Source organism: Urocitellus parryii, chromosome 2 (genome assembly GCF_045843805.1).
Source record: "Urocitellus parryii isolate mUroPar1 chromosome 2, mUroPar1.hap1, whole genome shotgun sequence".
Classification (NCBI taxonomy): Eukaryota; Metazoa; Chordata; class Mammalia; order Rodentia; family Sciuridae; genus Urocitellus; species Urocitellus parryii.
In genome coordinates this window covers 112,815,461-112,958,497 of record NC_135532.1, presented here as the reverse complement: position 1 = coordinate 112,958,497, position 143,037 = coordinate 112,815,461, and the positions used below count along the sequence as shown (strand labels likewise).

Below are 143,037 nucleotides of genomic sequence, written 5' to 3'. Positions count from 1 at the left end.
TAATGAGTTAAATACTTGGGCAATAATCATGTGCAAATCTAATGTTTCATTTGATAACCACTTACCATCTAATCCTTTATTGTCTTTTTGGTCATTGCATCCTGTAATTTTTCCAAAAATGACAAGAAAAACACCTATCATGAATGCTCCAAATATATTCACTGATGGATCAAATAATGGTACAGCAGCAATAGTTACCCCTGATCGAACTTTTACATTTTTAGTACCCAAACAATCAGCTCAAAAGGTAGAGCTTAATGCAGTATTACAAACTTTTGTGATGTTTAAAGATTCTGTATTTAATTTATTTTCTGATAGTCAGTATATAGTTAATGCTATAGTATCCCTTGAAGATGCTGGTAGGATTTCCCCTTCTTCTACTGTTTTCTCTTTATTTTCCACTATACAAAGTTTAATCTGGGACAGAAAAGATCCATTCTTTATAGGATATATCAGGGCACATACAGGATTGCCTGGAGCCCTTAGTTTGGGCAATGATTTAGCAGATAAAACTACACATGACGTACATATTTTCTCTATACTAGAAGAAGCTATAAATTTTCATAAAAGGTTCCATGTCAATGCTAATACTTTACAAAAGCGTTTTAAAATAACTAAGGAACAAGCTAGACAAATAATAAAACAATGTCAAAATTGTGTGACCTTTTTACCACAAGTTAATCTTGGAGTCAATCCTAGAGGATTGATACCTAACCATATTTGGCAGATGGACGTCACACACTTGCCAGAATTTGGAAAATTAAAATATTTGCATGTTACAGTTGATACTTCTTCTGGATTTTTGATGGGCTCCCTTCATGCCGGAGAAAAAACTAAAGATGTTATAGCTCATTGCTTACAAAATTTTGCCACTGTGGGCATTCCAAAACAGTTAAAAACAGATAATGCCCCTGGTTATACGTCTACTTCTTTTAAACAATTTTGTTCATCATTTGGCATTACTCATATAACAGGAATCCCATACAATCCACAGGGACAAGGCATAGTTGAAAGAGCTCATCAAACTATTAAAATGTACTTATTAAAGCAAAAAGACGGAATTGGGAAGGGGTATATATTCCCCAAAGATAAACTTAAAATAACCCTTTTTACTCTAAACTTTTTAAATTTAGATTCATCAGGACTTAGTGCTGCAGAAAGGCATATGTGTCCAAAAAATGTACATAAGCCCAAGGTACTTTGGAAAGATATTCTAACAGGACAATGGAAAGGTCCTGACCCAGTAATTGTCTGGAGTCGGGGGTCTGTTTGTGTGTTTCCACAGGAAGAACAGCAGCCGATTTGGATTCCGGAGAGATTAACTAAAGTCCTGACCCAGTGATTGTCTGGAGTCGGGGGCCTGTTTTTGTGTTTCCACAGGGAGAACAGCAGCCGATTTGGATTCCAGAGAGATTAACTAAAGCAATTTCTACAGACCAAAAAGAAGATGATTTGGCTCAAATCCATAACAGCTGATATCCAAAACTCCAATTTGGCTATCCTTACATCTGCGACAGAACCAGGATGCTTTTTTCAATATCTATTTTATTATTGCCCTTTCCCATATCATGAAGTTCTATTTTGTTTTTTGAGCTCATACAGACCTAGGTTAATGTTTTGCTGATCAGTTCTATATATATTTTTTTTACTATAGAGTTGTTAAACATTGCAATGGAGATTTCACCTGTAAAAAGTTATAAGGCCTTTACCATTATGTTATGTGTTGTATGTATTATGTGTGCACACTTGTGTTTTGTGTTATGTGTTTGAATGTACATATGTCCATATATCATATATGATGAGCGCTCATAAAAAAAAAAAAAAAAAAGGATCCAAAAATTTAAATTGGGTAAATAACTGTTAAGAATTGTTTTAATATGTAAACAAAAAAAGGTTAACAGATCTGTTTGTTTACTTTCACCTATCCTTTTCATTATATTTAATAATTCTTTTCAAGATAATGTAAATTGTTAAGAAAATTGTTTTCTTTTAGTGCCTTCTAGAATGTTACACAATTATTAATATTAACCATTATTGCCAAAATTCCTATCTTCATCCCAGTGCCGGTGAAGATAATGTAAATTGTTAAGAAAATTGTTTTCTTTTAGTGCCTTCTGGAATGTTACACAATGTTTTCTTTAGCCATTATTGCCAGAATTTCTATCTTCATCCCAGTGCCAGTGAAGAATTGTTAAGAAAATTGTTTTCTTTTAGTACCTTCTAGAATGTTATATAATTTTTTCTTTAGCCATTATTGCCAGAATTCCTATCTTCATCCCTGTGCCGGTGAAGACAAAGATAAAACTAATCTACAGTTTCTGCAATAGCCATCACTGAACCGCTTACAGAACTTGCCTAAACTATGTGTCACTTGTATGCATTGTAAACTCACTTGTATGCATTGTGAACTATCTGTTGGTGCAGCGACTTGTGGTAGTGTTGGAGTATTGATTTGGTATATCTTCCTCCCTTCTGCTTGTAATGATCGTTCAGCTATTTGGGGGCCAACAGAGGTGAGGCAAAGAACCTCACCCCCCCCCGCTGGTACCTCTCCACAGGTGTGGCTGTATACTGGACCGGTAGTCAATGACGGGTAAGATCCAATTACAATGGTACCAACCTAAGACAGGAGGCTGACGCCCTGAGGTCAGCTCATCCGAAGACGGGTAAGGACCATATGTAGTATTGGACAACCTAAGGCAGGCACGGTCCCTAAGCCACATGCTTGTTGTTTAAACAGAGAGGGGGAGATGTTGAGAGCCACAGCCAAAGGGGCCCCAGCAAACTTCCAGCTGCCAGCAAACTTCCAGCTGCCGGCTGATGATTGGCTCACAGTGGCCCCAGCAACATCTAGCTGATTGGCTCCTCTGCGGTGATGTTCATTGGGCTGTTTCCCTGCCCTTCAAGCTGCCAGCTGATGATTGGCTCACAGTGGCCCCAGCAACATCTAGCTGATTGGCTCCTCTGCAGTCATGTTCATTGGGCTGTTTCCCTGCCCTTCAGACTGCCAGCTGATGATTGGCTCACAGTGGCCCCAGCAACATCTAGCTGATTGGCTCCTCTGCGGTCATGTTCATTGGGCTGTTTCCCTGCCCTTCAGACTATGGAACTGCTCATTGGGGGACTTCTTTGGCTCCGCCCACGCGACCTAGCCAATCGGCCTCAAGAGCAGGAGGATTGTGGGAGGTGGTTGTTGGTGTGTGGGAGAGGTGTGGAAGCCGGTGGTGGCAGTTGGGCTCTGAGGGTTTTTCCTGAGGAGCTGTTTTGTTTGGCGTTTGTAGTTTTAAAAATAAAGTTTGTTTCTTTTGACAAGTGGCTCCTGAATTGTGCCCAGTCAGACTGCGGCAGTCTGGAGACTGAAATATCTGGGAGTCTGATATTCCCACCATTCAGTAGTGAAGGGTAGCATAGGTGGGCCTGAGGGCATTACCAGTACTCATCCTTTTCCAAAATGATCTTCTCATACCTTGGACAGACATCACTTGGTTGCCCTGTAATTGGGGCCTCTAGTTGCAACTTGGTCTCTCTCCACTTCTTATCAAGGATTTAAAAATAGCTTTAAATATAGCCCTTCAAACAGCCACATTAAACCATGCCCGAGAACAGAGGCCTGAACAGCATTTTCTGAAGAATACTCTATACTAGGCAGTTGTTTTAGGCCCTGTAATTCTAACACTTTTCCTTTTCTAGAAAGCAACAAAGTGCTCCTGTCCTGTGCTGGAAAGGCAGTAGCAAGTTTTATAGCAGAGCCCTCCTTAGGAAATTGCTGTAGAAATTGCTGAAGAAAGGCTTCAGACTCTCAATGACAATAAAGTCAAGCATTGCTGAACATTAAGTTGATTTTCAAAAACGAATCAAGAAACATACAGGCATGGTTATATCATCCTGATTTTTAAAAGTCAGAAGGAAGAAAATACTTCAAAAGTCTGTCAGTGGTACACCGAAGAATCACCCTCCAGAATATGTCACAGCGATGGAAAGGAACAAGCGGCCACCACGGGCAGCAAAGTGGATTAGTTTGCAAACAAACAGATGAAGGAAGAAGCAACCTTGGAATTCCGTGACCTTGAGGATATAGGCAGGGAAGAAACACAGGGAATTTTCTAGGGGCCTGGAAATGCCTCATTTCTTCAACTGGATGGTATTTACCTAGGTAGGTACTTTGTAAGGAAAGACTATTAGACTCCTCTAAATCATTATTTTAAAAGACGACACATCCTCCTAAGCACCCACCCTTAAAGATTTGCATCAAGGAAATGTCTGTGCTTATTAACAGCAGGATAATCTTTGCTCAGCCAACCCTGCTGCAGTTCTTGACCTCTCTGGCTTTTCCAGCACCCCGCCTCTCTGGAGCATCCCACTGCCTCTCTCAGTTCTCCCTGCACAGCAGTGTGGGGACCCATGGCAAGACCTGCCTCCTCAGCTGTGCCCACAAGCCTGCCTGGAGCATCTTTCCAAAAAGGCAGACCACCCAGAAGGTGACATTCACTCTGTATTTTTCAAAATAAAATAAGACTTAATTGTAACTTATGCACAATGAATGCTGGGCCATGAGTCCACATGTCCACAGAAAGCAAGTGGTAACAGCAAATAGACTGGAGTCTGTCAGGTTCCCAGCTTTGCTCCCTCCTGGCCCTTACCATCAATAGCAGGCACCAAGGAGAAGTTGACATTGAAAAGCTCCCTTTGTGAACTCAAATTTTCTTTGGATTTTCACTTCATTGGTGGAAGAACCTGCACTAAAGAGTGCTTTTCAAAGGGAGAGGGATGTTACTGCTATGTGGTCAAAATAATTCTCATTGTTTCAGACTGAGCCACACCTGTTAAAATGTGTAACCTCCTTAGCCCTACCCAGGGAGGGGATGAAGACACCTCAAGGACACAGCACAGAGGTTCCAGAAAAGGGGTTGGTCAGTGGAGTGGAGCCCAGATGATTAATTATGTTCAGTTGCAGGGAAGGAAAATTACATTTCTTGCACATAAGTTTGTGGATGGAGCTTGGCACTCATTAACTCCTGTCTAGGAGGAGAATTTCGCACTAGGAGTGGCCTGAAGTATGCAGAGAGCACCAGTCCTGCCAGGGATGGCACAGACTTGTGTGTTAAGATCATTTTCCCCATTAATGGAAGTAGCTTGAAAAAGAGGAAGTTTTTCCTAATTTGAGCCAAGATGACATGTGGCCTTGAGTCGTCCATACTAGCAGTCCAAAGACCTTGGGACCTGTGATCTCATTAGATAAGTCTCTAAACCACCCACACCATTTCCACATCTTTAGAAGGTTATAAAGCAAACCTGTTAGAGCAAGACAGCTGGCTCACAAGAAAACACCAGAAACAAACCACGTCTTTTTAGAGAAAATGGATGCATAATACAAATTATTTTAATTTTAAGGAAAGAAAGATTATGGGATTCCCAAACTATCTTAGTTCCTAAGCCTACAGCACCTCAATAATTTTTTCCTGGTACCCCGTGCATCTAGAGAAATGCTGAACAGGTCTGTTTATCATGTGGTAAGGCTTAAGCAACTTATGTTTTCTATCCTAAAAACTTGCTAACTTTTAAAAGTAAGGCACATAAAAGTAATGCAATCAATCTAATATTGAAATGTGTAACTAACCCCAGCTGCTACCTGGCTCCATGACCAACACACGCCAGAGTTCTATTCCCTCAAAAATTTCCCCATCACCTGTGAATTTGTTGTGGCATCCATCCCAGAGCACTTCTGAACACTGTTTAAGACAGAGGGATCCAACAAAGGAACCCTAGCTACACTGAAATTAACCATGGAAAAATGTTTAGAGGCCTAATACCTTGGCTCTGGAGAGTAACAATTAAGTCAAGGTCCAATACTCACAAGCCTGCCTGATTCTTTTGTGGCACTTGAGATAATGTCATCAGAAATAGTCTGAAAAGTCCAAGGTGCTTGCCTTCCACACTCCAGCCCACTTATGGGTGATGGCTCATCTCCCTACCGTCTCTGAAGGTGAGATTTATAGCCTCAGTGTGTGCAATGGGAGCTGGTTTTAACCACTATCCAACAGGTCAATGTTACTCTGAACTCTCAACGTCTTAAGTGGAATTGTGAAGTTGGCTTGGGTTTCACTCAATCCTTTGGATGTTCCTGGTCAGTGTACTTCCAAATTAAACATGAGCAATGGTGTAACTGGAGATTACACATGTATAAAGGCCTGCCATGCAGATGTGCTCAGTAAGTGATGCATTTACTTTTTCAAAATTGGGAGGCAAAGTAAATGGTGGAAAGAATATAGGCTTTGGAGTGGGACAAGTTCGAGAGCTGCCAGTTGTGTCCTAGGTTGGCTGGAGTGTGGAAGGCAAGCATGAGCCAAGGTGAGCCAGGGTGCATCCCCCTGTCCCACTACAGCAACACAGCCTGGCCTGATGAGGACACCCGCAACCCAGATCCACAGTCTACGAACTCGACTTCCTGCTTCCTGACAAGGGGTGGGAAATCAGGTGTGGGACAGATCTGAATGAGATTGCAGGACTACCCAACAGCATTGGTACTTTCCCAAACCCTGATTAGCATAAATTTGGACCAGTTGTGCTGACTGAAGTGCTATATAAGCCCCAGAATAGCACACTTAGGCAGCATCTCTATGGGGTCCTCCCCTTCCCATGATGAGGGAATTCTGTTTGTATTCTTCGGGTGTGAATAAATCATTTTCTTGTATTCCACCACCTCCATGGACTTCATGCTTTGGATTTGTGAGATAAGAACCAGGAAAGAAGTTGGCAGTGAGCTGTGGGGTCTGTCACAACACCTGAGGGCATGGCCCCCATTAAGAGCTGTGATACTGAAAGCTGCCACTCAGTGGTAGTGGGGATGATTTGAACTTTGCCTGCAGTAAAACCCTTGACCCTCAGAGCTCATGCAGGCAGTATCCCTGCTGTGATGAGCTGCTAACACTAAAACAGGCTTTCTTGGCACTAGAGGCTACAGTTCATACAGACCACCCACCAGCGGAAGCAGAGAATCAAGTTTCCTCTCAAACCCCAGTTTCACAAGTCTAGGTTTGAAATGGATAGACAGTCAACAACTTTGCATGTTGTTGTCTTCATATGTAACCCAGGGTTAAACTTCTCAGCATGCATAGTTAGCATGAGGGTTAAACGAGAATAGGTACCAAAGCACTTAGAACTGTGCTTTGAGCACCAGAAGTGTCATGGGAGCTACCATCCTAATGGGTGATTTCCATTTCACATGGTTCATCTCCCTGCTGTCTCTGAAGGTGAGCTTCAAGACATAGGAATGGAACTGTACATCATATGCACCAGACACATGCCACTTTATACCTCTGTACTGATCTAAAATGTTCTTCTGATAGCGACTCCTTCCTATAAGTTTTTGCTCAAATTCACATTCAGTAATATACACTGTATTTTCCACAGCTGTAAACCTCCACCCCTTTCCCTGAATAATTTTCCCCTTAGCACTCATTGCCTTTTAATATACTACTTTGATTGTTGTTCATTTTGTCACAGTTAACAGAAACCTCAGGAGGGCAGAGATTTGGGCGTGTTTTGTTCATGGATGCCTCCATCTGTCTATCCCATACAGGAGAGGCACTTAATTATTTGTGGAACTGAATGGACTTTATTTGGAGGAATTCTCACTGGATTTCATGCTTTGTGGTTAGGGTCCACTTAACTTGTTGGACTGATTCTGAGAAGTGATTACCTGCTTTTATCCTACACTCAGTAAGGTCTGCACTGTATTTTAATTGCTATGGTGTGAACCTTGGCAGCTGGCCCATGTCTCAGTGGCATCATCTATATGTGGGGATAAGAGCATCTCTACTCCAGGAAACTGGTGAGCATCTGACAGAGCATGTACACACAGTACCTGGCATGCTCAGTAACACTGGCTGTTATGACATATTGGAGCCTAGCCTAGGACCCTGTCCTCTCTTCCTGCTCCACATCTCTGCTGCTTGCTTGCCCAGATGTTCATTCTCCTGACCCACCCATTCTTTTTTGTTTCCTGCCTCTTAAAATTATCAAATCAAAAACAGATGTCAAGCTCTCTTCAGCAAGCCCTCCCCCACTTTTTAAAAATTTAAGCATTTGTCATTAGGTCCAAACTTCAGAAGTGCCAGGTAACTCCCAGACTAACCTGTGCCTAGAATAAAGCTTTCATGTTTTAACAATGTGATTCTGAGAAAAATTTCCATGAAACAAAAAGGCAATTATTTTCACAAGTTTCTTTGTTTGGCCTTAATCCCAAACTATTTTAATATTATTAACTATCACATAGCTTACCCCATTTTGATTTTTTCACCAATTCATTTTGATTTGATTTGATTCATTTCAGCTTAGTTAGCTTAGCCAGACTGTCAAAATTCAAAAGATAAAAAGGACTACAGATGGGGCTGGGGTTGTGGCTCAGTGGTAGAGCCCTCGCCTACCAGATGTGTGAGGCGCTGAGTTCGATCCTCAGCACCACATAAAATAAATAAATAAAGATATTGTGTCCAACTACAACTAAGAAAAAAAATTTAAAAAGGGACTAGGGATGTAGCTCAGTGTGGAATGTTTGCCTGAGCAAGACTAAAACCCTGTGTTCAATCCCCAGTACTGGGGGTGGGGGCAGATAGTTATTTCAGGATGTTATAAAATAATTTGTTTGCCTTAATATCAATTCAGAATTTCCCTAATGTATATGCTTTGGGGCTTCATTCCAAGGCCAAAGAAAAAGAAAATATCCTATTCCCTGGAAGGGGCTGTTCCATCTTATCTTAGCATGTGAAGTCAGCCTTGTCTCATGCCACCAGCCTTAGCAGGAGGAGGTTGACAGAGAACTTGGCTAAGGTTGGGGTAAGAGGTCCAGAGGATTAAATTTCCAGCTCCCAAAATAACTCAAGTACTCCTGCCACATCCAAGTCAGAGTCTGCTGCTTATTCACACAGGCAGAGTGCCATCTCTCTAGCCTGATAAGCCACAGATGCTTCTCCTCTTCTCAGCCCTTCAGAGTCTGGAGGCCACACTGGATTAAGGGTGCACATGCAAGAAACATTCTCTTTGCACCTGTAACATTCTTCTCATTTAATTTCCCTCTCCTGCCTCCAGGGTCCTGGTAGGCACACAGTAATGCTTTCCAAAACTCAGTTATTTGAGCCTCACTGTCATGGCACCCCCCTACCACCATATCCAAATCCACTACCATATTCAAATCCCACCAGTACCATTTCTTTTATTTCCCTTTTTTCCTTCCGACTTTTCTTTTTTGCTGTGCTGAGGATTATACTCCAGGCCTTGAGTATGCCAGGCAAGCACTGAGCTACATCCCAGCCACCACCTGTATTATTTAAGTTAGATCACTTTTTCACTAAAATTTTTAAAGCCTAGCCTCAAATGCAATATCAATTTTTGAATACTACTGCTTCAAAATCAAAATGAGTTTTCTAGACATAAACGAAGTCTCCTTCATAAAAACAATGAAAACAAAAATACATAGTAATGGAATTTCAGTTAGATAGGGCTTCCTGCCCTGCAAGCCCTTGTTTCTTAATCCTGCTGTTAGGTTAAGGAATGCTGGAGACTTTTTTGTTGTTGTTTTCATCTAATTAGTTATATATGACAGTAGAATGCACTTTGACACATCCTACATAAATGGAGTATAATGATTTCTCATTCTTTGGTTGTACGTGTAGAATCACATCGGTCATGTAATCATATATGTACATAGGGTAATAATGTCCAATTCATTCATATCCTTCCTACCTCCATACTCCCCTTCCCCTCTATCTAATCCAAAGTAACTATTCTTCCCTAGCCCCACCTCCCCTCATCGTGAATTAGTATCTGCATATTAGAGAAAACATTTGGCCTTTGGTTTTGTGGACTAGCTTATTTTCTTAGCATGATATTCTTCAGCTCCATCCATTTACCGGTAAATGCCATACTTTCTTTTTTTTTTTCTCTTTTCTTTCTTACTTTTCTTCTTTTTTTTTAACACCAGAGACTTTTTAACGGTTTCAAAATGACATATGGTCCTTGGAACAGACCTGAGAGGACCAAAAGAGGGCACCTTTCTCTTTTGCTTTTTGATCCCACGTCTACAACACGGCTCGAACGGTTCGCTCCCTGGGAAATATGCTCTGGGATTAGACTCACTAAGGGCAAATTTGTGAAATGTGACTGGCACCTCCCCGTTTTCTTCGGGAGCGAGCGCACCCCTTGCAGACTGAGCTCCAGGGCTCCGAGCACGTGTTTCCTCAGCGGGCACGGAGAGCGGTCGGTGGTTGACTTCAACTGCCAGCCAGTCCCAAGCGTGCCTGCCCCCACGGCCGAAGAGGCTTTGGCGGTCTACGAGGGCGCGAAGCGGGCACCCTGAGGGCATCGGGGCACAGAGCCGCGGAGCCTGGCAGCTACCAGCCTGTATAGCGGCCTCAGTTGCCATGGCGGCGCGGGGTCCGCCCCTTATGATGTCACGAACATCGTCCAATGATAGGCCGCCTTGTCCCACATCTCCCGCACAAATGCGGCTCTGGTTGCCAAGGCAGCGCACTTGCCACGCCCTCTTTGTGACGCAACTGGTCGCCTCCAATGGGAGGGCAGCCCGGCTCGCGCTCTCCCAGGCTAGGGGTCTCGGTAGCTCAGAGCGTCGCGGGCGGGGAGCTGCGCGCGGGCGCGGCGGGGTCGCCGTTTTCCAGCCAGTCCGCGTTCGCGTCCGCGTCCGCGTCCGCCGCGCCGGCGGCTGCCAGGATGTTCGGGATGCTGAACAACGGCTTCGAGGACGACCCCTTTTTCTCGTGAGTGTCGGACCTGGAAAGAAGGGAGGGAATCGGAGCTCGGGGAAGAAAGGACGCGGGGACCTGGGGGGACTGGGCGCGAGGCGGGGAGGGTCCGGGGACTCGGGAGCCAGGAGGCTGAGGACCGTAAGGTCCGGGGTCGCAGAGAGGACGTGGGGGCGCGGGGCGGGATAAGCGGACGCGAGGGCTAGGAGGGCCGAAGACCACAGGCTCTAGGGTCGCCGAGCGGGACGGGAGGACGTTGGGGCGTGGGTCGATGAGGGGAGGATCTTGGGGCGCGGGACGGGACCGGAGGATGCGGGAGCCATGAGGGTCTGGGCGCGGAGCGAGAGGCCTGGGGACCGCAGGGTCTTGGGGCGAGGGGACCACAGGGTTCGAGGCACGCGACCGGGCGGGAGCGCTCGTGGGTGCGGACTGCGCTCGGACTGGCCACCAGACTGCCCTGACCTCGAGCAGATTTGCCTCGGCAAGTGCGGGGCCCTGTAGGTGACGCGGGCACAGCTGCTGGCGAGAACTGGGCTCTCAGCACCTTTTCGCGACCACTTTTTCTGCGAATCCTGGCTGGGAACATCTCTTAGGACCAGAAGAGCTCTTAAATTGGGGACGTTTTATGGCTACGTGCTTGGTGTGAGTAGGTTGTGACCAGAGCCTCAGGTGCTAGGTGCAGGTTGCTAGGTGCACTGTTTGTTTCTTTGGTCGCCTTGCTCACAAAGCTAGCCCAGTTTGGAAAAGGGACCCTTTTCAAAAGTCCCAGTAGGGCACATAAGTGGACATCCAATACCTGGGTGAACAAGAGCGATTACTTTGTGAGTGGTTTCCAGGGGAGTAATGGCATGCCCCAGGAAGAAGGCATCTGGAGTTAAGTTTCACTAGGATCCAATTTTTTTTTTTTTAATTCTTCCTTTGGCCATAACATCCTCTAATTGGATACTCAAGATAGCTAGCTTTGTGATGCTTTTTTGCCCAAGTGTTTTGCCAGTTTGAATTTTGACTTTGTCCTAATTTATTTTGATTATTGAATTTTGTCTAGCTTAGGGAACTTTTTTTTAAGGTTGAAATATTACAGCTTGCTGCACAGGTTTTTAAATTTTGTTTTTAAAGAAAAAACTATTATTAGTTCAGCCATTGAATAATTCTTATGCAAATGTGACATCAGTTCAGTGAACAGTTTGAGTTGTATTGTATCCCTGATTGTAAGAAAAGGAGCAAAAACCTTAATTAAGCCATGAATGTAATTAAGTCTCCTTTCAAATGTCTAGCAGAAGTGTAATTTAAGTGTTGGGTGAGTCCTTCAGGGCAAAGCCATGGTTGAGATTCAGAGTCAGGAATAGTAACAGACCACAAATAGTAGGCATGCATCAAAGAACACTCTTCTCTGTGCTGAGCAGGAGAAAGCTATCAACTACCTTGAGTGGGGCTTTCTTCACTTTCTGTAGCTGCCTTCAAAAGCAGACAGCCATATCAGAAAGTAGGATAACAGAATTGTGATTGACTTTACAAAAGCAATTTCATGCTTGTAATTTCTTTTCTTTAATTATGCATAAAGTAAACACACTTGGGGATACAGGAAAAAGAATGAATTTATATTTTATCTCAGATAATCTTTCATTTGACTCACCCCTTTTATCCTAACCCCAAATGAAATGAGTATCCATTACTTTGATGAGTTAAAACACAAGGAATTTAGACGTGGCAAACATGTTAAATAATCCACTGACCTTAAGAACATACAAGAGAAGTGGAACGCATAGCCTGTGTCCACCATTTTCATATAGATACTGCCTGGGTTGTGAGCATTATAGTGACCTTTTGATTCCCTAGTGGAGAACTTAACAGGGAGAGTATTTAATAAAAGCAGTGGTGATCTGGTGTCCTTCACTCTCTGTCTTGTAGTTAATTTGTAGTATTTTGTTGGTTGCTGAAAGTAATTACTATTTGCATTCAAAAATGCCATTAATGTTGGCATTTTCTAATGAGAGCACCACCATTTTCTACGTAATCCATTAGTTCACAGTTGAGCCTAGTCAAGCACATTCTACTAACTTACTAATTATTTAAAAATAGACAGACAAAAATACATTAACTTCTTGGAAATAAAATTAGAATTATTAGTTTCTAACAAAATAGAGATAGATTAATAAAATATGATAGTCAGATAATAGTCAGATTATTAAATGTTTCAAAGATTTGAATAAAAAAAACCCTCTGTACTTTTGAATTCAAATATATCCAGTTTCAATGTTTATCTTCTCATAATAGTATATATTAAACAATTTGTTTATCAGAAAATTAAAGGAAAACTTTTGGGCCAGGGCTGGTCTCAGTGTTAGAGTGCTTGCCTCGCATGTGTGAGGCACTGGGTTCGATCCTTAGCACCACTTTCAAAAATAAGCAAATAAAATAAAGGCATACTGTCCATCAACAACTAAAAAAGGAAACTTTTAAAATAATAGTTTAAAATTTGATGTTTAATGTTTTACTGTGTATTTGGGACTTAGGAAAAAAAAAAACTTGTGTATCTAATTATGTCAGGAGCCGAATTTATTTCAATGAGAAAATTTCCTTATTTTCAAATATGCTTTCTTAAATAATATTGTAATTTGGTTAAAAGAACAAGTGTTAAGCATTTCCTGCCATGTAATTTTCTCTCAAGAATACTACTTTCTATCAAACTTGTATTTGCTTAATTTTAACAACTGTGTGTGCGCATGTTTAGATATGTATAGACAGGAAAATTAATTTGATGATAAAATGATTTTGGCATCATGATACCCTCAAGAATGTGGATTATAAAACTTCAGATATATTTAGCATAAGCCAGACTTTTCTACCTGGTATAGAAATGTGAACTTTGAATCTTATGAGCTACAGAAATGAGTTCCTGAACAGGAAAATCTACAAAGAATAGCTGTGTTACTATATATATTGGTTAGAGATGGAAGGCAAAGAGCAGGCTAGTGGATCTGCCTTATTTTTTAGGAATCAGTTACTGTGGTACTGAGCCAGCCAGCTCTTGATATGAGCATAATATTGAGATCTGACCAGTCTTTGATCCAAGTTCCCTCCAGGTTTTTTCAGGAGTTGCTTCTGTTGTTTTGGGGTTAACAGGAGCTGAGATACACATACCCCCAGCCTCTGCTATTTCTTGTGCACCATAGAGATGATTGGGTTGATTGGAGAACACTGTTGATTGGAGAACCTGTGCACTGATGGCACTGAGAGTGAGTGCACTCCTTGTGCAAGGGTGCATGGGCTGTTCTGGTGGCTGGGAGCACTCTCACAGCAGGAAATAAAGGAGTCACAGCTTTCAGGGCTGCTTGCTTCCATGTTTTCCCAGTCAGTCTGAGGAGGGCCCTTCCCCAAGATGTCACAGTTGGGCCTGGTGTGGTGGCACATGCCTGTAATCCCAGAGGCTCAGGAGGCTGAGGCAGGAGGATCATGTGTTCAAAGCCAGCCCCCAGCAAAAGTGAGGCATTAAGCAACTCACTGAGACCCTGTCTCTAAGTAAAATACAAAATAAGGCTTGGGATGTGACATGCTCAGTGGTCGAGTGCCCCGAGTTCAATCCCCAGTATCCCTCCCCCCAAAAATGATGCTATAGTTGGGTTCTAATTAGTATTTTGACACCTTTCATTCTGTTGCTTAATAAAGGCAAGGAGAATACTCAGCTAAAATACAGGGCTGTGATTTTCAAAGTCCAGCTTTATGCTAAGAACTCAGTAGCTATTGTGACTTTCAGCATCTACAGTAATTTTTTCAGAAATATTTTGATATGGAAATTTTTTGTAAGTAAATTTTGCAAATTTAAAGATCCTATTTGAGGGCTGGGGTTGTAGCTCAGTGGTAGAGTGCTTGCCCAGCATAGAGTGCTTGCCCAGCATGTGTGAAACATTGGGTTTGATCCTCAGCACCACATACAGATAAATTAATAAAGGTATTGTGTCCAGGTATAACTTTAAAAAATGTTTAAAAAATATTCTATTTCATAGAATGAAGCTCTATAATCCTTAGTCTTTAATTGAAGTAATATTTCAGGTAAATTATTCATTTGGGGCATTATTTCTAATGTCAAAACTTGGATTATCCAAGTTTTTTTTTTTAAGGGATCAGTCTACTTCAAACTAGGGAACATTTCTTTATGATCAAGAGCTGCTATAATCTTCTAGCCAAGCTTTTTACCAGGACTATGTACAGGAGAAGGGAGGGAGTCTCCTTAGTGAATGGGAGTGTCATGTCTGATCTGAGAACCTATGGAATGAAGTAATGCTTTCTTACTTAGAAGGACAGATAGCTATATACACACTAAAGAAAATTGTAACTTGGGTAAAGTATGTATTTTGTGTATGTGTATGTGATAGAATCTTTAAAAAAGGAACTTATTCTGAAAGGAAACATTACCAGTCCTTAAAAAGAACAGCAATTCAGTAACTTTTGTGTTTTAATAATTTGCAAAAAAAAAAAAGATAAGGGTTTTGACATATTTTGGGGGAGGCAACAATTTATTTTCCTGCTTTGTGAGATAATCTGGATGTTAAACAATATGGAGTAGAAAGAACATTTGGGACCAGATTTCTTTGAGCTTGGTTGTAGTTTGTGTCACCAGTCCTGAAAGACTTGGTTGGCTATGGTGATAGGAAAAGTAAGTTTGTGCTGATTTTGCTTATGGAAAGTCTGAAAATCATAGGAAGTTTGGTAAAGAAAATAATGCAACTCTATTATCTAGGTGTGTTTTGTTTCTATTTTCCATATATAAATTCTTCCCCATTGAGATCCGACTTTAAGGTTAAATATCTGTTTACTCAATGTATACCATGAGCACTTCCCTCATCTTTAGCTATTTTTTCAAGTGTGATTTTAGAGTCTGCAAATGTTTGGATACACAAAGAATATTTTTCACATTAATCTAACTAATTTCAGATTATTACCTTAGACTAGCTCATGTACATGAAACAACTGTTGTAAGATATGAACTTCTTAAAGCCTCATGATATTTTCAATTGGCTGCCCTAGGATAATGAAGTACTTATGTGCAAAAAATAACGTGAATGGGGGAGAAATACATAAAATACTATTTCTCATTTGAGAAAACAAATGATTAAAATTTTAAAATATTAAATCAACCTCTTCCTTTTAAAAGTTCTATTTTTACTTTGAGAAAAGTGAATTTAAATTTGAGCAGAGACCCTTATGACCATACTTATGAGCAGCAGCTCTTCTGGTAGACAAGCTGAAGCTTCTAGAAGGCCCACTGGCTCTTCCAGAATGGCCTGACCCACTTTTGTGGATCTTCTGTTCATGTTGCTCACAAATTCACATGATTTTATATATTTAGTGTATGTGTGAGTATGTCTACTCCTATTAAACAAAAACCTGGATAGCATTTTTAATTAGTCACATTTAGTTGATGAATGTGTGGCCCAATTATAATGCAGTGAGAAATACTCAGTACATTTTATGATTCTGTGGAAAAGTAATAGCTGTTTAATTCTCACTTATTCACAGAACAAAATCTGGTGTTCCCTGAAGAATTTTTCTTCATTGCAGTTGAATCTCATCCACATATTTAAAGGAAAAGTTGGCTGTTTTCCTAAGTAACTACAGAGTAGTAATACAGCCTTTATACTAGTTATGTACTCTAAGCTCTGTGTGTTCAGTGAGTGAAGCTCTGCACAGCTTAAATTGCCGTCTTAAAACATTAGTGGTCTGAAATCCCTTAACCCCATGTTCAACAAAGGTATAACAAATACTGTTAGCAATCTTATTTTTGAAGTGGGAATTAGAAATTGTTCTTTAGCAAGTCATTTATGACTTTTAGAGCTACTTGAACCTTCCTTCAAATAAAAAATAGGTAGATAGACAAAATTTTGATTTCTTAATTTTAACATAACTTTTTGATCTTTAGGTCTTGATTTCAGAAACACAAATCAGCTTCCTCTCTGCCCTCTAGTATGCTGAAACATGAGCTCTTCATTGTGTGCTGTTGATCCACTCCATTTGCAAGTTGACACAACTTTCTCTTAGCACTAGTTGCCTATGATTCTGCTAGAATAGTGTTATGGTTTGGATGTCAGATGTCCCCAAAAGCTCACATATGAGACAATGCAAGAAGTTTAGAGGAGAAATGATTGGGGTTGTAAAAGTCTTAACCCAATCTTTGATAGGAATTGAGTGGTAACTGAAGTGGTTGGGTATGGTTGAAGGAGGTGGGAATTGAGGGTATGGATATGGGGTATATGTTTTGTATCTCAAAAATGGAGACTCTCTCTGCTTACTGATCACCATGATTTGAGCTGCTTCCCTCTGCCACACACTCACCATGATGTTCAGCCTCACCTTGAGCCCAGACCAATGGAGCCGGCCTTCTATGAACTAAGACCTCTGAAACCGGCGTTCTATGATCTAAGACCTCTGAAACCATGAACCCTCAAATAAAGTTTTCCTCCTCTACCGTTGTGCTGGTTGGGTCCTTTAGGCACAGCATCAAAAAAGCTGACTAAAGCAAATAATGATTCTTCAATTTTTAACAGGTGGAAAGTCTGGGGATGGCAATCTGTTAAACTACTGTGGGGGGCTCAGGACGTGAGGAGCTGGGAGGTCATCACTTGATCCTGACAGCAACTTGAAAGTTGCACACTGAAGACAACAGCTTTTCTTAGATTGTCAAAGTGCAATCACAGGATGACCAGCTGCCCCAGCAAGTGGACACAGGCGAATACAGAGGCTCACAACTCACCTAAACAGAAATCCACAACGAGAAACCATCTCAGAAACACCTGTGCCTTCTTTGTTGGGGGCTCAGTGTGAACAAGGGTGAGTTGAAAGCTGGAGAAGGACTGGATCATGGGGTGTTGGACCCTCACTTTTGTGAGTCTTATGCATTAGAGCTCTGGTGAATATTGGGAACAATCTCTTGGTTCTGATAGGGTGTTTGGGAAAGTAGTCATCTTAAAATTGGCCACCTCATTCTGGTTTTTATTATTATTATTTTGGTATTTGTAGATGTACAGAATGCCTTTTTTTATTTTTTTTTATGTAGTACTGAGGATTGAACCCAGTGCCTCATGCATGCTAGGCAAGCACTGTGCTGCTGAGCCATAGCCCCAGCCCCTTCATTGATTTTTTAAAATATTTTTTAGTTATAGGTGGACACAATGTTTTTATTTTATATTTATGCAGTGCTGAGGATGGAACCCAGTGCCTCACGCATGCTAGCGAGAGCTCTACCACTGAGCCACAACCCCAGCCCCTCATTCTGTTTTTAATAAGGCCTGTGATCAGGAAAAAGAGTTTTAAACCATGGGATGGTGGGGGTACCCAACTCCAGCTTCTCCAGCCATCCTATCCCATTGAAGGAGGATCAAGACACATTGGTGGCATTCAGTGTCCAGGGCACAGATTAACAGAAGCCTGAGACCCAGTCTTATGACTGCTGCCTCCCTACCTCATCAATACTTTAGCGAAGGGCTGTGCACCATGGGCCTTCATTCAGTATATCATGTACACCCTTCAGCAAAGAGTCAGTAGGCATGGTCTGAAGGCAGAAATTGGTTTGAAGAGGCTGAACAAGCTTCTGAACTGAATTGGCTGTGGCATGAATATTGATGTGCTCAGACCAGGAAGTTAAAAAACTATGAGTAATATGCTAAAGGCCTTAGTAGGAAAAGCAGGCAACAAACAAGAACAGACAAAAGCAGAGAGATGGAACTTCTGAAGGGGGATAAGAGAAATGTTAGAGATTAAAAAAAAAAAAAAACACTAACAGAAAGAAGAATGCCTCTGCTGGGCTTACTGGTAGACCAAACACAGCTGAGGAAAGAGTCACTGAGCTTGAGGAGACTGAAGCAGAGACTGAGCAGAGACTGAAGAAAGCAATATCCAAAGACTGGTTGGTGCAACTACAGAAGGTGTATTATGTGTAGTGAAACTGCAGAAGCCAAAGAAAAAGAGAAAGGAGTAGGTGCAATACTTGAAGCAACAAGAGCCAAGAATTTCTCCAGATTGATGAAAGACATCAAACCACAGGTCCAGGAAGTTTGGCAAACACCAAGCAGGATAAATGCCAAATGCTGTACCTAGGTTATCTATCATATTTGACCCTCAGGAAATCAAAGACAGAACATGGTGAAAGAAGCCAGAGGGAAAACATCCTACCTGAAGAAGATTAGAACGTGAATTTTACCTGACTTCTCAGAAACCATGTAAGCAAGAATAGGGTGGCATGAAATATTTGATGTCAGGAGAAAAGACCCAGAAACCTAGAATTCTGTATTATACAAAATTTTTCTTCAAAAGTGAGGTGGAAATAAAGATTTTTTTAGACAAGCAAAAACTGGAGTTATTGCCCCTAGACTGGCCCAGCAAGAAATGTCAATAGAAGATCTTCAGAGAAAAGGAAAATGAAACAGGTCAGACACTCTTCTCTACATACACAAAGGAAGAGCATAGGGAACAGGTGAGGGAAGTAAAAGCCTTTTCTTAATCTAACAGGGAAGTTTTTCCAGAGTAATGACATGTGTTTGATGATGAGCTGAATGACAACAGTGATGCAAGCAAGGGAAGTGGATATTCAAATGTACTTGCCCCTTGAATCAGTGTGACATTATTTGACAGTGGACTTGGAGAGTTGTAAATTCATATTGTAACTTCAGGACAACCTCCAGAAGTAAGCTTTCACAGAGCTATATGAAAAATGGCCTTATGATTCTTGTATGCATTTTATCTCCATCTTTGTATGTATGTGCATATATATGTGTGTGAGTGTGTGTATGTGTGTGTGTTTGTGTGTGTGTGAAAGAGAATTTATTCTTTATTACATTGGTCTGTTTTAGTGGGAAAGGGTGAAATGTATAATAATCTCAATAAACCTAATACTCTGATGTCTTCATTTAAATATATTCATAAACAAATTAATTTAGTAGAACTATAATTTTTATCTTGTTAATAACCAGCCTTCAACTACAGAACTGGTTCATTTGAAACATTTTATTTAACAAATTTCTACATTCATCTTTCAAAAATCTCAAATTGAGTTCAAGTTTTAATTTTTGGAATATAGTTTTTGCCTTAGCATATTTAAAAAATTAAATTCCCAAGTAATAAGAGCTGGAAAGTGTTAATTTGTTGAAACACAAAAATTGCTAGCATCTTACCAGAAGCATAAAACTTTGAGCCATTTATATGCTTCCTCTCCTATGTTGAGGAGGCTCAGATTTCTCTCCTACGCAGGTGCAAGAAGATCAATAGGGGGAATTCCAGGCACCCTGAAAGCCAGGAAATGCTTTTTCTAAAGGCATAACATTAGATAATAAGTTTAATAATAATTATTGAAGCTGTACTGCTTACAGATGTAATCTATGTAAAAATACTAGCTACCACTCCAGAAGATGGCAGAGTGGAGCTAGGTGGTGATCCTCAACTCCTCCACAGCACAGAAGGGAGGTGGTAAAAGAATAGCTGACAAGAAAGAGCTTTACTACAAATTCCTATCTGGATTAGAGGAACTGGGAAGAATAGTATCAACAAGTTTTTGTTATTTTCCTAAGATTGAATGTCTTTTCTCTGAAGTGATTTTAGTAAATAGGGTTCAGTAACTTACCTCAAAATGGTGCTAATATTGGGAACAGCAGAAGACACACGTTGAGTGAAAGTATCAATACCTGGATATTTGCCCAGCCTGGGTCTCATAAGAGAAAGAAACATACAACTAGGCCCTTGGATAAAAGAAGTGTGATAATCAGTCCAATAGATGGATAAACCTACAAACAGTATGAAAAAGCAAGGGAACAAACCACCCCAAACAGCCCACAATATGTCAATAAAAAAATTAACCCCATTAACACCACAATGGAGGAAATGTCAGAGAAAGAATTCAGAAAGTTCATACTTGAACTATTCAGAGAGCTAAAAGATGATATAAAGAGTGAAATTAAAGAAAAAACTATAGGAAGTGTAATAAGATCACTTTAGTAAAAAGTAGAGATTCTAAAAAGAACTAACTGGAAATGCTGGAAATGAAAGACTCAATAAATCAAGTTATTGAGTTAAGAATTAATTTTAATAGGAAGCCTCATAAATAGATTAGACCACTTTGAAGATAGATTTTCAGGCCTTGAAGAAAAAGTACATAATCTTAACTATAATGTCAACAATAAAAAAGTTGATCATGACCAGAATACTTAAGAAATTTGGGATAACATCAAGAGACCAAATTTAAGAATGATTAGGGTACAAAAAGACTCTGAAGTGCAAACTAAAGAAATGCTCAATCTCTTAACTTTCCAAATATTAGGAAAGATTATGGAAATTCAAATACAAGATGTATAAAGAATTCCAAATATACAAGATCAAAAGAAATCCTCTCCCAGACACATTACAATGATAATGCCTAATATATAGAAGGAGGATAGAGTTTTAAAAGCTGCAAGAGAAAAATGACAGGTCACATTTAGAGATAAGCAAATTCTGATTTTAATCGATTCCTCAACCCAGACTCTAAAAGTCAGAAGGGCTTAGAATAATATCTACCAAGACCTGAAAGAAAGCAGGTATCTTCAAGATTACAAAATCAAGAAAAACTATCCTTCAGAATTGAAGATGAAATAAAAACTTTTAATGTTGAGTGGAAAGTAAAAAATCATAACCACTAAGCCTTCACTACAAAAACATACTCAATGAAATATTTCATGCAGAAGGAATGAAAAATAAAAATGAAAGCCAGCATAGGGATAAATTGCATAGTCTATGAAAGGAGAATCAAGTCTGAATTAAGCATTAGAAATAAGTCAAAATGGCAGGAAATAAAAATAATCTCTATGATAATATTTACTGTAAATAGTCTAAACACTTCAGTCAAAAGATATAGATTGGCAGATTGGATTAAAAAGCAAGACCCAACCATGTGTTGTTTGCAAGAGACTTGCCTTACAAAGATATCCACAGACTGAAGGTGAATGAGTGGGAAAATGATACCCTAAACAAGCAGGAGTGGCTATTCTCCTAACAAAGTAGACTTCAAGCCAGAATTAATTAGAAGAGACTAAGAAGGTCACTTAATACTGGTTAATAGAATCATCCTGCAAGATTCAATGATTGTAAATATGCCCCAAGCAACAGTGAATATACATACACAAAACAAATCTTTCTCAATATAGTGAATCAAATAGACCCCAACACGGTATACTGGATGATTTCAACACAACTCTCTAGTAAATAGATCATCCAGACATAATTTAAGTAAAGACTCTTGAGAACTAAAAAATATTATTAATCAGATGGACCTAACAGACATCTATAGACTATTTCATCCACTGACAACTGAATTTACTTTCTTTTTAGCAGAATATGGAATGTTCTTTAAAATAGATAATACTTCAGTGTACAAAGCAAATCTTAGTAAATGCAAAAAAATTAGACATGATTTCATACATCCTATCAGATAATAATGGAATAAAATGAGAAATCAATGATAAGATAAAAATTCAAATCTCTAACACCTGGAGATTAAATAAATACTCTTTTGAATGATAAATGAGTAGCAATAGGAAATCAGAAGAAATTTTAAAACAATTCTTAGAAACAAAATGAGAATCGAGATACAACACATCAAAATCTCAGGGCAGTATAAAGGCAGTTTTAAAAGAAAAATTTATAGCACTGAGTTCCTACATTAAAAAAATAAATGTCAAATAATCTAACCTTACACCCCAAAGCCCTAGGAACAAACTCACACCAAAATCAGTAGATAGGAAATAGTTAGGAAATAGATAGGAAGTAGTTAAAGTCAGAGGAAAAAATACAAATGATCAGTAGAAAAGGGTTAGTTGAATGCATAAGCAAGATTGATAAACCCTTAGCCAACTAACAAAATGAAGACCCAAATTAATAAAATTAGAGATGAAAAAGGAGATATCACAGACACTACTGAAATCCAAAAGATCATTAGAAACTCTTTTGAAAATTTATACTATAATCTAAAAACTCTCAAAGATATCAACAGATTTCTGAAGAATATGACAAATTGAACTATGAGGATATAGAAAACTTAATATAAATTGATGAAATTGATGCAACTATTAAAACTACTTATTCTAACAAAGAAAAGCCTAGGGCCAGATGGATTCTCAGCTGAGTTTTACCTAACATGCCATGAAAGATGAGCTATACTAATTAATCAGAAGAAGTAACACTTTTAAAAAAAATTTGTAGTTGTAGACAGGCAGCATGCCTTTATTTTATTTATTTTTGTATGTGGTGCTAAGGATCAAACCCAGTGCCTCACACATGCTAGGCAAGTGCTTTGCCACTGAGCCACAGCCTCAGCCCCAAGAAGTCAATTAGCAGAACAAGGCTCTGCAAAGGGATAGTTCTCAAGTGAATTTTGTTTCTCATGTGGCTCTGAAACTTTCAGTTAGATCAGTGTTCTTGTGGATTTAACATAATAATTCCAGCTTACAATATAAAAAATTTTCTGAAGAATGTACTAGAAAATGACCAAAAGCAGAGACATACTGTAGAGGTCTGCACAGTTAGAAAAAGGATAAGACAACTCTAGCCTGAGGCGTACCCCATCTCCTCCACGGAGAATGGCTGGAACTCTACTGGAAGACTCAGTCTGGTTCAAAAATCAAGGACAGAGTTCAGTATAACACAGTCACTGAAAAGTAGAGGGAGGGGATCCCAAAAAGGAAAGAACCAAGGGTTGCAACTGTGGTTCCAGTGGTAGAGCACTTGCCTAACATGTGTGAGCACTGGTTCAATCCTCAGCACCACATTAAAAAAAATAAAGATATAAATTTGCTGAACAGATTAGTAAAAAAAAAAAAAAAAAGGAAAAGAAAAGAAAAAAGAAAGAACCAGAGAGGATAAACACCAAATACTATGAATAAAATATTAAGCTAAACCACCTGTGTATGGAACAGACTCAAAGAGCACTCAGAGTGATTTTTGCTGTCATTTAATACAGAACTTTTAGGACTAACCAGATTGATTTTCTGCTTAAAATAAAATTCAACACTTCTAAAGAATATAGCAAAATCTAGATCTTCTACAAAATAGTAGCCACAATGTACAGGTAAAGTTCAAAATTACTTAGCAAAGAAACAGATAAAAGATATTCTCCAGATAAGAGATAATCAATAGAGACTTACCTGAAGTGACTCATATATTAGAATCAACAGACAAGAATTTTAAAGCATTTAGTATAATTTTGCTTAATGATGTAAAGGAATATATGCTTGCAGTGAGTGAAAAGATACAAAATCTCAGTAAAAGAAGTGAAATTATATACATATAAAACAATTGATACATACACACTAAATAAAAATTTTAGAAGTGAAAATATAAGAAAAAATCCTCTAGATGGGCTAAACAGAAAGGAGATGACAAGAAAAGTCAGTAAACTTGGAGATATGTAGTTAATCTAAATGTGAATTAACCTGAAAGCCAGAAAAAGAAAACTTGGGGTTGGGGAGAAGATGATGATCCTTAGGAATCTCTAGCAGAATATTGGGATGTTGTCTAACATTAGATGTTACCGGAGGAGAAAGAATAGGGTATAAAAAGTAGTTGTAATAATAGTGGAAATGACTAGATTAGAGAGTTGAGAAGCTGTAAGAAAACTTGAAACAAGACAAACATAAGGAAACCAGGTGTAGGTCCATTATTTTCAGACTTCTAAAAGGAAGTGATGAAGAAAAAAATCTGGAAAACAAAACATCAATTGGATATAACAGAATGACATTTTGAATCAAGCACTTTTGATATCTTACCAGAAACAGCAAGATAGCAGAGGCTGAAGTAGTCTTCAAAGTGTGGAATGGAAAAAAAGTCCACTTGCCTCATCAAAATATCTTTCAAGAGGAAATGGTGCCTATAATTCCATCACCTTGGGGGGGAGCCTGAGACAGGAGGATCCCGGGTTCCAGGCCAGCCTTAGCAACTCACCCAGACCCTGTCTCAAAACAAAATATAAAGAGGATTGGTGATGCAGCTCAGTGGTAGAGTACCCCTAGGTTCAGTACCAAAAGTAAATAAATAAAATAGAAGGAGAAGAAAAAATGGTGAAATGAATATTTTCAGATAAAAGAAAACCAAGAACTTGTTACAACGCATACCCAGGGGACAGGAATCGTGAAGTCAGCTCTTTAGTGAAGGACATGAAGACAGATGGCAATCTGGATGTTAGTGGAGGAGAAAAGAGCGCCAGAGGGTTAAACTTGTGGATAAATGTGGAGTATCTTCTGAGATGTCAGATGATACTGTAGACATTAATAAGAACGAAAATTCCAGGAATTAAAATTTTGTTTTAAATTTAAAAATAAAAGTGAGAGGCTGGGGATGTGGCTCAAGCGGTACTGCGCTCGCCTGGCATGCCGGGGGGAATGGGTTTGATCCTCAGCACCACATAAAAAATAAAATGAAGATGTTGTATCCACTGAAAACTAAAAAATAAATGTTAAAAAAAATCCCCCCCTCTCAAAAAAATAATAATAATATTAAAATAAATAAGTAAATAAAAGTGGGTTCAGAAGCAAGAATGTTCATCACCAAAAAGTGAATTAGTACACTGGGAAATACTAGAATTTTCCTCCAATATGTAACACAGACTTAAGGGAGCAAGAAAGACTGGTTCTGAGAAGATGTGACAAGGAAGGCTCAGGTAGGCAGTATAGCGCACACCCAAAGGACAGTCTGAAGGTCACTGCTAGGACTGATGAAAGGCTGAAGTCTTTGGGACCCAGATTGAAAAGGTCAATTTCACATTTATAAGGATAGTTGTTGTTTTCTAAATCCACATTTGATCCCATGATTATATGACTTTAGTATGTTAAAATATATATAAACAATCAAGACTCATGATTGAGTCTTGAAAAACAGCCATTGATTTCTCTTAGCATCACTAGATGCAAGAAGATAATTGAGCTGTGTCCTCGGAATACAGAGAGGAGGTTTTGTTGATTTCTATGCCCAGGTAGGCCATTGTTTAACTTTAAAAAATTTAGCTAGGCATGGTGGTGCATGCCTGTAATCTCAGCAGCTTGAGAGGCTGAGGCAGGAGGATCACAAGTTCAAAGCCAGCCTCAGCAACTTAGCAAGGCACTTAGCAACTCAGCGAGACTCTGTCTCTAAACATTTTAAAAGGGCAGGGGATGTGTCTCAGTGGCCGAGTGTCCCTGGATTCAATCCCTGGTACCAAAAAAAAAAAAAAAAATTAGATGATATGAGATTACTATGCTCAGATTACTAATGTTGGAATCCAGGAAGGAGAGAGAATACAAAAGCAACGTCAATTCAGAAGTTAACTGAACTTTGACAGACAAAACTAGCACCCTCCTTTCCCATATTCTTGTAGTGGCATTGTTTTTCCTTTCCCTCACTTGGAGAGAGCACAGAAGGCAGGGAGTGCAGCCACCATCCAGCCCACACCTGAAGTTCTGAACCTGGATGACTTGGAGCAGGCTGGCTGCACCTCTAGGAAAACAGACACAGGAAGAGGAAAAGATGGCCAAGGAGCAAGTCAGGGTTGCCACTGTGAGGTTGCAGTTGTTCTGATGCAAAGAGACAAATGTTTAATCATCACTTCATCAGTATTTTTCAATTCCCTGAATTATTTAGAAAGTATTCCAGCCAACAGGAAGTTGAAACTGGCTTTAGCTCTCCAGAAGTCAGGGCTCTACCTACCCCACTGCCCAACCCAGTACCTTTGACATAGGTAGTCAGTAAATATTTGTTAAATAAATGGAGGCTGTTTGCATTGAAGTAAGCAAAAACTGAACAAGAGGACCCTGATAAACAGTTGAATAGGTTCATGGTTCTTCATGTGCAGCCCTTAGAACCTCTGCATTAGGATTGTTCGAATTACTTGCTAAAATGCAAGCTACTAGGCCATGTTCTAGATATAGCAAATTAAAATCCTGGGTGTCAATCCAGCATGTTATTTCATGAAGTGCCTCTAGTGGGTTTCAATGTGTTCAAGTTAAAAGAAATAGTCTTTAGAGGGCAGGGAAAAGAAGATCAAACCCAGAGAAAAAAAAGCATATCTTTAGGGGACAAAGCTTTTCAACATTTCAATGCCATTTGCACTTAGAAAACGTGTATGTGTACCTGGGAGAAGATGGGAGCTAGATGTTACTAGCTCCACTTGGCCTCACTGGTTACCCAAGGCTGAGTATCAGTGTTTTGATATCCAGTAACCTATCTGTGACACTCAGAAGCTCTAGAAGCACAAGAAGTTAGAAAAAACAGTCGAAGAAGAACTTCTGTGTTTTATCCATCAAGGCTCAAAACAGTGCACTTATTCCCATTGCTGATATTCAAGGAGAAAGAGAAATGACTTTTGGGTTTCCATATCTGGGTGGGCAAGGGAGTCCTTGCAGTTACAGTGCACAGGTGCAGGAAGCAAGAGGTGTTTGTGAAAAACAGGGTGAAGAAGCCACAAGGAAGTAGGAGGCATGTACGCATAGTGCCAAAGGAAGGAAGAGAAGAGCTCAAAGAGTATCAGGGAAGGGCAAGAAGGAAGGAAAGAATGGAGAAGGCTTTGCTTGCTAGATTAAAACAAACACTTCTCATGGTCGTGGATTTCATCAATTCTGCTCACTCTGCTTTTAACAAACTAATTGTTTAGTAGTCTTAGGATCTCAACTGTCCACTTGAGTTGTAACAGGAAATAATAGTCACAGATCAAGCCACTGAGTGAGGAGATGATGCCCTGGGGAAGGGTGTTCCTTCAAGAGCTGATGTTTTCAGGGTCTCTTTAGCTCATCCTAACTTGATATGTTTTTAATATACTGCTCTCTTGGTCACCATCTGTAGATACCCTCTCCAGCCATGTAGATGCCCTCAGTGCCAAGTTAGTCTCAAGCTGCATTTTGCAACATCTCAATCCTTAGGGACTGTTTTGTGCAATATGAAAGCAGTTAGATGGTTGTTCTTAAAATTGCTTAAATGACATTATTTTAGAAACATACCTGCTAAGTGGAGTCATGGGTCCTCTAATGACATTCAAATGCTACTTCCTGGAACCTTCGAGTGTACATGGGCAAAGAGAACTGTGTTCTCCAAGAGAGCTAGGTTGTTAGTTGGCTGACCTTAAAGAGGGGACCCTGGGATTCAGGAGGGCTCACTTGAATTGCTGGGATCCTTTAAATGTGTAAGAAGGAGGCAGAAGAGTCAGAGATGTGGGGTTGCTGTGCTGCTGACTTCAAAGATGGAGGAAGGGTCCAGAAGCTGAGGAATAGTCTTCAGGAGCTGGAAGAGGTGGGGAACTGTCCTCCTCTGCCTCCAGAGGGACTGCAGCCCTGCCACATCTTGACAGCCCACTGTAGACTACTGTCCTCTGCTGGAAGATGATGTGGGGCCACCCATGAGCTGTATTAAGCATTCTCTCTCAGCCTTAAGCCAAGGGGTGTTGGTCTGGCATTGCACTCCAACTGGGCTGCGCAATGCAGGTGGCCTCTTGTTGAGAGCCACAGCCAAAGGGGCCCCAGCAAATTTCCAGCTGCCAGCAAACTTCCAGCTGCCGGCTGATGATTGGCTCACAGTGGCCCCAGCAACATCTAGATGATTGGCTCCTCTGCAGTCATGTTCATTGGGCTGTTTCCCTGCCCTTCAGACTGCCAGCTGATGATTGGCTCACAGTGGCCCCAGCAACATCTAGCTGATTGGCTCCTCTGCGGTCATGTTCATTGGGCTGTTTCCCTGCCCTTCAGACTACGGAACTGCTCATTGGGGGACTTCTTTGGCTCCGCCCACGCGACCTAGCCAATCGGCCTCAAGAGCAGGAGGATTGTGGGAGGTGGTTGTTGGTGTGGGGGTGGAGAGGCTTGTGGAAGCCGGTGGTGGCAGTTGGGCTCTGAGGGTTTTTCCTGAGGAGCTGTTTTGCTTGGCGTTTGTAGTTCTAAAAATAAAGTTAGTTTCTTTTGACAAGTGGCTCCTGAATTGTGCCCAGCCAGACTGTGGCAGCCTCTACTTTCATTTGGCAGAGAGTCTGCTTCCTCTGGCTCTGGACCTGGGAATTACCATTGTGGCTAGGTAATTTCATCCTTGCCTTATTTGGTGAAGAACATCCTATCGAAACTCCTTTGTTAATTTCCCTATAAATAAAGGGATTCCAGGTGCACGCTCTCTCCAGTGTGGAAGCTGACCCTTCAGGTCCCACTCTCGATTTGAAAAATTTATATCTGTGCTGTGTGATTTTTCTCCGCCTTCTTAGCTTAATGTTGCAGCAAGCCCATTTAAACCCAGTTTGACTCGTCTGAGCGGGACAAGAGAAGATAATAGGTTTATGACTCTGGAAGTCACTGAATTAATGGCATTTTGATAGAGCAGCAATAGGAATCTAATAAAATATCCAAGTGTTATAGCCTTAATTTAAAAATATGTAAAAGTCTCATTCTCTGTTAGACTGTTATTGTACCAAGAACTATCCCATTATTCAGTCTTACTGCAAGTCTCTGCTTGACACTCAGGGTGCATAATAAACATTTACCGAATTCTAATTATCTCCTGTAGCAGATGGTCTCCCACCATTTCTTGGGAAAGTGTTTGACCATTCTTCAGTGAAGGATGTGTTTCCTTTGATGCTCACTACCCAAAAAAACATCTCATATCCATTGCAGTCAATACCTGTGGGTCTTCTCCCTTAGTGACTTTTGATTTAGGGGACAAACTCATTTAAACTGAGTTGGTTTTCTCTGGCCCAGGTGTGTTAGTAAGTGGGACGTGGGTTCTGTGGCTTCTTAGGTCTCAGCTGTAGCTGCTCTGGAGCCAGACCACTTGACTGCCTGAGGACTCCACCCTCAACTTTTATGTCCTGGAAGCTTGTGTTGTAATACAGATCATCCCAAAATAGACTTGGCTTGTGGCAAAAATCTATAAAACTACTTATGATACATAAGCCAATTTGTAAACTATTTAGTTTTGTAGATTTGTGTTCAATTTTCTTATGTCTTTGGATGAAACTAACAAAATCAATAGGATGATGGCAGTTTTAAACATGCTGTATGTGGGATGTGGCGTGTGCTGGGCCCTTTGCTGCTGTAACTTAGAGCAGCTGAAAGCAAGCGTGTATTAGGACACAGCTCGCATTGGTTAAGAACCAGAGCAATTGGGCTGGGTAGCTCTGCCCAGAGCCATCTCAGGAGTCTGCAGCCTTCTTGGGTCTTGATTGGTACAGAAACCACTCCCAAGTGCGAGTCACATGGCTGTTGGCTGGTCCGGACAAGCTGCCCTTTGGTCCCTTAGGAGGCCCTGTCCACAGGCTGCTGGTAGGTGGCAGGGGAGCCAGCATGCTGAGTGTGGACACTCACCATGGAGCCAAGGGCTGCTTAATTTCAGAAGCCACACCCTGTCACTTGTGTCCTCTTCATTAGAAGCATATCATGGAGTCCACCCCACATTCAGGGGAGCTGACATCAGGGCACCAGCATCAGGGCGGGGGCCATGGGAGCTGAACTAGTGGCTGACCACCACAGTGCATCAACTTATAACTTTCCCACCTGAAACGAAGTTCAATAACAGGGCTTGTGCAGCATGCCACAAACAGGCCTTCCATTTTAAATGACATGAAGTGAAAACGGAAGCCTTTGAGCTTTCAGACAGGAAATTCAGAACACGCTTGAGGATAAGATCAAAAGGACCACCAACAACAACAAAAAAGATGTAGCAGAAGGCTGAGACTGTAGCTCAGTGGTAGAGTGCTTGCCTAGCATGGGTTGAGGCACTGGGTTTGATCCTCAACACCACATAAAAAAATAAAGTTATAAAAAATACATATATTAAAAAATACTCATTTAAAAAAAAAGATGTAGAGAGATTTAGCTGTGTGATGATTCTCATGTCTAAGCTCTTAGAACAGAACTCAGCCTTGGATTGTCTGTAGCTTTGTCTGTTACAACATGGCATCTTCATAGTGTTCCCAACATAGCAGTGGCTCTCAATGCTCATATTTCATAAATAAGAGTTAAATATAGGCCAATGTTCCTTATTACTCCTCATTAGAATCTAAACTGCTGATTGCCAAGGTGGCCCCTGCCTGGCAGCAATATTTTTCAGGTTTCTGGTTTTGCCATTCTCTCAGTTTTCTTGCCTTTTTTTTTGTTGTTGTTCTCTCTGCCTGAGGTATGTTACTTCATATTTACTGTTTTTATACAGAAGGAGATAAATAAGGGACCAGTGGATTGGTGACTTTTTATGGAATAAATGAAGGTGTAATTATGTTAATATAATAAGTGAATTATATAATTATGTTAATGTATTAAGTGAATTATAGTAGGTAACAGTAGAAGAACAGGTTTGCATAAATTGTATTGATAAGTGTAAGTTTTTTAATGAAATAATTCTACTTTTTTTTTGCCCCTTTAACAAGCATATTAGCCACAAATAATTTTTTGTAGTATTTAGCCCACTTGTTATTTAAATCCCAAGTCTTACCTCTTCTCTGTCTTTTCAGTGATTCTTTTCATGCACACCGAGAAAATATGCGGCAGATGATGAGGAGTTTCTCTCTTCCGTTTGGGAGAGACATGCTCAGTGTCTCTGAGTGTGGAGGGAGAGCTTGCGGCCACAGGGGATGGGACGACAACGAAGACTCCTTTACTGTGAGTTCCTTGCTATGGGAAGTGTTGAGGCCATGTGTCTGGCACAGCTGCCAACTGCAGGGGCCCACCATGCCATCAGAGCCTGGAGGACCACAGGGTTGTGGTCACAAGCCAGAGTTGAACTTCTTATTTTCATAGACATACTTCTCACCTCAAAACCTCCTCCTATGTCTTAAATTAGAGCAAACCAGGAAAATTTCCTCCGTATACTCTCTAAAAAATCTTTTGACACATGGTGAAACCTGTAGTATAAGTTTTATCTTATTGGACCAGGGAACAGTGACCTTCTGCAGGATGCCTGTTCTACAGGGCATGGTTAGCCTTCAGCCACATCTAGGAAACCTTGCCCAACACAGCATGTTCCCACGTCTCATCTGTGAGTAGGGCTGAAGGCTAAAACATCCTCTGCTCAAAAAGTTCAAGGACATTCATGGCTTCACTGTTTTCTCTTTTGCTGATTCTGCTTCTGTTGTATTTTCAGCCTTGGGAATGGTAGTTCTAGAGTAACAAACCCATAAGGGATTCTCTGCTGTTGCAATGTGGATCTCTGAAACTCAAGGAACATTGAATTGGCTAATGGGAAACCTCCAGAATCTTCCAGAAAAACATTTTTTTTTATTTTCTCTTTGCAGTAAGCTTATGTAGAGCAAAATATTTTAGACAGTCCTAAGAACATTACATTTGCCACTTAAAATGAAAATAGCTTTTACATTCTCTTTCATCAATATTATTGCCAAGCAACAACTCACAAATTTATTTTCTTTTAATTAGTGAGTGGTATTATCATTATATATATATAAAACATATATGAGACATTATATATATAAGCATATATGACACATTTCATATATATATATATATTTAGTGCTAGTCAGTTTACTTAAAAGTTTAACATCAGGGGAAAATTTTTCTAAAATGAATTATGGTCATGAAAAATCATCAGAGCATTAAACGATTTTTTATGCCTGCTCTAACCATGGCAAGGAACGAATAGGCTACATGTAGCACTTTATATTTATGTGCATAAATTGGCTACTTGCAGCTTTTGTTCAGGAAGCAGGAGGTGGCAGTTTCATTGCCCTGCTTTGTAAGCATAGAGAGGAGACCTGTCTAATTCAGTTGAGATTTCCTGTTGAAGACACTTGTGCACACTAGCTATGGCTCTGCTGGTCATCCATTGAAAGCAGAGGTGAGCATTTCTTTCCTGGACACTTGTGTTTAAAGCACTGAATGTTTAATAGGAAGTAGAGTAAGAAATATATAAACAAGTAGAAACATTTTGTGAAACTACAGTTTATGAGTTTTATAATTTAGCCTATTATCATTTTACCATGTTTCATATTTCATATTACATTTGCCTTGAGAAAGTGGCCTTAAGTCAAGAAAAAACAGCAAAGGTATAAGATTGCATAATTGTGATTATCAAATAATAAAAGTCAAGTGGAAAAAGGAGAGTCAAGACCAATATTTGAATAAAAACTAAAATAACCTCTCCCTTCTTCTCATAATTGGGCTAACATAACAAAATCCTTTGAACTGGGCAGCTTACAAACAACAGAAATTTACTTCTCACAGTTCCCAAGACTGGGAATTGCGGGATCAAAGTGTGAGCAGAATCTCTGATGAGCGAGCACTCTGCTTCATAGACACTGTGGAAGAATGGCAAACCCTCAGGCCTCTTCTGTAAACCTCCATTCTCCTTCTGAATGGCAGCGTTGTGAATGTGCACGGTGCAGTGTGGCAGCCCCTAGCCTCACATCTCCTGACCACTTGAAATGTGCCTCGTGTTCAAGCAGAATCAAAATTAAATAAAGGGGGCTGGGGTTGTGGCTCAGTGGTAGAGCACTCGTCTAGCACATGCAAGGCCCTGGGTTAGATCCTCAGCACCATATTAATTAATTAATTAATTAATTAATTAAATGGGTCCAACTACAACTAAAAAATAAATATTAAACAAAATTAGATAAAGGGGTAGTATCAAACTAAAAAGCCTTCTGTATAGCAAAGCCAACAAGTAACAAAGTGGTGAGAGCGCCCAGAGAATGGAAGAAAATATTTGCAAACCATATATTTGAAAAAAAATTAAAATATATAAGGAACTCAAACAACTCAGTAGCAAGAAAACAAATAACCCTAATTAAAAATGGACAAAGGATCCGAACAGACATTTCTGAAAAGAAGACAGGCAGGGCTGGGTTTTGTAGCTCAGTGGAAGAGCACTTTCCTAGCATGTGTGAGGCACTGGGTTTAATTTTCAGCACCACATTAATTCAATAAAGGTCCATTGACAACTAAAAAATATTAAAAATGAAGATAGGCAAATGACCAATAGGTACATGAAGAAATTTTCAGCACCGCTGATAATTAAAGAAGTACAAATTAAAACCACAATGAGCCAGGTGTGGTTGGCACATGCCTGTAATCCCATCAGCTCAGGAGGCTGAGGCAGGAGGATCATGAGTTCAAGGCCAGCTTCAGCAATTTAGCTGGGCCCTAAGCAACTCAGCTAGACCCCTGTCTCTAAATCAAAACAAGAGCTGGGGTTGTGGCTCAGTGGTTGAGTGTTTCTGTGTTCAATCCTCAGTACCAAAAAAAAAAAAAAAAAAAGAAAGAAAGAAAAACAACCACAGAGAGAGAGTGCCTCATCTATTAGAATGGTTTTTTAAAAAGATGAAAGATAAGGCTGGGTTTGTGGCTCAGTAGCAGAGCACTTGCCTTGAACTTGTAAGGCACTAGGTTTGATCTTCAATACCACATGAAAATAAATAAACAAAATATATTGTGTCCATGTATAACTAAAAAAGTATTTAAAAGAAAAAAGATGAAAGATAGTTAATGTTGAAGAGGATACAGAGAAAAGGGAATGCTTGTTGGTGGGAGTGTAATTACTACAGAAAATGGGGTGGAGCATCCTCAAAAGACTAAAGAGAGCCCCCATGTGACTCAATGATCCCACTTCTGAGTATCCAGAGAAAATGAAATCAGGTGTCTAGGGGATGTCTGCACTGTGTATTTGTTGTAGCATTGTGCACAGTAGCCAAGAGAAGGAAAGGATTGTCAACAGGTCCATGCATAAAGAAAATGTGGTGTATATACACAATGGAATATAATTCAGCCTTCAGAAAGAGGGGAAATCCTGTCATTTGTGAGAACATGGGTGAATCTGGAGGACATTACGCTAAATGAAAGAAACTAGACCCAGGAAACAAATAACCACCCAATCTCACTGGTAATTGGTTATAGGCAAGATTAACAGATCTTTATTTAAAAGTATAGAATAATTGAGCAAAGGAAAGATAATCATAATCATTATACCTTTTTAATTAAGTCTGGTATAAAGTTGCATTTCCTTTGAGAAATGTGTACCTTAATCTATAGCACATAAATTTTCTTTCAACTGCCCTACCATAGAGTAGTCATACTTCAAGTGACATATGGCCTCTCTGTTTGTCTGCCAGGCTCCTGTCGGGCTCTGTGATGAATATGACAGACAATTTAGAAATACATTTGAATAAAAAAAAGAAAAAAAAGAAATACATTTGAGTCTTTTTTATTAAAAGTTTCTGTAATATTTGCAGCTGTGAGTAATGTGGTTGTTTAGTGTGTTTTTATATTTTTCAGGGACTACTATAAATATTACAACCAAAATTAATATGACATTATCTTTCTAGGCAAGGAGTTCTCTCATGCCTTTCGGCAGTTTTGGCAGTTTGGTTTGTATCATGAGACATAAATAATTTTAGCAATTTTTTGACAAATATTTATTTTTTATGAACTTAGACTGAATTGGCATGCATCTCACTACTAATGCTTTTTCATAACGCTTTTTAGTATTTGTACTGAAACCTTTCCTTTCAAATTTTAAATTTGTCATAGTGTTTAGGCATGTGTCACATAAAAATACATGAAGTCAGTCTTTGGAAATAAAATATAGATTTTGATAGACTTAAGATTCACTTGCTTTGGCTCCTCACTTGTGTTGGAGAGTCGCGGGTCTTGACATGCTTGTGGTGACTTTCTAGAAGATGGGGAAGGAGTTTGGAAGAGCTCAGATTGGCTTTAGGAGTTTGTGGCCAGCATGTCCAAGCTGCTTTTTCTTGCCTAGGCACACATATGGATGCTCTGCTTTTGTCATTTCTCCATGCCTGATTCTTTGGGCTTTGGTTCTGAGTCTGTTGCTAGATTCCAGCATACCTAAAAACATTCCAAGGAGTAGCATAGAGTACCTCAAATGTGGAACGTTTGTATCTGTTTTCTCTGGAAAAGTGTTTTTTATTCCTTTGTGCTAGATTTGAGCCATCATGGCACATATGACCTCTGTGCGCGTGTATATAGTGTTACAGTTCCCTAATCATTTACCATTGTTTGGCATTTTTGCATATGCTTTAATTGCTTCCTTAACAAACCGCTCTCATTTTATAGTTTTAAAATTATTTTTGCCTGATTGCTGCGTGAGATCCCATTAAGTGAACTGGGGAGAAGTTTTTCAGCTATTTGGGGAAGATTGGTTTGCTGTTTTGTGTGGTACTTGGGGTGAATAACATGCTTCCTGATGTCCTGCAGCACGCCGATGGCAACCCTTTCCAGGCAATGAACCGAATGATGCAAAATATGGGAAACAATATGCAGGAGTTACAAAGGAATTTTGTAAGTACTAAAAATAGTGATAAGAACATGGTTTCAGTCATCGGCACCCTATATTAGAGTGGCTGTTTGTTTATCTAGTACCAGGAATTGAACACAGAGTGCTGTACCACTGAGCCACTTTCCACTCTCCTTACTTTTTATTTCAAGACAGGGTCTAAGTTGCTGAGGTTGCCTTTGAACTTATAGTCTTCATAGTAATAGTAGCTTTTAAACGTTTTTAACTCTTAGTCTGCAGTAGCCAAAAATGTCTTACATGATTAATCCATACACAGTACTTATATACTTTATAAATATACCTGAAACAAAAGTTTCATGAGGGCTAGGGTTGTAGGTCAGTGGTAGAGTGCTTGCCTCACATGTGGAAGACACTGTGTTTGATCCTCAGCACCACGTAAAAATAAAATAAAGGTATTGTGTCCATCTACAACTAAAAAGAAAATTTTAAAAAGTTTCATAAGAAAATGATCATAATATTCATAGTATGTATTGATATTTTCCATTTTATTCCATGTTTTAAAATTCCTGGTCATATTCCACTAAATTTATTTCACAACCTACAAGTGGGAAAAGTAACATTAGATAACTTTCATAATTAAAAAAAAAATCAACCTCTAAACATTATTCTGCTGAGTAACTAATATAATTAAACCTTTTATTTGAATTTATTTATTTGTCTTATTTATAACCTGTCTACTTAAAAATATCCATAGCATCTAAGAAATGAATTTGTTATATTAAAAAACTGAGAACAGAAACTTCAGGCATGATTTTAGGGGCTGGAGTCAGGTAGTCCAGGTGCTCATAAACCTGTTCGAGGGCACCTGCCCTTCTCCCATATATTATGTGGAAAAGAAGTAACTCCTTCTGAAGAAGACTTGAGGCACACGATCTTTGGGTTGTTTCAGGGTGCCCTGGGGCCAGGCATCAACAGTCCTTTCCTAGTGTCTCGCACTGGTACCCATGCAGGGCGTCAAACTTCCTGGCCTATGTATGGTTGCCCATGTGGGCAGGAGTGCATGGAGGGTCAGCCACTGACTGGGATGTGTTTCGAGCTTCAAGGGCACAGCATCTTTACTTACATCTGAGCCAGAGAGACCCAAAGACTCAAGTGGACCACTTGTTCTTTGCAAGGAGAAAGGGAACTGGTATCAAAAAGTGAAGGATGTTAGTACCCCTGGGTGCCCTCTGGATAAACCATATTGGTATTGTAGAAACCTTGGTAGAGTTGAGAGCTAGTCTTGTTACTTATTTGGACCCTTTGGCATTAATTCTTTCAATTTCACTAGACTCTGAATTTAATATTTCTTTTTGCCTCTAGGGTCAGCTTTCAATGGATCCAAATGGACATTCATTTTGTTCTTCTTCAGTGATGACATACTCCAAAGTAGGAGATGAGCCTCCCAAGGTTTTCCAGGCCTCCACTCAGACCCGTATGGCTCCGGGAGGAGTACGTATTGAGTCAGCCTTCTCAGAGCTGTGTGCAGTGGGCTTGCGGGCTGGGGCTGTGGTGGTGCTGGGAGCCGGTGCAGCTCGGCTGCATTCAGTTATGGTGCTTTGTTGGCGCCCCATGATGGTGACTCCCTTCTCCTGAGTGTCTGCTGATGTTTATTATCTTTGCATATTGACGAGGGACACTAAAAGAAGCTTTTGTGTCATGAATTACCTACTTTCAGTTTATTTGAAGTAAATGAATTTAACTAATGAAATATTTTAAGTTACAGAAAGGACATAAGATGGTTACCTTATTCCTGCCACCCCACTTAGTCAAACCACAATGTTTCTCTCCTTTGCCTCAAGTTGTCTAAGTAAAAATGTTACATACACTTAAAGCTTCCAATGTAGTCCTCCAGAGGTCCCTTTCCTCTTTCTTCCTCCAAGAGATATCTGTTTTCTGGCTTGTCATTCTCATATGTGTTTTACAATTTTCTTATTTATGGAGGCATCATAGAATACAATGGGTTATTTTTTCAGGTTCCTGTACTTCCTGCATGTGGCATCATTGCTGCATGTGTGCTCTGCAGCTTCTGAGGTTATTAACTTGATACCCGTAGCCTTGCTTTTTAAATTTCAACTTCTGTGTGTTCCTTCTCTTAGATATGACCATGTTGCTATCCCACAGTGACCAAAACTGTTGGCTTCTACAAACTTTGGCATGGGAATTCCCATTTCTTTGTGTCCTTATTGGTACTGGTAATAAAACTTGAGGTTCACCAGACTCTACTGGAAGTGAGGTGGTTCATTCTGTAGTTCTTATACACACCTCACCCTTTTGTGCTGCTCTTGCTGTGGTTCAGCACAAGCTTTATGCACATTTTGGTCTTCAGTTGCTGAAAGCAGCAGCATCTTCAATGTTAACAGTTGAATCGTGGCTGTCTCACAGCAATCATGTTGCTGTCTCTGGCTGTCATAAATAGTGTGCTGACCCTTCCATAGAGCTGAGAGCATCATCACCATGAGATTCAAGCCTGTCAGCCTGCCTGGGGAGTGAGTAGCAGCCTTATTTAGGTGGGCAGTGAACTAACTTCTGTTAAACTGCCAAAGACTAGGCCCTTGAAGGCATTGTACTTTACAGAATTGGAGCATCCTCTGTTTCAATATTTGGTTACAGTTTGGAAAAAGGTTAAATTGCATTGGTTCTGACTGTTCTGGGGTCTTCGTTTTCAGCAGTTCAGGAAATATCAGAGACCAGATGCCAGTTTTATTGCCCCCTGGTGGGAGGGCCAGAACTGAGTGGTTACTGGGAACTTCTGGAGTATGACTCTTTGGCCCCATCTCCATAAGCTATGTGCCTCTGGAGATTTATGTCAAAGCTGTCTATTCTGTATATATTTAAGTAATAACAAAATCATTTTTCCCCCTCATTTTTTGCAGATAAAGGAAACCAGGAGAGCAATGAGAGATACTGACAGGGGACTAGAAAAGATGGCTGTTGGCCATCATATCCAGGACCGGGCTCACGTCATCAAAAAGTGCAAGAACAGCAAGGCTGGGGATGAAGAGGTCAACCAGGAGTTCTTCAACATGTGTGAGAGTGAGTGGCCAGGCCGCCTCCGCCTCCCACAGGGAAGCAGCGCTGCATGTGCAGACTTGGCTTTCTCTGAACAGCACATCCTGAGCTGTGCTTCATGACCAGTGTGGAGTGAACACAATAGGACTGTGTCTCAGCCGTCAACGGCACGTCTCTTTTACAGGGATTCTTGGCAATGTGGAGTCTCATTTATTTTTCTTGTCTTATAAAATGGACTTTTTGAATTATGTTTTAATAATATCAGTAGGCAAAACTAATTTTTAGATATGTTTTATTATCAAGGAAGTACATTTGAAAAGGATGACGTAAAAATAAAAATCATCTACAACCCAACCCCATATAAGTGTCAGCTATGCTTTAGTGAATTCCTTCCAGCAATTTTATGGACACAAATGCACACACATTTTTCAGGTTACATTTTACCACCTAGCTTATGTGTGTGTATCTGAACTCACCCACCCATCATGTTTTTTTCAAATAACATTTCGGTAGTTACCTAAGTGTTAATCACAAATTCACCATCATTTACTTAAACCATTCTGCATTTTGAGCAGTTAGATCTAAAGATTTCAATTCCTGGTATATGCCATATAAAATATTATGCATATATATGAAGTAGATATTTTCATTTTCTTGATTTTATATTCATTCTTCAGTGCATTTAAGCCTTTCCAGTATCCTACCCTTTCTTATTAAAGTTTTTATTATATTTAAATGTATTAGCAATCTTAATAAACAAATTTCGATTTTTGGCGGGGGGTACTGGGGATTGAACTTAGGGCACTTAACCACTGAACCACATCCCCAGCCCTATTTTGTCTTTAATTTAGAGACAGGGTCTTATTGAGTTGCTTAACACTTCGCTTTTCTGCTGAAATTGGCTTTAAACTCGAAGTCCTCCTGCCTCAGCCTCCTGAACCTCTGGGATTACAGGCCTGCACCACTGTGCCTGGCTAACAAATTTTAATTTTATTTTAGTCAATATTAATAATCCAGCTTTTGCATTTTAAAAGTGAAACTACTTAAACTTAATTGTATTCATCTCCTATTTTCAGAAAGTATTCTGAACGTTTTATAATATAGGGTTTAAATAATTAAGTCATTTTAGAAAAAATTCTTTTGAGATAGTTTGATAAAGCCATTATTATGCAATAAGAGGGAAGCCTCCATATCTTGACCTTTTTGAAATTGTAATCTTTGTAATTTTACCATTTAAATACACAGAGAATTTCACATAATCAACATGCTGGAGAAACTATAGTTCAGGAAAACACTACCCTGGAAGAACAGGAGCTGTGGTCTCTGCTGGAGGTTGTGGAGACTGGGTCACCTGCTCACACCAGAAGCTAAGAGCCAAGGGAGGAGCCTCTTAGGGGAAGGACGGCAGAGCAGAGAGGCCCTTGGATAGGAAGATGATAAACAGAAAGCTACCCCGGAGGCGGCAGGCCAGGGCTGGATGTCCAGGGAAGCCAGCCTTCAGCTAAGGGGAGAGGGCGGGGACTCCCTGACTGAGGCCACATACCTGGCACAGCCCTGGCCTCCTGGAGCCCACTGCCCCTGCTGTACACAGTACTGTCCTGTGCTCTGGTTTCAATGCAGGTGATGCACTTGCCTTTGATGATGAGTGGCAAACTGAGGTCCTGAAGTTCAACCCTGGGGGGCGGCCGCGCAAAGTGGAGAACACCAGGATGCGCAGCGTCGGTCACGAGAATGCAGGACCCCGGGAGGTGAAAAGAAGGTAAAGGCCATTTGCCCAATGCATTTTTAAGGGAAAGTTAGGCAGCTGTACCTCTTACCAGAAAGTTCTGACATCCAAGTTGTATGCACAGTATTGTTCCTAAAATATGTAAAAATTTCACATTATGTCTGAGTTTTCATTACAAATTTAACTTTGTATTTTAAAAACCTACTGTTTTAGCATTGTATGGTTAGTAATTTACCAGCAATCTACACTTCAGAAGACAGAGGCCAAAATCCTCCTAAGGAAAATTAATATACTGTAATGCAGTTCTTCTTGCAAAATGAATTCTAATCTAGATGTGGGTAAAGTCCTATATGTCACAGGAGCTAAAGATATTTGCATCTAGAGGGATGATAAAAGGAGAGGGAGAGCTATATTTGGAAGATTAACTTCCCTAAAATTTCAAAATTTAGTATTTATGGTAAATGAATTTTTAGACATGTATAATATGTAAGACAGTATATGAAATACAACATTTTATGTATATTAGATAATTTGGAAGAATGTTGCAAAAAGTTTAGCCTTTCTTTGAATTATCCTTTGGAATAGCTGGGAAAAAAATTATCCTTTGTGAAACCAGCACCATACTTTGCCACTGTCTTCTGACACCTGTGCTTGAGTGATGTTAATAAAGATTTAAATAATTTATTTCAAATTTCATAAAACATATATTAAGAGTTATAGATTTTAGTACATATTCTGGAGTTACCATGGAAGTTGGTTCTCTGGAGGAAACTGAAATGATACCCAATTCCTAGTTGAAATTACCCTGGAGAGAGCAGAGCCTCCCCAGGCCTTCAAGCAGAACCCTGTTGAGGGCTGAGTAGAAGGCAGAGGTTTCCTATGCCACAGGACAAGTGGTGTCCAGCCAACCAGAATCTTGTGCAGAATGTCAGGTGCCAGACCTCGTAAAGTACTTGCTCAGGAATTCTGAGCACTAGTATTTTCTATTAAATGCTTAAATACTTGCTCTCATCTTAATTTTAGATAATATCTGTCCCACTTTAAAATTTGATGGTTAAAAATCGAGTAGTGCTAAGTTTGAATATGAAATCCAGGTCCCAATTAGAGAAGATAAACTCTTTATGGATGATTTATAGATCTGTGGCCCTAATCAGCAGCATTTTAACCAGTACTGCCCAATAGCATTGTCTAAAATGTTTTTCTACAGTGATGAAAATGTTATATATTTATACTGTGCAATATTATAACTATTAAACACATGTGTCTATTAAGTCACACTGGAATATAGCAGGCACAACGGAGGAGTTATTTTTAATTAAATATATATGTGGCTAGTGGCTGCATATTGAACCAGTACTGTTAAACTGCAAACACTTAGATCTTAGGTAAACAGATATTGCTTTCTTAACTGTTCAATGAAGTAGTGCTTTCTTAAGTTACAGTGGTTTTTAAACATGTTTGCAATGACTCGAAAAACACTGAGCATTTTAAAAGTGGTATCAACATGCATGTATTCATTTCTCAGGGATAAATCTCATCATAGTCCAGCCCTTGAAAGTGGAAGAAAACCAAAAGTTTTTGGAGACAAACTCAACATCAAAGGATCACCTGTGAAAATCAACAAAAAATAAACAGCCATGCCCTTGACTCATTTTGTGTTGGTTGTTTTAATGACGTCGTGGTGCCGGGCAGTAAACGTGGGCCAGTCTCCTCTTGTGAAACCAGCACCATACTTTGCCACTGTCTTCTGACATCTGTGCTTGAGTGATGTTAATAAAGATTTAAATAATTTATCTCAAATTTCATAATGTCAGCTAATTTTATAATGCCAGCTAGCATAAGGCTTTAAAAAGAATAATATAAACTAGTAGTGCTGCTATATAAGAAATCAGCTCTTATTTTGACAAAGGGAAAGAATAAATAGTTCATTAAAAAAAAACTATTTTGGCTGATTGTGGTGACACATATATGTAATCTCAGAGGCTTGGGAGGCTTAGGCAGGAGGATTGCAAGTTCAAGGCTAGCCTTAGCCACTTAGTGAAGCCATCATGTCTCAAAATTTTTTAAAAAATACAGAAGGACTGGGGATATAGTTTAGTGGTACAGTGTCCCTGGTTTAGTCCTCAGTATACAAAAAAATAAAGAAAATTTTAAAATTTAAATTACTAATGTACATGAGTATTGTATTCAGACATTATATTCTTTGCTTTGTTGTATGCTTACCCTTGACATTTCTGCTCTTTCCCACAAACAGTTGACTGTTTTACTCATCTGTTTTAGGCCTTTACTCACTAAAATGCAAATATGTTAATTCATTTTTATAGCTGAAATTAATTGGCATAATCTTACACATACTCTATTATACTAACATAATAACATTCTAGAACATACTGGGAAGTTGTCAAAAGCCATAACTTTTCAAGTAACACTCTTGCTAAATTGACTTAACAACAGAATCTCAATAGATACTTTCATTGTTCTCCTTTTGCCTAAATCATTACATTGATAACTTGAACAATTATGTTCAAATATGAAAACACATTTTAATAAACTATGCTTAATAGTATAATTTCTTCCCATTACATGGCAGAGAATTCATAGAACTTTGTTCCCCACTGCTATGGTTTGGATGTGAGGTGTCCCCCAAAAGCTGACATATGAGACAATGCAAGAAGGTTCAGAGGAGAAATGATTGGGTTGTGAGAGTCTAAACTGAATCAGTGAATTAATCCCCTGATAGGGATTAACTGAGTGATAACTGAAGTGGTGGGGTGTGGCTGGAGGTGGTGGGAATTAGGGCGTGACCCTGAGGTATATATTTGTATCTGGCAAGTGGAGTTCTCTGTCTGCTTCCACATCACTGTCATGTGAGCAGCTTCCCTTTGCCACGCTCTTCTGCCATGACGTTCAGCCTTACCTCAAGCCCTGAGGAATGGAGCTGGCCTTCTCTGGAATCAGACCTCTGAAACCATGAGCCCTCAAATAACCTTTTCTTCCCTATGCTGGTCAGATCCTTTAGTCACAATAGCAAAAAGCTGACTAAAACACAAATTACTTGCTATGAAAATAAAAATTGAAGTAAACCTATATTTCTTCTTAAGTCACAATGCTTTCTTAGAGGACATTTATAAAATGTGACATTTAGAAATCATCAATGTTTTGTATGTGGCCTCAGGTAGATAAGATTTTTTTCAATGGTCCTACTTGGGCCCTAAAAAGAACCCAACTGTGGAAAATTTCTCATAGACAAAAGAGACAGACTGACACCTGATGTATTTACACTTGTTCAAATGTGAGACTTGCTAACAAAGTATTCAACGGTATGCTACAGGTGCATAATTATCTTTTATAGAAATTGTCTTTGACCACTAACATTTAAACTAATATAAACTGATCTTTCTCCTTTCTAATTTTTAAAAAATTATTTGGTAGTTGTAGGTGGACACAGTACTTTTATCTTATTTTTATGTGGTGCTGAAGATTGAACCCAGGGCCTCATGTGTGCTAGGCGAGTGCTCTTCCTATGAGCCCCAACCCCAGGCTCTTAACACTCATTTTTGTCTAGTGTAAATCATAAATGTAAAATGTCTTTTTATAAAAGCCATAACACTTGAGTAAGATTTTATTTAAGCTAACTTTTTGAGTTAATTTATATGCATTGTATGCTAGCTTAAATTGCTGAAAGTAGAGGCAGAAGTTTGCTTTAAAACTGCAGACACACAGGGCTGGGGCTGTAGCTCAGTGGTAGAGCTCTTGCCTAGCATGCATGAGGTACTGTTTTCGATCCTCATGCACCACAACATAAAATAAAGGCATGCTGTTCATCTACAATTACAATAACAAAAAGCCACAGCCTCAGTTCCCAAAAGCAGATGTCCCAAAGCCACTCTCCATCCCTTTGTGATCAATGGCAGAGACAGCCACAGAGGTTAACTGTTTCCTTGGTTTTAGTAGAATTAAAAAAGACAATCTTGATTTTACTTTTTAAAAAAAGACTTCCTTGTTTCTACATTGATAGATACAGAATTGTATTAATTTTTGATGAACCTTGAGACTTCAAAATCATCCTCTAAATCACTGGACTGCAGCATAAACGAGAAACACAAGATTCTGCCTATTCTACAGAGGCAATTGTTTATTCTGTGGAAGTTGAAATTATAAAATGTATGTGGGGGACATTCTACAAAACACCTGACTAGTGTGCCTGAAGACCATGGGGTCAGGAAACAATAGGAGGACTGCAGCTATAGAGACCAGAGATGGCACCTCCCTGGGGGAAGCCCTCTGATTCCCATAGGGCTGAGCCAGAAGCCTTTCCCTGCTTCTGCACCCTTGGGAGGGGGTGCTTTTGTGGCACTTCTGGATTAAAGGACTCTTTCAGCACCCAGTCGATGATTGACAAAATGCAAAAGGAAAACAAAACCCGGGGAACCACTACTGATTTAAGGGTCAGATTCAGGACTGGGGCTGTGGCTCAGTGATAAGAGTAGGCGTGAGGCGTTGGGTTCTTGAGGCCTTGGGAAAGGGCAGGCAGGGAAGGTGCCAGCGGGGAGCTGTCCAGTCTCCAGGAAGCCTCTCCAGGTTTTAAAAAAATCTACTTGTTAAGGAAAACACTGAACTTGCACCAAAGCAGAGCAAAGAGCAACCCCGCATTCACTGGGCGGAGCAGTTTCAGCAGAGAGGCCTCTGTCCGCTTAAGAGGGCCATCAGTCACTGGGCCTTAGCCAGGGCAGAGGCGGGCACTCAGAGCCACAGGAGCGTCAGGAGGAAGGAGAGGGGACAAACAGGGCTGGTCCACAAGGAGAGGGAGAGGAGACAGGGTTGGAGTACCAGGAGAAGAGAGAGGGGATAGTCAGGGCTGGGGGCAGCAGGAGGAGGGAGGGGGACAGTGTGGAGGGAGCCTCAGGAGGATTTCCTTCGTGCACCAGGAAGGCTGCTGGGAAGGTTTGAGACAGAATTTTGGACCTATCAGGCCACGTCCTTGGAGAAGGCAGGTGGCACCTGAACTGCAGGTCGCCGCCTTCCACCTGGTCTGGCGGCGCAGCTGACAACTCGGAGCAATGCAACCTTGTGAGATAAGAGCAGTAATCTGCAGTCGGTAGTCGACCTCTTGCTCCAGGTTCTTGGGGCTCGACCACAGGCACGTTTCAGGCGCGCGGGAATCTATAACACTGCGCGAACCTCGTCGGCAATTTGGCATTCTTTTCACTTAAATTCTGTTATGAACACCTCCCCATGCCGGAATACAAACAGCCCTGTTTAAAGTCTGTCTTTCGCAGCCGTCCTGGTTCTACAGGATTAAACCGCTCTCCCTGGGGCACTAGGCTCTGCGCTGGGCGGTGCACTTCCTCCTCCAGGCGGCAGAGGGCGCCGCCGCCCTCCGCCGGAGGCTCCGCACCTAGCGCCTCCGTGCTTTCGCCCCGGAAGTGCTCTGCGGAGCGGCCGGCGTGACTCCGAGCGGGAGTGGCGGTGACTTCCTGCGGGAGCCGGTACTGAAGGACGGGACTTAGGTTCGCTAAGCATGCTGCTGGTGCGTGCCGCCTCGGCTCTGTGCCGGCGAGGGAGGCAGGTACGTGCGGCGGGGTGTCAGCCTCGGTCCTCAGGAGGAGCCCGGGCTGCGACCCCTCAGTCCCCAGGAGCTGCCCAAGCCCCGCGCCTGACCCGGTCGTCTGCCTGGGTTATTGACTTGCGCTCCGCTGCAGGCGCTTCTCCGTGGTCGGTGTCCGCCAAGGTTCAGGTTGATACGCTAAAGCCTGTGGGGCCGGGCGGGCCTGGGCGCAGCCGGCCCTGTCCTTGCATCTCGTGTCACTCGCTCTCTGTGGATCAGCAAGGCTGTCACCTTTTCCACGTCCTTTTGCCGCCTCCTTTGCAGAAGTGACTACTGTGCACTTTGGATGTGCAGTTCTGTAGGAAGAAGTTTGTTTTGGCCATGAAGTCCAGTGTCCCGCCCCTTGCTAGTGTAGTTTTAAAAATATTTCATTATTTTTTGTAGAGAAAATCTGGAGCCTTTGCAGGGCTGCCTTGAAGCTACTGCTTGGGATTGTAAATCCTCAAAACGCCCTTGCTGTGAGCCACAGTGAAGAGGAAGGAGAGAAAATTTATGGAAAATTTAAATTAAATTCTTTGTTTCGTATTTAAATAGTTTTAGGAGCTATTTTCTGATTTTATTTTAAGCAGCTCCAATGTATTTCCAAGCTAACATTTGGCAAAAGTATTTTTCTGTTTTAATTTAGCTAATTCTAAAGAGTATATGTTCTTTGCCTTCTTTTGTGGCTACTTCTTTGGTGTTGCAGGTTTAAACATTTCCCCTTCTGCCTCACCAGGATTTCTTGTATTCGTTGAAATTCTTTCATTTTAATTGCCTATTATCCTTCTAAAAAGTGCATTGAATTGAGCCCTTTCATTTCTTCAGGTTAATTGGAAGGCCTGCCGATGGTGTTCATCAGGGATAATTCCTAATGAAAAAATCCGAAACATCGGAATCTCCGCTCACATTGACTCTGGGAAGACCACGTTAACAGAGCGGGTGCTGTACTATACTGGCAGGATCACAAAGATGCACGAGGTATGTGGTTCACAGTTGATGCCAGATAATTAGAGCTTGGTTTTAGTTGTCTTATATTTATGATTTAGTGAACCTCAAAAAACCTGAGAGAATAAGAAGAGCAGTAACATTGGCTTTTTAACCACATTCACATACACAGAGGCGAGAGCCCATGTTGTCTCCAGAGACTGTCACTGTTAGTATCCTGAGCAGATTATGTTTTAAGAATGTTAAACCAATAAAATCTATTCTTAACAGTTGTTAAAATAGTTCTTATATAGTTTTTAATAATGGGTAGACATTTATAATGTTAAATGGACACATGGGTTTAAAATGACATATAGTTTGAGCTTAAAATAAATGTTGGAAAAAATGTATTTTAAAAAAATTTGAGACTCCTGAACACATGTAGCATGGAGTAACTTAACTTTCCATCCTGAACTATTTCTTCAGGTAAAGAGTATTTTGTTAAATTACATACTCTCAAGAGCAGAATCCTTCCTGTGAATGCCTCTGTCCAGCTGAGGCAGAACTGGGAAGGATTAACACCTGTTGATGAACTGAGGTAGGGCTGGTGGGAAGGAGCTGTGCAGAGGGAGCAAGGATATTTCTAAGATTGGCATGTTCCCCTGGTCTGTCCTAGCAGTAAGGAGGACAGCTTTGTGGCTGTTAAGATATGCTGACTGTTATCTACTTTTTGAGATGCTGTAGTTTAACTGTTAGATGTCTGAAGATTGTCCAAGTTAACTGTATATTGTTTCCATTTCAGTAGAGATCGCTTTCCTTGTTGGGATGCAAAGACAGAAGTCTGAATTGTTATACTTGTGTTTAGGTGAAAGGTAAAGATGGAGTTGGTGCAGTCATGGATTCCATGGAACTAGAGAGACAGCGAGGAATCACGATTCAGTCAGCAGCTACATATACCATGTGGAAAGATGTCAACATCAACATCATAGATACACCTGGTGAGTTAGGGTCTTGCCTTTATTGTAGCTCTGTTGCAGAAGCACATTTGGTTCCTCCTTCTACTCTGACCCAGTTTAATTTTGAGTATCAAATTAAATCAATATTACTAATGATTTCTTATTAGAGAAAATAGATGTGGGACCTGAAGCACTTGTTGATTTCCTTGAAAAATAATGCACATACATGTGAGTATTAAGTTCTTGCCTTTTACAGATTGTAGCTGACTCCACAGTTGCCCAGGCCCTTATATTTTGTAGGAGTGATCTCTCTGGACCTGATGGGGGTGAATGGCATTGGTGAGCAGAGGAAACTGCATTCTAATTAGAAGACTTACATAACCAGCAGTGCTACAGAGCCTTCTAATAGTGCCTGGATTAAAACTTCAGACCACTCTTTCACCACCTTACATGCTGCTTTGTCTCACCAGGCCACGTGGACTTCACGATAGAGGTAGAAAGGGCTCTGAGAGTGCTGGATGGCGCCATCCTTGTTCTCTGTGCCGTCGGAGGGGTACAGTGCCAGACCTTGACTGTCCATCGTCAGATGAAACGCTACAGTGTTCCTTTTTTAACTTTCATTAACAAACTGGACCGGATGGGCTCCAACCCGGCCAGGGCCCTGCAGCAAATGAGGTACTGAGCCTCAGAAGAGAGGGTGTCCTGATCTGGACAACTAGCTTTGCTTCCAGAAGGCCCATTCATAGCATGTTGCTAAGCTCTGTCTTTATGCTTTCCTTGATTAAAAACATGTCTGTAAGTAACTTAGTAAATGAAGCACTGAATTCATTAGTTTGGGTTATGGTGTAATTTTATCAGCCACTTCCTCTGTGAAATGGGGGAAAAATGATGAACTCTAGGGAGGTTAAAGATGACTTCAGAAGATATCTGGCAGTTGATATTGCTTTGCTGTAATTAGAGAAGGTGTAATCTAGGTTCTAGAAGTAGTTTGCATTCTATTTAGACAACCTGAAGGGTCACTTCTGTTTTAATTTTGGGGGATTTTGATAGATTTTAGTGAATGTGTTTACATAGTGTGCACAGAGACGCAGTCCCCTTGCTTTCTGATGATAAGGCATGTGCAAGACAACAGTGAGGCATCCCGCACAAGCTGTGGCCAGTGGTGCTTATGGCCTTTCCTGTTTCCTGGCTTTTCATGTTTCCTACAGTGTGTTTCACCTGCCTTTTCAAGTGAAGGGCTTGCTTTTCACTTTTGTGGACATGTGAGTGCAGCCGTAGTGTCCTGCTCAAGTTTCACAGCACAGCTAATGGGTGCAGGTGGTAAATGTGTGGATAGGCTGAGAGTGATGTATCTGAAACAGAAAATTGAATGGGAGTGACGTATTTGAGAAAGTGAAAGTCATGTTTTTCTTTTGGGGGCTGTTTGTAATGTTTTCTTGGTAAAAACTAAATGTTCTTACTTTTTGTCCTGAGTTTCTTGGACTGAGCTGCACATGGATTTTTTCCTACCAAGTCTTCCTGAATTCCCAAGAAAATTGTCTTTCATCATTTTTTGATTACTTTGGTTCTCTCTTTGCTCTATTCCTATTTATCTGCTTTCTCATTTTGTAACTCATTAAGCTGATTTTGGAATGTCTAGATTTGGCTTCTGTGTCTTCACTTTTCTATCAAGCTTTTTGTTATTTTGTGCTGGATCATGAGAGAATTTTTTTTTTTTTTGGTTCTGGAGATTGAACCAAGGGGCACTTAACCCCTGGACCACATCCCCAGCTCTTTTTTATATTTTAGTTAGAGACAGGGTCTCCTTAAGTTGCTTAGGGCCTCCCTTAAGTTGTTGAGGCTGGCTTTGAACTTGTGATCCTCCTGCTTTAGCCTTCCGAGCCGCTGGGATTACAGGCATTCACCACCACACCCAGCAACATGTGAGAATTATTAAGGTTAATATTCTAGCTTGTGAATTTGATACTAATCTGTGTCCCTCTGAGTATTTAGCCCCCACCCCCTTTTTTGGTACTGGTTAACCCAGGGGCACTTAACCACTGAGCCACATTCCCAGCCTTTTTTATTTTGAGACAGGGCCTCGCTCAGCTGCTGAGGCTGGCTTTGAACTTGCCATCCTCTTGCCTCAGCCTCCCAAGTTGCTGGGTATTTAGCCTATCTTTTGAAAATATTTCAGCAATTATGTAGTTAATTTTTATAAGTTTTCTTGTTTATTGGAACACTTTTAATAGAGGTAATTCACAAATTTTTAGTTTTCTTTATTCTGGTAACTCTGGAGGTTAGTGCTGTTTCTTGAGTTCATATTTCTCTCACAAGTTCTTAGTTTCCTTCAGGTAGCAATCCTCAGATTCTCTCCCATAGTTACCCATGCAAGTCTAGAGTCCAGGCTCCATAATGCAGCTAGACGTTTCTTCTCCCCTGGGAATCCTGCCAGGTCAGTGCAGTTCCTATCAGTGACTGTGCCTGGTTGGGGGACAGACTTATGAGTATGTCCTATGAAAATTCTCTCTCCAGATAGCCGCACTTAGTTTTGCTGTCAGGATCTAAGAACGAGAGGTGGCTCAGCTATTCCACCATCCTTTAATTTCCTTGCCAGCCCCTTGTTTTTCTTCTTCCCCGTGTTTCTGATTTTGCATGCTCAGGAGATGCGGTGGGAAGCCTCTTGCTCTGGAGTTCTTTTTGTTGCCTTAGCAGGGCTGTGGGCTTCCCGAGCTCTTGGAGGCTGGCTGCCAGTCCTCTCTCACTGCTTGTCTCTTCTAAAATGCTGATGTTAACCCTTCTCGTTTCTACAGTGTCTGCCATTGATTTATTTTTACATTTGTTACTTGAAGGAGATTTTGAGAGAAGAAAAATAAGTAAGGTATTTTTATCTTTCAGGTCTAAACTAAGTCATAATGCAGCATTTGTGCAAATACCCATTGGTTTGGAGGGTAATTTTCGAGGAATTATAGATCTCATTGAGGAACGCGCCATCTTTTTTGATGGAGACTTTGGGTAAGTGCTAAAAAGATACTTTTTTTTTTTTTTATACTGAAGATTTAACCCCTGGGCATTCAGCCACTGAGCCACATCCCTAGCCCCCTTTTTTTGTTTATTTTTGAGACAGGGTCTTGTGAAGTTGCTTGGGGCCTCACTGAGTAACTGAGGCTGACCTTAAACTTATGATCCTCTTGCCTCAGCCCTTTGAGCCACTGGGATTGCAGGCATGCGCCTCCATGCCTAACTAAAAATATATCCTTAATATATACTTTAGAAAACACCAAAGTGGCAAGAGTATGCTCTTTAAACGTAGAGTAAACATGTTTTAGAAACGTGGCTGGAAGAATATTCTCCAGAGGGACTATATTTTAGTTCCTTTGGTCCTGATTTTCTTGGTGTGCATTCTGACAGAGAGCATGTTAGGTTTCGGGCAACTGTTCCAATCATGTTGCTACACGTGGGTGCTTTCAGGGTGGGCGCTTCTGGGTTGAACTGCTAGTGTCTCTTTCCCTCTGGTTCATTGGTCCCTTCATTCACTCATGCTGTGGACTTAAAAGGCAGCATTGCTGTGTCTTGGGTGTTGTGGTAAAAATAGAGAGAGATAAGGATTGTTAAGTATTTGCTGTTACCTGCTTCATGATATTACAAAGGTAAAACAGTTCATATGTGAAAACTTACAATTGTGTGAATGTGGTTTAGGAAATGCAAGAAGCAAGTTTATAACTTCTTTTCCTTCATGTGGTGCTGGAGATGGAACCCAGGGCTTCATGGATGCTGGGGAGGCCCTGTGCCACTGAGCTATATCCCAGCCCTTTTAATTTTATTTAAGGCAGGGTCTCACCAAGTCACCCAGGCTGGTCTTGAACTTGGGACCCTCCTGCCTCAGCTTCCCGAGTAATTGGAAGTACTTAATGTGTGTGCCACTGTGCCCAGCTTGGTAGCTTTTCCATGTTGTATTTGTTAAGTCAACATTTCAGTGACTTCTGCCTGCACACTACTGTCATTTTCCAGTGGTTATCACATCCTAGTATTCATACAAATCAAGAGCTCATTAAAACGGGTAGCCTGGGTTCACCTCCAGAGATTCTGATTTAGTAGCTCTGGTGTTGGGGTTAGAATTTGTATTTTTGGAAAGTTCTCAGGCAGTGCACTACTGTATTGCTACAGATCACACTTTGAGGATACAGATCTAGTGATGTGGAGAGTCATGTGTTCTGGGGAGCAAGCCTGGTAGCGGGTAGCTTCTCCAGAGCTACTGCTGTTTGAGGGACCTCCTCCTTCTGCTGTGACGTTAGAATCACAGGTCTGACAGGTAGGGGAGTGACACTGCGATCCTGAACTGTGAACTCTGTCCTCATCAGTCAGCCAGCTTGTAGGCAGGAAGAGGATACAGGCTGCCCAGAAAACAAGGTTCCTCTCCCTGTGTGACAGCTAAGTGAGGATGGCTGCATTGACCTGTCATCCTTAACATAAGGCCCAAGGTTCTGTTGCTGTTGCTTTACAGTCCAGCTTTCTTCATGGCAGGGACTTAGAAAGGTGTTTTTGAATGAGTGAAGGTGTCCACTTTCTAGAGTTTGCAAGGAATTATCAGGTAGCTATTTCTCAGGTAGAGGTCCTTTTGTGTTCTTTTACATCAGAATGACAGGTGGGGCTTCTCAAAGTGCATGGGGGTGTCTGTCTATCAGAAGGTGCAGGGAAGGCTGAAGTCTGTGGAGCCTGCCTGGATGAAGGAGTCAAGATCCAAGGCTGTGAAGGGTGTTCTTCAGGATGTTAAGGATTATTTTCTAACTATAGTTATCTTTTGTCTTAAAGAATGTGTTTTCTTAAAAGCTAATTATTTTTGCATTAACTTTTATTTTTTTTTATAAACACCTTGAAAAACTTTCAGACTATTGTTAAATAAGCAAATATGGTGACTTTGCAAGTTTTTTTTTTGTTGTTTGTTTGTTTGTTTGTTTTTTGGTGATTTTATCTGCTTTGCTCCTAGAGTGGAGACAGGTCTCAAGATGGAAATATGCCATGTTGTCCCACCTTACTTACCAAAAACTGTAGTCAGGGTTGTTATTTTTAAAAAAGGAGTAGAGTGAGGTCTCTAATCCTGCTTGCTAGAGAATGTGATGTTCTGATAAACAAGTTTATGGTTTGTAGGATTTTCAAGAGCTCAGATGGACTTCAAACATAAAATCAAGATTATGTACTTTCCAGTTAGGATGCAATAAAATGGGTTCTGTAACTACATTGAAAAGAAGTTTGATGTCTGCTTTAGTTGATACATTTCCAAGTGATTTTTTGATTTTATAGTATATACTCATTTTGGATTTCTAGAATGAGGTCAGACTAGTTTGTATTAAATTGGGAAGGATTTTGTGTTATATTATTTAGCATAATCTTCTGTAAAATTTGGCTGATATAAAAGTAGAATTGATTTCTATTAAAAAATGAAGGGTTTTTTTCCTCATTATAGTGGACCATTTTAAATGTTGGCTCCTCTATGTGCTAGTTGTGCAACCCTGAGCAAGTTGCTTTGCTGTTTAAAGTACCTTTGCCCACTATTCTGAATGAATTTTAAAGACATATTAGTCATATTTGCTGATTGAGTACAAATATATCATGCTTTTCCTTACCTATAAAAAATGTATTAGCCATTATTTATATCTTCTCATTGGTGCTTTGTATGTTTAACTGAATACCATTAAAGTACTAAGTGAAACGTTTCTTTTCTCAGTCAGACTGTTCGATATGGTGAAATTCCTGCTGAATTGAGGGCTGCTGCAGCAGACCACCGGCAGGAGCTGATCGAATGTGTTGCCAACTCAGATGAGCAGCTTGGGGAGCTGTTCCTAGAGGAGAAAGTCCCCTCCATCTCTGACTTAAAGGCAAGTTCTCTCAAAATAATTCTTAGCCAGGTGTGGTGGCCCTCATCTGTAATCCCAGTAACTCAGGAGACTGAGGCAAGAGGACTGCAAGTTCAAAATCAGCTTCAGCAACTTGGTGAAAAGGGCTGGGGATGTGGCTCAGTGGTTAAGTGCCACTAGGTTCAATTCATGGTTCCAAAAAGAAAGAAAGGATCAATATAATTCTTATACTAGCAGATAGGGTTTTTTCCTTCTTTATTTGGGGGAGGGCACATGATGCTTTTATGCACAGGTTTTATTAACAAGATATGAGTGAAATTTATTTAACATATCTGCTTCCTTGAATAGTATTTGGCATGTCATATTACTTTTTTTGAAAGTAGCTAGTTGTGTAATGTCTTCAAATGAGAAAGGGGTCATAATTTGTTCTAGAAAAAAGATACTGAAACAGTCAACCTCTTGGCTATGTCCTTATTAAAAAGAGAGAAAATAAATGTAAAAAAGTTATAGCAGCAGGGGCTGGGATTGTGGCTCAGAGGTAGGGTGCTCGCCTAGCATGTGTGAAGCACTAGGTTCCATCCTCAGCACCATATAAAAATGAAATAAAGATATTGTGTCCACCTACAACTAAAAAGTAAATATATATTTTTTTAAAAAGTTATAGCAGTAAGACAGGTTAAGATATGAGGTTGCTAAGAATTAACAGACTAATTCTTGGTAGTAACACTGCTGTAATATTGGGAAACATTCCATGAAGCCTTATTGTTTCCTTCACTTGATTGTTAGCTCTATAAAAATAGGGAGATTCTTGTCTATGACCAATAATCATTTTTTGAATAAACATTCTCCAAAGCAGATATATAAATAGTCAGTACAAGAAAGGATGCTAAACGTTACTGATCATTAGGGAAATGGAAATCAAACAGCAATGAGATTCCACTTAATACCCATTAGGATGAGTCTTATTCCAAGCAGTACAAACTAAATAAGAGCTGCTGGCAAGGATGTGGAGGTTAGAACCCTTGTGCACCACTGTGGAAAATGGCATGGCAGTTCCTCAGAAATGAAAGACAGTTACTATTTGATCCGGCAGTTTTCCTTCTGGGGGTATATCCAAAATAGAAGGGTCTCAAGCAGTTATATTCAGTCACTGTAGCTGCACTCCTGAAGTACCAAAAGGCAAAATATTCCATATGTCCTTTAGTGAATGAGTTATAAACAAAATGTGGTATTTTTTTTAGATCTAAAAAGAGTGAAATTTTGGAGGTTGGGGATATAGCTCAGTTGGTAGACTGCTTGCCTCGCATGCACAAGGCCCTAGGTTCAATCCCCAGCAACACACATACATACATACACACACACACACACACACACACACACACACACAAAAGAAAGAAAGAAATTTTGGTACATGCTGCCACATGGATGAGTCTTGAAGACATTCTAAATGAAATAAGACAAGTTGCAAAAGAACAGATAGGTTGTCATTCCACCTCTAATCACAGCAGGGCTGGTGGGAGGGTTAGTGGGGAGTTACTGTTTCATAGATACAGTTTCAGTTTGGGATAATGAAAAAGTTCTGAAGATGGATGGTAGGGATGGATATATGACCTGGTGAGTGTATGTAATGCTGCTAAGCTATACACTTGAATATGGTAAAAGTGGTAAATTTCATCTTATGTAGGTTTTACTACAATTTTTAAAAAGACTGAGTTAGTTTTCCCAAAAACTATTAAAGTCTATTAAAGGGCTCTCCGGGACCACTCCCAGGGTCAGTGATTCACTAGGACTTATAGGACTCAGCACATAGTCATCATTACTTCTATATTTGGGGCAAGTGGGGAGTCAAAGATGTGACCTGGTAGCTCATGGTAGCTGATGTAGCCCAAGTAGTTAGTGACCTAACAATTTCTGGTTCCTAACAAGAGCAGAAGTGAGGCTTTCAGGCAGTTTTCAGCCATAATTGCTTACTTCCCATGCATATTTTCCTCTTTTTATACCCTCTTTTATTGTGCCCAGCTCTTGTCCTGCTTTTCCTTGTAGTAATGTTTAGAAATGTCTGTACATGTTCTCCTTGAAGTGTCTTGGGGTAACCAGTTCTGTGTTTTTTTGTGACGACTAAGAAATGATTGCATGCTGCCATATTTCTGCCATGGCGATTTGCAACCGCTGCACTCTTGGCCTCTTCCAGCTGCTAGAGCTAACACTCTACCACGTCGCCATTGAGCAGCCCTCGCTCAGCCTGCAGAACAGCTTTATTGGGCTTGCACAAAGGGGTGGGGGAGGAGTCCTTTTTCTAGAGTCTGCTGCTATCCTGTTCCTTCATTTATGAGTGGTTTGTACGGTTTGGTTTTCTGTGCATATTCAATTTTTTTAAAATAGATATTACTTTCATACAGTTTAATTTAAAAAGTATATTCAAAGGCATTCAGTAAAAGCCTTTCTGTCTTCTCCGATTTGCCCAGTTCTCTGTGCCTCCCTAAAATAGGTTACCTGCAAATAGATCTTTTTTTTGCATATGTATTGCCTTTTTCTCTGTTTTACACATTTATTAGTATACAGTTTGCATTGATCTAATTTCTATGTGTACATACTTTTTTGATAAAAAAAAATTAGTGATTTCAGGAATGTTAAGTGTGAAAAAGGGAATTATTATTATTGTATTTTGACCTTAAGTTATAAGTTATTGGGGCCTGATTTTGGACTCCACTAGAGTCAGCACTCTTCTGAAGAGTGTCAGTTCACTTTATTCATTTATTGGTTTGTAATTGCCCTGAAGCACAAAATGAAATGTTAACATGAATGAATCATTAATTTTCTTTCATTTTTGAAGCTTGCAATCCGAAGGGCTACTCTAAATAGATCATTTACTCCTGTCTTTTTGGGAAGTGCCTTAAAGAACAAAGGAGTCCAACCTCTTCTAGATGCGGTTCTAGAATATCTCCCAGATCCATCGGAGGTCCCGAATTATGCTGTTCTCAATCAGGAGAAGTAAGTCTTGGCACTTGGATCTTAATTTATGCAAAAACTTCAGACCCTAAGAGTGAGTCTTCTAGTCACATTTATGACTTTGTTTCATAGTTTGCAAAAATTGATCACGGTTCTAGTTGGGTAACAATTTTGGGATATAGAAAGATGTTTGCTATTCAAGTTCCCTATCACGTTTGTGAGTTAGAAGTACCATCTCTCTCTCAAGCTTTATATCATTAGAAGATTTTCTCATTTGAGACCAGCTCCTTTTAGCTCTTCTCTCTCTCTCTCTCTCTCTCTCTCTCTCTCTCTCTCTCTCTCTCTCTCACACACACACACACACACACACACACACACACACACTTTTTTGTTGTCGTGCTAGGAAACAAAGCCAGGGCCTCATGCATGCTAGGCTTGCACTGTGCCTCTGAACTACATCCCTATCCCAGTCAGACCTAATTTTAAGAACTATTTTTAAGAAACAAACTTTTTTTAAGCTCTTATTTATTATTTTTCTTTCTGTATCAAACCTTTTCAGTTTTTTAGTGTACTCCAGTCCTGTCTCTATGTAGAAACTAAGCCCTAAGTACTTAATTCTTACTGATCTCTTTCAGTAAAATTTTATTGTGGGTGAGGTCAGAAATGTCATGTGTGCTTTTTTCTTGGATAATACGCTGATAAAATAAATTTGAAATATTTTACCCCATAGATTTATATTTATTTTATTTTCAGTGACTCAAAAGAGAAAACCAAAATCTTAATGAACTCCCAAAGGGATAACTCCCACCCATTTGTAGGCCTGGCTTTTAAACTTGAGGTAAGTTGCTTTCTAGTGTATTTAACTTCTGTCAGTAGGAATTTTATTTTCTTTTAGGCTCTATTCCTATCACAAAATGACTCTGTACCTCATATGATAGATTTGGAAAACAGGAAAAGTAGAAAGAACAAATAAGGAATTTCTGAAGTTCTTGGGTTGACAGTCCCATGTTTTTAGAAGCATTTCCTCTCATTGTGGTTTAAAATAATAGATTTTTTATGTATCATAGTACTTTATAACTTTTGTTTTCATTTAACATCATAATACATATGACCCACGTTTCTATAAATAGTTTAAACATTTAAAAAAACTTTTTGTAGTTGTAGATGGACAGAATGACTTTATTTTTATGTGGTGCTGAGGATCGAACCCAGTGCCTCAAACATGCTAGGCAAATGCTCTACCACTGAGTAACAGCCCCAGCCCTTAAAAGTTTAAACATTGGGGCTGGGATTGTGGCTTAGCGGTAGAGCACTCACCTAGTATATGCAAGGCCCTGGGTTTGATCCTCAGCACCACATAAAAATAAATAAATAGAATAAAGATATTGCACCCAACTACAACTAAAAAAATAAATATAAAAAAAGAGTTTAAACATTTAAATGGCAACTTAATACTCTTAGATATACTATCATTTGCTTAAAATTTTGTAATTATTGCACATTTTTGTTTCCAGGCTTTCATTGTTGTAAATAACAGTGGGTTTGCTTTTGGGAATCTGTCCTGAGGAACTCATGAAGGGTCATGTGCTAATATTAGCTCTAGTTTGCTCACATCTTTGTTGATAAAATGGAACTCTTAGAAGTAATTGAAAATGCAGGAATTCTAGTTCAACTAATAAATTGAGGTATATCTTTACTGTGAATATTACTCAGACTTTAAAAATTGTGTTTAGATGCATATTTTTTGACATGGAAAGATGTCACCACTGATGGACCAGTATTTTATATATTGTACTTAAATAAAATCCATGCTTTATTCCAATTTCCTTGGGTTTTGTCTATGTCCCATTTCTATCTCAGTGTCCCATCATGTGTCTACGTCTCCTTAGGCTTCTCTAGACTGTAACAGCTTCTTAGACTTCTCTTATTTATGACCTTGCTATTTCTGAGACATGCTAGTCAAATGCTTTGTGGACTGCCCCCTGAGTTTCTTTAGTAATTAGATAGGGGTCATATGTTTATAGGAGGATGACTGAAAAGATAGAGTATCATTCTTGTCACATCACATTAAGGGCACAGACTGTCACCATGGCTTGTCACTGTCGATGTTAGCTGGGGTAGGGTTTATCAAGTTTCTCTGCTACCAGGTGATTCTTTGCTCCTCTTACTGCACTCTTTAGAAGTCCCTCTCCGCTCACATTTTGGGGTGGAAATTACCCTCTACATCTTTAAGAGAATAGAATCTACATAGGGTGGTTGGAATTCGGTATGGGAGACTTGCTCTTCTCCCCATTTATTTATTTATTCAGTTGGTCACTTATTTTTATTGGTATGAACTTAATGGATATTTACATTGTACTTGAAGTTATAATCCCTAATATGTTATTTTTGTTGCTCAGATTGGCCAGGCTTGGCCATAGGGAGCTCTTGCACTTGGCTCCAGTGTCCCCTTCCAGTGTTTTGTTGTGTTGAACACTTCCTGACTTCCTGTCACTGCAGGGTGCTTCAGGCTTGTCTTGTATATTCCATGCCCAGCCCTAAAAGCAACCATTTCTCTAAGGAGTCCTGTTTCCTTTTTCTGGATAGCAGTATTAGAATCCAAGGCTCAGTGCTAAATGTGTTTTTGTTGGGGTATTGCTTCTGTTCTTAATATTTTTAATGGGGAAAATACTGGATAGGCTGCAAATGTTAAAAATAGTTTAAGTAATTTTAAATTAAAATGTAACATTGCAGTGAGAAGTTTTCCTAGAAGAGTAATTACTGAATTCAACTTACAAAAAAATCTTAATATTTAATGTATTGATTTATATTACCAGATTGCTTCAGATTGCTTTCACACTCTCAGAATTTATGGTTATTTCAGTGACTATAGTACAGAGTATTATGATTTTATTGATTTAATTAATGAAAAATCATGTAGTGTTCATCTTGCGCTACTTCCCACTGACAAAGAACTCTCAATGGTATATTTACAGTGCAGTTAGATTTTCTCTTTTCTAATTGTCTTTTTGTTTTGTCTGTTTTTTTTCTTATTGGAGTCACATGTGTTATTTATACCAGCTTTCTCTAATGAAGTTGATTTTTTAAAAAATAATTAGCAGTTTAAAATTTATAGTCAAATATATCAGTCTTTTTCTTTAGTCATTCTATCATTTTTAACATTAGAAACCCTCTTCTTTGTATATATTTTGTCATTGTTTACTTTTGTTTCCTTTGCTTTCTTATGGTTTTGTTTTTCCATTGTTGATCCTGCTAGAATTTGGTTCTGGTGTATGTTGTGAGGTAGATTTTAATGTATCTCTTCTGACTCCAAATAGAAACCAGTTGTCTAGTTGCCAGTTTATGAACAATTCTGTTCTTTCTTTTCCACTGATTCATCATGTTTCCTTTATCTATTGACAAACATTTAATATTTAAATATTTATATTGTACCTTATGGACTGTTAAGTCTAATTGTTCTGATTCTGTACTTTTTGAGCACTTAGCATTTTTATATTAGTGAAGGTTATTTTCTTTTTACCATAGTTTTGAAAAATTTGTTTTTACCTGAGTGAATTTTTAAATCATTACTCAAATTTTAAAAATCTACAGTCGTGTACACCTATAATCAAAGCAACTAAGGAGGCGAATCAGGAGGATATCAGGATAATCAGGAGGATATCAAGAGGATAATTTACAGGCTTAATACTATAGCAATAAAATCCAAACAGATCTTTAAAATTTAGTTTATTATTTAGATTTTTGGTACTAGGAATTGTATCAAGAGTGCTGGCAACTTAGATTGTTTCAAAATTTAAAAATGGCTGGAGCTATAGCTCAGTAGTAGAGCACTCTTGATATAATTCCTAGTACCAAAAATCTAAATAATACACTAAATTTTAAAGATCTGTTTGGATTTTACTGCTATAGTATTAAGCCTGTAAATTAACTTAGTAAAAACTGGCAGCTTTTAAATATATATTTAATTGGTCAGTGTTAGTGTACTCAGTCCCTTCACAGAATTCTAGTGTTTTTTCCATGTGGTTACCAAAGGCGGCTTTAGATATGTAGTATGTTCCTGCCATTTGTGGTTTTTTTAAATTGTTTTTTCAGTAATTATGCCTCATTTCTGTTTCCTGTCTTACAGTATTAAACTGAACTTAAGAAATAATATTAGAAGGCAAAGGTGTACTTCCTTATGTAAACAAATTTCTTTGCTAATAACCTTTATTTCAGAGGAAATATAAAAAGTATTCTGGGTTATGATACCAAAAGGTGGATCAGCAGCAACCATTTAATTTCTTTTGTTTTCCAAGCCAGTGTCATGTAATTTGAGATGATAAACTGATATGTATATAAGATGGGCTTCTAAAATTGAAAGTATTTGCAGGTAGCTGAGAAGTTTTTCTCTTGATTTTGACTCTTAACGTTTTTCTTTATTCTTCTACTACACCCCATCTTGACTTCTAGGCGGGTCGATTTGGACAGTTAACTTACGTCCGCAATTACCAGGGGTTGCTACAGAAGGGTGACACCATCTACAACACGAGGACCAGAAAGAGAGTGCGGGTGCAGCGGCTAGTGCGCATGCACGCTGACATGATGGAGGCAAGTGAGGGCTGTGCACCATCCCTGCGGAAGCAGTCCTTTATGCTGGCGCCCCCTCCCTGCTAGGAAACCACCTCTGGTTGAATACACACGTCTTCCTTGCATGTGCTGTCTCTGAAGGAGTGTGCTGCTGTAAGCCAGATAGGCAGGTGTGGGGCTTGTTGCTTGCCACTGGTTGTGAGTTTCCTCCACGGCCAGGATGCAGTGAAAGGACAGGTTGTTCCCTAGGACGCCACACAAGTTGCAGCACTCTCCTCATGAGCAGCAGTGAGTGTACTAGGTAGGCATTTAGGACAGCAGAATGTAGTTCCTACAGATCAGTGAGGGTTGCACATTCATGTGATTTTCCACATGGCTCAGTGTGTTCACTTTCTGAAATGTGGTGATATGAAAGATCTGTTTAACCTTAGAGCTTTCAGTCCTGTTGTAGATCCCCTTGCAGGGCCATGTGGTCAAATCTGCTCAGGGTCCAGTCTGGGTCATTGACTTTGGGCTTGAGTTGGCTCTGAATCTGTCCTAGTCTTCTTAGTCCTTCTGGTTAGGGCTTGGCAGAAACCCCGAGTACATGAGGTTGCGCCCACTCCCACTCTTCCACCGTCCAGCCGTGTGTTCCTGGAGAAATTCTTCAGTCTAAGCAAAGTCTTAGGAATTTTGGGGGAGGGGCCATGACTTTTATCTCTCTTGGGAAGAGGAATAGGCTGACTTGAAGTCAGAAATCTCTGCTGCTTTGTGAGATAGGCAGCAGGGGGCAGGCTGGGAGGATAAGTGCTTGTCATAGCCTTTTCAAGAAAATACATACCCCTCTGTAGGCATCAAAGCAAGACGCAAGGCTGCACCATCACTCCACAGCTGTTGTGTATGACTGTCAATCTCAGAGGAAATTGCTGGGAAGCATGGCAGCTGGTCTTGGTTCTTAGCCTTCCTGTGTTTTTGACTGCTCGCCTCTGTTAGAAATTTAATGTATTTTTAGTATAGTGTGCTCCTTCGCTTCCTTTGTTTGCAAAACTTCCTTTGCAGTTTTTCCTTGTACATGCCTGTTTTTATGATCTCATTGTCTAACTTTAGTAGCACAGATAGTACATGCTTTTTAATTTTTTTTAATATTGTTAGTTGTAGATGAACACAGTTATTATTTTGCTTATTTAGTTTTTTTATGTGGTGCTGGGGATCAAACCCAGTGCTGCATGCATGCTAGGCAAGTGCTGTACCACTGAGCCATAACCCCAGCATGTTTTTTAAAAATAACTTTAGAATTGTGAGGCACAGTCACTACTTGAATACTTCAGATCCTTCAGGTGATGAAGCCATAGCTCGTGAGTTTTCCATTAGGGGGAAAATCTTGTCTGTTGAGGTGTACTTATGTAAAGACCCTGTAGAAGCTGTTTTGGCATGATTGGTGGTTGGTGCTGCATGGGTCACTCTCTGTAGAAGGAAGTTCTGCTTTGTTTTTCTGTAGTTTTTCTTGTGCAGTTACTTTGTAGTTGTGTCTTGATTTGTATTGCTTCTTTTCTCAGGATGTTGAGGAAGTGTATGCTGGAGACATCTTTGCCTTGTTTGGCATTGACTGTGCTAGTGGAGACACGTTCACAACCAAAGAGAACAGTGACCTTTCTATGGTAAGCTCTTCCATTTCAAAGCTTTTTATCACTTGCATGCCAGAAGTCTGTGTTTTTTTTAAATTTTTTTAGTTGTAGATGGACACAATATCTTTATTTTTATGTGGTGCTGAGGATCGAACCCGTTGCCTCACACATGCAAGACAGGTGCTCTACCACTGAGCCCCAGCCCCTGTTAAAGGAGGAAATGCTTATTTGGGGGCTCATGGTTTCATCATATTAGTGAACAGCTTTATTAATATATTACATTAATATATTTCCCTTTTTAGCATAAAAACAACCAAGATATAAATTGTCTGGCTAAAGATGTTGTCTGGTGTTTGTCCTTTTGTAATGTAGCACATTAAATGAATCCATCCTATACTGTTTAATACAGTTTTTGAATTTTTCTCTGTTCTTTTAAAAAATATTTTAGGAGTCAATTCATGTTCCCGATCCTGTCATTTCAATAGCAATGAAGCCTTCTAACAAGGTAGGAGTTTGATTTAAAGTTCATTATATCACAATAAAAACTTGAGATCTTTTTTTTAATCTGTACTGGAATACACATGTATCTTGTGATAAACAGCAGTCCTAATGGTCTGTTTCCTCTTTTGGTATTAAGATTTTCTTTTTAAATTTATCAGTGTGATGGTAATAATTCCTCAGTATTTTTTAAGAAAATGGTGGTATTTTAATACTCACCAGACTATTTTGTAGCTCTTTATTATGTCATAGTGGTTGATGTTCCTTCTTGCATTCTTGAAATATGGAAAAATGGGAAATAAGAATATTTGTCTTAAGTTTTAGTGAAACTCACTGTAAAGTACGTGTGCATGTTGGGTAGATGTTTTAGTCAGCTTTTTCACTGCTGTGACCAAAAGAACTAAAAAGAACAGTTAAAGGAGGAAATGTTATTTGGGGGCTCATGGTTTCATAGGTCTCAGTACATAGACTGAGACCATACTTCCCCTGTTTGAGAAATCATGAGGTTTTCTAGTTCTTTTCTCAGTGTAGAAAAGAGAAAGTAGAGGAGGCAAGAAACATGAAATGGTTGCCTATTCCCAGAGACTCCAGGAGGTGTAGCCTTTCCTCCTTCTTAGTAAATGTCATAATTTGTTCAAGGTGTTTTGCTGAGATTGTCAAAATTTCCCTTTGGAAAAGCGAGGTTAGAAATGAAACATATTATGCCTTTTCATCCCAAAGTCCAGAGTTTATGTACAACATTTGACTGGATAATCCATAATCCAAAAGGTTTTTGTTTTTTTGAAGTTGTTTATATGTTTAAAACTTCGAAAAGTGTCTGCTTGCTAGAGTAAATTATTTCAAACCAAATAATGAAGTGTCTGCATTAAGCCATGAGACATCGTCGGTAGGAAGTGGGTAGGAGGCACAGACAGTGCAGCAAAGATGCTTCCACTGTGCTGAGAGTATTTGGCTGGTGCAGGGAAAGGCAAGAGACCAACCCGATCCCTAACCTGGGATTTAGTCCCAGTATTGCCACAAACCTGACCTCTCTGTACATAATTCCCTCCTCTGTAAAAGATGAATAGTTCTATCTTTCAGCATCAAGGTTAGGTTTAAGATAATGTGCAGAAAGCATGCTTCAGCTCCAGGCATGTGGGAAACAGTGGCTGTGAATACTGGCAGTGTGGGGCGTGTTTTCTGTTGCTGTCATAAGAGGTTGCCACAAGCTTAGTAGCTTAAAGTAACAAAAATGTACTCTTTACAGTCCTCTAGGTCAGAGACTGACGTTCTCAGTGGGCTAAGTTAACCAAACAGGGCTGTGTTCTTTTTGGATTTTCTATGGTAGAGTATCTTGCCTTGCTTACTCAGGTTGTGGGCAGAATCCAGTTCCTGTGGGTATATTATTGGGGGTCCCCATTTCCTCTGTCATCTGAGGACCATTCTTAGCTTCTAGTGACTGCCTACCTTCCTTGACACATGGCTTTCTTTCATCTTTAATGCCTGCAGCAGTGGGTTGAGTCCCTCTTGTGTTTAGCTTTCTGCCTCTTCTTCCATACTGCATCTTACCCACCCTCCTTTCTGCCTTCCTCTTCCATTTTTAAAGGTCTTCATGATTACTTTACTCCACCCAGGTAATTCACAACAATTTCCCTATTGTAAGTTCTGCAACCTTGATCACATCTTCAAAATCCTCTTTGCCATGTGAAGTAACATATTTACAGGTTGGGAGGGTTAGGGCATCTTTGCAGATCTGTTATTCTGCTCACCATGTGGAATTACATCAAGGACTAAAGGTGCATTTTACTGTATCCAAGCAGACTATTTTGAAAGGGGGAGTCTCAGTGTGCTGTTCACCTTATTATTGGTCTTAACAGTCAGTCAGTCCTCCTGAATCTATGAGAGAGTCTTGGTAGATATGCTGAGTGTTTTCTGTTGATGGGTAGCATTGCTAAAATGTAACAGAAGTCTCTTTCCACTTAATGAGTAGCTTTACACATATGAACTTTTTGCAGTGTAATAGGAAAGGGCATAGAGTTAAGTCTTGGTCCTGTTCTCTGTCTTGGCATGAAGAAAGAATCCTATTAGCTGGTCATTCACTGATGTCTGGCTGTGTGGTGTTCAAGCTCATATTTTTTAAAAAAGGCATGGAATAGAGCCTTTTTAAAAAAATATGAGCTTGAGGTAAGGGTTATCTTTATTTCTTAACTGCTGGCATATTTGATTTCATTCAGTAATGTTCTTTCAAAAAATACCATTGCTCATTGTGCTTTGTAAAACACATGACTTTTCTTCCTTCTTTTAAAGAATGATCTGGAAAAATTTTCAAAAGGTATTGGCAGGTTTACAAGAGAAGATCCCACATTTAAAGTGCACTTTGACAATGAGAGCAAAGAGACTATTGTATCTGGAATGGGAGAATTACACCTGGAAATCTATGCTCAGGTAATGACTAACCAGGAAGTTAAGTGGGGTTATGTAATTACTGTTAAGTCAATAATGCTCAGTATAATTACTGTAAACTCCATGCTTCTCCAATTTTCTCTCTGGTTTGTATCCACATGTGGTATACAGTTTCTTCCACTGTGTATCAGTTATTTTTTTGCTTCCAGTTGTTCAGTATTGTGGAGTTCTAGAATTGGGGCTGAGAGGATTTGCAACAAGATTATCCATCTAGGTCAAAAAATTTCTGGTCCTAGCCTTGGGAGACTACTGGCAGTTGTACCCACTCTTTAGGCCATTTCTTCTCAAGTCCGTGCTTAAAGACCATTGTAGGATAGTTAAAGAATATTCCTGGGAAAGGTCATACATGTACATGTAAATGAAAGCAAAAGATATGTCACTGGAAATTATGGAGTGACCATTTCTTTGAAGCTGAGGTAGAAAATTCTGACAGAAAAATATGGAATAGTGGTGAAATTTTAGCAGATAAATTAATTGGCAGTAAGTATAAATTAAGCATTAAATATCACATTTTTAATCCTTAATGAGACACTGCAGTGATTTAAGATCTGTTATATTTAAGTGAATGCTACGCTGATGTTTAAAAAGCTGCTTAGGATTTTTCTTCAGTTCATTTTAAAAATTTCATTATGCCAAAAAATAATCTTCCCCCTCCCTTTTTTTTTTTTTTTTTAAGAGAATGGAAAGAGAATATGGCTGCCCTTGTATCACAGGAAAGCCAAAAGTTGCCTTTCGAGAGACCATTACTGCCCCTGTCCCGTAAGTATGCAATGTAATCATACACTGTGAAAGTGAAACTGTAACTTAATTATGAGATGTACAAAATCATTACTGGTATAAAGACATTTTTATGTAGTAGTATTTTTTATTATGGAATCGGTACAGTTCTATACCGCAAGCATGACATTATATAGAATGGTACTTCAGGATTTGTTTGGCTCCCCCAGGCCAGATTCTAGTGAGGACTGACTTGCACATCATTAATAGACATGTCTGCACTCCATCTCAATGGAAGGGTCTTTTTATTCCAGCTGTGCTTCCTTTGGGAGACGACTGTCATGTTTTACTTTTGTCCCATATTGTGGGTGCCAGAGAACTTGCATTTGCCAGGGGATAATCTCCTGGAAGTAAGGAAAAGTAGTGGTATGATAAATTTTAGAGAACAATTCAGAAGATACAGTGGGTTTAGACTTTGTTGGTGACAACACAGTCTCCATGAGGAATAGCAAAAAGCAGGCTAGACTGCTACAAATATAATCTGTTTCGGCCTAGTCCCTGTCTGAGTCTACACAGATTCCAAGTTAGATACAGAATTAATAAAACCTACTGTGGCTGTGAAAGACATGGAACAGACAGGTGATATTGTACCTGTGATACGATGTCATGAAGCAGGATGATGTAGTCTAGTTCAATGAAGTCATCGTTCCTTTGCTGTGATAAACAAAAGCCTGGTGTTTAAAACTGCAGCTTTAATTTTAAAATGAGCTTTGATTATTAGATGATTATAATACTCCCACTTAGGTTAAAAAAAAAAGGTGTCATGATTTATTTCAGTTTAGCCTGACAAAAAGTAGTCTTCTAAATAAGTATTCTGTCAAACTATATTTTAAAGTCATGATTGTTCTATTTGTTACTCTAAAAGTTGTTTGTATGTTTTTACCTTCCAAGTTATGGTAGCCACTTAGCCTTATTCTGTGTAGCTTATTACTTAAGAACCTTTAGTGTTTCTGTTGTTGATAAAATTATCACTTAAGAGAAACCATAGCAATAAATGTTCACATTAAGAAGCCAATTTTACGATAGAGATTCTCTTCTAGAAAATGGGAAATTGTAATATATAATCAGTGTGGTCATCTCATTTTATAATTAAACTTTTGTTCCATACTCTTTATTATTTTGGGAATAAAAAGTATCAGCCACACAGAACTGCTGTGCTTGCACAGTTTAAAACCATCACCAGAGATTTGCTGTGCCATACATGTCTCCGTAAGGCTTAGGAGTGACGTGCTGAGCCAAGCCCTGGAGTCCAAGGTGCAGCACAGCTCCTGGGGCTCCTTTGTTTAAATGTGGTTGTCAGTGTGGCCTAGGGTCAGATAAGAGCATACTCCTCTCTTCGTAGTGTCTTCAAGTAATCCTTCCTTTGACAATATCAGCAAAGAATAGTGCATACATAAGGGTTTTTATATGTTGGATCTTAATAAGTAAAGATAGATAATATATAGAAAGTAAAGCTGTGATTAAACCCCTCTGTTGAGATTTTCATTAATGCTTTAAAAATCATCATTTGGTGAAGGGTTTCAGGAGTTTGTTGTTTTTGTTTTTTGTCAAACTACTAACATTGTCTTGTACACATATTGCTAAAGACTTGGCTTGAAAAATCACGGTAACGAGTTTAGGACTCTCTGTACCTGGAGTCACTTACGGAGGCTTAGGTACCCTTATGGGAATGTTGTAAGCAGGGTTGATGTCTGTGAAATCTGTTTCTCAAAATGTTGTGCTGTATAGGCTGGGCTTTTGGCATCGACTCTGAGTACTGTAATTGGGCATCTTGCCCTCCAGTGCCCATAGTTGTCTAAAGTGGTTACAAAAGCCTGCAGAGAAAAGGTGCTCCAGCTGCCTCACAGTTTGTTGCCAGCAAGCTGAAACAAGTCAGCAGGGAAGTCCTTTTCTCTCATAGAGCTGACTCAAACTGTTGTGGCTTCTTTGCATTCTGTGTTTCTTGATTCCCATTAGGTTCTAGTTGAAATTTTTCTCTTCTTAACCACTTAATAAAGCTAAAATCAAAGAATTTATTCATAGATTTTTTTAAGATCTAGAAAGATGTACTTCTTAATAGATGTCATATCAGACATAAGGAAACATAAGGCTAGCAACAGGAGGTGAGGTTGTAAAGTGTGACTAAGTGGGTTATGAAAGAAAACTGCAGCAAGCTCAGGAGCGAGTAGTGGAATTATTTGAGAGGCAGTACAGCAGGCTTCACAGAGACTGCAGTGCTTCTGCTCTTCAAGCTGAGCCTTGAGGAAAAGGCCAGGCATATCTCTTAAGTACCAGTGGCACCAGCATTCAGCAGAGAACAAAAGTAGAGTCCAGGATAGTGCACAAGTGATGTGAACATGAATTTTGGTTGCTAAAGGGAATAATGTGTATTGGGCACAAAACTGTTCTTGAGAGCTCAGCTTCACGTGACTGCCATAGAAGGTGGTTCTGAGAATCTGTGCATAGCACGTTAAAGACAGTCATGCAAGGATTTGGGTGCCTGGGGTTCTGTCTTGCCTCTACTAATAAAACTCTACAGACCTTTTTGCTCAAGAAGAGGGTTTGAGTGAAACATCAGAGCTATATTTCAAGCCAACATGAAAGGTGAAGAACCATCACGACTGCAGTGCCTTGGGAAGGTGCAGTCTAAGTACTGCTCATTACGAGACCCTTGACTTTGCCTTGCTGCTGTTATGCTTCCTTGTCAGCATGTGCCCAGGGAATGCAGACTAACCTGGCACTGGGAAGAGAAACCCAACTTTGGAGGCAAAGGGGGCCTGTGGTTTGCATCTATTGGCCAACCCAACCACGTGACTGGATCAGTTGCTGTTCTTTGGACTCTTCCTACAACTCTTTATATTCTCTAGTCAGGATTGACTTCTTCAAAACACCAGCTTCACTATGTTAAATGCAAAATGACTAGAATACTGTCCAACTGTGAATTGCAATACTTTTAGTCAGCATTCATCCTGCCAATAATGTGCTTTATAGAGAGTACTTACCACTTGCTTGACAGTTTGAATTTTGGCCATTTTATAACATGTGTTTTCAGTAGAATTCTGCCATATTATATAACCACAGGCAACCCAGGCTAAGTGCCGAACTGGATTCATTTGTGGAGATACATTTCCGAAACTGTCTGGTGGGGAGACATATGAGAAATGTAATTATATCACATATACAGTTCTAACCTTTGAAAAAAATCTAAATTCTAAGTCACGTCTTAGTTTTCTTCAAATGTGTGCAGAAAATAATTAAGCCATGGATCTCTAAAGTTCCAAGGCTTCTTTTTTTGTTGGCTTCATTGGAAATTAATCTTGTCAAAGCCAGGATATTTCCAACATGGTTAACATCTGACAATTTTGAGCATAGAGTTAATTGAGGTTAATCTTAACATTTTTTTCTATGTCCTATATATACCTGGGATATTTTGTGCTTCTAGTGGTTCCTTTGTAGACTTGAGTCTTTGATAGAATGTGTTATCCTCTTCATCTGGACTCTTCCCAGTTTCTCCTTCAAATGTGAAGGAGACTTCTGGTGCAGTGCCATGTCCCACTGGAGGGTAAAGTACTTCAGCTGTGCAGTTCACTGTGACTTGCTGTTGGAAACATGTTTGCAAAAGATCCGTATGTAGAGATGGCATGCATTACTGATTATTCTGTGAGATGGCTTTAAAGCATCAACCCTAAAGGGGTTTCAGACTTGACCCAGAGTGCCTGATTTCAGAGACATCTAATTAGGCCTATCCTATTCCTTTTCTAAAGTTAACAGTCAAGTACCCTAAAGTGGATTTTTTAATTACAAGTTTTAAGTATCACAATCTTACAAGTCCTAAACCTAAAGCTTTGAGTATATTTCAGTATTAATGGAGTATCCATTTGTGAGATCAGATTTTAATCTGGATTTATATACCAACCCAACACTGGTTACTTTTTAAGTTTTTCCACTACTCTTAACTTCCTGCTCCTGAAATAATTTCCTTTCAAACACAGATAAAGCAGTCTGTGTCTAGATATAAAATTAAAAGATTGCAGCACTGAATTATGCTTTGAAAAGCTGTCTTTGTCTAGTAGCTCAAATACTGTTTAATGAATTTCCTTATTAGTCTGTATCTCTTCATAATTAGACTCAAAAAAGAGCAGGGTTTTAAAAATTCCAAGATGGTTATGGTGCAAATTGCAGTTTCTTTTAAATTTTCTAAAATAATTCGACACATGTATAATTATTTAAAATTTCTCTGCCCCACAAAGGGCCTTAGCAGTGGTACCAGTTGGTCACTGTGTTGCTCATGGGCCTATCCTATTCCTTTTCTAAAGTTAACAGGCAAGTACCCTAAAGTGGATTTTTTGACTTCACTCAGCCATGTTGGACATAAACTCAGGCTGCCTGTGAGCATGTAACTTCTTAATATATTTGAACTGAAGTATAATCTGTTTTCTAAATAGTTCAGAAGAAATAATTCAGGATGTATATCAGAATACACAAAGATCGTAAATTTTGGAGTGAGCTTACAAAGCTGGCCCTTGTAAGCTTTGACCATATGACTAGATGGTCAGTGTTTAAAAAAGGAGTCAAGGATCTCACAACAATTTAAAAAATCTAAAATGCTATAGATTTGATCAACACAGATGATTTTAAATATTCAGAATACATTTTATTTATACAAAAGGATATTTCACTTACTTTTTTAAAACTTTTTTTTAGTTGTAGACAGACACAAAACCTTCATTTTATTTTTATGTGGTGCTGAGGATTGAACCCAGTGCCTCACACATACTAAGCAAATGCTCTGTCAACTGAGCCACCATCCCAGCCCCTTCACTTACTTTTTGTGTCATTTCTTCCACAGAAAATTTAAGGTGGTACTTGTGTCCTCTTCCTGGAATATCCTAAATTTAAGAAAATGTGTAAAAAAGAAAATAAGTCAAATAGTCACATTTTTAGGAAATGCATTCTTCTTTAATGGGGAGAGAAGGGCTGGCTGGTGAGGGACATGATTAAAGCCATGCATCTTGAGAGAGGCATGTCAACAGTTAACATTTAATTGAGCAGATTCTCTGTCCAGTCTGTTTGGATTAGGACAAGGGTAGAAGAGAAGTATACAAATAAAAAGGACACAGCTCAATTTTTAATCATCATCAGACTTCAACCCCTAGATCTGTAAACTTTAATTCTCTACATAAATAATTTTCAAAGAGCTTTTAATCTAAAGATGACAAATAGGATATCCCTTTTAAAAGACTTTTCATAAAGCCCATGGTGCCCTCCAAGTGTTCAGTGAACATGGATTCCATGTTGAGGCAGATTACTGCAGTGTTTGGAGACTCGCTGTACTTAAGTACTGTTTTAACTTGTGTATTAGTGGCCCTGCAAAATGGTACTTCAACAGTTTTTTACAGGAGTAAGACAAACATTTGGATACTTGTCAATCAAGAGACAGATTAGGAGTTTATACTACTTGTACTATCTGTTGCAGTTTTGGAGTAGAATCTATTCCCTGTCAGCTCTGAAAACCATCAGTGGTTAAAAATTATATCTGATAAATAAAAATAAGGGACTACCAAAATCTAGTAAGGTGGGCATGCTGTAGCCTCGAGCATCCTCCAGTTGCACCCTTCAGCCCCGAGCAGCCCAAAGGCAGCCATGTGATGTGATGGTGGTTACCTCCAAGCTCAGCTCAGAGGCTTTTCTTTTCTGACTTTAGAGGTCAGCTTCTTTTGCTCTTGGTGTTCCCCTTCATTTTGGTCAAAGGGTCTAATAAGGATTGGTTTTACAGTTTAGGCAGTGGAGTCCTTTGGAAGGCAGATTAGCAGATAAGAAACAGTAGCAGTTTTAAGATTCTTTTGAATGATTCCTGTGGTGTTCCCTAGGGAAAGTGTTAAAGTCAGCTGTAATTCCCTATTTCCTTGTCAGGGTGGGCACTGAAATGGTATTGGCGTTTCTCCCTTACCGTGAAGAGAATGAACTAAGGGACTGGAGCTTAGACTACCCCAGGAACGTTAACTTGGGGGCCAGAGGGCCCCGGCCTGCACCCCCGCAGTACCCACCTCCAGGCTTGCTCGTCCTGGGTCTGCCCCAGGGACAACTGGTGGTTCCTGCGCAACTCACCCCTCTCGGGACTCGCTCCTCGCTACCACTCCAGCGGGTCCCACCTTGCCCACCCATCTGGCTGGGTCCTATTGGACTCACCTCCAAGCGGGCCTCCTCCACCTTCTGCACCAGAAACACCTGGTGGGGGGTTCCGTGCTGGTAGTTGATGCAGCTCTCGGCCACCGAGACCGCCCTGGAGGCCGCGTAGTGTTCTGGCGGAATCTCCATGTTACAGCAGCTGCCTGGTCCCAGCTCTGTGCTGCAAGCTCTGCCTTGGCTGGGCTGGGCTGCGCGGGCGCTGCCCTCTACTTCCTCCCGGCTCAGGAGGCTGCCGTGGCCCCGCCCCTTGGCCCCGCCCGCCCAGCGACTGCGAGGCCTGCGCCGCCTGCAGGCGGGAGGAAGGGAGTTGGGCCGCTAGGGCTGCGGGGACTTGGTCTTTCCTTAACCCTTAGGCAAACAGGGCTTTCTGGCCTTTGCGTTGCTGGGGCCTCTTAAGTAGTCTGCGTCTAGATATAAAATTAAAAGATTGCAGCACTGAATTATGCTTTGAAAAGCTGTCTTTGTCTAGCACTCAAATACCATTTAATGAATTTCCTTATTACTCTGTAACTGGTAAGAATTAGACTAAAATGAGACTCCCTGCTTTTCTTTCAGATTAGAGCACAACTTTCTTAATACAGCAGGGCCTTACATAGGGCAGGTTGCAGAGGTGTCACAGGTAATGTGATTTTTCTCAGTTTTCTGTGGGGTTGGATCAGGTCTAACCAAATCCAAGTATGAGAGACTACAAATTATAGTATTAAATTGGGGACTAAGTAATTTGGATGGGGGAGGGGGAGATGCACCTGCACTCCACTCCTCCTTTGCTGATCTTAGATGAGGTTTTCAATACAACGCCATGCATTTGACTCGAATCACTTTGAAAATTTTGCTCTGAAACATACCTAAAAACTGAACACAACAGGACTACATTGAAGTGGCTCTGACAAAAGTGAGGTTTTACAGCTGCTTCAACAGGAGAGCTTTTAGAAGGCAGTGAATTTCCACTATCCAGTTTTTTGAAATTATTCCTTTTGCCACCTTTAAAGATCTGCAACTTACGCATTTCTCTGGGTTTGCTGAAAATCAGGAAGTAAGGTTCCTTTTCATCAGGCCTATGGTTAGAACTTCACCTTAATTTGTTGGCATGGAAATAGAGATTCTTTTCTCTTTTACTTAAAAATGGGTTTTTGAAGTTTTGTAGCTTCATTAATGGTTAGTACTCAGTCCATCCTCAGACTTGAATAATGTGTAGATTTATAATTCAAAGTAAGATTTATGATTCTCTGGGATCAGGTAGATTATACTATAATCTTATGTGACTATATAAGCATAAAACAGTAAAAATGGCTGTGGCTTGCAACTTTATTATGACTGTAAAGTCAAAACAAGTCTATAGGTTAGAGATAAACAGCAAAACCAACATAGTTCTAATTTAACATTAATTTAAGTGTGAGGATGAAGTTTTGTCAAAACTACCTTGCCTTTCACAGCGTGCATGGTCTGACTGCCAGCAGGGCTCTTTTGCTGTCACCATGTCTGTTTAGAGTGTTTCTGTTCTTCAGTGTCTTTACCTAAACTGCTGCAAAACCTTCCTTCATGCAGTGCCTCCTCGACGGTTTTAAGATGAGTGGTTATCGGTTTATATCATTAGCCTTCTAGAAGAGTACTTGGTTAAGAGCATCGGTTTTGGGTTCAAAGGCCCTGGCTGTGCCTCTTAGTACCTCTGTCACGTTGGTCAAGTGACTTAGCCTCTCTGATCCTTGGGTTTCTTATCTGTAGAGTGATGATTAAAGAGCACCTACTTCATGGGTATGTGGTGAAGAACAAGGGGACCGTCCATGTGCAGTGCTTAGCACAGTCCTTGCACCGCTCCGCAGCCTCTCAATCACAAATTCAGACATGGTCCCTGAAACTGTGGGACTCCTCATTTGCAAGTTGGTCCTCCAGAGCATTGCTGCCCAGTAGATCTCTGGAAGTGTTCTGTGTCCCCCCTCCATGTGGGGCTGTGGAGGGCTTAGGTTGTGACTGGTGCAACCGAGAAGCTGAGTTTTTTTGTTTTATTTAATTGTGATGTGTAAGTAGCTAGGGGTAGTGATCACTGTGCCAACAGTACAGATGGAGAGTGTGTGTTGATGTCCTATCATATAAAATTGAAGATAAGGCTTAAAATATCACATAGTAAACTTTATGTCTATGTGTCAATGTGCTGTGGATTTGGAAATCCCCTCGAAGCTGTTCTATGGTGATTTGGCAGTTGTTTTCCCACTTTCCCTTCAGCCATCCTGAAGCCCCTGACTGCTGGAAGATCATTGAGAGGCGGCTAGTCCGGGTTCTTCATATGTGGACTGTTTAGGAAAGTGGCCTGTTCTAAGCTGGCATCTCCTAGCCAGGCTGATATTTATTCCACCTATACCCAGAGCACTTCCCCATTCGTGTCCACTTACCTGCAGATACTCTTGAAAGTGACCTTTTCCATCCATAGTCTTGAGGAGGGCTTCAGGTTAAGGCAATAAATTGTTTGCAGGCATACTCACGAAGTGTTTTTCCTGTGAAATAGCCTGTGTTTACATATTTTAATATGTATATAAAATGTTCTACCGTATTTGTGATGCTGTATTTGCCGCAGACACAGATTTGTGTCTGAAGTGACTTTCGTAACTTATTTATGTTGGTTGCTGTCATTTAGCCATGAATCATTTTCAGGTGTTGATTATTCCATCTGGAATGAATGCCCTTATAATCTATATGCCTAAATAGCAAAGTCAGATAGGAATGACCTGAGTAAATCAGCCGTCCACAGTGAGAGACGCAGAAAAGGCTGTGTTCCAGGGAAGGAGGGGTTCCAGAGTGGGCAGCTCCCTGGAAATGCGGGCTATTAGAACAAGCGCCTCCAGCTGGACTCTTAATTACCTTTTTTTTTTTTTAATGTGTGCATTGATGGTATACAGAAAAATATGTTTTTTTTTTTTCTCCATTTGAATTAGTAGGAGTTAACTCCATTTTGGTAATCATGTAATGCTCTGTTGGTTTTCTGCCTCTTAAATCTCTTCCAGGTTTGAGTTTACCCATAAGAAGCAATCAGGCGGTGCAGGCCAGTTTGGAAAAGTGATAGGTGTGCTGGAGCCTCTAGACCCAGAGAACTACACCAAGTTGGAGTTTTCAGATGAAACGTTTGGGTCAAATGTTCCAAAGCAGTTTGTGCCTGCTGTAGAAAAGGTGCGTTTCACAAAATTGTGTTGTGTTTTCATTTATTAAAATCAGTTCAGTGAGCATGGAATCATACTTCTCTTTTGGTATGTTGTCCACCCTGTTCATTTTGGTTGCAGGCCTGCTTCTCTGACTGACTGTTCAGCTTTACTTCTGATGTGAAACTTTCAGCTCACTGAGCTCAAACAATATGGATATGTGCTGTGGCAATGATGGAAAATCATTTGTTTCTTAATTGTAGTTATCATATTTTTCTTCATAAACGGAAGCTGCTATGTTGCTTGACATCAGCAATCGACATTTGTTCTGGTCCTTAGGGATTTATGGAATGTTCACGTCCTGTTGTAGTGGAATGACATTAAGATGCTGAACACCTGGGCACCGGGTCATCTTTGCTGCTTGCAGATCAGTGAGCCCCTGGGCTCAGTGTTAGAACCAGTTTTCTAATTTGTAAACTGAGAGTAAAATACTTGAACCTGCCCCCCTTCACAAAACTGAGATGTTAGACTCTCGCATCCTGGGGAATCATGAGGTGTTCTGCTGTCCAGATCACCAGATGGGTTCTAAGTGGTTTTGCTAGTTTGTTTTTTAACCTTTTAACTTAAAATTCCTTATTAATGGGCCATTCTTTTGGCTTTAGTGATGGTGGTGGTGTTTTGGTGGGTGGTGTGTACTGTGCACTGCACTCTTACTTCAAGACTGTTCACACACTTCAAGATACATTATCTCTCTAACATAGGTGAAGGAGAGCTTAGGTATTTTTTATCAAACACAATTCACAGTTTTAAAATGTCAGAAATATACTGTACGTGCAGCCATGTGATTGGCTTGACAGGGAAAACTAATTCAATTATAGGAGTTTTATGTGAGTAGGTAAAAAAGAATTGCCAGCTTACCAAATTTTACTCTTAAATACGTGCAGCTTATTGTGTATCCATTATATATATATCAATGAAACTGGCTTTTTAAAAGAGTTGCATTTGGAAAAGTGAAATAACCTTTTAAGGCCACTTCCTACTGGCATGGTCTGACTTTACATTTTGCGTCTTTATAACATAGTGAAGCGCCCTCAAGGCATAGCAGAGATAGGGTGAGTAGGGGCTTCAGACACAGCTGTGAGGTAAACACCAAAGCTGATGCAAGGTTTCTCTTAGGAGGTTCCTTAGATTTGCTCTTCCTTTGTTTCCTCCATATAAAATCAAGGATCATGCTGTTGCCTCTCCATGGGTTGTGGGTTGAGGGATTCTGGAAGGCGGGGCTGTGAGAAAGTGATTGTTAGCATCCTCTCCAGCTAGCTCACATCTGGAAGTCATATTCTTTTCCAAGGGCTTGCTCATCTAGATGCCACAGTACAGACACTTAACGAGTAATTATGTTGATTTAACATTCTTGAGGGATGAAACCCAGCATACGTCCTAAGAACAGTGCACTTCTGAACAGGCTAGTGCATCTTTTCATTTGACATTTTTGGTAATGCATCTTGAAGTGAAATCCACTCCTTCCAAAAGTTGTTTTCATTCATTGACAGGGGTTTTTGGATGCCTGTGAGAAGGGCCCTCTTTCTGGTCACAAGCTCTCTGGGCTCCGGTTTGTTCTGCAGGATGGAGCACACCACATGGTCGATTCCAACGAAATCTCTTTCATCAGAGCTGGAGAAGGTGCTCTGAAACAAGGTAAGCTGCTTCCCAGCGCCCACAACCGTGCCGTGTCTGTCCCCTCTGGTAGACCTGCAGGAAGCAATGCTATCCTTAGTCTTTCCACCCAGACACTACATACCATAACCAAGGGATGCGGTAGGTAATGGACAAATATTTATAGAATTGAGTTGATGTGAGGGTTGATTACCGCATTCAAAGCCTACCTAATTCTTCTAAATCATCTGGGTTTTTTCCACGTTTGAATTCATCAATAATCAAGTTCTATTTTTAAATAGAGAAGACAAGTGCTCACAATTCTAAGAAATGTTTTAAAAATATTTTAATTATAGTCAGACTATTTTTGTTGATTTATTTAATTGTCAAGAAGTTCATAAGTTTGTAAGTAGTTTTTTTTTTTTTTTCTTATATCACATTGCAAGCAAGGCTTTTAGGCATTTTAAGGATAGTAGAAGATTTTGAAAGAACTCAGTAAACCTTATTCACAATGCAAAATTCTTGTTAAACTGCTAAAATTATCCACCTTTTCCAGAGAATAATACATGTATAAAACTGATGAACTAGAATCCTCAGCAAGAAGAAAGCAAATGATAACATAGCAGTTTGTTATCAAGGTTATTCAACAAAGGAACTTTAAAAAAAAAGTTTTTGTTCTTCTTAGATATACATGACAATAGAGTATATTTTGACATACATACAGGAGGTATAGTTTCTCATTCTTATAGTTGTACATGATGTGGAGTTTCACTGATCGTGTATTCATATATGAACATAAGAAAGTTATGTCCAGTTTGTTCCACTGTCTTTACTAATTCCATACCTTCTCCCTTCCCTTCCCTTTCTTCCCTTCATTCTCCTTTGTCTAATCCAGTGAACTTCTGTTCTTCCCTCTCCCCTCTTTACTGTGTGTTAGCATCCACATATCAGAGAGAATATTTGGCCTTTGGGTTTTCTTGGGATTGTTATTTCACTTAGCATGATAGTCTCCAGTTCCATCCAGTTACTAGCAAATGCCGTAATTTCATTCTTCTTTATGGCTGAGTAATATTCCCTTGTATATACATACCATTTTTTTTTTATCCATTCATCTGTTGAAGGGCATCTAGGTTGGTTCAATAGCTTAGCTATTGTGAATTGAGCTGCTCTAAACATTGATGTGGCTGCATCACTATAGCATGCTGATTTTAAGTCCTCTGAGTATGTGCCAATGAGTGGGTTCACTGGGTCAAATGTTGGTTCCATTCCAAGTTTTCAGAGGAATCTCTATACTGCTTTCCAGAGTGTCAACAAAGGAACTTTGAAATTATGTCCTCGAGCCAGAAAATTCATTCTCTGTTCTGTTTCTTACATTGCCATTATTTGGTAATTCATTAGTAATGTCCAGATGTGTCTTCACACAGGAAAATTGTGATTCACAAAATGTCAAATATTTTCATCAAAGATGATTGAAATGGACAATAAAGAGTTAGTCACAGTCCCATTCCCTAAGCAGTCTGTAAGTCAGGATCTGATTGGTTCTGTATGAATTTTGGATTGTATGGTGCCTTTGGCTCAGTTTGCATCTGTGATCAGGTGTGGGGCTGAGGCTGGAGAAGGTTGCTCATTCCTTATTGTTCTTCACTTATATAGGAGCCTTTAGAAATTTATGTTCCAGTGTCCCATTGTAAAATTGAAAAAGGGCTCTCCATTTCCTTCATATAAGCTCTCTATTAAAAATGCCTCTGCAGCCTGTATTATAGAAATTTGGTACAATCTCAAGATTGTGTCAGATGGAAACAGGAAAAATCACAAAAAATTGGATTTATTAAGTATGACTCCTATTAAAATGCCTCTAAGTCTTGACCACTTTAATAAGCCTTCAACTGACAAGTTAGTTAAAACTTTTATATGTTTTAGAAATACAGTGAAAACAAACTCGGCACCACGTGTTCTATGGAGGCTCTTACTGGGTGCTGGTGGCTTTCCTGGTAGGAGTGGCTACAGAAAGCCAGATGGTAGATAAGAACGCCATTCTTGTTACCTGCTTCTATAAGTACGTGTTTATGTCATGATATGCATGTATATCTATGGAAAACCGTGACATTAAACATGATTGCCATCTAGTAGAGGTGCAGAGGAAAACACTGAATTACAGATGCTTCTAGAGGCTTTATTTCCTCCCAGGTTGTGCATGTGAGCAGGGGCCAGCATGAAAAACAAATGGCTTTGGTGTTTCTTCATCTGACCCTGTTTCTCCATGATTAAAAGATAAACATGTTTGAAACATCACATTTTACCCCATAATTATTATTTGTCAACTAAAGTTAAATAAAATTTAAACATTGGCATAGAATAAAAATTAAAATAGACTTACATTCCTAAAAGAGATAAAAATGTAAAATATCAGTTATGAGGAAATTCTTCCCAAATTTTGTAACAGAAACCAACTTTTTAACACATACCTCTGTTGAATGCCATATCAGAGTTTCCATGTGAAAACATTGGTAAGTGAGCTTAATATAAGAATAGCGTTTGCTTATAAGTTATTGTTATATGATGGCAAAGTGTAATACATTTTATGTATTAAGATTAGAAGAAAAACAGTTTGAATTTTCACGTATTCTGGTCTGACTCAGATTTTAAACTTCGTCCTGAGATTAAGCAATGATGTAACTGAAATCTGAAGTGTGAAATGGGATGTTCAGTTTGGCCATATTTCTCCCTGTTGATGTGACCATTGCCATCATTTTGTGGCCAGTTTTTTTTCTTCTCTAAAAGAAGCCCTGAACCTGTAGCTACTTTGCAAGAGAAATAAAGGCCCAGCCAAGTCACATTGCCAGCTCATTTGATACCACGGTGTCCTGCTCTTGTCCATTGCTCACCAGCTGTGAGTTTGAATCTTATCTACTGTGTGGCATTGGGCACATCATCTGAGCTTCGCCAGCCTGCTGGGTGGTGAAAATTCCCAAATATTAAATGGGATGAACTTTAAAAGACCAATGTACATATTTGGGCATAGTGAATGCCAGGTCCTTTCCCTGTCATACTGCTTTTGACTTAGTATTGTGCCTTGCCACCCATTTCCCAGCTAGTTGTCTCCAGAGTGGCCATAATAACATTGATAGCTTGCTTAGCTTACAGTGCTGTGGATTATGTGAAGTACATGAATTAGGAAGGTGAATGGCCACATATCACAGTGATCTCATAGCTGAGAAGACTGCGACTCAGAGCAGTTAGTTGAAGACCTAGGCTTACATGCTGGTTAGTGGTGGAGCTTAAAGCTAAACCCGGGCCACATTGCCTGCTCACACAGCTGCATTAGCACTGGTCTGGCATTATGGATGTCATCACAAGTGGGTTGGAGACATGACCATCTCTACCCACCACTTTGGTTTAAAAGGTCCTATAATGATATTAGTATTTTGACCCCATACTGTAAGAAGCTGCAGACCACATGAACCTGCTTTTAGGACTTCGCTGCCATGTGGCTTTTGAAAACTGATAGGGTGATATTAGCTCTGGAATCTTTTGATACAGGGCTAAAGGAAGGCAGAAGGGCAAGGTTCAGTTGGAAATGAATCAGGAGATGGATTTGGGATTTAACAGGAAGTTAAATGGAAGGAACAGGGTGAAAGAATATGAACAGAACTGGACAGGCCACCCTAAATAGTTGGGTGATGGGCACTGAACATGGCCCTTTCCTTCAAAATGTAACCCTTGACAGTCTATTCTTTCTACATTACTGACCTGTTGAAATGGAGGGCAGTGTGTAATTCAGTCTGGACAGCTGCTCACTGCTCTTGTTCTGAGTGCCTTTTCTGTATTAATTATGTGTCTTCAGAGCCAGGGAGATGCTACTGTTTTGCTAACCAAAGAAAATATAAAAATGAAGCTGTGCCTGCAGCCTGGGGTTCTCCATCTGATTCAGGTATCTGTGGGGTTTGTCAGAGCCAAGCCAGTGTAACTTGTCAGTTGGTAATATTTTTGTGAGTTCAGGCATTCCTCTTTTCACAAGAAAATTCACTAATTGAGACTATTAGTCAAAGGTAGTTTTGAGCTAGAATATGATTTGAGTTAATATTTCTAAGAAATATGAAATCTGTCATCCCCCTGTATCCATGGGTTCTGTATCTGTGGAGTCAACAAACCACAGATTGAAAAAAACTTTCAGAAAAAAATTCTAGAAAGCTGAAAAAGAACAACTTGAGTTTGCTTTGTGTTTAGTTTTAGTACTGTGCCAGATCCAGGTGGGCGAGTCCCAGGTGGGCTATGTGCATCTACTGTTTGACAGCCCTCAGCCTCCCTGCTCCAGCATCATTTGTCCCAGGTTTTGTTCCTGTACTGTGCAGCCAGGCTTGGGATGCTCGAGCTGCTCTGAACAAAGGTACATGCTTTCCCTGTGTGCTCCCTACACGGTACCGTGGATTAGCGGTGTGTGCTGGGTGTTGTAAGTCATGTAGAGGTGATTGAGCAGTAGTGAGAGGATGTGCTCCGGTGGCGTGCAGATACCAGCCATCTGTGGATTCGCGAATCGTTGGGGTCAGGGTGTCAGTACCCCCCCAACACCAAGGAGAGCTATGTGTTGCATTCTGTTCTTGTGGTTACTGCACTTAAACCAGGGGTGTCTTTGTCCTTTTTTTTTTTTTTTTTTTTTTTTTTTTTGCGGTGCTCAGATTGTTTGGAATCCAGGGCCTTGGTCATGCTAGGCAAGTGCTGTACCAGAGCCACATCCTGTCCCTAAGACAAATGGGGGAAGGAGCACTAATTAGCAACCAGCCTCTACCTCAGAGCAAAGCCTGTTCAAAGAAGGGGGCATGACCTTTGTCCTTAGAAAAACTGACAGAGCACTCCTAGGCACATTCCCACCCTGCTAAGTTGTTTATCTACAAATAACAGGAGAGATCTGCTGCGCCAGGTGTCCCTGACTCAATCAGGCTAGATGAGGACCCATAGCAACCCCCTAGCAACCACCAATTAGCATGAAACAGGGAAAATACCTGGGATGCTAGTTTATGGTGGTTGATAACATGTTGGGAAACTGTGTAGTTTAGCACGTACTCCCCTCGTGGCTTAAACCAATCAGTTCAAATGAATCCCCCTCTTGTACTGACCAATCACCCTTACCCAGCTTGTTCCCGCCAGTGAATGTACTAATCATATTTTAGAGTTGTTTTATGATTTTCCCGCGGTGTGTGATGATTTGCTAAGAGATGCTATGATGTATGTGAAGTCCCTGCCTTCCCCAAAGAGTGTATAAAACTGCTGCAAAACCTGGGCTCGGGGCCTTTCAGCATCACCAGTTGCTGTGTGCGCATGGAGGACTGAGCTAGCTCGCAATAAACGCCTCTTTGCTGCTTACATCGATCTTGGTCTCTGGTGGTCCTGTGTTAATGAATTTACAAGAATGATTTGTTAGTTAAATCAATTCTTGTGGAAAAGTTTTTAAAACTTTAATTTTAAAACAAAACACTTTCTTTGTCAACTTTTCTATCTTGCTTAAAGCCTTATTTGGACGTCATGTAGCCAATCAGGCTACAACATTATTCTGCACTAGCACAACTTCCAAAGTAAGTATAAATATTTGAAGTTTTATTATACTTTTTCCATATTATATTTAAACATCAGTCAGCATTTGTAACTGTAAGAAGTATTCTGATTATCTATCAAATGGGATAAAAAACAAATACACATTTTTACTACTGGAGTGGTTCTTAACATCTAGCCTAGGATCTTTATTTTGTCTGTGAAGAAGCTTAAGACTGTTTTTACAGAAGGCATATAGACTTGTTTGAGGTAGAGCAGAAGCTGTAAATGTGGACTTTTGATTCTCAATCAGGTGGTGGAATCATTTAGCCTAGAAAAAGAAAGAGGTGAGGCTTGACTTGATTGTTATCCTAAGCATATGGGGGGCACGGTCTGCACCCTCTCCCACCCTGCAATAACTGCTCTTTTTTTTTTTTAATGTTTTTTTGTTTGTTTGTTTTTTAGTTGTAGTTGGACATAATACCTTCATTTCACTTATTTATTTTTATGTGGTGCTGAGGATCGAACCCAGGGTCTCCAGAGTGCGAAGCGAGTGCTCTACCGCTGAGCCACAACCGCAACCCCAACTGCTCTTTTCTTACAGTAAAAAATAATGTCTGCCAGGAACAAACAAGAAGGCTTGGGTTTTCTTTGGTTAGAGACTTACCAGTTCATGTCTTTATCCCTGAAGATCTCCAGAGAAATGAGCAACTGGATAATTTACCTGGTATAAAGCATTTGATAAATGAGTTTTAAGAATAAAAATACTGTAATGGAAACTCTAATACTAGAATTAAACGTTGTCTTATTGGAATTTCCACACAGAAAAATGACTTATTGCTACCAGAAAAATGAGTCCAGACCAGATACTTGAAGCACATCATTTGTGTGTGTGTCCCTCCTCTTTCCTGAAGCTGGAAAGGGAAGAGTGTCTAGTTTGTTTAATTGCTAATACACTTGATTTTGTTTGTTTAACAGCCTTGGCAAATGCAACATTGTGTATTCTTGAACCTGTTATGTCTGTGGAAGTTATAGCCCCAAATGAATTTCAGGGACCAGTAATTGCAGGAATTAACCGGCGGCATGGAATAATCACAGGGCAAGACGGAATTGAGGACTATTTTACAGTGTATGCGGATGTAAGTACTATTGATTATTGATAGTCTTGCCTTTTTTACCCACAGAAAGAAGTCATTTAGCTTTGTTTTTTTGAGATTATAGAGCAAATTTACACATTTCTGTATTGAAATCTTGCCTATATATATATCTGGGAATTTCTGTAATCTGTTGCTAGAGAAATTCTTAAGTGCAGAAGCAAAAATAAGATGCATTCACCTTGGCCTGTTGTGCATATGCCTGGTTTTTAGGTGAAGATTTTTTCCCTCCTTTTAGCTTTATTTGAATAGCTGCTTTATGATGTGCTCTCTAGCTTATTGGGGTAACATTAATTCCCTTGCCTCTCTGTCTTGATTTAAGTCTGGAGAGGAATACTTGTCATATTTCCAAAACCCCTGCATTATACTGCCACCAGCACACGACATACCAGGAGCCAACCCAGGGCTGAGTGTGGCTCAGTGCTGGGGCTTGCCCAGCACAGATGAGGCCTCATCCACTCCCCAGCAGCACAGAAAGAACACAGCCAGCATCCAGCGGAAATTTATATTAACATTTCCACAGAAGGATCATTTCTGAGTGATTGAGCCGGGGACAGGGTGGAGTGAGATGAGGAAGGAAAGGCCATCAGTGGTGTCTGTTCTGTGAAACTGGAAATTGGCTTCCAGCTGTGACCAGCAAGTGAAACAATTTTCAAATAGGGTTTCCACCTGGAATAAGGCAAAAGGGTTTTCTTTGGGCTTTTAAGTCTTTTAAACCAAAAGAAGTGAGTTGAAATCCAAATTTAAGGCATTAAGTAGCCAATATGTCTCTGTATTTTTCTCAGGTATTTTTTAGCAAGCAATGCTAATAACATCTATCGTTTGTTTTTAGGTCCCTCTGAATGATATGTTTGGTTATTCCACTGAACTTAGGTCTTGCACAGAGGTAAGCAAGTGTTTATCTTTACCACAGTGCTCTTCAAAAGATCATCCTACACAGTCATGAGATATATGAGATTGTGGCTTTACATGATTCCATAGTTGTAAAAAAAAACAAACAAACAAACAAAAAAACTCTCTCTGTTCTGTCTCTCTCTGCCTTTTAAATTCCTAGGGAAAAGGAGAATACACCATGGAATATTGCAGATACCAGCCGTGTTTACCTTCCACACAGGAAGACCTCATTAATAAGCACTTGGAAGCAACAGGTCAACTTCCTGTAAAAAAAGGAAAAGCCAAGAACTGACTTTCCTTGTTGTGAGTTTAGTAACTTTAAGTGAATATGCAAGACTTAGATATGATGAATTCCAGCGGAGTGAAATCAGGTTGCTGAAACAAGTTTTAGAAGCACTTCCTATTTTAAATTCAGGAGCTTCTATTACATATATTCTAAGATAATTCTATGTATGTCTCAACTCTGTTGGTTGGTTTTGTAGTTCATTGAAAAATCAAATCAAATATTCCTGAAATATACTTAATATTTATTTAAGGGAGAAAGGGATTAATTTCAATTATGCTCCTAAACTTAGAATAGGTGTATAAACCTCCTTTCCATATTTTCTTTTTCATGAGAATTTTCAACATATGGAAAAGTTGGAATTGGAACAGCCATGTACCTTCCATCTAGATTCAGCAATGGGCAATGGACACTTTTGTTAACAGTTTGTTTATCAAACAATAATTTTATTGTCTGTGTCTCCTACATTGAATTTTTAAGTTACTTTGCTGAAGACTTGCAAGTGAATTTTGTACATTATAATGTTTGATAATGTCATTAATGGGCAGGCCATCCTGTTTAAGAGGGCATGTCATATGTCCCTGCTAGGGAACAGCTGATTCATATATGGCAGATTGCTTCAGTTTATGGATTCTGCACATTTGTAACTGCCTCTGTTTTAGGAGTACATATGTTACTTGCAGTCCTCTCTGAAGTAAAATAGACCTTCACATGTGCTGTTCTGGATTGTGTTCGCCTAAATGTTTCTGTAGCCCTAAATAATAAAGTATGATTTACAGAATTGTTGCCCTGTCAGTTCATTCGCCTAGTAAACGCTAGTTGAATTTTGAGTCTATTAGAATTTGTCACATATTCATTGAGATTGTGAGAGAACAAACATTTCAGCTTTGGTTTCCACAATAAGTTAGGTTTTCCCAGGCAGTTCACCATACTATCCCAAATTTCTTAATCCAAAAATTATCTTATACTATACACATCTCCTAGTCTTTTTCCTTACTGGATTATAGAAATGAAATAACTGATTTTAAGTGCTTTTGGTTTTTTTTTTAATTTATTTATAGATTGGACTGTATAATTTAAGATTTCTAGGTTGAAAAAAAAAGGATTAAATATTGAGCACATGTTTTCAAGACATTTGCTGAGTAGTTTGTTAAGTGAATTACCTAATTTAATTCTCTCAACCCCGTGAGAGAGTTTTTTTTGCAATAGAGAAATTGAAGGTAAATTTTTGCAAGCCCACACAGCTCATTAAGTGTTAAAATGTATACTTTGGTTGCTGTTGAGGAAGCACATTCCCCACGAACATGTGTTTCTCCAGTGGCATCAGGCCTGGAAAACATGGTTGCTGAGGCATTTGGTCAGCACCTTGAACCCTTCTTGATGATTTTGAATACTGTTCTGCATGAGCCAATACACAAGTTATAGCAGGGTACATCTGGCCATTAAGAATATCAGAAAGATGGGTAAATTTGGATACATCCTTAATTTGTTAAATATTCTGGTTATAAAGTTGCAATGTTAAAAAGGACTCTAGGTATCTAATGCATCACCAACATATCATAGGCAGTGACACCGTCCTAGCTTAGGGGAATGTCTTGAACAGCACCCTGTGGAGACAGCTCCAGGACCAGAATCCACAGTCCCTGCTAACTCATTAGCTTAGTGGTAGTTAGTAAACACTACATGAGAAGAATGGGAAAGATTAATGAGAGTATTCATAAATGAGAGCTTCTGTATTACTCTTGTGAAGGTAACTGCTGCCTGACTTAAGGAAAGACAGCACTGCTGTGTCAGCTGGTAGGCACAGACGAGGAGGTACTGCACGGGTGCCCAGGCCTGACTGCACCCTAAAATCACTGGGGAGCTTAAAGCTAAATACTCTGAAACTTTTCTAGATGATTCCAAAATGCATTCAGTGCTGAAGATAACTGCAGGATGATCTGCACTTACACCCAAGACAGGAAATGAAAGATGTTTGCAATTTAGATGTGACATATTATTAATATTCTTTTGTGTGATATAAGAATTTAGACTATTGGTTCACCATTTGATAACTTTAAGACTTTTTTTTTTTCCTGTTACTCATTTCCTCACTGCTCATTCTTAGACTGTGTAGTTTGCAAAATCACTAAAATTGAATCAGTTCTGAAGTTTGGGATTTTTCATGGTTTAGAAATTGGAGTGAGTCTCAAATTTGGCAGCCCCAGAAAGGAGTAAGCTGAGACATTCTGGGATGTAGTCCATTTGCGTTGCTGGCACTACAGATTGTTGAATTGAAGCTTGAATTGCAGCTCACCTATTTCAGATAAATAGCACTATAATGCATCATTGAAATCAGTTAATTGTGTTCACAGGAAACTTAGGTGAGCATTCACTCATTTATCCATTCAAATAAGTGCCAGAGAGCATGAGATGATTTTTGTACTCCAAAAGCTAGAAAGGTCACAGAACAGGTCAGAATTTTCTAATCTGGGAAAAATGGGCATGATAAACTAAGATGTAGATTCCAAGTGCAAAATACAAAGCCTCCCTTGACTTTCAGAAGAACTTGTTAGCAAGTTGCTACTTGTAACGACTGATGCTTCAGGTGGGAAAACTGAAACCTAGTGGGATAAAGTGGAGTACAGGGAAAGTCCTGGCTCCATTTTGCATGTCTTTAAGTTTTTGAAAATTATGAAGAATTCAGACAAGTGAATGTGGTGTTGGATGGTATTATCATGGGCATCAGGGCTTCACACTCATAAGGAAAGACAGCTTAGGGTACATAGGTTTTCATTTTATGCCAAACCAAATGCAGTAATTTTTCTCTGTAGTTACTAGTAAAATCAGTTAGAAAAATCAAGTCAGCAGTTTTAGAGTTTGTGCCAGAAAGAATAGTCTAATGATGATAGTGAGAAAATTTTTAGTTGGTTTAGCTTTCATAAGTATTGTAAATGAGGTAATTGTGTTTGTTGTTTGCCTGTGTGATTACCCTTTGTAATTGTTACACCAAAGCAGAGTCTGTTCGAGGGTTACCTTAGAATCCTTCCCTGGGTGAATTATGGTCACATTTGCAAGACTGATCTCACTAATGGAAATTCCCCTTTGCCAGTGAAGACCTGGAGAAAGCCGACACACCACCAATTTCCCCCTTTCTAGTCCCTAATGCGATACTAAAAGAAGTTGAAGATCACAGGACATGGAGTATGCTATAATGATGTTGTATTTTTACCGTGGGTTGACCCAAGTGCACTTAATCACTGAGCCATATCCCCAGCTCTTTTTTTTTTTTTTTTTTAAATTAGCGACAGGGCCTTGCCCCACTAAGTTGCTGAGGCTGGCTTTGAACTCACAATCCTTCTGCCTTGACTGCTGGGGTTACAGGCATGTGCCACCACACCTGGCAAAATAATGCTCTTGAGAGCTACTTTTGAAGATGATTTAGGGAAAGAACTTTCTCTCTTGATTTTTGGTGTGATTAAACATTGTAGACTGTTTTTATATTTTCAAAGAAGTACTTCTTTTTTTTATCGAATAGGTTGGGAGGGCCTGAGTTGCCTTTAAGTGACCGCGTACAGTGCTTCAGAGTACTTAGAACGCTTTAAAACAGTTGGATCTGGGGAAGGTAAATGCAAAGTTGGGGTTTTAAGTAGAAAAACACATAAATTAGATCCGCTTATCTTTATGAGAGTCCTTATCTTTTTTTGTCTTTTCTATCAGTTTTTCCAGTTATCTAATAGTGCAGACTAATAGACCACTCTGACTGAGCGGGTTCACCTTGGGGTTTTTCAACTTCATAGTGGTGTGAAAGTGATATGCCTTGGAGAGAAGCCATACGTAGAATTCTGGTCTTCCCCCAAGCTGGTAGTGGGCATGTGCTCACCCCCTTGAAATGCTGGGTGGTACAGGAGCCGGCACTACAGGGTATAATGTTGCTAAGCCAGGGTGTTTGATAGGTTAGTGTATTAAACACATTTTAAACCTGTGGTGTTTTCAATTTACAATGGAGTTTTCAATGTAAAAACCCCATTGTGAGTCAAGTTGTGTATGTATTTTGTTATAATTTAAGGTTGATGCTTCCTAATCAATTATTGAGTGAGGAACCTGGCCTAAGGTTCTAGACACTGATAGAAGTGTTCCATTACATTATAATAATTCATAGAGGCAATGATGGTAATATTTCCTGGGTCAGTTCTTCCTGCCTCGGGCAGGTACTCCACTGAATTTGATTATGGTACATGTTGTTTGCTTTTATAAATTACTTGGGCCAACTCTGGATCCAGATTGTCCTTGTAAATGAAGATTGTTAATGTTTGGTATACTTTGAGTTAATGTGTATTTGCAGGCAGCCACTTGATCTAGTGAGATATGGTATTATTTAAAATTTGAATCAAGCAATATTAAGGTTTTTATTTAATTTCAGCTTAGCATAAATGTTGCCTATGCATACAAATCTCTGCAAACACATTTAACACATTTTATTATTTAGAACTATGAACATTTATTTAAAAGTAGATAGTAGATGCCAAGTTAAAAAGGAATACTTGCTTGAAGTAACAAAACAGTGGAATTCCTTAAACAGTTATTATTTTCCCTACAGTTTTCTTTGACTGAAAATATACTTGTTGACATACAGGATAGGAGCAACTGTGGGACATAAAATAGTTAACAGTATATTAAGAAGAGTAAGAAATGCAAATTCAGAGTTGAAACCTTTTTTTTTTTTTTTTTTTTTTTTTTTTAATAATTATCAGCCTCTGCAGCAGGTACTGATACTGGTTGCCTGGATTTCACATTCCAGGGCTGAAACTCCAAGAAACCTGCTAGTGGGTGCCCAGCATGAGCAAAGCTCAGCATGCCCCTGTGGCCCAGAGCTAGACCACACAGGCCAGCTGAACAGCAGCTGATACATTTGAGTTTTTGCTGATAGTCACAGGCTCCAGAACTAAACTAATTGTTTAGGCTAGGAAAGTCATTTTGTCTAGAATTTGGTATAATCAGCTTTTTGTTTTTTAGAAATTACTAAACTCTGTTGGTGCCACAGCAGATCCTTCCTCAGTTCCAGAAGAAGCTTCGACTGGGGTTTGTATCTCTTCACACCGGTACTTCACTTTAAGTGGCTTGCCGGGGTACCAGATCAGGTGAATATGGCAGGGAATGATTTCCTAGGACACAGAGTTATAAAATATTAAACCGCACAGAACTTAAGGTAGAAATACTTCTCTGTACAAGCTTGTGTTTTACCTGTGTTGGGAATTCATGCAGCAGGACAGTGTAATCGAAGTCGATTGCATGATCACTGGTTTTCTGGAGGAAAAAAACAGAGTGAGTATAACAGAATGGGGAGCTTGGACACACATGTTCTTGGTTTGAAGGGGTACCTTGACTCTCTGCAGCCTTAAGATTTGAGCCCTATTTCCTTCATTGTATTCTGTATCAGGGTGCATCAAGGTGTGGGTTCTCCCTTTGGTTTTATCACTAAGTAGCACAAAATGCTGGTCGGATGTCTTTATCACTTTTCTTTCTGATACTGTAATTTGGGATGAGGGCTGAGGTCTGTGGGGTAGGCTGGCTCTTGGCAGCACAGCTCCTGTGTGCACTGTAAGCTGCTGGGTCAGCCCTGCCACCCCAGGCAGCAGCACAGGGAAAGGCAGCCAGCATTTCTGGGGTGTCTGCCAGGGACCCTGTTCTGTGCCCCGTCCTGTGCTGGGCACTGCGCACACATTCTTGTGTGGTTCTCCATCCCTCCCAGATGACTCTCCCCAAACCACCTTCGTCACGTATTGGAACCATTTGTAAACCAGAGTATTGGGGCCTCTCAGTGGACAAGCACTTATCCTCACCTCTTTTATTTATGTGATTTCTATGCATTTTACTAGTAAGCAAGCCAATTTTCTGTTTTCTTTTTGACATTTCCTTTTTTTGATGTCAAGTGTACTTATTTCTTTACTAGTAACAATGGAAGACAGGAAGGATTTCTTAAAACCTTCAATTTGGAATATAGTTTTAGTATCCTACCAGATTTTTATTGAGACTATGAAAAAGCAAAAACAAAAACAAGTTAATTTTGACCTGGTGGAGTTTTCCAAGTCAGGAGTGTGCGTAGGTGTGAAGGGTGCTGCAGGGCAGAACCTGCCTGAGTGAATCACAGGTAGACTGCTTTTCATGTAGTGCTGCTTTGTGTTGCGTGGTGGCTCCTCCCCTGCCTGGCATCGTGCCCACTAGTGTTCACAGCAGGTGTCTGACACGGAGCAACAAGTCTGGGAACTCATCAGAGAAAGTTCCATGTCTTTCAGGAGAGAACAAGCTACAGGAAGTTCCAGATAGAGTCGGCCCTTCATATCCAGGTGTTCTGTATCCAGGCATGCAGCCAACTAAGGGTCAAAATGGTTTTTGAAGTTGTGTCTGCACCGAACACATGTGGGCTTTTTTTGGTCATTATTCTCTAAACATTACAGTATAACACTATTCACATGTCACTGTATTATCTACCAAAAGAAATCTAGACATGACTAAAGTATATGAGGCTATGTATGTAGGTTATATGCAAATGCCAAGCCATTTTATATAAATAACTTAACATCATGGTGTTTGGTATGTGATGAGGGCCTGGAAACTGTTCCCCACAGACACCAGCAGATGACTGTCAGGCTGGTGGTATTTCTTTGGGGGTATATTTAGCCTTGTTTGACCTTCATTTGGAGACTGTCTTGACCTTGGAAGGAAGTGGCTCTCTCCTGGGATGTTTCACACCAGCTGCTGTCCATGTAATATATTGGGCTTTTGTGCTGTCTGCACAAGGTCTGTTCACTGTGTTTTTTTATAATTTAAAAATTGGTTTTGCTTAGAAACTTAGAGTGTTTGTTCAGGACAGTATCTGTTTTGCTTTTGAAAGTAGCATTTCTGAAGGAAATCATGGCAGTCTCCAGATCCTAGGCAAAAAAGAGACAGGTCTTAGAACAAATGCTAGCCCTGCACTCTGTCTGACTCACCATCCTGCTATTGACTCAGTGGCACTCAGTCTATGATGAAGTCTAAAAGGTGATGATGCTTGGAAGCCCTGTGCGTTTGATTGAGAATTCCTTGACGCAGTTGTTGGGACACCCTTTACACTGTAGGAGGAAGCACCCTTGACCCAATCTACAGAGCAGAGCCCCTGGAGAACTACAGGGAGGACATTGCACTTCCCAGTATAGCAGAGCACAGAGCACCCCAGGATGGGACCACCCCTGCTCGGTCAAGCTCTGCCAAGAAGTCATTATTTTTAATATTATTCAGAACAATCTCTTTGGCTTCTGTCCAAATCCTTGTGGTCCAAATTGATGATGATTTAGTGTGGTATTTTTTAATCACTCAGCACTCTGATCTTCCTGGAAGCAGCCTGGATGTGGTGTTTGTCCCCTCCACCTCCCATCTGATAGGGAGGAGGCTGAAGTTCAGATCAGCCATCACAAGTAGCTTTCTCAGCAGACCAGGTTAGTGGATGGGATGTTGCTGTAACATGCCTGTGGCTTCTAGAGAGTCACACTGGTGGCAGCCACATGCTGCTGGTTATATGGTTGGATGCTTACACAATCTGGCGCCAGTGGAGCAGCTTAGGAGGCATGAGGTCAAGGCTGAGTGCGTGGGAAGTCCCTCTGTCTCCCAGCCAGTGCGTCTCCCTTGTCCTTGACACAGTCCTTGTGGTATAGGGACAACATGGATTCTTCAGTTCTAAAGATATAATTTTTAGTGAGGTGGGTCTCATTTTGTAGCTGTCTTTTGAATTCTTCCTTTCTTTTCTCATTGAGGCCTTGTTCACCTGGGTTGTGCATTTATAACTTGTCATGCTCTTGCACAGTTGTATTGAAAGGTGAGTTTAACCCCCAGTATAAAGACAATGACCCCATGGGGAGAGTTCTTGTGCTGTTTTGAGTACCTCTAGTCACTTCTGGCCTCTACATTTTGGCTTTACCTGCCCTGTTTCTGTCCCCCAAAACCTTTCTTAGAGCTTTTAAAAACATTGCTTGTTTTGCTTCTTACTTATGTTGCTGCTTTTGCTGAAAGATATGGAAATTCTTGGTGGCCACTGAACAGCAGAATTTGAAAATCTGTGGATGTGTGTGGACAGTACTTCTCATTAAGAGAACTCCTAAAAGAACTCTAAGATGAAATGCCCATCTAACTGGACACCAACTTCACACTGCCCCGTGAGGTTAGGTTGATGTTAAGGGCTTCAATCACTTTGTTAGTCCTCATTGTAGAACCTGAGAGATGAAGTGATTTGCCTTGGGTGACCAGGTCAGTTGTCTACTCAAATATTTATCTAAAATTCAAACCTCACAGGGTTTAAAAAAAAAAATCTAAAATTCCTAGTAACCATTCTCCCTCATTTTTTTTTCTTTTTAATAGTGTAGTTTTCATGTATGTCTCCACTGTCGCACTTGCAGTGAGTCAGACTTACATCTAACTAACACTGTATCCTGAGTAGTCACATAGAATCAACTAGATGGTGATTTCTATTAAAAGTTACTCTGTAAGGAGAAGAAAAAGTAAGTAAAGAAGGGCCGTTAAAAGTGGCCTTTTAGCTGGTTGTGGTGGCACACACCTGTAATCCCAGCATCTGGGGAGGCTGAGGCAAGAGAATTGTGAGTTCAAAACCAGCCTCAGCAACAACGGAGAGGCACTAAGCAACTCAGTGAGAACCTGTTTCTAATAAAATACAAAACAGGGCTGGGGATGTGGCTCAGTGGTTGAAAATAAAAGTAGCCTTCAGAAGGCACACCAAACTTCCAGATGCTGAAATGCTGACTCATGCTGGCCAAATCTTAGTACTCAGAGAACTCATTGATGACTTATCCAGGGATAAATCCATGAAAAAATGAATTTTAATTTTGGTATATGATGTGAGTTAAAAGTCAAAGTTCATTTTTTAGCAATTATTGAGAACTATTTTAACTTTATTTTATAATGCTGGGGATAGAGTCCAGGGTCTTTTGCACAAGCTATGTAGGCACTCTATCTCTGAACTATATCCCCAGGCCCCTAAAAAAAAAAAAAAAGAAGAAGAAGAATTTTAAGAATTAGTACTTCCGATTAGTTCCACCTGCCTCTCAGGGAAGTTGATTTTGTTTTCTGTGGATACATGCCTTCTGCCATATCACACTTGCCTGACGAAGATCCCAGCATCGTTAAATTCAGTGCTGGGCTCCCTTTGCACCCATGCCCACCCAGAAGAAACTAGTCCTCTGAATCCAAGCCTTGAAGGACCTGAGGGGCTCATAGTGCCCCAACACTCTCAGTACCTCCTCTGGGCCTGCTCTCAGCTGACAACTGCCCCTCAGTGAGGAGACAGAACCAGCTGGCACTGAAGGGCCGCTGGCTCCCACGTGGCGGCTACCTCCTGCCAGCACCCCACTGCCATCCTCTGGTCTCTAGGCAACCTCTACTCCTGTCTGAGATCGGAGGTTACAAGGCTCCAGGATTCAGTCCTTCAGCAGCTGATTTGTCTCCCCTACTGCCCATGATCTCATCCAGCCCTGTGGCTTCATATACCCCTGTATGGTCGTGACTCTAGCCCATTCCTCCCCGATCAGACCTGTAGGTCTAGGTGACTGCCCAGGCTCTCTACCTGTCTACAGGATTTAGCATACCACAATTCGAGATCATTTCCCCCAAATCTTCCCCAATCAGAAAATGTAAACCCTATCCTTCCAGAATTAGGCCCAAGTTCTAAGATCATCCTGAAGCTGATCGTTTTCTGACTTTCGGGTCCAGCCCAGGAGCAGATCCCAGCAGTCTTCCGCACCATCTCCACTGCATGCTGGCCTCGCCTCCATCACTGCAGTAGGCACTGGTCTTTGCTTCTCTCTGGCCTCCCTACAGCCCCTCAATGTAGTGGCCAGAATGGTCCTTTATGAATGGGGTTGTGTCACTCTTCTGCTAATCGGAGAAAGAGCAAAGTTCCAGACTCTTCTAATGACCTCTAAGGCCTTGCAAGAACAGCTGCCCTCCCCATGCTCTTGTCCCCTGCACAGTCCCCTTCTCACTCCATCCCTACCAGCCTCACCGATGCCTCTCCATCCCAGCAGCCATACCTCTGCCTGAAACCCCTGGGCTCCCTTGGTCTTCTGCTCAGCTCAGCCTCACTTCAGGCTGAAGTAAGTCTCCTATTAAGACCCAGAACCTCTGCCTGCCTTCTTTATGTAGCACTTGCACATGTGAAGCATACTTATGAGTTCACTGTCTTCTCTCCTGAATTCTTCTCAGTGAGGGCAATAGCATTGTTCCTACTCACTGTCACATCTTCAGTCCCTTAAATAATACCTGGCCTGCTGCAGGCATTCATGTACTATTGAGTGAATGAGATGTAGATGATTCACATGACTTTGGTCTAAGGACACCGCATTGTTGGGTCTTGGGTGCCAGGGAGCCTCAGAGTCCTTACCCACTGCTTCACCCTGCTGAGCTGTAACGGGTAGTAGTATGAAAACTGGGTCGTCCTTTCCCACATCACATAAGAGCTGCCAAGAACGGCCAAGTCCCAGATGGGTCTCACTGAGGGATCGATATGTCCGTAATCATCTAAGAGGGGGGGAAAAAGCATATTAAGGCATTTTTTTAGACAAAATTCAGAATTTCAGTCATGATTAAGGTTCAGATTTGGTCGTATCAGGGCATCTCTCACAGCAAGACTTTGGGGCAGACCTACGATTGCTGGCATCTGTGTTGACTTGGAGACTTGGGCCTCACCTAGCCACGGACATCCACTGGGAAACAACTCGGTGGCTGTAATGATGCTGAAGGTTGACCTAAAGCTGTTAGGGGAGTAGCATTATTCATTAGATCAAAAAAGGCTGGTGATCTCCTTATGACCTGGTGGTTGGGTCTTTCCAAACTCATTGCTTCCTCGTCTGCTGAATGGCTTTCTCTTACCATTGGCTTTAAATCTAATCAGTGATTGGCAGCATCTCTGCCACTTCTTTTGAACACTTGAAGAAATCAGATGGGTTTTTCCTGTGGCATTGTTGTTTTGCACCCAAAAATCTATAATTTGGAAGACATTTTTTAAACCTGCTTAATATGAGACTGCTATGATTATTGATTTGGTTTGCACATGAGGTGTACCCCAAAAGCTCACATGTGAGACAATGCCAGAGGTTCATAGGAGAAGTGATTGGGTTGTGAGAGTCTTAACCCAATCAGAGATTCAATCCCCTGATGGGATTAACTGAGTGGTGGCTGAAGTGGTGGGTGTTCCTGGCTGAGGTGGGAACTGAGGTGTGGCTTTAGGGTATATATATTTGTATCTGGCAGGTGGAATCTGTTTTCCTGATCACTGTGATGTGAGCTGCTTTCCTGTGCCACCCTCTCCCACCATGACATTCAGCCTCACCTCGAACCCTGAGGAGAGGAGCCGGCCTTCTATGAACTAAGACCTCTGAAACTGTGAGCCCCCAAATAAACTCTTCTTCCTCTACAATTGTGCTGGATGGGTCTTTAAGTCAGAGCAGCAAAAAAGCTGACTAAAACAATTTTTACCTTTCATGACTTTTAGAAACTCAAATCTCAGTAACTTAGAAGATAACTTTCATGAATCATCATTGTATGTGGAGACAGTCTATTAAGACAGTCATAGCACAATATGTGAGGGATGCCTATAAGCTGATTTGGAAACTCATTCTTCTTGGCTGAATAATTTTTGTATAAATTCCATTTATTGACAGTCCTTGGCTTGGCTGGCTTAAAATGATAGGCAACTCCAGGATTACTCCTTTTATCTTTGTGTGAGACAAGATGGGTCTCTGCCTCCACTCAGGTGGCACAGAGATGCAGTCATGTATTCCTTAAGACAGGCAGGAGCAGTGCTCTGAGGGAAGTTTCTCTGGACTGGAGAGGTTTGGGGGAGGCTTCACAGAAATGAGATTTCATCAGGCTGTGGATTCCTGTCACCTATGTGGGTGGGAAGAGCACAAGCTAGTGAGTACCCCGAGCTAGGAGGGCATGGGCAGGGTCAAGAATATAAAACGCGCTGACCGCACATGCAGTACCAGGGGTGTGCACTGAGTTGTAGGCATGGGATGATGACTTGGTTCTGTCACAGGACAGATAGGGGTGACTGAAATCTACAGACTGGACAGGAGGCTCCTGCTGTGGTCCTGGAGGAAGCCCTGTGGGCATGAAGGATGCTGATGGTGGGTCCAGGGTACTTCCTGGAGGTAGGCTTTATCAGAAATGGTGGCCAGGTATTAAAAGGTGACCAAGAGTCCAGTCGCCAAACTCCAGGAAAGGAGTAATATTCAAATAAATGACCAGAAGTGCAAACCTTCTGGGTGGAAACAAGCTGAGTGTTAGGCTTATTAAATACAGCGTGAGATGAGCTGTGGGAGTAGATGACATAAAATGCCACAGCCAGATCAAGGAGAAGGACGCCCACTGGTTTGGTGATCTGGTGGTCTCCAACGACCCAAGGAAGGGAGAGCAGCTTCTGTTATGTACATAGCTCAGAAACTGGCCAGGAAGAGGCAGTGTGTGTGGAAGGAGGTGAAGCCCTTGGTCAGTCTTGGCATTGCTTCAAGGAGGCTTCAGAGATAAGGAGGATATTGATGGGCACAGTCACGGAAGCAGCAGAAAAATTGGAATCAAGAATTTATCAATTAAAGGAGAGAACTGGGAGAGACCAAGATGGGGTGTCTGGATGTGCAGGCATCTCAGGCTAAGCCAGCAGAAGCGAACTCCAGATGCCAGGGATCTGTGATGTGACCTGATGAAGGCTGTTGCAGAAAGGAAGTTCTAGATGGTGCTTCCACGCACCTTCATGAAGGGACTTCTGTTCACCCCATGTTGAGTGGCTGACCCACTGGGATTTCAGGACAGCACTGTTGGTGATGCTGTTCCCTTGCTTTATTAAGGTCCCTTCCCCCTCATCTTCGTTGACTGATACCTCCCCCTCACAGCTCACCCTCTCAGGTTCATCTTACAATGCTATGAATTTAGATTGGGGACATCACATCCATTCCCCTTGGAGATAGAGAAGTCTCACTGGACACTGGGGCCAGCGAGGATGTGGAGAAGCTCCCCACACAGAGAGGCTTTGGCTCTATAGTTTCTTCCTGTGTGCTTGGGATCACCTATGGGGAGTCTAGAGAAAGTGACAATTTCACTTATAATAAAAATAAGATAACTGCCTTTTAAAGGGAAAAACAATGTGGAGCAAAGTTAGATCCTCATAGTTAAAAATTGTGCACAGTAGCCCAGTATCATGGACTGATTAATACTGAACAGAATCTGCTAGGGTCTGAACTAGACATTCCAGGGATATCACCGTACTCTTTATTCACTTTATCTAACCTTTGTGGTTTTAAAGTAGATAATTGTAGGTCCATGGACAGGCTATACATAGCACATAAGCGTCTGAGTGCAGAGCTTGCAAGTACTGTTGATGAGCAGGCACCTTCTTAGGATTTTCCTGAAGGTTCGTAGTAGCACATTGTTAGAAAGTTATGGAAGCTCTTATGTGTGTACAGGGCTCACTAACTGAACAAGAGCCAGTAGCGTGTGCTATTGAAAAGTAACCCAAATATAGTGATCCTGTGCAAATATTCAAAGAAAAAGGCCTGTATAATTTTTTAATTTGTGTCTTAAGGAAACCAGATAAGCCCCGTTTTCCAAACTGAAGGGGAAAATATCCCTTAACAACTAAGTGCTAAATGTTAGTCATTAGCTCAGTTATTTCAGGGACACCAAGTAGAAACACATTCTTGGGTTTGGAATTGCTCCTCATAATTTTTTGACACAGTATTCAATCCACATTGTCAGGAAACTGTTGTGTGAGAATCATCCATGGCTCTGAATCTCAGAACACAAGCAGTGTTCCACATCTAGCTCTCAAGAGCATCTGGTCAGTACCAGCCAGCCAATGGGGACAGACACCTTGGGCCTGGAGCCTGCAGTCCTCTGGAGCCAGCCTTGGGTGTCTGGGCAAATGAGCAAATCAAGGGGGAGGGTGTGTGTGGTAGGGAGTAGGGGTCAGATGGCAAGCTTGATGCCCAAGTGTGAGTCCAGAGACGACTTTCGTGGTTTTAGAAATTGGATTTGCCAGTAAGTGCCAAGTCTCAGCTGCTGCCCACACACTGAGTACTTGGACAAATGAGCTCTGCTCCGCTTCAGCTGAGTCACTGTGGAGAGCGGGGCTCAGCCATTAGAGATGGCACCATTGCCATTAGCCACTGCCCTGAAATGAAATAATCAGAGCTTCATCCAGCACCCCAGAGACAGCCACTCGCCTGCCTGCTGCACAGGGCAGAGAGGAGACAGGAGGGTGGCTTCTCACCTAGTTTCCAAGGCTGCCACCAAAGATCTCTGGAAGGGCCCCTCAAGTTCTGAACTGCACCCTGAAAACCACCCCAGGTCACATTCTGTGGAAAAGATTCCTTTACCCCCTACCTGGGGCTCAGCTCTTCCTGGGCCCTGCTTCACAGGAGCTGGTAGGCGGAGGCCTCCCAGCTTCTGGAGTAGTTACTCTGTTGTACTGAGATGAAGAACAGAAAAAGATACCTCGGAATTCTAATTGAGGAGGCGTGTCATGATCTGGAGCTCAGTTGAAGAGTCACTTTAGGGATACATTTAAATGAGCGCTCTCTAAGATTCAGTGACTACACAGTCAGGAACACTGGACAGCAGAGGCTGGTTCGTACCAGGTATGCCGCCCACGGTCAAGGCATCCTTCATTTGCTTCAGCTGCTCGTACAGCAGGTGATCCTCTTGTAGTGTTCTGTTTTTCTCACTGAGCCCTGTGCAGGTCATGGTGATGGCTGGCCTGGGTTTCTGATTCTGGAAAAACACTCGAGCAAAACATTTCCCCAAGCGTGGCTTACCGTCCTGAAGTAGAGATGGTGGCATTAAGCAGGATGGTCACTTACCGCCCCACCCTCACAAGACTGACAACTCCTCGTGACACCAGGAGTGCCCTGGCTTTGCAGAAAGTGAACTTTCACACTTTGCAGTCATCTAAACTTGACGTCTTTATAATAATTTTGGCCTAGTGCTGTCTGTGGAGCGCTGCTTGGCCCAGCTGTAGAGTAGCAAATACCTTGCCCTCTTCTGTGGACCAACGTAATGCTTAGCTGGATGTTGAGACTGTTCCTCTGAACAAAAACATCATGCTGTCTTATGAATTAGCTCCTTTCATTCTAGTTTTAAAGACTAAGATGCTAAAGTTTAAAGAGAAGTCTTCTGTGTCTCCCAGCTAGTTAAGTGGTAAGCCAGGATTTGAGCACACTCCTATCTGAGCTCAACTTACTGAGGTCGAACTAACCCCTCTGTGCTGCTCTAGATCTAGTCCAGAGGTGGAGGCACAGGTCCTCTGCCTGGGCTGACCAATTGCCTGGACTGCGCTGATCCACATTCATGGGTAAGTGGAGATTACTGGGTGTCCTGGGAGCACTCTCAATTATCCAGCTCAGAGACATCACAGTTTCAGTTAAACATTACGTATGATTCATTTCTAGGGCATTCAGTCATTCTTCACCCCTTTCAGGTCACAGATTCCTTAACCTGATAATTAAAGCCAGGGACGCTGTTCCCAGAAAATGCACTTGATCATACCGTCAGCACCAGGCCTAGAGTTTGAGGCAGTCTGTGGGCCTCATACCAGCCATGGGCCCCTAGTCAGAATCTCTCCTTAAAAAGTGGATGCAATGACTTCTTCAATTCTACAGTTTAAACAGGGAGGAATCCCAGTTAAAACCACCACCAAAACAAAGCCCACAGGAAGATCAGAGGTGGATCTGCTAAGAAAGCCTATTTCCAGAACCAACTCAAAACATCATGGTGGGCTTTCCAGTGGGCTGCTTTCCCCTGTGAGTACCAGCTTTGAGAGAGCATCTTGGGTGCATTAAGATGCTAATTACAGGTGCAGACAGAGAAGATAGTGCAGGGCTTTCAGGAGGAGGGTGTGATAGGTGCCACAGGGCTCTCTGAGGCTCCTCTGTTGTCCTTTCAGGAAGTAGAAAAAGAATAGGCATTGCTTTTCCTCCTTTGCTTTGTTCACCCCCCCTCCCCCACACACAAACCTTCAGGGAACAAAGCACCTGGTGAAGATGGAAGACCTCTCCCCTTGGTGCACCCACAGGGTGCAGTGGTGGCATGCTATTGCTCCTTGTAATCTAGTAACTGGTTTCCCTTCAGCTTTAACCAGTTTGCAATAGAGAGCTCACATGCTTCCTCCTAATCCTTGTACAGTTTGAGTCCTGCGGTCAATAAAGTCAGGGCATACTTGATTCTGGTGAGCCTTCATCCAGAAGCCTGGAGTACAGAATCATGCCTTCACTCTGAAGCTCTGCCTCCCTGTGATACTTTGATGCCAGGCACTGCCTGTCCTTCCCAGGCTGCCTGGCTCAGAGCACCACTGGAGAAGTCAGGGCTGGTCTCCCCCATGTCCCTTGCTGCCTCCCAGCCTTCCCAGCACATGAAGTTCATCTGGCTCTAATCTCCACTTAAATTTTCTGTTTACTCTCTTCCTGAAAACAGGGCAGAGGAAACTTGGCAAATGTTAGCTGCTTGGTGGAAACTGCAGCAGGCTAGTGCCTGTCGCACACAGGGACCACCGTGTTTCATAGGATGCCTCTGCGTAAATCCTGGAATCGGCCTCAGGCTGTGCTGGCCTGGCAACCAGAAATGTCACCAGCAGACACTACGAAAAAGGACAAGATGATGTTTAGAGTGAGTCATCCCCAGGGCTCTGAGGTGTGGGAGGGGGTCCCAGGGAAGGGGGAGTGAGTGGTGTGATCTGATGTGCGTGTATAGGGCCATGAAGTTGAAGTAGTTGGATCTTTCCCTCCTGCTTGGCCCTGTTCTTCATCATTTGTCGTCTTTATAATAAGGCAGGAGGAAAGCTCTGGCACAGAGCTCCCAGGCTGTTCACAGAAGTCGCCAGCAGGGCCCTTCACTGATCTGGCCGCTTACCTGCAGGTGGTAGGACTCTGTGCTAAACACCAGGTTGATGTGATAGCCCCTCCGTGGATCCACCTGAAATACAGAAATCATCTTAGCATTGTGGGGGCTCCGCTGAGCCTCATGACCAAGAACTGCACTCTCAGGGTGGCATGGCGTGCAGATGGTGACAGTTATACCTGAAGAAAACATTTTTATTGCTGAATTTTTTTACAAACTGTTTTTGCTACCCAGTTTGCTAGTTTGACACTCACACAGTGAGAGGCAGAAAAGGGACACAGTATGTTCATCTGGAAGCTGACTTTGTAAGAGCAGCTAGACAGGCACTGGACGGGTACAGGGAGCTGTGCTGAATTCCTCCACCCACCGATAGTCAGAGCTCCCTGCCTGGGCTGCTGGGGCCTCAGAAAGACTAGGACTCTCCCTCGTGCCAATCTCAGTCACATGGACACAGTAAACGTGTAAGGACATGTTTTCAGGAGGTGACAGGTGAAGAGATGGGTAGTCTAGGAGCCACTTAGGAGATGCCTTCAAGCACCTCCTAAAGGAAGGCAAGGACACCTGTGGGCAAGGAAGGTCCATGGCTGGGGGTGAGATGGCCTGGACAACACTGGGAATGGCCACATGTGACTATGACTCTGCTGTAGTTTGGATCTCGCATGTCTCCCAAAGATCCATATATTGAAGGGTTGGTCCCCAGAGAGGTGCCCTTGGGAGATTAGGGCCTAGTGGGAGGTCTTCTGGTTATGGGGGGCTCTCTTCCTCTCTGCTCCCTGGCCATTCTCATTCCTACTATGATGTGCTGCCCCAGCACAGGCTATAAAGCAACAGGGCCAGCAGATTGTAGACTAGAATCTTCCAAACCATGAGCCCAAATAAACCTTCCTTCTCCATAAGGTGATCATCTCGGGCATTTTTCATAGCCACAGAAAGCTGCTAGGCACTGTTCTTACAGGCAGGTAAGTGTCTGGGCTTTTGAAATGCATCTTTAGCCTTTTTAAACTTCTGAGTATTGAGTCCAATGCCAACTTTTTGGTAGTATCCATCCCCATATTGTTGGGGCAGTTTCAGCTACTTAAAAACTATATTGTCTGCCATTATTTTTTATTTAAGACAGCAAAGTGGTCATTCAGCTAAGTGTTCTTTTTCTATAGAAGGGAACTCTCTGCTCCATGGAGCTGCAGTTATTTCATACAGTCTTGATTAAATTAGACTCTGTAAAACATCATTTTTTTTAATCTGACCCAGGAATACAATAACCAAACAGGGCTGTCTTATAAATAGAACAGGTATCATGACTTCCACCTAAAGATTGTTTTAAAACACTGGGAAACGGCAGAGAAGGGAGGGATAAGGTTCAGTGGCAGCTATTCACATAGAAAATATTCAGACGTGTATGTATATCACTGCAGTTGCTGGGAGGGAGGACAGGACCCAAGAGCTGGGCACTAGAACAGGGTGCCTGGGCTCATTCCCATCTTCACTCTTGGTATGAGGTGAAGCACCGACCTTGGTTCATAAAACACATGTTCTAGTCTCTTCACTCGCTCCAATCCCCCTGCTGTGCCAGGCACTGAGGAGATGCAGAGAAACCAAGCCTCCTGTCAGCCTTCCCTAGTAGGCCTGCAGCTAGAGTGGACACAGACAGGTGGACAGCAGCAGGCCAGGCTGGCGGTGTGACTGATGAGCAGGGCAAGGCCCTGCCTGGTGCAGTGGGTGTGCTCAGGAAGCGTTTGGCTGGCCATAGCCAAGCAGGGGAGGGAGCGAGGACTGGGCTGGCACCTGGACAAGGAGGCTGGAGAATGCCAGGCATGGGTACGGAGGGCAAGGTGGCACTTGAGATGGTGAGGCTGGAAAGGGCCTTTGAGGCTTTTTTTTAATTTATTTTTTAGTTATAGGTGGACACAATATATTTATATGTGGTAGCTGAGGATCGAAGCCAGCGCCTCATGCATGCAAGGCGAGCGCTTTACCTCTGGGCCACAACCCCAGCACCTGGAGCCTCACTTTTTAATGAGGACTTGGAACTGGGTCCCAAGCCCATGGGAGCTGCATTGAATAGCCACAGTACACAGGGTATTGTGACCAGTGGGATGAGGCATAAATGTCAGCCAAGGTAGGTCAATGTGTGGTCTCTATTTTTATTAAAATCTGTGGTCCCGAAGACACTAGGAGAACCGTGCTGGACACCTGAGTGGTCCAAGCTTGGGGATAAGAGGAGCAGTGAGAGACTCCCCTTGGGTTGCTTTACTTTGCCTGCCCCTGCAACACCCCATGAACAGGTGCTGGACCAAGCTGCAGGGGCAGGGCCTCTTCAGGGAAGATGCCTCAACACCCACCAAAGGGGAAGAACCCAGAACAGTGGGTTTGAGCCTGACACCCAGCCACACTGGTCCCACACGCACCGATGCTCACAGCTGGCAGTTCTCAGGCTCGTCCTCAGCTCCTGGGCCTCAGAGGCTTGCTGCACACCCAAGCTTTCCCAGCCCTGCCTTGTCCCTGCACGGGAGGGGTGCTACCTTCCTGTTCCAGCTGGGAGTGAGACCATGCTGATGGAGACGTTGGACAGTTTCTCTCTGGTGTGGGGTCGCTTATGCATGAGAATGTGCGGGAGGATGCAGTGTATGTAAAAGCAGGCAGAACTGTGAAGGCGGCACGGGACTGGGATGGCACGCAGTTCCCCAGGGAAGGTGCATGGGATGGGAGGAGTCAGCCCACACTTACTGCACACAAGGCTGCTCACCAGTGTCTCTCATTCTCAAGATAGTTGTTCATATTGGAAAGAGAACTGAAGATGTCATGTAGCTTGGCAGTTCTTTTGAAACCCATGGAGGCAAAGTGGAGTCTCTGGGACTATTCTTTGTAGGGAAAGAAGCAACTGGGTTAACCTGGGCCAAGGCAGTATGGAGTCTGTCTTTTTTAAATTGTAGATGGACACAATACCTTTTGTTATTTTTTTAATGTGGTGCTGAGGATCTAACTATGTCCTTTTGAAATGCTATTTTCTTGGCTGATTTGATTTCCTTGTTTTAGTTCAACACTCCACAACAAGTCTCCACATTTCATCCAAAATAGGATTTTTGTATTTTTTGGCTCTACTTTATCCAGATGCAGTCCTTTTATCTCCCCCAAAGGCCTCCCCTCCCTTCCTCAGAGTTACAAGTTCCTGGGGCCTGCAAGGACTTGGTACCAGGCAGGGCCACCTATGTCTGCACATGGTGTCTCAGGCTCCTTGGCTTTAGGACTGGGCGTCTCTTTGCTCTTATTCAAAATACTCCATGCACCCCAGGGTTTACCAGTGTACACCTTACTCCAAGCACTGTGCCCCCTACTCCAAGCACTGTGCCAGGTGCAGGAAGTACCATGGGCAGAGCAGTACCACCTGCCCTTCGATCTAGGGAAGGCCAGAGTGGCCACTGCAGAGCTGACTGTGGCTGGCCATGGGCCATGAAGGGATAACCAGTGTGGGAGGCCAACCTTACGGGTGACTGAGTTACACTCCCCAGCTGGGTGCTCAGGTGCTCAGTCACAGAAATGGGTGTGTCTTGCTACAGCCCCATGGGTGAAGCTATGCTCACCTGTTCCTTTGTAATATAACCCCTTTGCCCTGTTTAGGATAGAATCTTCCATGGAAGTGCCTTGTGTGTTGCTGAGGGCCATTGCCAAGTAGGTATGACGCATCGATATTTCCTTGCCAGCGTACCCCATATTAAATGGACTTGCCTTGGAAATTTGCTGTGACCTTGCATGTGTGTTTGAGAAAGATGACCCTGCTCAAGGTGATCGAGGGTGGATCCAGGTTTGAGGAAGTATTCTGCAGGTTTGAGGAAGTATCCCGGTCCTTGGGTTTAGGGCGTTCCCAGTTTAAGACAATAGGGGTTTTAGGGAAGTTGGAGGTTGAAGATTATTGCTGCTGGGATTAGGGTGTTCCTGCTATTTGTTCCCGTTGAGTTCTCGTAGTTCTCCTGAGATCAAAATGGGATTTGGGAAAAAGCCTCGTGGAGTAGATGAATTGTGCGGGCAGATGGAGATTTCCCCTGAACCTGTGTGGAGGCCGCTGTGAGTTCGGGAATAAAGAATTGCTGTTTGAATCTACAAGGTGTGTGGTGGCTCGTGATTTCAGTGCCAAGCCCAGACATCGGCAGTGTGTGTCCCCTTCTCTTACTGTACCCTTGGGTGTGGCCTACCCAGGTGTCAGTCAACCTGCTGACAGTGGACATCATGAAGATAGACTCAGCCCCCTGAAACCTGACCCCTTGCCTCATTTGAATAGCTTCTCCTCAATAAAAGGGGTCAGCATGTGCTCTTGCTCTCTCTCTCTTTCTGCGGACCCTTAAGGTCAGAGGAGCCGTCATAGCAACCCCAAAGAAAAAGGTATTTGTGTCTCTTGTGTGGTTATTTAGTGCAGCCCAGTTAGCCCAGTTTAACTAGAGTGACCCCTGAGCCTTTTAGTCTCGAGAACACAAACCCGGCAAACCAGAGGATTGATTAGGGCAGGGACCAGGGAGGTGCCAATGTAGTTGAACTCTAAGGAGTTGATTTTGGGGCTGGGGCAGCTGCTAAACCATTCCACACTGAAGGAACAGGGCTGATGTCCCCGAGGAGCCGCAGTGGGGCCAGTAGCCAGAAGGTCTGGAGCTGGCAGGTGGGGAGAGGCTGACCAGGTGGGAGGGACTGTGTCCTGAAGGAAAAGGAAGGCTGTGGCCTAGAAAGAAGGACTTTGAATAGATCCTCTTGCTGGAGCATGGAGGAGTGATGCTGGAGTGAAGAGGTGTCCAGAGGGGGTGTGGATAGAGTAGAAAGCTAGGTGGGGGGGGGGCAGGTGAGGGGCAGGACCGTGAGCCAAGGTGGGACAGTAGAAATGGACAGAGTGCGTGGCAGACAGATGGGACCCATTAGCAGGTAAATAGTGAGGGCTGGGGTGTGGCTTGGTGGTGGAGCACTTTCCTAGCACATGCAGGGCCCTGAGCCCCATTCCCAGCACCTTGCACGCACATACAAAAGGAGGAGGTCAAAAGTGAAGTTATGTGCAATTGTGCACCGTGTAACAACGTTCTGGCCAGCGAGTATCACACATGCTGGGATAGTGCTGCAGAGTGATCGTGGAGCTGAAAAATCCCTCCAACTGGGACATGGTACCCAGGTGTTTGTGGTGAGGTGGTGTGACAGACCCGCTCCATGGCAGGGCGTGGTGGGGATGCCCAACCTGCTGGTTTAGTGCCTGCTGTGCTTCATCATCATCTCTGAATGTGCTGCTCCCACTCATGAAAGTCGGCCATGTCATGGCCACAGCCTCCACGACTCCTGCTTATGCATCTCTCGATCACATCAAGAAGACACACGGAGCCATCACCTTACACCATCTAAGTCTGCGCCAGGATACTGTGATGTTCACACAGTGACAAAGTGGCCCAGTGCTCAGAACATATCCCCAGTGTCAAGTGACATGACTGTAAATCAAGATCAGAAATAACAAAGTGCTATGTGTCAATGATTAAGATGTCATTAATATCAGGGACAGAGCAACAGCAAGCACCCTCCTGGGCCAATGCCAAGGCCTGTCCCAAACTCCACATGAGGGGTGCTTGCCTTCAATGCTCAGAAATGCTGCTGAAACAGAGATCATAGGGACACAGAACAGAGCAGCAGTGTAGTGTCACTGTGCAACTACTGGACTGGCAGAGAGGCCGGGCCTCAGGGCTCCCTGCCCTCACCCGCTGCTGGGGCTGTCTGCACACCTGGCCAGGTAGAGCCTACGTGGGCACACCTGCAATGCAGAACTCCCACTCTAGGCCACATCCAGAGAATTAGGATGCCAGCGTGCCAGGGTGTATGGTTTGGATGTGAGGTATCCCCCAAAAGCTCATGTGTGAGATGATGTAAAGTATACATTTTGTTTCTAGAGACTGGAGTCTCTCTCTGCTTCCTGATCATCGTGTGAGCTGCTTCCCTCTGCCACATTCTTCTGCCATGATCTACTTCACCTCAAGCCCCAAGGAATGGAGCTGGCCTTCTATAGACTGAGACCTCTGAAACCGTGAGCCCCTAAATAAACCTTTCTTCCTTTATAGTTGTTCTGGTCTGGTCTTTTAGTCACAGCAGCAGAAAAGCTGACTAAAAACAGGGCCTGCCTCCCATGAGGTGTTCTGCTGGCAGCAGGGCCCGCCTGCATCCACCCTGGGGCCTGGGCCGCTAAAATGGAGAGCTGAGCAGCTGAGGCAACAAACCAGCATGTGCACAGCGACTCAAGTCAGTCCTGAAAACAGCAAAGTTTGTGCACATGTCACGGAACCAATACTACTAAGCAAAGCGCACCCGGAGCATGGTACCCGGCAACATGGCAGGAGGCCGCACTGCCAGCTGGGGGCAGGGGACCCACGTGCAAGGGAGCAAACTCCCACTCGAGAGAGGAGCCTCCATGGGCCAAAAACGGTGATGGGCCCTGAACCCAGAATTTAGCTTCTGGCACCAGCAAGCTCAGAACCAGACCTTTAGAAAGCTGCAAAGTCACTTGAGAACCATGAATCCAGTCCAGAGGAACTTGGCGTGGCTGACCCACCAGAGCTTCCAAGCCTTCTCCTCTGTTTTCCCTCTTAATTGTGACTAGTTTTGAGGTCATGGTAATCTCCTTGCCATGTGGGGGTTTTGAACCTGGAAGTGGGCTCCCAGGTGGAGCCAGCTGACCTTCGCCTCACCTGGTGGCCATCCACTGTGACCTGAATCAGTTTGCAACAGTCGCAAGGTACAAAGTGAGCCTATTATGTTCAAGGCCATCTTTTAGAAGAAGCATTTTTGAGGAGCTGGATCCCCACAGGGCAGTGGAGAAACCAGCCCCCAAATTCTTGAGGCAGGGAATGGCTATGGTGGGAAACACAACTGTGATGCCTGGCACCTACACCACCCAGTAGGTCCACCTGCACACAGGTGAGCAAGCCAGAGGCCAGGCACACTATCCTAGTCTTTTCCAGAATGATCCTCCACTTGAGAAAAAGTCCAAACACAAAGCAAGTGGCCATGTGACGGCATGACCTGGAGGAGATCATTAACAGGCTTGTCATTGTGTGCAAAGGGTTGTGTGCGGTAGCTCAGTGCTAAGTGCCCTCAGTCAGGGACCACACTGACAAGGTTCACGATTCTAACCCAGGTTGTGTTTTGTTTACTTTAGATTTCTCAATTTGGGGTCCCATTGGCCAACCAGAGGAGTGCTCCACAGCACACCCCCAGGGCGAGCACCCTCAACCCCCTGGCAGTCCTTCCACACCCCTCCCCCACACAGGTGCTGTAGGCCAGGTTTGGCTGGACCTGCCATCAGGTAGGCTGGGAGGAGCCAGGCCCCTTTCAAAGCCCTGTTTGAGAAAGTGTCTATGGAACTTGGCCTCTAAGGACTGGGTTCATCACTCAGGGTTGGTGCTATTTCTTGGTAAAAGAGAAATGCTCCTCATGTCCTTATCAAGTCAGTAGCAAGCACCCCACCAGCCACTGCAGAGTCATCATGAACGACCATCCTGAGAACCTCTCCATGCATGGCTCTACGTGTAGAGGGATCTGTGGCTACATGGACGTGTTCTGCTGTCCCATGCCTCACCTGACATGGTGTGGTGCCCATGTATTCGTTCCTATAAAGCCCTTTGAGGTAGGTATTACTGTTAACCCCCTTTTAAGGGTGAAGAAAATGAGATTCTTGCCCCAAAATACAGAACTGCCCAAAGGCCCAGAGCTAGTCCATAGCCAAGACTGTCTTCAGAGCGGCAGCCCTTCCTGCCTACAGCAGAGACTGTGCATATGGCCCAGCAATCCCGGCCTAAGGAAAGGCAGAAAGAAAGCTGCTGCTTGCCCCCGTGGGTTGGGGCTGTGCTTAGAACCAGGCTCCTTGGACAAGACCCCCACCGCCTTCTGGGAACACCACAGTCAGGAAGGGCTGTGTATCCGTTTACTAGGGCTGTCATAACAAAGTACCATAAACAGATGGCTTAAAACAACACACATGTTCTCCGAGTTCTGGAGGCCAGGCTTCCAGTATTCAGGGTCACGGGGCCTGGCTCCCTCTGAGACTCCCACTGGACTCCTGCCTCTTCTGGTTTCGGACAGTGGCTCCTAATCCTGGTGTTCTTTGGGCTGCAGCTGCATCTCTCTGATCTCTGTGTCAGCCTGTAAGTGTTGTTCTTCCCTGTGTCTGTATCTTCACGTGGCCTTTTCATAAGTACACCAGTCATTGGATTTAGAGCCCACGCTAATGCAGTGACCTCATGTAACTTGATTTCATTGCAGAGACTCTCTTTATGCCCACAAGCACTGAGGTTGCCACTTTAAGTTTCTTTTTGGAAGACACAATCCATTAGAGATGGAAGTAAGATGCCCTGAGGCTAGAGAAGGAGCCCCTGGGTGCAGACCCTTTCAGACAGGTTATAAATGGAAGAAGACCCTGTGCTGTGGGGAGTCTCCAGAAAGGACCAGGATGAGACAAGCCAGGAGAAGCAGAGCATGCGTGACGAATAGGGGTGACAGCCCAGCTTGGGGACATCAGCAGGTGAGTGCAGGCAAACCTGGGTTGAGATGACAGTGGGGGTGGGGACCAGAGGGTCTCAAACTAGGGTGTGCAGCAGAATGTGCTAGAGGGCTTGCTAAAGCAGCGCAGGCCCTCCCCCAGAGTGCCGATTCGGGGGTCTGGGGTCGGGTGCACAGCCTCCATTTCATTAAGCTCCAGGGGAGGCTGCGGCCCCAGGGATGGCATGAGAACATCTCTCTAGCTGCTGAGTGGAGCCTGACATCCTGGGGACAGCGGGAAGTGGAACAGCTCCCAGAACATCACTAGAACACAGCTGAGCCACTAAGTGGGAAACTGAGAACAAGAGGGTCAGTCCTCTCCAAAGGCTGAGTTGCCATCGGCACCCTGTGAAAGGAAAAGCAGCCCAAAGTTGGTTGACACAGGCGCCTGGAGCTTCAGTCAGGTACAGCCCTCAGAAGGGCAGCAGGTAGGTCTGCCCTCGGCTTCAGCAGCACTGCTGATGGGCCCTGGCCACTTGGCACCTGGGCTTTTTTGAGAAGAAACTTTTGAAGAAAGCAGTCTGGGCTAAAATAATTTTTGAAAGAACATTATTCCTTGCTTCTTGATGCACAAACGGGTACTTTGCTACACATCGGCCCTCTTTATCTTCAGGGCACATTCCAAGACCCCCAGTAGATGCCTGAAATGGTGAAGAATAACAAACCCTATATTTACTACATTTTCTCCTATTAATAAATGCCGGGCTGGGGATAAAGCTCAGTTGGTAGAGTGCTTGCCTCACATGCACAAGGCCCTGGGTTCAGTCTTCAGCACCATAAAAATAAATGAATAAATAGACAAGTAAATATTGCCTATCTGTGAAACTTTAATTTATAAATTAGGCACAGTAAGAGATTAATAACTGGTGGTTGATCTTAGTTGTTAACTATATTGAGCAGTACATCCCTGGGTATGTCTCTGTGGGTCTTTCTAGACATGACTGGCATGTGGATCAGCAAACAGAGTTGGAAAGGCCCACCATGAATGTGAGTGGCACCATCTAAGGGCTGGGGGCTCAGTTAGAACAAAGAGCAAAGGAGGGGATGCTCACACACGCACATGTCAGATTCTCTTTGAAGGAATAGGTGTTTGCTGCTACCATCGCCCATGGACATCCACTCCAGGTTCTTCCGTCTGGGACACAGCCTCTCACCAATGACTCTCCAGTGGCTCCTAAGCCTTCAGCCTCTGGCTGGGGCTGCATCCATGGCTCCCCCTTCTTCAGAGGTACCACATCTTTGGACCAAACACAGCTGGTTTCTCCCAGCCTGGCAGACAGCCTTTGAGGGACTTTGAGAGCCTCTAACTGTGGGCACCATCTAAAATTTGCCCATTATAAATATAATATATTGTTTTTGTGACTTGGGAAAATGCTGAATAACTAATAATAGAACAATTGTAACAATATACTGTACTAAGAGTTTGCACTTTGGCGTCATTAAGTAATACAAGTCACTTGAATACATCACTGTGACAGCTGATCTGATAGCTGGGAGAGCTACATGACTCACAGGTGGTCACGTACACAGTGTGGACATGCTGCACAACAGGATGGTCCATACAGAGAAAGACAGCACGAGATTTCATTATGCTCTTCCGGATGAATGGCACGATTTAAAACTTGTGAACTGTTCATTTCTGGAACTTTCCATTTAACGTTTATTGCAATTGTATGGATAATAAACCACAGGAAGACAAACCACCGAGTGGGAGAATCTGCTACATAATGATGCCTGTGTGTACATCAAGGAGTCAAAATTGCATGTTCTAATAGCAGCCCTACAAATTCGTCTTTTTTAAAATGTTTATCATAAAACACAAAACTGTCTTCATTCTTATGGATCAAAGATTTTTCTCCACCATGTGTCTGAACTATCTTTACATTAGGCACTATCCAAGATAGGATGAATAAATACCTATTCTCCCCTAAAACCACACTTTACAACCCAGCTCCCCCTTTCAACTCACTCAGAACACAGACACTTGAATGATGTGCTAGGGAAGCCAGGGTGGGCCTTCCCTTGGGGGCCGTAAAACATCACTGACCCCCAGTCTCCAGAGTCAGGATCCTCTGGAAGCTCATCTTCAGAAAGGAGGGAGCCCCATGCTTTAGGGAAACATTCCTTCTTTTTCCTCCCTGTGCTGGTCCCTTCCCGTTGTCTTGTGACAACTTTAAACTTCACATTTCCATGCTGAAGGGTGGGTAGTGAGGGCCAGTCTATGTTAAGAGCTCACAAGGGATTCTAATCTCCCCCGCACACACCCTGAAATCCAGGGGTCAAACACAGTTTCTAAATGTCCCCTCCAGCCTACATATTTGGTAAAAGAACAAATATCATGCTATTCCAGTAAAGGCGAACTTTTTCATTTTATAAGGTTACTATATGAGTCAGGCTCAGTTGGAGACAAACAACTCATTTGTGAATAAAAATTACTGTTCTGTTCTTAGGTTCTGTACAGATAGAGCATTCAGTCTATTGCATTAGAACCTGGAATTACCTTATTAGTTTTCCTTCTTTCAGGCAAGGCCAGAAAAGCAAATACAGCTTTTGTTACAAAAGTCAGGCCAGGCCTGATCCATTGGGCCCAGGGAGATCTCTTCATGTGGACACTTCCTACCAGCTGAAGAGCTGTGGAGAGAATGGATACTGTGTGAACCCTGCCTGGCCAAGTCTGGGGTGAGTTCTTGGGCTCCAGAAGGGAGCTGGCGGGGGGCAACTGTGGAAAGAGCTGCAATAAGACAGGTGACCTGCCACCTCCCCTCCTACGGGGAATGAGGGGACCTGTCACATCTCCTTCTCTTTGTGCCCCATGGTAGCAACACCCTTCCACTACTGTTCCTGCATCTAACAAATATTTAACATGCGTCTCTAGCAGGGACCAGGCTAGTGCAAGGGAGGATCCAGATGTGAGGGCTGGCTCCACCCAGTCTGGGAGAGGCAGCCACACCCACAGAGTGGAAATTAAGTCAAGAGCTAGGACAAAGCAACCTGGGGCCAGGTAACAAGGCACAGGTAGAGGGCAGCCTTGGATGTGAGGGTACCAAAGCCTCAGAGACCAGCCAGCAAGAGTGGGAGCAATAGCAGCCATGATCGGCAGCTTGGGAAGTCGATGCCCAAGGCAGAGGTCAGAGCCCTCATCAGGTGAATAAGGCCCCTACAGATGGCCATATCCTGCAAAGGAGCTGAAATCACACACTGGAGAAAAGACAGTCTTGAAAAAAATACTAATGGTGCTGGAAAAATGGGTTATCCATAGGTAGGAGAATGAGACTAGACCCTTCACTCTCATTCTACAGAAAAATCAACTCACATGAATCAAAGACCTGGGAATTAGACCAGAAACCATGCAGCTCCTAAAGGAAAACAACAGGCATTGCAGCACACAGGCACAGGAAATGTCCTTCTCAATAGGACCCCTAAAGCCCAGGAAATAATGCCAAGAGTTAATAAATGGGACAGCATCAAACTAAAAAGCTTCTGCACAGCAAAGGAAACAATTAGGAATATGAAGAAAATTACAACAGAATGGAGAAAACTGCTAACTGCTCTTCTGACAGAGGGTTAATATCTAGAATATGTAAAGAACTCAAAAAGGAAATTCCTATGTACATATACCAATACACCATAGTGAATCTCACCATCATATATCCACAAGACTGGGATCCTAATTAGAATAAGGTCCACTCCATGCTTGTATAAACATGACAAAATTTTATACTCTATCATGTATAACTAAAGAACAAAATCTTTACACCGAAAAAAAATCAAACAACCCAATTAATAAATGGGCAAATTAATTAAACAGGTACTTCTCAAAATACAAATGACCAACAAATTTTTATGAAAAAATGTTCAACATCATTAGCAATTAAGGAAATGGAAATCAATAGTACATGGATTTCATCTTAAACCAGTCAGAATGGCAGCAATAAAGAATACAAATAATAACAAATGCTGGAGAGAACGTGGAGAAAAAGGAACACTTTTACACTCACTGTTGGTTGTTGTAAATTAGTACAACCACAGTGGAAATCAGTATGGAGGTTCCTCAAAAAGACCAGGAATGGAACGACCATGTGACTCAGATATCAGTATTTATCCCAAAGAAATAAAGTTATCATACTATAACGATACATGAATACCCATGTTTATAGCAGCTCAATTCACAATAGCCAAACTATGAAGCCAGCCTAGATGTCCATCAACCGATGAATGGATACAGAAAATCAGGTATAGGTACACCAGTGAGTTTAATTAGCCATAAAGAAAAATGAGGGGTCAGGCCCAGCAACCAGCCGAGAGACAGCAGATACACGCGCCTGCGGGGAACGCGGACCGGACCCACTAGGACAGGTCTGGTGGACAGCTGAGGGCAAGGCCCGTCCCCTCCCCGAGTGTCTGCAGGTAGGCGGGGGTCTGTGAACAAAAGCAGAGCGGCCCCAAAGCCTGCTGAGGGGCGGAACCGGCCCCTCCCCCAGTGCCTGCAAGCGAGGCGAACCTGCAAGCCACGGGCGGGCGGGTCAGGCCCAGCAACCAGCCGAGAGACAGCAGATACACGCGCCTGCGGGGATCGCAGACCGGACCCACTAGGACAGGTCCGGTGGACAGCTGAGGGCAAGGCCCGTCCCCTCCCCCAGTGTCTGCAGGTAGGCGGGGGACTGGGAACAAAAGCAGAGCGGCCCCAAAGCCTGCTGAGGGGCGGAACCGGCCCCTCCCCCAGTGCCTGCAAGCGAGGCGAACCTGCAAGCCTAGGGCGGGCGGGTCAGGCCCAGCAACCAGCCAAGAGACAGCAGATACACGCGCCTGCGGGGAACACAGACCGGACCCACTAGGACAGGTCCGGTGGACGGCTGAGTGCAAGGCCCGTCCCCTCCCCCAGTGTCTGCAGGTAGGCGGGGGACTGTGAACAAAAGCAGAGCGGCCCCAAAGCCTGCTGAGGGGCGGAACCGGCCCCTCCCCTAGTGCCTGCAAGCGAGGCAACCCTGCAAGCCACGGGCGGGCGGGTCAGGCCCAGCAACCAGCCAAGAGACAGCAGATACACGCGCCTGCGGGGAACGCGGACCGGACCCACTAGGACAGGTCCTGTGGACAGCTGAGGGCAAGGCCCGTCCCCTCCCCCAGTGTCTGCAGGTAGGCGGGGGACTGTGAACAAAAGCAGAGCGGCCCCAAAGCCTGCTGAGGGGCGGAAACGGCCCCTCCCCCAGTGCCTGCAAGCGAGGCGACCCTGCAAGCCACGGGCGGGCGGGTCAGGCCCAGCAACCAGCCGAGAGACAGCAGATACACGCGCCTGCGGGGATCGCAGACCGGACCCACTAGGACAGGTCCGGTGGACAGCTGAGGGCAAGGCCCGTCCCCTCCCCCAGTGTCTGCAGGTAGGCGGGGGACTGGGAACAAAAGCAGAGCGGCCCCAAAGCCTGCTGAGGGGCGGAACCGGCCCCTCCCCCAGTGCCTGCAAGCGAGGCGAACCTGCAAGCCTAGGGCGGGCGGGTCAGGCCCAGCAACCAGCCAAGAGACAGCAGATACACGCGCCTGCAGGGAACGCGGTTCGGACCCACTAGGACAGGTCCGGTGGACGGCTGAGGGCTAGGCCCGTCCCCTCCCCCAGTGTCTGCAGGTAGGCGGGGGACTGTGAACAACAGCAGAGCGGGCCCAAAGCCTGCTGAGGGGTGGAATCGGCCCCTCCCCCAGAGCCTGCAAACGAGGCGAACCTGCAACCCATCGGGAGGTTAGGCCCAGCAACCTACGGAGTGACACAGGTGCCCCTGGCGCCTGCTGAGTAGGTGGACCTTTGACCGACCAGCAAAGCAGACCTAGGGCCTGCCAGCATGGTAGATGGTTCACACTAATTGGAGGAGGATCACAACCACTACCTGCCCTGCAAGAGTGATTTTCCAACTATACAAGAGCAATATAAATAAATCGAGGGAAAATATCAAAGACACAACAATTTCACCAAGCAGAAAGAAACGCCAGCGGTATGAAACGACAAGGAAAGAAAGGACCACAGGCAATGCAGGTCAACTCAACTTTAGAAGAGGTAATAGCTGCAACAGATGGAATGTCAGATAGAGAGCTCAGGACATACATGCTTCAGATGATCTGGAGTCTCAAGGAAGACATGAGACAGCAAAATCAGACAATGAAAGATCACATCAACAAACAAATCCAGGAGGTAAAAGATCAATTTCACAGGGAGATAGAGGTAATAAAAAACAAACAAATAGAAATACTAGAAATGCAGGAAACAATAAACCAACTTAAAAACTCAATTGAGAATACTACCAGCAGAGTGGATCACTTAGAAGATAGAACATCAGACAATGAAGACAGAGTATTTCAACTTGAAAAGAACATAGATAGCTCAGCAAGTCTACTAAGAAACCATGAGCAGCACATTCAAGAGCTATGGGATAATATCAAAAGACCAAACTTAAGAGTCATTGGGATACAGGAAGGCACAGAGCTCCAAACCAAAGGATTAAGCAATCTATTCAGTGAAATAATACAAGAAAACTTCCCAGACTTGAAGAATGAGACAGAATCCCAAATCCTAGAAGCCTACAGGACGCCGAATGTGCAAAATCATAAGAGATCCACACCTAGACACATTATAATGAAGATGTCCAACATACAGAATAAGGAAAGAATTTTAAAAGCTACAAGGGAAAGGAAGCAGATTACATTTAGGGGTAAACCAATCAGGATAACAGCTGATCTCTCAACACAGACTCTAAAAGCTAGAAGATCCTGGAATAACATATTTCAAACGCTTAAAGAAAATGGATTCCAACCAAGAATCGTGTATCCGGCGAAATTAAGCTTCAGGTTAGAAGATGAAATTAAAACCTTCCATGATAAACAAAAGTTAAAAGAATTCGCAGCTAGAAAACCATCTCTTCAAAAAATCCTTGGCAAAACATTACAGGAAGAGGAAATGGAAAATAACATTGATAACCAACAATGGGAGGTTGGACAGTAATGGGGGGAAGGTAGTCAAAGAGGATAACAAATCAGGTTTAGTAACATCAATAAACAAATATGGATAGAAGAACAAACCATATCTCAATAATAACCCTAAATGTTAATGGCTTAAACTCACCAATTAAGAGACACAGGCTAGTAGAATGGATCACAAAACAAGACCCAACAATATGCTGTCTACAGGAGACGCATTTCATAGGAAAAGATGTACATAGACTGAAGGTGAAAGGTTGGGAAAAATCATATCACTCATATGGACCACGGAAACAAGCAGGAGTGTCCATACTCATATCTAATAAAATAGATTTCAAGCCAAAGCTAATCAAAAGGGATAAAGAAGGACACTTCATACTGCTCAAGGGAACCATACACCAACAAGACATAACAATCATAAATATATATGCCCCAAATAATGGTGCAGCCGTGTTCATCAAGCAAACTCTTCTCAAGTTCAAGAGTCTAATAGACCACCATACAGTAATCATGGGAGACTTCAACACACCTCTCTCACCACTGGACAGATCTTCCAAACAAAAGTTAAATAAGGAAACTATAGAACTCAATAACACAATTAACAACCTAGACTTAATTGACATATATAGACTATACCACCCAACATCAAGTAGCTACACTTTTTTCTCAGCAGCACATGGAACCTTCTCAAAAATAGACCATATACTATGTCACAGGGCAACTCTTAGACAATACAAAGAGGTAGAGATAATACCATGCATCTTGTCTGATCATAATGGAATGAAACTGAAAATCAATGATAAAAGAAGAAAGGAAAAATCAAGCACCACCTGGAGAATGAACAATAGGTTGCTGAGTGATCAATGGGTATTAGAAGACATCAAGGAGGAAATTAAAAAATTCCTAGAGTTAAATGAAAACACAGACACAACATATCGGAATCTTTGGGACACATTGAAAGCAGTTCTAAGAGGAAAATTCATTGCTTGGAGTTCATTCCTCAAAAAAAGAAAAAACCAACAAATAAATGATCTCATACTTCATCTCAAAATCCTAGAAAAAGAAGAGCAAAACAACAGCAAAAGAAGTAGAAGGCAAGAAATAATTAAAATCAGAGCTGAAATTAATGAAATTGAAACAAAAGAAACAATTGAAAAAATTGACAAAACTAAAAGCTGGTTCTTTGAAAAAATAAATAAAATTGACAGACCCTTAGCCATGCTAACGAAGAGAAGAAGAGAGAGAACCCAAATTACTTGCATACGGGATGAAAAAGGCAATATCACAACAGACACTTCAGAAATACAGAAGATAATCAGAAATTACTTTGAATCCTTATACTCCAATAAAATAGAAGATAGTGAAGGCATAGATAAATTCCTTGAGTCTTACGATCTGCCCAGATTGAGCCAGGAGGATATAGACAACCTAAACAGACCAATAACAATAGAGGAAATAGAAGAAACCATCAAAAGACTACCAACTAAGAAAAGCCCAGGACCGGACGGGTATACAGCAGAGTTTTACAAAACCTTTAAAGAGGAACTAACACCAATACTTTTCAAGCTATTTCAGGAAATAGAAAAAGAGGGAGAACTTCCAAATTCATTCTACGAGGCCAACATCACCCTGATTCCGAAACCAGACAAAGACACTTCAAAGAAAGAAAACTACAGACCAATATCTCTAATGAACCTTGATGCAAAAATCCTCAATAAAATTCTGGCGAATCGGATTCAAATACATATCAAAAAAATTATACACCATGATCAAGTAGGATTCATCCCTGGTATGCAAGGTTGGTTCAATATACGGAAATCAATAAATGTTATCCACCACATCAATAGACTTAAAAATAAGAACCATATGATCATCTCGATAGATGCAGAAAAAGCATTCGACAAAGTACAGCATCCCTTTATGTTCAAAACTCTAGAAAAATTAGGGATAACTGGATCATACCTCAACATTGTAAAAGCAATCTATGATAAGCCACAGGCCAGCATCATTCTGAATGGAGAAAAATTGAAGGCATTCCCTCTAAGATCTGGTACAAGACAGGGATGCCCTCTCTCACCACTTCTGTTCAACATAGTCCTCGAAACACTGGCCAGAGCAATAAGGCAGACGAAAGAAATTAAAGGCATAAAAATAGGAAAAGAAGAACTTAAATTATCACTATTTGCAGATGATATGATTCTATACCTAGCAGACCCAAAAGGGTCTACAATGAAGCTATTAGAGCTAATAAATGAATTCAGCAAAGTGGCAGGATATAAGATCAACACGCATAAATCAAAGGCATTCCTGTATATAAGCGACAAATCCTCCGAAACGGAAATGAGGACAACTACTCCATTCACAATATCCCCCCAAAAAATAAAATACTTGGGAATCAACCTAACAAAAGAGGTGAAAGATTTATACAATGAAAATTACAGAACCCTAAAGAAAGACATAGAAGAAGACCTTAGAAGATGGAAAAATATACCCTGCTCATGGATAGGCAGAACTAACATCATCAAAATGGCGATATTACCAAAAGTCCTATATAAGTTCAATGCAATGCCAATCAAAATCCCAACAGCATATCTTGCAGAAATCGATAAAAGAATCATGAAATTCATATGGAATAATAAAAGACCCAGAATAGCAAAAACAATACTAAGCAGGAAGTGTGAATCAGGTGGTATAGCGATACCAGACTTCAAACTATACTACAGAGCAATAGTAACAAAAACAGCATGGTACTGGTACCAAAACAGGCGGGTGGACCAATGGTACAGAATAGAGGACACAGTAACCAATCCACAAAACTACAACTATCTTATTTTTGATAAAGGGGCTAAAAGCATGCAATGGAGGAAAGATAGCATCTTCAACAAATGGTGCTGGGAAAACTGGAAATCCATTTGCACCAAAATGAATCTGAATCCCTATCTCTCCCCGTGCACAAAAGTTAACTCAAAATGGATCAAGGAGCTTGATATTAAATCAGAGACATGGCATCTCATAGAAGAAAAAGTTGGCTACGACCTACATGCTGTGGGGTCGGGCTCCAAATTCCTCAATAGGACACCCATAGCGCTAGAGTTAACAAATAGAATCAACAAATGGGACTTACTCAAACTAAAAAGTTTTTTCTCAGCAAAAGAAACAATAAGAGAGATAAACAGGGAGCCTACATCCTGGGAACAAATCTTTACTCCACACACTTCAGATAGAGCCCTAATAACCAGAATATACAAAGAACTCAAAAAATTAGACAATAAGATAACAAATAACCCAATCAATAAATGGGCCAAGGACCTGAATAGACACTTCTCAGAGGAGGACATACAATCAATCAACAAGTACATGAAAAAATGCTCACCATCGCTAGCAGTCAGAGAAATGCAAATCAAAACTACCCTAAGATACCATCTCACTCCAGTAAGACTGGCAGCCATTAGGAAGTCAAACAACAATAAGTGCTGGAGAGGATGTGGGGAAAAGGGCACTCTTGTTCATTGCTGGTGGGACTGCAAATTGGTGCAGCCAATTTGGAAAGCAGTATGGAGATTTCTCGGAAAGCTGGGAATGGAACCACCATTTGACCCAGCTATTCCCCTTCTCGGTCTATTCCCTAAAGCCCTAACAAGAGCATGCTACAGGGACACTGCTACATCGATGTTCATAGCAGCTCAATTCACGATAGCAAGACTGTGGAACCAGCCTAGATGCCCTTCAATAGATGAATGGATAAAAAAAATGTGGCATTTATATACTATGGAGTATTATTCTGCATTAAAAAATGACAAAATCATAGAATTTGGAGGAAAATGGATGGCATTAGAGCAGATTATGCTAAGTGAAGCTAGTCAATCTTTAAAAAACAAATACCAAATGACTCCTTTGATATAAGGGGAGGAAACAAGGACAGGGTAGGGACGAAGAGCTTGAGAAGAAGATTTACATTAAACAGGGATGAGAGGTGGGAGGGAAAGGGAGTGAGAAGGGAAATTGCATGGAAATGGAAGGCGATCCTCAGGGTTATACAAAATGTCATATAAGAGGAAAGGAGGGGCAAGACAAGATAATACAAATGGAAGAAATGATTTACAGTAGAAGGGGTAGAGAAAGAAAAGGGGAGGGGAGGGGAGGGGAGGGGAGGGGTGGGGGGATAGTAGAGAATAGGACAGACAGCAGAATACATCAGACACTAGAAAGGCAATATGTCAAGCAATGGAAGGGAAACTGATATGATACAGCAATTTGTATATGGGGTAAAAGGGGGAGTTCATAATCCACGTGAATCAAACTGTGTAATATGATGTATTATGAACTATGTAATGTTATGAACGACCAATAAAAAAAAAAAAAAAAAAAAAAGAAAAATGAAATTATTTGCAGGAAAATGAATTGAACTTGAAACCATATGTTAAGCTAAATAAGCCAAATTCAGAAGGTCAAGGGCCTGTGTTTTCTCATATGTGGAAGCTAGAGAGTAAAAATTTTAAAAAGGGGGGGGGGTGGGAACAATGTCATGAAAAAAATCAAGGGGAGATCAGAATAGAGGAAAGGGACCAGGGGTTGGGAGGCAGGGATGGGGGAGGGGAAGAGCAGGGGAGTGACACTGGCCAAATTATATTGCCATATTGTGTGAAAGAACCAATATGTAACAACAAACCCCACCATTATGTACAACTATAACGTACCAATAAAAAATTAACCTGTTCTAATCCCCAGGTTTTACACTGCAGAAGGGATTTGCCAATGCAATTAAGTTAGTGACCAGGAAATGGACAGGTCCAGGGCCATCACAGGGTCCTCAGAAGAAGATAGAGCACAATCAGGAGATAGGGTAGAACCATGAACCCAGGAGAGGAAGGTAGCCCTTAGAAACCCCATAGATACCTTATCTGTAGCCCAGGGACATCCATTGCCAATCTCTGATGTCCAGGACTGCAAATGAATAAACTTGTACGACTTTAATCCCCTGGGTTTGTGGCAATTTGCTGTAGCAGTGATGGTCAAGTGGCAACTCCTTCCTATTTCTTTTTATCTCATTAATAGCTACCACCTGCTCATTTCTGCTGCTGTATTCATGCTTGCTCAGCAGCTGTGGCAGGAACCAGAGCTGCCTGGAAAAAGAGGGTGACATCAAGGTTACTTGCATGAGAACCCACGTCTGTCCTGTGTAAAAGATCCTGAAAACAAAGAGGCAATGCTCAGCTTCTGGGGAAGATTCCCCCAAATCTGCACCTGTGCCGAATAAACCTCGCTCTCCTGCATCTCCTCATCTCTTTCCAGTGCCATAATCTTCAGTAACATATTTTGGTGCATTGGCCGGGAAACTGACAACCAAGCTGGCCATTTGTGTCAACACTGTCGGGAACTAGAGAAGGCCTTGGCCACCAGCCTGGTGACAGACAGACAGATGCCGCTTGACAATTTGCCAGATCCTGACTCTCACTCCAGCTGGCCCTGGCTCTCATTACCTTATTAAATGACTCAGAAGGAAGGCCACCAAACTGGTACATCCTGGGGGCATCTGCCAGATTCTACCCTATGGCAGAAGGGGAAACTGACCACTTCCCAGGGACCACAGTGTCATTCAGTACAGGATTTGCTTACTAGGGGGCCTGTCAATTCTGGGGTGCGTGTGACTGCAGATCCATGGTGACCTCATAAGCTTTAAGGTAGCTCCAGCCTCTAGGAGATCAAAAGTCCCTCTCTTCAGGGTTAGCCTGAGTCAGGGGCTTCTACTGACCTACCATTGATGCTAAGAGGCACCTAAATCTCTGCGAAGCTAGTGGCCAGGTGCACAAAAGTGTGCGTGTGTCCCCTCCTCATTGAGCAACTCCACCTCAGGGTGGGAACTGTCACATATGGGAAGCTCAGCTTCAAAACCTCTAATCTAGAGAAAGAGGGTGCTGGCAGGGGAAAAGACCCAGAAATTTCTCCAGATACACTCTGGGTCTTGTATTAAAATATTTCTAAAATTCCAGGAAAAAAGAATCCAAGAGATGATAAAATACTGTTGTTTTATTTGGACTCAGGAAGCTATCCAAAGCCTTCAGTGTTGACTCCAACTTTAGGCCTCTTCAAGGTCAAAACTCCCCGACTGTACCTCAGGGAATCATGCCAGCAATGACGGGGGAGAAAATCCACAGCCAGCCTCAGCGGCTCCCACTGTTCTTCCTGCCCTTGTCCTTCACGAGCCAGGTTAAGGAAGGAATTAGGGCAAAGCCAACAGATATTCAGATGTCATTTGGGGGGAAGAACTAGGAATGGTTTGAAAGACAACAATAACAGCTTGAGAATAATTACGGCCATGTCATTTTTTAAAATTCAAACCTCTGTCTCATTTAAGCCTGTGGTTTCTAAGATAAATTCACATTTGGTCTTGGGCACATAAATTAATACATTTTGCTCCAGTCTTATTTTGTCCAACTCGAGTTTTTAATCCTCTGTTTATTCTACTGTCTTTGTTCAGAGGTCATTTATTCAAGAAAAAAGCTGCAAAATCTGTTTCCTGATGGTTTTTATATATTTGTATACATCTGTATATCGTATGCTATATCTACATATATATCATGTACATGGTATCAAAAATTGGATTATAGATAAGTACTCATATATTTAATAAATGGATACAAATGCTTTTTAGTCCACATAGCTTACACTTTTTTAAATATTTATTTTTTAGTTGTAGTTGGACACAATATTTTTATTTTTATGTGGTGTTGGGGATCGAATCCAGGGCCTCTCCTGTGCTAGGCGAGCGCTCTACCACTGAGCCACAGCCCCCGCCCCAGCTTACACATTTTTAAAAGAAAGTTCAATTTAAATTGCCTAGAAAAGACATTTAGTTAATTTACAAAGACACTAAAATATCAACTGCTAAACATAAATTCAAGTACTTATGACTTCTTAAATCCACAGGTAACATATTTGAGTATTATATGTTTTTATAAATTGGTAAAAACAACAGCACACACACACACACACACACACACACACAAAATGTCCCTAATGTTTCTAAGGGAAGCCACACAGGGTCAACAAAACCCTTCAAACTGGAGCAAAGGACAGGTAGTAGTCAGCGTAGATAATAAATGATCAGGTCGGAAAGATGGAGGCTAATTCAAACAAAAGGAGCAGAGAGGCTTCTCACTAGTCCCCAAGGGTAACTCCCTGAGGAGTCTCAGCTGACTAATCCTCACACAGACAAGCTTGAGGAACCAACCACTGGCTGATCAATGGCTCTTATTTTCTACGTTGATATATGTACTGTGACACTTTGGCACGGCCCCCTTTACCTTTCTCAGTTGTCTTAGCCTTCGCTTTTGTTGTAGGATTAACAAGAACTGCTCCAGCCAGTTGGCATGAGGTTAACAGCTTCCACTGGCAGGTCTTTTCCTCCTTTTAACAAGGTAGGTGCTTTGTTATATTGGTTGTCTGATCTGTGGACTTGAACCTCTCACCTGTGACCCATCAAGCCAAGATATCACCACCACCCTACTTGATCATACCCATTTCTCCTACCAGGGGACTATCCAGGCTGGATTTAAAAACAAAACAAAACAAAAACACCCACATCCCAGGGCAGACCTAGAAACATTCAAACCCCAGGAAATTATCTAAAAGATGGGTTTTAACTTTTGGGGAAATACAAGAATGTCCTAAGTATCATGGGGAACACTGCAGGTCAGCACCACTGGGTCCTTACACTTGGGGTGCTCCTAGAGTCGCATGCATGCTGGACACAGCCATAAGAGTCTCCCTTATAAGTGGACTTCCCTGGCTGGAGACATCCTGAACAACCATAGCACATGACCTAGAGCGGACCCTTGTTATGGCTGCTATCCTCAGACACTACGGGACTGGCTCTAAAGCATTCAACGGAGGCACCGGTACAAGGGCTGTTAAGTGTTCTGGCTGCATAAGAGAACAGGACTGGGGTAGTTCATTGCCAACAGTGACTGGGCCAGGGTCAGGCTGGATTTGGGAGAGGGGAGAGAGTTGCATATTTAACATCCCGAGCCTCAAGCCTCTTTATGGTAGTCATTTGGGGGCAGAAGAATCTGGAGCCCCACCAGACTCTTGGTGGTTACAATCGCCATCTGTGGTCTGTCCTTGGAGGCTACTGATGCCCTGTGGTTGCACAATTCCTGGCTCCACAGCTGGAAAGCCAAGTGGAAAATGTGGACTGGTTAAAAAAAATGTGGTTTAAAAAGTTTATTAGAAGATGGTTAGAAGAGGTTAAAACATTCCTACTCACTAGCTCATCTGGTGCATCTGGATTGGGTGACCGGCAAAATGCCAGGGAAGCCAAAGCTTCATCCCAGGGCCTGCTGGTCTCTCCCACCTCTGCCAGCAGAGCTGCAGACCAGGAGGGCAGGTGGTGGAGGAACTGGATGCACCTGTGCCTTTCAGCATAAGCAGGGCCTGGGCAGGAGGAGCCCCTGTGTGCTGTGCCCCAGGGCCTTGGCAGGAGGGTGCTTCCATGTCCTGCCCCAGGGCTTGGGTAGAAGGGGCCTCTGGGCTGTGCCCAGCACTCCTGAGAAGATCCTGGGGCTTGAAGAGAATGGTTCCTCTCATGGCTGCCTCCACTTCCCATTGTTCTCTCCCAAGGGCTCTCTAAAAGCAAGGAAGAGCTGTTCTTACAGAAAATAGATGATCATCTCACTATGCGTTTGAACTTCTCTTTTCTCCTCCATCAGGGTTGAAGCCTCTAATGCTCCAGTTCTTGCTTATGTGGCCTACATAACGTATAGCTTTCCTATTCTGAATGATCACCTCTGAATTATTGACATTAATGGAGCAAAGAGTTCAAGGGGAGCTGTGATCTGATGATTATGTATTGAAGTGCTTTAAAAGTTGAGAGGACTTTTAAAGAGAACAGGACTGGGGTGGTTCATTGCCAACAGCGACTCACCAGGATAAAGCCTTTCTTAAAGTTGGTATTCTCCTGCCTGTGACCCAGGGACAAGCTGGGTTTCTGCTGTCAGATCCAGGGTAGCTGACCCTGGAAGGACCAGGGCTTAGACTCCTGGCCTCTCGGGTGGCTGACCTTCCTCCAGACCTGCTCAGCCTGCCGAACGTATCACCTCATCACTTGATTAAATGCGACATAAATTGGTAAGAGTCCACAAAGTCCAAGTTCAGTGCTTTAGAAAGAATAGATAGAGGCAAGAGTCTAAACTTAGCTGTTGAATCAGGTTAGTGTGAGTCACAGCTAGGGAAGAATAAGTAGAAGATTATGCCATCTTATTATCTGCAAGTGTTCATTCCACTGTCGGCCAAAATGGACATTGCAGATGATCCCCCTGGGACGTTTCCTTGCTAGGAGCTCCAATTAAAGGCCAAGGCCCTATTATCCAAAAAAAAAAAAAAAAAAAAAAAAAACAAACCAGACTATAAATTGACCCTTAGCAATTACAATTGAAATGGAAACAAGGCCTGGTCGTGACACATGCTACCCACACATTTTGGCCAGCTGTTTCAAAGTCTCCAACCACTGGTCCTGGTCCCCTCCAACACCAGTCCACACACAGCATCTGATTCCCCAGCCAGCAGACTTCCTCAGGAGGTCACCAAGGAAAACTTGGGTCAGCCTCTAATGAGAGGGAGAGCACACAGGGTGTGTGTGTGTGTGTGTGTGTGTGTGTGTGTGTGTGTGTGTTGGTCCTAGAACTCCCTGGGGGCAGAAGGGGACTCAGCTGGCCAGGATGTGCAGATCCATCCCCAGCTCCACCCAGAGCCTCCCACTGCCCTACCTGTGGGCCTGAGCCTGTGCCACAGGAAGCTTCACTGGCATAGGAAAGGTGGCCTGAGGCCAGGAGAGGGCTTCGGGCAATTGTTACTTGAGCGGCTTTTTGACTTTTCTAAAGGGTTAGTGCTGTACCGCCTTTCACCACTAGAGGTCCACGGCGTTTCTAAAATGAGGGCCCTTGCGAGGCTGCGGGATCCCAGAGGGGAGTCAGGGCTGCTGGAGGGACTGAAACCCTTTGGTATGAGGCTGTTCAGCCTTTGCCCAGGACATCCTCGTCATAACCTCGTTCACACACACACATCCACATCTCCAAAATGTTCTGAGACAACACTCACCCTTGCTTTTGCAGTGCACTCACAAGGTTTGTATCATTTCAATAAAAAAAATAATGAAACAAGGCTGGGGGCGGGGGTAGCTCAGTAGTGCAGCATGTGTCTAGCACATAGAAGGCCCTGGGCTCAATCCCTGAACCCAAACCCAAACACCTGGACCTAGTAAATTGAGTTTATCACTCACTAGTGGGCCCCGAGTTTGAAAAACCCTGACTTAGCCTCAGCCTCTCATCTTGCAGTGGCATGTGGCCACCTGCTTGCTCTGGTGGGTCCTGACTGCAGCACTGAGCTCTCAGTTGATGCACAGATGGGATGAAGGGGCATCTTTCACTTTATCCCTCATGCTGGTGCCACAACTGCTCTCCTTACTAAGGCAGAGATTCCTCGAGCCACCATGCTGGGTGCTGCACAGGACTTGTCTTTGCTCCTCACACAGGCACCTCAGTGCTTCAGAACTAATCGGACCTCAGAGGCCTTCCCTAAGGACACTGCCCCAAGTCTGAGTCAGGGCCACCATGTCCAGCCTAGAACACTGTTGGTGTCAAGAAACAGCTGAGGGTTGAGCGCTGCCCCTGTGGTGATAACTCACATTCCTAGACCCTGGGCAGTGTACACACATCCTCTGTTGTGAATCTTAAAACCACCCTGCAGGATGGCAGAGCACGAATTATTTCCATTCCAAATGGGGAAATGGCCAGAGAAAACTGACACTGTCTCTAGGTTGTGTGGCAGCCGAGCAGGGCTCCCTACAGCACCCCAAGATTTTTGGCTGAATCTCTTTTCCTTGGTGGCTATAGCCACACAAATGTTTTACACCAGGGAAGAAATGGCAGGTAAACCGATGACAACAAGAAGCAGCCATTTCTCAAAGATTTTACTGCACACCTGCCTGCCCTAATCCATTGATTTCCTTTCTTTCTTCCCCAATGCCCCCTCTGAGGGGAACCTTTAAAATTCAGGACCATTACGCTATTACAGATGAAAAGCAGTAATGCAGTCTTGTATGGAAGAGAAAGGGAGTGCATTGTTACTTAACTCACTCAGGTGCTGAGAGTTAGTTTAATTATTTTATGAAAGGTGCCAAGAATGTTATTTTCAAGGGGGTGACTAAATGCATGAAATTATTATATTTAAATCCCTGAAACTTGAATGCTGGTGTACTCTAGAAATCTGAGCTTGGTTTTCTGTAGGGAATTACCCCCACTGATATCCAGGGAGCAAATTTTTAGGGTCCCTCTGGGCCTTTGGGTGGGGGCAGCATCTCTCCCACCCTGATGAAGAGCTCAAGCTCCCCCCCCCCACCTTTGCTGGACTAGAAAAAACAGACTTCTGTGTCCCAGAGGCAGAGAAGATGGTTAAAAATAGGTAACAAAAATAGGGTGCCCTTTCCTAGCAGCAAGTTGATGCTGTCATTCAATAAAGTTAGCCCAACTGGGTGCAGGAGGAAGTCTTTAAAGAACCAAGGCTGAGCTTCCAAAAAGCCATTTCCCACCTCTGATGCCAGGCCAGGGGCAATTAAACGACCATCCTGCTGCCACTCAATTTGAAACCCACCTGTTTAAATTCAACACTTAATTCTAGGTTGAGGCTGTTTGTGTATCTGCAGGCTTCATGGAATATTTGAGTTTGCTAGATAGGGCCACTTTGCTTAACTTCTGTAATTTGTTTGGTGAAGAAAGCCACTAGCTCCACACAGAAATAACCTGGAGCCTGCTCCTTGAAACGGAAGCAACCAACCAGGAGAAATTCCCAATCTTTCATTCATGTAGAAAAGTACGCCCGGAGTCAATCCCTTCTATCATATTTAGCGGATCCCAGCGCTGGAAGGTTCCTGCCCAGATGGATGTGTGGATTCCAACCAAATCATCCGGAAGCCCTGCTGGTGGCTTGAAATTAGCAAAAGTTTCGCGGTTCTGCATGGGAACTGACTCAGATTTTGGAAATCAGAGTTTGGCGGGAGCCACTGGTGGGTCGTGCCCTCAGTGCGTCCTGAAAAGGTCAGTGCTGGGCTTGGGCCTCTTCCTCAGTTTCCCTAGTGCATCTCTCACCCAGGTGTGAGTGCTGTCAAAAGCCGGGACCTGGGAAAGATCGAAACACCTTGAGGACGCGCCAGCTTTCCGCGGTCTTTGCGCGCCAACAACCGCTCCACGCACGGAGCCCGACGGTACTCCGCGAGATCGCGCTCCCTCCCAGCGCCGCCCGCCCGGCAGTCGCACAAGTGTCGCTGCTCTGCGCCGCCACTCACCTGCCAGCCGCCTGTCTGCACATTGGCCAGCACTCGGAGCTCGCTGGGCGAGCCGGAGTGGAAATTGAAGAAGTGCAGCGCGACGCGTGCGGCCTGCTGCAGCATCGCCCACGAGGGTGGCGCGGGGCCGTCTGTGCCCCTGGGGCCCTGGAGCGGCACCGCGGGGTCCTGGAGAGGCACCGCCGCGCCCCGCAGTGTGAGCAGCAGCAGCAGCAGCAAGAGCAGAGCCCGCGGCGGGGCGTAGGGGCGCGCGGGCCCGGGCGCGGACATGGTTTGCCCGCGGGGCTGCATGAACGCGGGCTGGCGGGGCTCTACCGACGCGGACCCACCCGGTTCGTAGCCTGGCGGGCTGCGCTCGCAGAAATAAGGCGGCAGCGGCCCCTCCCTCCCCCCGCGCCCCGCGCCCCGCCCGGTGCGGCCCGGTGGCGCCTCCGCGGCGCGGGCCCAGCGTGTGCCCGGATGAGCGGACAGACGAGGGGCAGGGGGCTGGCCTGATTTCTGCCCTGAGTTGCCGCGATTTCCCGATCCTGGGTCTCTGGGCCTGCTGGGACTCTCCCGGGGTGGGGCTGGGACTTCCCAGCGAGAGAAAAGGGGCCGGGGGAGGAAAGCGCGGCTGCAGCGGGACTGGAAGGGCAGGAGTGCAGGAAGCTGGAGTGAGGGGGAGAGGCGCAGAGGGAGGAGTGGACAGCAGGGCGGTGGCCAAGGCCTTTAGGCACGAACAGTCTTGATAACCCGGCGTGAGGCTGATTCAAAGGCAGGGGTAAACCGGGTTCCAGTGGGGTGTGGGTTGGCTCAGGCCCAGGCGGTGCAGGGATGAGGTAGCTCCTGTTTCTAAACCACAGACCAGAGGGATCCGGTAGAAGGGGTACTGAAGGGCACTCAGGGTTCCCCGCCCCCTCCAGCACTCACCCAGCCCCGCTGTGGTTGAGGCCCGGTGTGCCATTTCTGGATGATCGGGGAAGCCTCTGGAAACATCCCACACCCTGCCTTCCGCTGGATGTTGTCTGTCCATAATGTCTTTTCTTCCTTTTGAAGGTCTTCGTGGAACACCAGCTCCCCTGGGCTCTGGGAAAATGAGGATGAGCAAGCAGATAGACACACACCTCTGCTCTCCTGGAGCACATCTGGGCAGGAGGGGCCATGTTAGATGCAGCTGCAAGCTGTGGAGACGAATGGCTGCGGAAAGGCCAGGTGGAGTCAGGTGGTTATCATCTTAGTGTGGACATCTGGAGAAGGTGAGAGCCAGGAGGATGCAGGCAGGAAGACCAAGGAGGTGGCAGGAACTTTGCCCAGGCTCAGAGCAGGAGTCCCCTAGGCCTGCTTGAAGAAGAGCCAGGAGGTCTGGCTGGAGGGAGGAAAAAATGGAGAGAGCATAGCCCCTGGGTTATGGCCTGGTCACATCTGAACATGCTCCTGTCTTCCCAGCAGCCGGAGGGAGAAGTCGTTCCAAGGATGGCAGCACAGAAACACGGGAGGACCTGGGTTGTGACAAATCACCACAGTCGGGTTCCTCTTCCTCCCTCTGAGCCGTGCTGTCCACATGCTTCTTTGCCTCAGGTCCAGTCTCCCTTCCCTACAGTACAGCTTCTAGCAAAGGAAAGGAGGCCTGGATTTGCCTGTTCTCTGATTGCTGGGCTCACCCCAGTGCACCCCACAGGTGCTTGGCCAAGTACTCTTGCCAGGAGACCCAGTCCCAGCATGGTGTGCTGAGAGAAGGGCCTAGTTTCCCAGCTATTCCTGGCTCTTGGGCAGTGAGTAAGGGGACCAGGAGCCAGCTCCCATGAGCCTCAGGCCCTCAGAATCCTCCAAGAGCAGGTGTGGCCAGCTGTCCCCCTTCCTCCTGGAGATGCTGCTCTGATTTCCATTTTTCAATCTCTCTCCAATGCTCTCCACCCGACCTCCCCCCCCCCTCCAGTAGTCTCTGACTCTCACTCTCTGTTCACTGGGGGCTCAGGGATAGGTCAGGATTGTGCCCTGGTGTGTGAACCAGAAGGACTTTTCAGAGTGGCTGGGAGAGAGGCTCTGCCCTCCCCAGAGCAGGTGCTTCCCCCTCCTTTCTCTCCCATGAGAGCAAGCCTGTGTCCCCAGAGCCACTGGTGCCATCTTTCCTCTCTTGACACCTAGATGCAACAGGCCCACTGGAGGCAGAGAGAGGCATGGAAGAAAGGTGGGTCATTGGGGGATGTTACAGACCCACTGGATCCAACCCCTCTGAAGCCCACTGTATTTGTGGACGTTGGTAGGAACCAGTAAGCCAGCTATATTGTTTAAGCCAACTTGCCTATAACGTGGTTGGGAAGTTCCCAGTGCATTGCTGATGTAGTAACTATTAGCAGGAACCACAGATTCAAAGTTGCCCTTGGGAGTCTGTTTGTGCTAGGAGCTGGGGGGTTGGGGGAAGCCAAGTGCACCATCATCTGACTGGGCCCACCATCCTCAGACTCCACCAACTGGAGGTTCCATTCCTTTCCCCAGCATCTTGGCCTGGCTGTAGAGCCTCATTAGGGGCAGGGCTGGCCCAGGCTGTGACCCTGGCTGAGCACCGGAGGAGGCTTCTGGCTGGCAAGTGTCTGTCCCCATTTAGCACCATTGCTTAGCTCTGCAGACCCTGCTGCCTGATTGAGAGAAGACCGACACAGGAGTGAAAGAGGAAAGAGGACCCTGGGGAAAGAAGAGGAATCCCTGAGAGAGACTGTAACCTGGGCCATGATTGGGAGCCATCTCCAGAGAAGACAATAGAATGGACATTTCACAAAGGTCTAGAACCCTCAGTTGACACTTTGGAGTTTTCTCCTCTTTTCTCACCAGTGTAAGCACCTGCCTGGGGGCTGGAAAGCAAAGTCGTCAGTTGCTAGGAGACAGCATGTCTGTGGGTACCTGAGTGAGGCTGGTGCCTGGGTGATGTCTCTGGAGGAGCAGAAGAGAGCCAGCTGACTGTGGCTGCCCAGGAGAGGGGAATGAGGGGACAGGAGGGAAGGGCTGACTCTAACTCTGGGTCCTTCCTATTACCATTGGAGGTAGTGCTGCAGCTCAGGGCACGGGAGCCAGGCGCCCAGGCCCCTCCTGTGGGCTGAGGGGTGCTTGGCCTGCCCATGGCTCACCGAGTGGGTGGTGAGGGTCAGGTGTGCCCTATCCATACTCAGGTAAAGTATCAGGACTGTGCCTGGTACACAATAATGGCCATATCCATGGCCCCATTGTTATTGCCATTAACTTAAAAAACAGATTATCTTGAAAAAGAATGTCACCCCTCTGTGGATTTCTTTTCACCGATGAAGATATAGCAGGGACTGGAAACTGCTGGGCCACTCAGTGAAATCCCAGCTATTTCTTAAACGTTTTTTATAGCTCTTAGCAATTAAGGAAAATGAGGCTCTGTGTCCTTTGGATTCTTCTCCCTGGCTGAGGTGAAGGTAGGGGAGGTTGGCAGATATGGCACCCCATCCCTGACTACTGCAAGGCCATTAGCCGGAGCTCAGGTGAGGATGATTCTATTTCAGAGCCCTGGAACCCAGAACACTGGAGAAAAGGCAGCTTGCCTGGGTCCTCACCTGCATGACACAGTCTCTCTGGGGACCTTGATTTCTGCTAGGATAGGCCCTGTGAGCCTGCACACTCCCAGACCATGTTTCCAGTTGCATGGAGCCTCCCCTGCACCCATAGGAAGGCTTGACTGCCACAGTAGGGCAGAGGCGCCCTCAGCTGTTAAGCCGTGTTTGACTTCCTGTTCCCTCCTGTGAGGTGCTAGAGAATCATGGGGGATCCAGTGTCCTAAATATGGTGCCCATAACCTTCCTGAGACTCATGCTGCAGGGAGGTGGTGCTTTGCCTAGATCCAGGTCTTGGAGCCTCCAGCACCGTGCTCACCCCCCAACCCCCGGATAGGCCTTGGAAGACCTGGGCCCTGGTGGAACAGCTCAGGAACGTTTTCTGGACCCACGAGGTTAAGGAGGAACCTTTCCACCTGAATCCAGAGGGACCAAATTCTTTGGGGATGCAGAACTGGAGACAAGGCTCTTTTTAGTAGTGTCACAGAAAATACGGTGGCAGTGTTTACTCCTGTCATCAGGAAGGATTTCACATGCCATAGATTGAGAAGAGACTGGCTTCGACGTGTCAGGAAGCCTCAGAATCTAATCAGATAAGGCAGCTGGCAACGTCCAGCAGGACTTTGAAAAGAAAGCCACATGTGGTCACCAAGTCCTTCAAGTGTGACAAGGGTGGTGAAAGAATTTTTACTATCATTTTATTTAAGCTGATTGAAATATACACACTCATTTGTGGCTGGTGATCATTAACTGTATTCTACAGTGCAGTTGTAAACAAATGATTTTCATGGCATGATTCTTTTGAAGAAAGGGAAAGTGTGTTTGGGGCCTTGTGTTTCAGACTTAGTGCTAGGTGCTTCCCCCCCCCCAGGAATGATCTGCTAAGTCTCCACAGCTTAGTGAGACCCTGGGAGGGGTTAAGTAACTTGCCTAGCCGTTGCGTTCCCAGTGGGGGTTAAGGGAGGGATTTAGACTCAGTCTGGCCCTCTGGGATGGTCTTAGAGCAAGGTGGGCTTGAAGGGTGAGATTAAGCAGCCAAGAGAGTCCAGGGGAGTTGGGATGATTTCAAGAAAGGGATACTGAAGGGGGCACACAACCTTTAGTACCCAACTAAAAGTTCATTTGCAGAGGAGTGAGGCTGATTGTCACATCCATGAAAGCTTCATTGCATTCTGGCTGAGGTGGGGGACACGGAAGCATGTGATGCAGTCCTGATACCAAGACCTCTATTCACATGCCAATGTGCCTGCGTGGACAGCAGGCCATATGGGGCTGGTGTGTGGTCCAGGAGGGCTGGGCTTGGCCCCTGAACCCTGTGAGAGGGGAAGGTGAGAGCTACCAGTTCCTGCACTCAGGTTGTTCTGTGGGGTCCACACTGGCTGTTGGCAACAGCACACAGTAGGGCCCTCTTGCTCCAGTGCTCTTCAGTGAGATGCTACTCAGCTGAAGCAGTTTCAAAAATCTCTAATCTGTGGGCACAAAATGATCCTCCTAAAACCCACCAGGTGGGCAGGGCGTTCACATTGGAAACAGTGATTTAGGCCAGATGGATTCGAGGAACATTGCTTCTGCTGTAAGGATTTGACAAGTCCATTCAGACATGTAATGGCCAACAGATGGTTTTTTTAAATGTAATGAAATGAAAATGACCAGCAGCTTGTGTTAGATCTTGCAGTTTTCCAAAGTGAGCCCTCATCCTTGGTATGTCACACTCCTTAAGAACACAGTGTCTTCATAGCTCAATCATGCGTTTTCTGGTGAATTTGGAAAGGTATTTTGTTTTTGATCAGTCGCTTAAGACAGGACATTTGCCCTTCCAAGGATGAACTAACATCCTCCTTGGTGAGCTACAAATTGAGATGACAAATAGATTATAAAATGGGACCTTTAATGTTCTAGTCATAGGGCATTTAAATAAAGCTCAAAATAATAAACTCCATTTTTTCCTGGTTAAGAAGATTCTGTATTCATCAGAATGAAATAAAGAATGTTGAAGTTATTTTTTTTTCTGGCAACAATACTTGGAATTTTGTGTTCTTCAAGGAAAATTGTGACAAAAAAATTCATTAACAGTTGCTAATGCTGGTATGCCGTGAGCTTCCTGGAGTGAGTGATGAAACTGTTTATGACATTAGTGTTTGCAGGTCAAATTTACATAGTTTGTTATTAGGGCAAACCCAAACCAACTTCTCATGCCACACAGCTGGCCTCTACCCACACGTGGTGGCCTAGATAACAGAACCAGGGACCAGAAAGCCCACATTGTTTGTCTCCTCCTCGCCATTCTTTCCACAGGGAGCCTGACAGGGAGTGCACGTGATGAGGAGGACAAACAGGAGCACTGACTATACACGCATGACACATCACCTAGGTGACTTAGGACACGTAAATACACACAGACCATGGTCGGTCAAGTTCCTCGGAATGCAACCATGCTGTGGGTGGATCTTCACATTGGAGCTAATCAAGAAAAGCTGGACTTGCGGGGATTTGAAAGTATCAGCAAGTCGTGGGGCCAGCAAGGGGCATCTGTTCCAGGCAGGCACAGGGGCCTCGAAGGGGCAACTGGGGGGGAGACCAGGCAGGGCAGCAGTGGGCTGGATGATGCCATCCGGAAGTTCCCTTAGGCAGAGGAGAAAGGAGGAGCAACTTGAAGACCAGCCATAGCACCTACTCTTGGGGTGGTCTCAGAAGTTATGCATACCTGGGCTGAGTAGTGCCCAAAGGGCACAGGATAAGTCAAACTTCGTGCAAATTATTTTCTAAATGAATGCTGGTATGAAAATATTTTCACAGATAAATAATGGATCAGGCTTCAGGATAAGGAGGCACTATTGGCTAAGATGTATCTTAGCTTTTGACTCTTAAAGGACTCACTAGGACGGCACAATGCAAAGCGTTCTGATCTGGGTCAGAAGGAGTGAGGTCTAGTCCCAGCTCAGATACCCAATCTGGCTTGATCTCCTCTGGGTAGCATGCTGGGTATGAGGTGGACTGCATGTTAATCAGAGGGAACTTGTGGCTTGAAGCACAGTGGTTTTACTGGCTTCTGGCTATGTGTACCTAGGACCCACAGCCTTGCCAAAATCCTTTCTTTCTTTTCTTTTTCTTTCTTTCTTTCTTTCTTTCTTTTTTTTTTTTTTTTTGGTATTGGGGATTAAATCCAAGGTGCTCTACCACTGAAATTTTTATTTTTATGTATTTTTTATCCAGATCTTTTAATTTTGAGACAGGATCTCACTAAGTTGCTTAAGGCCTTGCTAAGTTACTGAGGATGGCTTTGAATCTGGGATCCTCCTGCCTTAGCCTCCCCAGCCACTGGTATTACAGGTATGTACTCTAACCACCCTTTCCTTAATCTTGGAAACACCTTCCTACCTTCTGCACTGCCCTCATACCATCCTGCAGGGCCCACACATGGCCTGACCAGCAGATAGTTTGTTTTTAAAATTCCACACTTGAAAAGAACAATACTTTAATTGATATGCCCATTATTTGAATTAAATAAAACAACTGTATGTTTGAAATTTGATAAATTATATGAATCATGCTTTAATTGTGGTAGCTGGGGTAGGCTGCAGTAATCAACAACACCTGCATCCTGGGGCTCATGACAAAGGCCTGTCTGTGCTGTCACTGGGCCTCCACCGCACCTCCTTGTCCTTGTTTCATGAGCCAGGCTGATGGAGCATCCTTTTCTTGAGTACTCCTTATTCCTAAGACCAAGGGGAAAAGAGAATGGGGCAAATCATGCTAAGTCTCAAAGTCCCTGTCCAGGAGTGACCCCCATTGCTTCTGCTCACCTTTTATTGCAGTATGTGATAGGCCCAGGCCCATGTTCTCCAGTGGGTGGGATGGTGCAGTGCTAAGAGCCACAGCCAAGTAATATAATGCATGGCATTTTTGGTTGAAAAGTGATGCCAGCAAGCCATTGAGATGATATGATTATGTTAAGATTTGCATTCATATGGATATTGGACTCCTGCTGTTCACCTCGGCCTGCTATGGGACTCCTGGAGAGTTCCCATTGGTTGGAGAAGTGCGGTAGGAGGGAATTTTAGAGGAGGAACTTCCTATTGGGATCCGGGAGAACTCAGTCGGCAATCTTCCCGGGAGCATACGGGGCATTGGCGGCAGTTTCAAAAAATAAAGTTTGTTCCTGCTTGAGTGGCTCGTGATTTTGTGCCCAGCCAGACTGCGGCAGTGCAGTATCAGTATGTGCTCCGGAAGGCACACAGCTGGAAATATTTGGGATAGTACACACACCTACCCCAGGGCAATGCAGGTGAGGCCAATGTGGCAGTCTTTTGTACAGGGCATTAGTCAGCTCAGGTTGCCATAGCAAAACACCATAGGTTGGGTGGCTAAAATACCAGAAATTTATTTCTCCAAAGTTCTGGAGGCTGGAAGTCCAACATCTGGTGTAGGCATCCTTATGTTCCTGGGAAACCTGTGAGCTGAGCTTGCAGATGGCTGCCTTCCCTCTGTGTCTTCCCATGGTTGTCCCTCTACATCTGTGTCCTGACCTCCTCCTCTTATGAGAAAGACCAGGCTACTTGGATTAGGGACTATCCTAACAAACTTGTTCTAACCTAATTACCCTCCAAGGATGCTATCTTCAAATAGTCCCATTCTGAGGAACTAGGAATTAGGAGTTCAGAACATGAATTCTGGGGGACACTATTTTGCCCCTAACATAGACCATGCTAAAATTAGAGCCTTGCCTCATTAACTGAGGCCATAACAATGATAGTAATCACCAAAACTTTTCAATAAATCTTGTTCCTATATTTGATGCCAAAAAGTTGGACAAGGTTTATATTTGCAAATAAATCATTTCTTATTGTTTTTATTTAATTTTTAGGGGTAGATGGACACAACACAATGCCTTTATTTTTATGTGGTGCTGAGGATCAAATCCGGGTCCTGCCGGTGCTAGGCCAGTGCTCTACTGCTGAGCCACAATCCCAGCCCCTCATTTCTTATTTTTAAATAAAAAATGTTTCAGAACCATTCAGAATGTCAACAAAACTTCATCTACAGTTTATTTTTGCAATTAAAGAGAGGCACTCAGCAGAACAGTGATTTCACAGAAGCTGCATGGGACACAACTGGAGAGGAGGGAACCGCGTCATGGAGCACTTATGCTGTGCACCCAGAGCCTGCCCTCACCCTCCAGGCCGGTTCGCAGCCCGAGCTGGACCAGCAAAGCTAGTGGCCCCTGGAAGACCCAGGACAGGCTGTCTGGAGACACGTTCACGTGGGTTAGCCACATGGAAAGGACACCGCGCAGCCTGCGGCAGATGGCACCCAGCCTGCATTTCCATTCTTCAGTGTCCAGGGCTCAGCGCTCCACAGACAGAAAAACCCTGCAGGAACCTCTGAGTCCTCTTCCCTCCTCCATCGCCATCTTCCCGCCCCCTCCGGCCTCCCTCTTCCCCCTTCTCCTTCTGGCCTTCATGCCCAGCTGGCTGGCCTCCAGCAGCTCCTGTCCCCACTTCCCTCCACACTGTCCTTCCACAGCACTGCCAGGTTCCCTGGGAGGGGCTCCAGGCACAGGCCGGGCTCCACTTTGATCTGGGGCGACACTGGGGACCCAGATGCAGGAGGCCTCCTGGGGGCACTTCTGCGTTTTCACTCCTCCTCCTCTGCATGTCCTCTCACTCCCCTTTCTCCTGGCGGACCAGGCCCCCACCTTCCCCGAGACTGACTCAGTCATAGGGGCTTCTCCAGGAGATGCCTCACACACAGGACCCCTCCCTGGAACTCCCTTAGGCCTCTGCTGCCCCCCCCATGCCCCCCCCCAGCTGCCCTTCCTCAGGGAGGCAGAGTCACTGGTGCCTGTCCTGCTCTCAGGTGTGGGACTGTCCCTGCACAGCTCCAGGTCCTGCCAGCTGTGCTAGGACTCCGTCTCAGCACAAGTTCAGAGCCTGACAGAGGGGAGGGGAGGCAGGGCTGGGAGGGGAGGTTTCTTCTTCAGACCACAACTGCCAGAAGTCATTTGTGCTACAACATTCAGGACAGACATACAGAGATGCTCCTATTAAAATAAAAACATAAAACTGTCATCGCAGGCACATAGAAGACTTTTCCAGTTCCTCTCATATCTGAACTCTCTCCAAGCACTTCAGGTAGTACAGGATCCAGGGAACGGGGTCTGCTTTCTACTGGTTCTAGTATTTGTTTTGTGATAAGTTAGCAAGCCATAGACCGGTGGCTTTCCCTGAACATTCCCCTGTTGCTGACCTTGATCTTGGCCACTGGTCCTCCAACATGAGCCTGCATCAACTTCCCCTGGAGGGTTTGGTAAGGCACACTCCTTGGTTCCACCCCAGAGACTTGCAGTCAGCAGGCTCTGGAGGCTGAAGGAGCTGCCTTTCTGGCAAGTTCCCAGGGATGCTGATGCAGGGGAGCAGACTTCAGCTTCTACTGGGCAAGATGCTAAAAATCATCTTCCTGTGTTTCTTCACCTCTGGTGCTTTTGTGGGAGGTGTGGGAAGGTACATCATGGGCACCTTTCAGCTCCAGGAGACAGACAGCCTGTAAGCAAGACTGGCTCTGAGCTTCTCTCAACGCCTATGCAGCCCATGAGTTATGGTCTAGATGTGAGGTGGTTTCCCAGAAGCTCCTGTGTGAGACCATGCAAACAGGAGCAGAGGTGAAATGATTGTTATGAGAGCCTGGACCTCATCAGGGCATTCCTCCACTTAGATGGACTAACTGGGTGGTGAGTGTAGGTGGGCAGGGTGTGGCTGGAAGAGGTCGATCAATGGAGGCATACCGTGGGGTTTATATTCTGACCCCATGAGTGGAGTGCTCGCTCTGCTTCCTGGTTCCATGTCCTGATCTGCCTTTCTCTTCCACACACTTTTGAGATGATGCTCTGCCTCACCTCAGAGCAATGGAGTTGGCTGTCAACGGACTGAGATCTCTGACACTGTGAGCGTCAAATAACCTTTTCCTCCTCTGAAATGGTTCTTGCCAGGTCTCTTGGTCACAATGATGAAAAAGCTGACCATGTACTGCCCCCTCTTGGCACCATCAGCAATTGTTTTGTTTTTGTTTTTAGGACAGAGGGTCCTGGCAGAACATTATTTTGCAACAGTTATACTAATTCCACCAAAGTCTTGAGGGGAAAAAAAGTCTCTATGTCCTACTGTGCTGTTTCTCATAAACAAAAATGTCCTGGGGCCCCATGCTGAGTGATGGGGCTCCTGCCAAGGCCCAGTGGGTTTTCTGCCTCTTTGTAGCCACCCTAGCAGCTGCTGCTCCAGAACTGCTCTCATGTGGAAAACAAACATTCACTGGACAGGGAGTGGCACAGGAGTGTCCCCACCACCACCATGTCCTGAGCACCCGCCCCAGGTCAGGCGGGATGCCTGGACCTCGACAAGTCATTTGTGCCCAGCAGAGACAGCTGCTCCGTGGTGCTCCTTCTTAAAGTCTTGAGTCTTCGGAGCTGCAAACAGGTCTGCTCCTCACCTGTGTCTCCTCATTTTGTTTGAGGTGGGTTTCTAGGTCTCCTGAGACACTAGTATGGACAGGTGAGTGCCCAGGGGAGACAGCCCCCACTACTAGGAAACCCATCCACAGCGTCCACTGAATACAGAACCCAGGAGTGGCAGGAATCTGGGCATCACCCAGCTTTGCTCAGCTTCCAGGTGGGCTGGGCACGCAGGGGTCAGAGTGCCGGCCTGGGGACGGGGCCCAGGGTTGCCTACAGGAGGAATGAGTCATGGCTCTCAGGGGCCTGGTCAGATGCAGCAAGACACTGCTGTGCTGAGCACACCTGGAGGGCGTGGGCCTCCTTCCAGCCTCCCCTCCTTCACCTTAGACTCTAACACTGACGGGTCTCAGACACCATGCAACATAACCAGGGGGATAAATAGCCTACACAAATAAGGTAAAGCAGAGACACCTGAGTTTATAGTTACACACTGGTAACTATAACCATTCTGTCTGCTTTTGTGATTTGGGCCTTTACGTCTTACTTAGAAAAATCTTTTTCTTCTCCAATGTCTTAGAAATGGCCTCTTATATTCTTCTCCAGAATTAATGCTTTTTGTACTGGGTCTTTACCATCAATAGTTATGCATGTGTGGAAAAGTGATTTTTTTCCCTCGAATCACCAGCCATTCATCCCAGTACCACCCAGTCTGGGTGTGTGAGGAGAGCACCTGAATGCCACCCATGGCCTCCCTGGGCCACCTCTAGACCTGGGATTGATGCCTTGGCATCTGGAAGTGTGAGTCTCTGTCTCCTTTTGTCTCTCCTTCAATTCTTTTCTTAGCTGTTTTTTTTTTTTTCTTCTTTTACTTTTTACTACTGATCTGAGAGTGAACTTGACACATTCCGTGCCAACTCTTGTTGGAATCTGGCTGGAATCGCCGTGCTGACTGATTAACCTGGGGAGAACTGGTCTTCTGCGAATGGTGAGTGCTTGCCCTTGTTCCCAGTTTTCTTTCATGCCCTTTATTTCCACTGGGCAGTTTCCTCAGGATCTGAGCTGCTTCCCTGGGAAGCCTTCCTAGTGAGGTACCCGGTGGTTTCTCTTTACTTTATATCAACTAGCACATTCATTTATTAGTTGCTTCTGCTCTAAACACTTCTGCAGTGTGTCAGTGGATCTTGTATTTATTTGGCAGCCTTGCTGAGCAATCATCCCAGTCTGTAAAGCTGTCTTGGATTTTCTCTGTGGTAGGCCAGAACGGTCCCCAAGATTCCTGTCCTGATGCCCACCTGTGCAGTCCCCTCTGCTCTGCTGTCAGCAGGACCAGCGCACATGATGGGCAGCCTCACCCATTGCCATGCCGTATCATCAGGGACCCAGACCTAGCTCACCAAGGAGACACACCCTCCTGGTGGCTTTGAGTAGGTGACTTGTCACAGTGTGAGCATGCCACAGGGGCTGTGGGCGGCCCTCTGGCCACAGAAAATGGAACTCCTAGCCCTTAACCACAAGAGCCGCATTCTTCCAAGAACTGCGAGGTGGCCAAGGACCCTGGGCTCTACTGGGGAGGGGAGCCTGGCTCCACCCTGACTTTGCCTTGA

At 42.9% G+C, this 143,037-nt stretch overlaps 4 protein-coding genes across 6 annotated transcripts; 2 read left to right on the top strand and 2 right to left on the bottom strand.

Annotated features, from left to right (window-relative positions):
* The first annotated feature begins 10,599 nt into the window (after positions 1-10,599).
* On the top strand, positions 10,600-42,393 carry Mlf1 (myeloid leukemia factor 1). Its single transcript, XM_026392924.2, has 8 exons — positions 10,600-10,772; positions 31,219-31,366; positions 35,038-35,079; positions 35,930-36,013; positions 37,332-37,460; positions 38,885-39,044; positions 40,641-40,779; positions 42,272-42,393. Exons 1-8 carry the CDS (start codon positions 10,726-10,728, stop codon positions 42,375-42,377), a joined length of 855 nt encoding a protein of 284 aa, XP_026248709.2. The 5' UTR covers positions 10,600-10,725; the 3' UTR covers positions 42,378-42,393.
* Positions 42,394-46,112: 3,719 nt separating this feature from the next.
* Gfm1 (G elongation factor mitochondrial 1) lies at positions 46,113-86,470 on the top strand. 3 transcript variants are annotated; one of them, XM_026392909.2, is made up of 18 exons: positions 46,147-46,315; positions 47,159-47,311; positions 48,123-48,255; positions 48,684-48,888; positions 51,091-51,207; positions 53,918-54,068; positions 56,881-57,038; positions 57,750-57,834; positions 61,446-61,583; positions 63,098-63,199; positions 63,615-63,671; positions 65,951-66,088; positions 66,783-66,865; positions 76,048-76,210; positions 77,730-77,874; positions 84,337-84,497; positions 85,345-85,398; positions 85,567-86,470. In XM_026392909.2, exons 1-18 carry the CDS (start codon positions 46,268-46,270, stop codon positions 85,696-85,698), a joined length of 2,223 nt encoding a protein of 740 aa, XP_026248694.1. In that variant the 5' UTR covers positions 46,147-46,267; the 3' UTR covers positions 85,699-86,470. The 3 variants fall into 3 exon arrangements, with proteins under 3 accessions (XP_026248695.1, XP_026248696.1, XP_026248694.1); XM_026392911.2 differs by lacking the exons at positions 84,337-84,497; positions 85,345-85,398; positions 85,567-86,470 and adding exons at positions 82,060-82,219; positions 83,338-83,404 and having other exon boundaries at positions 46,114-46,315; XM_026392910.2 differs by lacking the exons at positions 84,337-84,497; positions 85,345-85,398; positions 85,567-86,470 and adding an exon at positions 82,060-82,353 and having other exon boundaries at positions 46,113-46,315.
* Positions 66,974-73,247, bottom strand: Lxn (latexin). The gene is made up of 6 exons (XM_026392913.1): positions 73,052-73,247; positions 71,689-71,751; positions 70,283-70,460; positions 69,865-70,001; positions 67,475-67,537; positions 66,974-67,227 (listed from the first exon to the last, which is right to left on the bottom strand). Exons 1-6 carry the CDS (start codon positions 73,178-73,180, stop codon positions 67,129-67,131), a joined length of 669 nt encoding a protein of 222 aa, XP_026248698.1. The 5' UTR covers positions 73,181-73,247; the 3' UTR covers positions 66,974-67,128.
* Positions 86,471-90,149: 3,679 nt separating the features above from the next.
* On the bottom strand, positions 90,150-130,784 carry Rarres1 (retinoic acid receptor responder 1). The gene is made up of 6 exons (XM_026392925.2): positions 130,439-130,784; positions 102,613-102,675; positions 100,344-100,527; positions 96,095-96,231; positions 90,913-90,975; positions 90,150-90,833 (listed from the first exon to the last, which is right to left on the bottom strand). Exons 1-6 carry the CDS (start codon positions 130,727-130,729, stop codon positions 90,681-90,683), a joined length of 891 nt encoding a protein of 296 aa, XP_026248710.1. The 5' UTR covers positions 130,730-130,784; the 3' UTR covers positions 90,150-90,680.
* Between the last annotated feature and the right edge of the window lie 12,253 nt (positions 130,785-143,037).

What these genes read in the sequence shown, in the direction of transcription:
- Mlf1 (XM_026392924.2), top strand. Translation starts at nt 10,726, where the DNA reads ATGTTCGGGATGCTGAACAACGGCTTCGAGGACGACCCCTTTTTCTC. An exon ending in ACAACGAAGACTCCTTTACT is followed by an intron (nt 31,367 to 35,037) that starts GTGAGTTCCTTG and finishes TTATCTTTCTAG; the next exon opens with GCAAGGAGTTCTCTCATGCC. An exon ending in TCGGCAGTTTTGGCAGTTTG is followed by an intron (nt 35,080 to 35,929) that starts GTTTGTATCATG and finishes GATGTCCTGCAG; the next exon opens with CACGCCGATGGCAACCCTTT.
- Gfm1 (XM_026392909.2), top strand. Translation starts at nt 46,268, where the DNA reads ATGCTGCTGGTGCGTGCCGCCTCGGCTCTGTGCCGGCGAGGGAGGCAG. An exon ending in CAATGAAGCCTTCTAACAAG is followed by an intron (nt 63,672 to 65,950) that starts GTAGGAGTTTGA and finishes CTTCTTTTAAAG; the next exon opens with AATGATCTGGAAAAATTTTC. An exon ending in AACTTAGGTCTTGCACAGAG is followed by an intron (nt 85,399 to 85,566) that starts GTAAGCAAGTGT and finishes TTAAATTCCTAG; the next exon opens with GGAAAAGGAGAATACACCAT.
- Lxn (XM_026392913.1), bottom strand. Translation starts at nt 73,180, where the DNA reads ATGGAGATTCCGCCAGAACACTACGCGGCCTCCAGGGCGGTCTCGGTG. An exon ending in AGAAGCACAAAATATCCCAG is followed by an intron (nt 70,002 to 70,282) that starts GTATATATAGGA and finishes TCTCCCCACCAG; the next exon opens with ACAGTTTCGGAAATGTATCT. An exon ending in TTCAAACTGTCAAGCAAGTG is followed by an intron (nt 67,538 to 69,864) that starts GTAAGTACTCTC and finishes TGTTTATCACAG; the next exon opens with CAAAGGAACGATGACTTCAT.
- Rarres1 (XM_026392925.2), bottom strand. Translation starts at nt 130,729, where the DNA reads ATGCAGCCCCGCGGGCAAACCATGTCCGCGCCCGGGCCCGCGCGCCCC. An exon ending in GACCGTGGGCGGCATACCTG is followed by an intron (nt 96,232 to 100,343) that starts GTACGAACCAGC and finishes CCCCCCTCTTAG; the next exon opens with ATGATTACGGACATATCGAT. An exon ending in TGCATGAATTCCCAACACAG is followed by an intron (nt 90,834 to 90,912) that starts GTAAAACACAAG and finishes TCTGTGTCCTAG; the next exon opens with GAAATCATTCCCTGCCATAT.